Source organism: Styela clava, chromosome 2, assembly GCF_964204865.1.
Source record: "Styela clava chromosome 2, kaStyClav1.hap1.2, whole genome shotgun sequence".
NCBI classification, from domain to species: Eukaryota; Metazoa; Chordata; class Ascidiacea; order Stolidobranchia; family Styelidae; genus Styela; species Styela clava.
Genome location: NC_135251.1, coordinates 11,928,863 through 12,042,475, shown reverse-complemented (window position 1 = coordinate 12,042,475; position 113,613 = coordinate 11,928,863). Strand labels below are relative to the sequence as shown.

Below are 113,613 nucleotides of genomic sequence, written 5' to 3'. Positions count from 1 at the left end.
GAATTGAAAACCCGCCGTATGGTGTTGCAAAATTTCTGAGCAAATTGTAGGATAATTTTCCAGTAAACCATATTTCCATGATAAACGTATGTTTCCAACAGAAAACTAAGTAATATCACTCAGTTGTTTGATCACAGTGTAATCATAATATAGCACCATCCAAAGAATACGTGTCTACGACCTCACAATCACGCTAAAGAGCTTGCAGAAGTTTAGCTACGATTACTCGAAATGGCTTTTTCTCCAACGATAACGAACTCACTAACGCCGGTGATCTCTCTCATATCGGGATCGTTTTGACCAGAAAACGAGAGAAATAGCTTGCTCGATTTTGGGTGATCGTCCGCGCGTCTTGGGTGGCAGTTAGAATAGTTAGGGCCTCATTACGTTAATGTGACGTCTAGTGACGTAATTTTTGAATGATGTAGTCAGGTGGGGTTAGGAATAACATATGCAAAAATGGTTGTGCCACGCCAACTAGAGGTACTTACGTCGTGTTGTGAACATGGCCCAAATTTCCACTAGCGTTAATTGTGTCTGTGTATGGTTTGGCATGGATCTGTTTTTCTTTTTGTGAAATGTTTGCTGTGTGTCTTTTTACCCATAGACGCACAGTGAGTGCCGGGTATTGCATTTATTGCGCATATCATATATGTTATTTTATATGTTTAATTCACTAAATATTTTGCCGGTCCGCGAGTACATTTTTTTCAGTTACACCGGCCCGTCAGGGTGAAAAGGTTGGGAACCACTGTTCTAGAGACATCCGATTTAAAGACGCTTTTTTTAAATTACGGTATGTTTTCTGGAAATCAATTCGGTACATTAACCCTTTTACGGACCAAACTTAACCCATTGTTTGACAATATGTAGAAAACCGTGACACATTACAAGTTTTATTAGCATAGGTAGATATCAGTTGTATAACTTAGAAACATTCTGTGTATCAAATATTAACATGTCAGAAAATTCGTATGTCAAATGATTGCCACTATTGCTTTTTGTAGATTAAAAATTTCGTGACCCAAGTTATTTCCAATAAACATGAATAAAGTAAAAAATATTTTGGAATAATGATAAATTTAATTATTATGCAATAAAGTTTCAGATTAGCAGCTACCAAAACTCAATTTTTCATGGAAGATATAACTAATGAATCAAAGCGGAAATAATTATGAATTGCCAGTTTTATTCATACTGAGATACATCAGTGAATCCAATTGAAACCCCCAATATGTTGTTGCAACATTTCTGAGAAAATTGTTGGGAAAATTTTCCATAAACGGATTCTATAACAGACGTATGTTTTAACAGAAAACTAAGTAATATCTAGTAGTTGTTTTTTGCAGTAAAATCATAATTAAGTTGGTTTGAACTCAAGCATGTTTTACGGATGGACCAGGTGTTACCAGTATATTATTATCAGGAGTTTTCGTCGAAATATTTCAAATTATTCATTTAGATAACACGATAAATACATCTGCTGCATATTATTACATCAATAAAAGTTGCACAGAAATGTGAATTAGCTACTCATTAAATCTTTGTATTCATTGAAAATGTTTGTTAGTTTAATACAAATTCTTTCGCTTCTCCGGTTCCTATTCGTCGCGAAAGTGCTTCGTTAAATCTCTCAAGTGTCAGAAACCTAGAATCGACACCGGTATTTTTCTGTTCTTCGTACCTTTTATGTTCTGCGATTATTAATATTTCTCTGTTCATACCCGAGGCCGTAAGAAAACAGTCAAGAACAGGAACAAGAAACTTCTCTGATACCTCGTTTGCCTATTATATTGGAAACGAAAGAGAAGTCAAATTGTCACTAGCGTTAATTGTGTCTGTATATGATTTGGCATGAACCTGTTTTCTTTATGTAAAATGTTTTCTGTGTGTCTTTTTAACGTAGACGCACAGTGAGAGCCCGGCATTGCATTTATATATATATGATATTATTTTATGTTTAATTCATCAAATATTTTGCCTGTTGAAGACATGTAGCAAATCATGATACATTTGCCTTTCCTGTGTGTAAGCAGATGTTTCATTGATGATGATTACAGATGTTTTTATTATTCCATGAAATATTTTTCTAATGACATTCGCATAAATAAATACTTTGTACTTTTTACAAGTTACCATAAATTGGATCCAGCTGCAGCAATTTGTTTCATTGTATCGTATGGTATTATTATCTTATTTGAGACAGAAAAAACATCGCCTACCATTCAATTCATTTCAAAACTATAACATACACCAATGACTGTTATAAAGAAACAAAATCATTAGACAAGATAATTCGGTCTTTTCTCGAAATCTATAGACAACAGATAAATAAAATTCATTTCATAAAACAAACGTATACAAGTTTTTCAGTTTGACTTGACGCATTTAATGCAATCTAAAAACGTTATATGGAAACATTTTTCAGAATTTTCAGAAGGCTAACAAAAAATTTCAATGAATACAAAGATTTAATGAGTAACTTATTCATATTTCTGTGCACATTTTATTAATGTAATAATCTGCAGCAGATGTATTTATCGTGTTACTTATTGAATAACTTGAAATATTTCGACGAAAACTCATGCCATCAATATATTGGTAGCACCTGGTCCATCCAATAATTATTATGCAATAAAACAGATTAACTGATACCAGACTCAATTTTTTATGGAATATATAACTAATGAATAAAAGCGGAAATTATTATAAATTGCCAGTTTTATTTATACAAAAATATATCATTAACTCAAATTAAAAATCCCAATATGGTGTTGCAAAATTTCTGAGCAAATTGGGGGAAAATTGTTTAATAAACTTTATTTCTATAACAAACGTATGTTTCAAGCTAAGTAATATCATTTAGTTGTTTTATTACAGTAAAATCATAATTAAGATGTTTTAAACTCTAGCATGTTTTATGAATGGACCAGATATTACCGACATATTGTTAGCATGAGTTTTCGTCGAATTATTTCAAATTATATTCCTGCAATAGTTTTATCACGCCAACCAGAATAACTTATCTATGTTTGTTTCGTTAAATGATTTTTATTTATATTTTTTATCTACGTTTCGATGAAAGGGGCAAATTATTTTTTTATTCATTTTTATTTATTAGAATATTATAAATCGAATATCTAATCCTAGCTACAGCTGGATCCAATTCGTGGTAACTAGAGAAAATTATTTATTTATCCGGATGTCATCAGAAAAATATTTCATAAAATAATAAAAACATCTGTAATCATCATCAATGAAACATATGCTTACACACAGGAAAGGGAAATGTATAAAATGCGACGGGTGTGGACAGCCCATACAGTCGATTTCAGTCTACAAAACAAGACAACTTCCAACCGGAGAAAAATGTCGGCAAAGATTGCAGTATTTATCCTGGCCTTGATGGTCTGCAGTTTTGGATTGATCAGGTTGGTTGGCATTGATTGCTTCATTGCATCATCGAATGCCGGTATTGTATTTTCACGGCATTTTATAACTAATATAATTCTTTATTCTAATTTTCACAGCGCAAAGTCTCTTGAGCCACGTAAGTTGATGAATATTCCTATTTCCTTTAATTTTTGAAGAGTTAAACTCTGTCGAATAAGTTCTCAAACTCTGTTTACAAATAATGTGAAATGTTCAAAATATCTTTACTCTCATAAACTAATTAAATTGTTTAAATTTGATTGAACACGTGACTTACTTTTCCAGATACTTTCAATTTGAGCGATGTTTCAAGATTCCTAATTCTCGAATTTTATTAAAAACAATCGATAGAAATACTTATTACTTACTTAAAAGAAAGATTTATAGATATTTAAATTTATCTGATTTCAGTCGGGTATCTTATTTATAACTTTTTTCTAATTTATGGGTACGTGGTAAGAGTGGCAAATCATTAGCTTTCTTAAAATTGCTTTAACAAAACATTTTAGTTGTCATAAGCGATTGATTACTTGTGCTCACTTTTATAATGTTGGTATACCTTCCTTCCAGAGATATATTTCTTGATTTTGAGTGTGTTATGCCGACCTTGCTCTGTCTAATATTTTCCAATACAAAGGACATCACAGTCAAATTGTTGAAATTTCTTGTTCTTTGCGATATTTCTGTAATTTAAACAGGTGATCAGTCTGAGAAGGCATTGCGTTCGTCCGACAACGAAGATAATGAGAGAATCTGGCCTGTTGGCATCCTTTGGGTATTGGGAAACAAGGACACAGGTAATTATAAATAGTATCTTAATTTTATTGATTTAATAATCAGATTGCATTATTTATGTATTCAGCACATTATGTCGAATAAGTTCTAAACTTCAACTACAATTTCTCTATTTCCTGCCAAATGTTCAAAAATTCAGTTCAGTTTTATTTCCAAAACTCCCAAAATTGTTGAAATTTGATGGAACATGTGACTACTTTGCCTGATACTTTCAATTTTGTAAAAGGTTTTTGGACTCATATTTCTCATATTACCCTTGTTCGGTGTTCTCAGGCTCAAAAATAGTATGTAATTCAAGCGACACCGCAAGTCAAATGTTGAAATATCGTTTCTTGACGATATTTTTGTAATATTAACAGGTGATGAGTCTGAGAAGGTATGGCGTTCGTCCGACAACGAAGATAATGAGAGAACATGGTTCCTTTGGGTAATGGGAGACAAAGACACAGGTAATTATAAATAGTATCTTAATTTTATTGATTGAATAATCAGATTGCATTATTTATGTATTCAGCACATTATGTCGAATAAGTTCTAAACTTCAACTACAATTTCTCTATTTCCCGCCAAATGTTCAAAAATTCATTTCAGTTTTATTTCCAAAACTCCCAAAATTGTTGAAGTTTGATGGAACATGTGACTAATTTGCCTGATACTTTCAATTTTGTAAAAAGTTTTTGGACTCATATTTCTCATATTACCCTTGTTCGGTGTTCTCAGGCTCAAAAATAGTATGTAATTCAAGCGACACCGCAAGTCAAATGTTGAAATATCGTTTCTTGACGATATTTTTGTAATATTAACAGGTGATGAGTCTGAGAAGGTATGGCGTTCGTCCGACAACGAAGATAATGAGAGAACATGGTTCCTTTGGGTAATGGGAGACAAAGACACAGGTAATTATAAATAGTATCTTAATTTTATTGATTGAATAATCAGATTGCATTATTTATGTATTCAGCACATTATGTCGAATAAGTTCTAAACTTCAACTACAATTTCTCTATTTCCTGCCAAATGTTCAAAAATTCATTTCAGTTTTATTTCCAAAACTCCCAAAATTGTTGAAGTTTGATGGAACATGTGACTAATTTGCCTGATACTTTCAATTTTGTAAAAAGTTTTTGGACTCATATTTCTCATATTACCCTTGTTCGGTGTTCTCAGGCTCAAAAATAGTATGTAATTCAAGCGACACCGCAAGTCAAATGTTGAAATATCGTTTCTTGACGATATTTTTGTAATATTAACAGGTGATGAGTCTGAGAAGGTATGGCGTTCGTCCGACAACGAAGATAATGAGAGAACATGGTTCCTTTGGGTAATGGGAGACAAAGACACAGGTAATTATAAATAGTATCTTAATTTTATTGATTGAATAATCAGATTGCATTATTTATGTATTCAGCACATTATGTCGAATAAGTTCTAAACTTCAACTACAATTTCTCTATTTCCTGCCAAATGTTCAAAAATTCATTTCAGTTTTATTTCCAAAACTCCCAAAATTGTTGAAGTTTGATGGAACATGTGACTAATTTGCCTGATACTTTCAATTTTGTAAAAAGTTTTTGGACTCATATTTCTCATATTACCCTTGTTCGGTGTTCTCAGGCTCAAAAATAGTATGTAATTCAAGCGACACCGCAAGTCAAATGTTGAAATATCGTTTCTTGACGATATTTTTGTAATATTAACAGGTGATGAGTCTGAGAAGGTATGGCGTTCGTCCGACAACGAAGATAATAAGAGAACATGGTTCCTTTGGGTAATGGGAGACAAGGACACAGGTAATTATAAATAGTATCTTAATTTTATTGATTTAATAATCAGATTGCATTATTTATGTATTCAGCACATTATGTCGAATAAGTTCTAAACTTCAACTACAATTTCTCTATTCCCTGCCGCCAAATGTTCAAAAATTCATTTCAGTTTTATTTCCAAAACTCCCAAAATTGTTGAAGTTTGATGGAACATGTGACTAATTTGCCTGATACTTTCAATTTTGTAAAAAGTTTTTGGACTCATATTTCTCATATTACCCTTGTTCGGTGTTCTCAGGCTCAAAAATAGTATGTAATTCAAGCGACACCGCAAGTCAAATGTTGAAATATCGTTTCTTGACGATATTTTTGTAATATTAACAGGTGATCAGTCTAAGAAGGCATTGCGTTCGCCTGACAACAAAGATACTGAGAAATTTCTTAGGGCTGTGTAGGTTCTGTCGAAAGTGTTCAAGGGAATAAACAATTGTGAAATAATTAAATACATCATGACGAAACAAAAAATAAAATTTGGTTCAGCATGCAACAATATTATTGAAGTCTTCTAAAAATTATTCCAATTTCAAATGAGCAATTATTTTTGTAATTCTGACCAATCTGAAAAGCATCATATTCAGTTGATGACAGAAATCATGTTGAATTATGGGGGCGTGGTTTTTTCTGTGATGAAAGAAATTGTTGATCACATAGATAATTGCAATTATTGTTCAATTACATAAAAGCAGCCGTATTAACAACAGCATTAACAAAGTCTTGAATTATCAAAAATAATCGAAATTGTCCAATTCTCCAAATTTGATTAGTTGAATAATCAGACCTATAACTTATGTATTCTGCAAATTTTTATTTATTTTTTCGATATGCTTTGCAATTTCTGAATAAATTTGAAAAAAAAACAGATAAGAATTATTCTGGATTTCAACCTTTGTAACAATTATTGCGATTGTAACAGGTGACCAATCTGAAGAAGCATCTCATTCATTTGATGACAACGATCTCGAAAAGGGAACATTTTGAACCTGGTGGATGCGCTGAAATCGTTGATCCTATAGGTAATTGTAATTATGATTTGTATTATATTGTTTGTTTGCGACCTTCCGTTTGTCTTATTGTATTTGTTTTAATATTAAAACATGCATTAGCTTTCGTATCATTTCGACATTTGATATATATATATAACTTCATTTGTCATGCTTTGCTACCTTGATACTTCACAGTGTATAACAGTGTATTTATTAATTTTTTTTCCCATGTTAGCTCTTCTTCCTGACAATACAGATGACGACTCGATAATGACGGATTCAGACAACGAATTTTGATTTAAATATTTTTCTTGCCAAACCTTATTATTCAGAATAAAAGATTTTAATGCATTAAACTTTTGGTTCAATTGTTTCACGGATAAAGAGAAAAAAAGCGCAGAAATAGAATTAACAGTGTCTTAGTTAGTTTGCGCATAAAATTATATGTACGTTTTGTACTGATTAAAACACGCGAGTACGATCTGGGAATCTCAAATTTTGAACCAATACCTCGAGAGAGATTTTTTAAATATATAAATCAATGGAGTCTCACGTCTCAACAGAAATTTATATTTTTTCTTTGCGCTTACCAGCGTACCTCTGCTAACCCTGCGTGGGTTCGCAAGTTCGGATCCCATGCGGAGTTGATTACATGATATAGCATTGCTGGACTCCTCGCCGCCGTGGGGTGGTTCGCGTAACCGCTGGTCGGTTATGGCTTCCTCCACCATCAAGTCCATGCATCTGAAAACTGGCTTACTAATCCCTTGGTAACCGGACGACGTAATAAGTAAATTTATCGTAATTCAAAAATATTTTTTACTTTATTCATGTTTATTGGAAATTAATTGGGTCACGAAATTTTTAATTCACAAAAAGCAATGGTGGCAATCATTTGACGTACGAATTTTCTGACATGTTAATATTCGATACACAGATGATATCTACCTATGCTAATAAAACTTGTAATATGTCATGGTTTGCTATACATATTGTCAAACAATCGGTTAAGTTTGGTCCGTAAAAAAAGGTTAATGTACCGGATTGATTTCCAGAAAACATACCGTAATTTAAAAAAAAGCGCCTTCAAATCGGATGTCTCTGGAACAGTGGTTCCCAACCTTTTCACCCTGACGGGCCGGTGAAATTGAATAAAATGTACTCGCGGACCGGCAAAATATTTAGTGAATTAAACATAAAAAATAACATATATAATATGCGCAATAAATGCAATACCCGGCACTCACTGTGCGTCTATGGGTAAAAAGACACACAGCAAACATTTTACATAAAGAAAACAGGTCCATGCCAAACCATACACAGACACAATTAACGCTAGTGGGAATTTGGGCCATGTTTACAACACGACGAAGTACTTCTAGTTGGCGTGGCACATCCATTTTTGCATATGTTATTCCTAACCCCCACCTGACTACATCATTCAAAAATTACGTCACTACGACGTCACATTAACGTAATAAGGCCCTAACTATTCTAACTGCCACCCAAGACGCGCGGACGATCACCCAAAATCGAGCAAGCTATTTCTCTCGTTTTCTGGTCGTGAAGATCCCGATATGAGAGAGATCACTGGCGTTAGTGAGTTCGTTATCGTTGGAGAAAAAGCCATTTCGAGTAATCGTAGCTAAACTTCTGCAAGCTCTTTAGCGTGATTGTGAGGTCGTAGTCACGTATTTTTTAAATGGTGCTATATTATAATTAAACTGGGATCAAACAACTGAGTGATATTACTTAGTTTTCTGTTGAAACGTTTACGTAGAAATATGGTTTACTGGAAAATTATCCTACAATTTGCTCAGGAATTTTGCAACACCATATGGCGGGTTTTCAATTTGAGTCACTGATTTATCTCAGTATGAATGAAACTGGCAATTCATAATAATTCCGCTTTGTTTCATTAGTTATATCTTCCATGAAAAATTGAGTTTGGTAGCAGCTAATCTGAAATTTTATTGCGTAATAATAATGGATGGACCAGGAGTTACCAATATATAATTGACATGAGTTTATGCCGAATTATATTTTAAATTATTCAATTAGGTAACACGATAAATACATCTGCTTCATAATACTACATTAACAAAATTTGAACAGAAATATGAATAAGCTACTCATCAAATCTTGTATCCATTGAAAATGTTTGTCAGCTTCCTGAAAATCCTAAAAAATGTTTCCACATAAAGTTCTTAGATTGCAATAGTTTTATCATGCCAATCAGTATAACTTATGTACATTCGTTTCAAAAAATGATTTTTTTGTATATTTTTTATGTAACTTCGATCAAAGAGTCAAATTATTTTGTAGTATTCATGGACACGTTAGTGAACAAAACCATCGTTTTGCATTTTATGCTGGCACTATTCTTCTTATTCTTCTTGTTCTTTGTCACAGAAAAAATCGCCTTTCTCTTTGATTACTGGAACAATCGCTTCGAAATTTTCAGTGCTCAAAGATTAAATTTTTCTCTAGAAGGCTATTACTTTTATTTATTTCAAATATTCCGGTGAGCTTTATAGGATTCTTTTTTTTTTGTGTGCTATGACGTCATCGACATCTGCCACTAGGTGGTGTCCATATATTTGAGCACAGCCCTCTTGTTTATTAGATTATTATAAATCGAATATCTAATACTAGCTACAAACCGCGTCCAATTCATGGTAACTAGTAAAAAGTACTCAATATTTATTTATACGAATGTAATCAGAAAAAATATTTCATGGAATAATACAAACATATGTATGTAATCATTAACAAGAGAGCTATGCTCAAATATATGGACACGTAGCGCCCCCCAATGGCAATAACTTTGATGACGTCTTAGCGGAAAAAAAAGTAATAGCCTTCTGGAGAAATATTTTATCTTTAATCACTGAAAATTTCAAAGCAATTGGTCCAGTATTCGAAGAGAAAAGCGATTTTTTAAAAATGATGGAGACAAATAATAACAATAACAACATAATATTGAAACGATCGTTTTGTCCACTAAACGTGTCCAATAATGAAACATCTGTTTACACACAGGAAACGAGATTTATGAAAATGCGAATGTTGTGGACAGCCCACACAGTCGATTTCAGTCTACAAAACAAGACAACTTCAAATCGAAGAAAATGTCGGCAAAGATTGCAGTATTTATCCTGGCCATGATGGTCTGCAGTTTTGGATTGATCAGGTTAGTTGACATTGATTGCTTCATTGCGTCATCAAATGTCGTCACTTTTCAAACATTCTAATTTATTTTAATTTTGAATTGAAATGAACCATTAAATCCTACCAATGTATTTCAACCGGATTTTTATATTTAACAATGCTTTATCAAAACATTTCGGTTGTCATATGCGATTTATTACTTTGGCTCACTTGTATAATGTCGGTATACCTTCCCTCCAGAGATATATTTCTTGATTTTGAGTGAGTTAGGCCGACATTGCGCTGTCCAATATTTTTTAAAAGTTATTTCTAATTTCAAGTTTGCAATAATTGAGTAATTGTCCAACAGGTGACCAATCTGAAGGAGCATCATGTTCATCTGATAACAAAGATCATGGAAAATATATTTCCTGGCTAAAGAAATCGCTGAGCGCATAAGTAATTGCAATTATTGTTCAATTATATGGAAGCAGACGTATTCCTTTGGTTGAATAATCAGATTGCAATATTTATGCATTAGGCAAATTTTATCTGTTATTTCGATACGCTTTGCAAATTTTTAATTAACCTAGAACAGTGTTTCCCAACCCGAGTCCGCGGTCTCAAATGAGTCCGCGGAGCGTTTGAATGAGTCCGCAACGAGACAGAAATTCACTGCGGGTCGCAAAGGTTTTTGCGAAACTTAACTATCAGCCGAGTTACGATTTACGTTAGAATTTATATAAAAGATAAAAAGTAAGTTTATTCACATAACATTAATCGAGTCAATAATTACTGGTTACTGAGTAGGGCTGGGCATATATTTGAATATTCAACTATTAGTATATCAATTTACTATTCGAAAATTTGATAACAGATTGGATCAAACGATTGGATTTCACAACTTGCGGATTTCCGGCAAAATCACGAGTCTGTACATCTCCGATAGATACCTAAGTGGTGTTTCTCGTGAGTTCGAACAACGAGGAATAATTTTATTTTCTGGTAGGTATCAATGATGGCCACCCAAATTTTCCAAATTTGAAAGCGGCAATACAAAATACTAAAAATAAAACGGAGAACACCATAAGTTTTGTTTTATGATAGTCCGCGACCGAATAAAAACGCTTTTTTGGACATTGCATATCGCAAAATTTCGGGTGCTACCGTAGTATACGTACCGGGGCATTTCTCCTCAGAATTCGTTGTTTTCCTGCCTACACATTGGTTTGTAAAGTACTGCCATATGTGTTGCACGAACAGATCAGATTTGTTGAATTCACAGAAATACGAATCAAAACAAAATATAATCGGGCACTTCACCACGCATTTTTGTGTCCACGGATTGTCATGGGATTTTCTGAGTAGTGTTTCTTTTATTTCGTCAACACAACCGCAGATTAAAACGATTACAAATAAATTAATGATAAAGCAACCCATCTAAAAAATACCTGTATCGGTGATGGATTGAATACTTTATGTAATCGAAAAAATCATTGAAAAGTCGGCTCTTTTAACGAGTTACGTATAAGCGGCGATTACTTTTGAAAAAGTATTCTTGTCATAAGTCGAAGCAACCGCCTATCCCTAGCCTGGTATACGATTCGTGTGTTTGGTTTCATGGCTCTTCACACAGAGTACGGTTGCAATAAACGCACCTTGAGTCCGCAAAGGTTTTCGCCGATGAGAAAATAGACAGCGACCAAAAAAGGTTGGGAAACGCTGACCTAGAACAACAGATAAAATTATTCTAGATTTCAATCTGTGTAATATTTGTTGCGATAGGAAATGGTGACCAATCTGAAGAAGCATCTCGTTCATTTGATAGCAAAGATCATGGAAAATTTTTGCCTCTAGAATTGTATAGGCGTCTGGCTGAAGAAATCGCTAGAGGTTTAGGCTTAGGTAATTGCATTTATTGTTTATTTATGTCTACGAAAGCAGGCGTATTCTATTGATTGAATAATCAGATTGGATTATTTATGCATAGGTCAATTTTTATCTGGTATTTCGATATGCTTTGCAATTTTTAATTAACCTAGAACAACAGAGAAAATTTATTCTGGATTTCAATCTTTGTGATATTTGTTGCGATTTCAACAGGTGATCAATCTGAATAATAATCACATTAATTCGACAACGAATATCAAGAAAAATTTTATTTTTGGTTGTGAAATTGTTGAGCGGATAGGTAATTGTAAAATTGTTCAATTGTTTGAAAGTGGATGAAGGTATAAATTATTTCAATATTCATTGTCAACTTGCCACGTCATAATGTACAAAAACGCATTTAAAGCAAACAAAAAGTTTCTGGAATATAAAAGCTTATGGTATTATTTTCAACAATAAATCCAGACCAAATCTAACTACGTTCATGGTCCCGCGGAAATCAATTAAAACAGTTCAATATTTACTCAATTTCCGTACGAGAGAGATAGCGTTTATTAGTTTGCAAATTTTTCTTATTGAATCCGTTTTAATATTAAAACATGCATTAGCTTCCGTATCAGGTCGACATTTTATATGTATTCATAAATTAATTCATCGTGATTTGCTACTTTACAATGTATAGCAGTGCATTTATTAATTTTTTTTTTCAGTTTAGCTCTTTTTCCCGACAGTACAGATGACGATTCGATAATGACGGATTCGGACAACGAATTTTGATTTGAATATTTTTTCTTGTCAAAACTTATTATTCAGAACAAGAGAATTTATTGCATGAATCTTTTAATCGAATTAACTCACAGATAAGCTTCGTTCAATCTATGATTTTTTGGAAAATGGGCTTAGGCAAATGAGTTTAGGTCTTCGTGTTTACATATTTGAGTAACGATCGCTTGTTTTTATTGTTATAAAATATTGGTATTGATAATACGTGGCAAGCTCGCTGTTTTGTCTAGGGCTCAGTTCTGTTGCAATGCCGAGGAAATATGAGCCTTCTAGTAAAAAATGGCACTTCAGAAGTGTGTGTACCAATATGGAGGCAACTAATTTTGTTCGCCTACTTTATATCAAGTTGTGTAAAGGGAAACCTAAGGGCATGGGGTATATACCCTTTAAAACACAGACAGTGCAGGAACTCGTAATAGAACTAAAATAAAAATAGAAATCGGAATAAAATTACGACCTAACCCCGACCCGGTACACACACTACGGAAGTACCAAGAAAATTCAAAGCTTGTGCGTATCGTTACTTGTTAGATATTCGTAAGGAAGATAACGTGTAGATATAAAACAAATACTCCACATGTCAGACAGGGTCAAAGCCACGAATATTTATTAAAAATGCAGCTACAAATGTCAGCATTTAAATTAGTATTTTGCTGAAGATACGTCATTACAAACTCATCAATGTAAGAGTTGTTCCTTTATCTTGCAATGGGAGGCAAATAAAATGGCCACACGATTGTTTAGTTGACTGGGCGGCCCGGATAAGTTAAATGTGCACTTCCGCAGTATGTGTACCAGGTTGGGATTAAACCATCATTTTATTCTGATTCTCCTTATTTTAGTTCTATTACGAGTTCGGGGCCTGTCTGTGTCAGCCAGGTGAATATCCCCTCTTCCCATAGACTTGATTCCTCCCACAAAACTACAAAAATTAGCGAACAAAAATATTTACCTTCATATTGGTACACATATTTTCGGAGCGCTGTTAAATGTACTCATTTCCAGGCAAGGGACACTTTTCAATAAGACGCTCACTCGCCCCTTCCGTTCAGAACAAGACCAGGTACAAGCAGCCACCGATGTTTTAAAGAAGCGCCCTTATCTACGCTGTCGAAGATATTCAAGCAAGCAATTTCATCTATCTCGGTTAGTTCGTTTGGAGACAGACTTTATTAACATACTTTAATAGCTGTTATAAACAAACAAAATTAATAGTGCAATGAGACTGAATATTTGAACTATCATATTCTAACAGAAAAAATAACAAGATAATTGGCCCTTTCATTGAAATATAGAGACAACAGATTAATAAAAATTATGTTATTAAACAAAATTAAACAAGTTATCCAGTTTGACATGGGGTATTTACCTGAATCTGAAAACGTTATGTGGAAACATTTTTCAGGATTTTCAGGAAGCTAACAAGAACTTTCAATGGATACAAAGATTTAAGTAACTTTTTCATATTTTGTGCAAATTTTGTTAATGTAATATGATGCAGCAGATGTATTTATCGTGTCAGGTAATATTACAATTCGAAATATTTCGACGGAAACTCATGTCAATAATATATTGGTAACACCTGGTTCTTTCATAAAACATGATAGAGTTTGAAACAACTTAATTATGATTTTACTGTAATAAAACAACTGAATGATATTACTTAGTTTTCTGTTAATACATACGTTTATTATAGAATAGAGTTTACTGGAAAATTTCCCCCCAATTTGCTCAGAAATTTTGCAACACCATATTGGGGTTATCATTTGGATTCACTGATATATCTCAGTATGAATATAACTGGCAATTCATAACAATTTCCGATTTGATTCATTAGTTATTTCTTTCATGAAATATTGGGTTTTGTAGCAGTTAATCTGAAATTTTATTGCATAATAAAGATTTATCGTTGATCAAAAATAGTTTTTACTTTATTTATTTTCAATGGAAATTACTTGGGTCAAAAATATTTATTTCACGAAAAGAAATGGTGGCAATTATTTGACGTACCAATTCTCTGACATAATATTATTTGATACACAGAATGCTTCTATTTCATACAACTGATTCTACTTATGCTAATAAAACTTATAATTTATCTTGATTTGCTACATATTGTCAAACAACGGGTTAAGTTCGGCATGTAGAAGGCTTAAAGTACAGGATTGCCATCCGGAAAACATAAAATAATTTCAAAAAGGCGCCCCCAAATTGGTTGTCTCTAGAACAGTGGTTCCCAACCATTTCACCCTGACGAGCCGATGAAATTGAATAAAATGTACTCGCGAACCGGCAAAATATTTAATGAATTAAACATAAAATAACGACATATATATGCGCAATAAATGCAATTCCGGGCACTCATTGGGATAACAGTTACAAATCTGACGATGGCGCTCGTGAAAGCAGAAGATCTAGGCACGATATGCATGCTAACTAGCATTAGAAACGCTCGATATGCTAAGGGTTGCGTAACCGAGAAATATAAATTCAAAGTACATAAGCGTTTTGGTGTTTTGACTGGTTTCGACTCAATGTCCGTAAACTAAAGTTGAAAGCCACAATTGAAAGGTTTCTTGGTGTTTACCAGTGATCATTCCCCAACTGCTGACTTTAAGATAGAATTCTGCCAGTTTCTTGCGGGTTTAAAGAACAGTCGGCGAAATTGCAGCAGAGAAATATTGACCGGTAGTGCGAAGAGTTTGGAAGAATGATGATTTGAATTCAGAATTTCACAGTAATTTAAAATTTGATTCAAACTCAAAGTGATTGAAGTCACATAAACAAAATAACGGAGCTATATCGGAGCTAAGGTCGTTTCTGAGGCAGGATAGGAAAGGATTTAGATATTTATCTCGGGAGAAAGGGAAGCCGACAAGACGGCTTAATCAGATGGCGGACCACGGCAAGCGCAAAGAAAAAATATAATATCTGTTGGAACGTGAGACTCCATTGATTTATATATTTAAAAAAACTCTCGTGAGGTATTGGTTCAAAATTTTGATTTCCCAGGTCATACTCGCGTGTTTTAATCAGTACAAAACGTACATATAATTTTATGCGCAAACTAACTTAGACACTGTTAATTCTATTTCTACGCTTTTCTTCTCATTATCCGTGATACAATTTAACTAAACGTTTTATGCATTAGAATCTTTTATTCTGAATAATAAGGTTTGGCAAGAAAAAATATTCAAATCAAAATTCGTTGTCTGAATCCGTCACTATCGAGTCGTCATCTGTATTGTCAGGAAGAAGATCCAAACATGGAAAAAAAATTAATAAATACACTGTTATACATTGTGAAGTATCAAGGTAGCAAAGCATAATCAATTAAGGTATATATATATATCAAATGTCGAAATGATACGAAAGCTAATGCATGTTTAAATATTAAAGACAAACGGAAAATCGCAAACAAACAATATCATACAAATCATAATTACAATTACCTGTCCTATAGGATCAACGTTTTCAGCGCATCCACCAGGTCCAATATGTACCCTTTTCGTGATCGTTGTCATCAAATGAACGCGATGCTTCTTCGGATTGGTCACCTGTTACAATCACAACAATTGTTACAAAGCTTAAAATTCAGAATAATTCATATCTGTTATTTAAAATTTATTCAGAAATTGCAAAGCATTTCGGAAAAATAAATAAATTTTCCGCATACATAAGTAATGCAATCTGATTATTCAACCAAGAAAATTAAGATACTATTTATAATTACCTGTGTCCTTGTTTCCCAGTACTCCCCAACTAAACATGCCAGCAGGCCACATTCTCTCATTATCTTCATTGTCGGGCGAACGCAATGTCTTCTTAGACTGATCACCTGTTATTATTATAATAATATCGTAAAGAACTGAAATTTCAACATTTTGATTGAAATGTCACTTGTATTAGATACTATTCAGTATTCAGAATTACCTATTTCCTCGATAGCTTTTTTCACCAAAGGAACGAACAAACCCCACAATCTCTCATTATCTTCGTTATCAGGCGAACGCAATGTCTTCTTAGACTGATCACCTGTTAATGTTACAAAAATATCGTAAAGAACTGAAATTTCAATATTTTGATTGAAATGTCACTTGTATTAGATACTATTTAGAATTACCTATTTCCTCGATGGCTTTTTTCACCAAAGGAACGAACAAACCCCAAAATCTCTCATTATCTTCGTTATCGGGCGAACGCAATGTCTTCTTAGACTGATCACCTGTTAATGTTACAAAAATATCGTAAAGAACTGAAATTTCAATATTTTGATTGAAATGTCACTTGTATTAGATACTATTTAGAATTACCTATTTCCTCGATGGCTTTTTTCACCAAAGGAACGAACAAACCCCAAAATCTCTCATTATCTTCGTTATCGGGCGAACGCAATGTCTTCTTAGACTGATCACCTGTTAATGTTACAAAAATATCGTAAAGAACTGAAATTTCAATATTTTGATTGAAATGTCACTTGTATTAGATACTATTCAGAATTACCTATTTCCTCGATAGCTTTTTTTACCAATGGAACGAACAAACCCCAAAATCTCTCATTAACTTTATTTCCGGGCGAACGCAATATCTTCTTAGACTGATCACCTGTTATTATTATAATAATATCGTAAAGAACTGAAATTGCAACATTTTGATTGAAATGTCACTTGTATTAGATACTATTTAGAATTACCTATTTCCTCGATAGCTTTTTTCACCAAAGGAACGAACAAACCCCAAAATCTCTCATTATCTTCGTTATCGGGCGAACGCAATGTCTTCTTAGACTGATCACCTGTTGATGTTACAAAAATATCGTAACGAACTGAAATTTCAACATTTTGATTGAAATGTCACTTGTATTAGATACTATTTAGAATTACCTATTTCCTCGATGGCTTTTTTCCCCAAAGGAACGAACAAACCCCAAAATCTCTCACGATCATTGTTGTCCCACGACATATGAGGTTAAATAATTGGTGGATCTGGCATCCACAAAATGCCGGACTTCTCATCCCCTGGGAGAAAAAATCGGCGTTTTGTTATTTGGTAATTCAAGGGTGTAGAACACGAGTCCAGACCTGTTTTCGTGATCACAACCAACATACCGGTATAAGAGAAAATGAAGGATTTATTTTTGTCAACACACACACGTATTGCGATAGAGACAAATTAAAATGTAGAAAAATCATACCGCGTATTCATTGCATAGAAAAAAGTTTTAAATAACATGCCGACCAAAATCAGACAAACTATCAAATATCAAAATATTGAGTTACGCTAGTTTTGGTGTTTCATATTTTAAAAAGTTTGAGAAAAAAACTGTATTTTGATCGATGCTTTTTCGGAAAAATTTGGGAAACATGAATCCAAAAACTTTCTACAAAATTGAAAGTATCAGGCAAAGTGAGTCACATGTTCAATCAAACTCCAACAATTTAAAGAGTTTCTAAAAGAAAACTAAACTCAATTTTGAAACATTTCGCACGAAATAAAGAAATTGTAGTTGAAGTTTAGAACTTATTCGACACAATTATTTACAGTTAGACAATGAAAAGTCATCAACTTACGATTCCCGAGAGTCTTTGCGCTGTGGAAAATGAATGAATATTGATTAGTTAGTAATTATAAAAAATCCGGTTGAAAGACATTGGTAGGATTTAATGGTTCATTTCAATTCAAAATTAAAATAAATTAGAATGTTTGAAAAGTGACAACATTCGATGGCGCAATGAAGCAATCAATGTCAACTAACCTGATCAATCCAAAACTGCAGACCATCATGGCCATGATAAATACTGCAATCTTTGCCGACATTTTTCTTCGATTTGAAGTTGTCTTGTTTGGTAGACTGAAATCGACTGTGTGGGCTGTCCACAACATTCGCATTTTTATACTTTTCTCTTTCCTGTGTGTTAGCAGATGTTTCATTAATAATGATTACAGATGTTTGTATTATTCCATGAAATATTTTTTCTGATTACATTCGTATAAATAAATATTGAGTACTTTTTACTAGTTACCATGAATTGGACGCGGTTTGTAGCTAGTATTAGATATTCGATTTATAATAATCTAATAAACAAGAGGGCTGTGCTCAAATATATGGACACCACCTAGTGGCAGATGTCGATGACGTCATGGCACACAAAAAAAAATCCCATATAGCTCACCGGAATATTTGAAATAAATAAAAGTAATAGCCTTCTAGAGAAAAATTTAATCTTTGAGCACTGAAAATTTCAAAGCGATGGTTCCAGTAATCAAAGAGAAAGGCGATTTTTTCTGTGACAAAGAACAACTAGAAGAAGAATAGTGCCAGCATAAAATGCAAAACGATGGTTTCGTTCACTAACGTGTACATGAATACAACAACAAGATTTGACTCTTTGATCGAACTTACATACAAAATATACATAAAAATCATTTGATGAAACGATCGTACATAAGTTATACTGATTGGCATGATAAAACTATTGCAATCTAAGAACTTTATGGGGAAACAAAGAAGCTGACAAACATTTTCAATGGATAAAAAGATTTAATGAGTAACTTCATATTTATGTGCACATTTTATTAATGTAATAATCTGCAGCAGATGTATTTATCGTGTTACATAATTGAATAACTTGAAATATTTCGACGAAAACTCATGTCATCAATATATTGGCAGCTCCTGGTCTATCCAATAATTATTATGCAATAAAACAGATTAACTGATACCAGACTCAATTTTTCATGGAATATATAACTAATGAATCAAAGCGGAAATTATTATAAATTGCCCGTTTTATTTATACAAAGATATATCAGTAACTCAATTTAAAAAACGCAATATGGTGTTGCAAAATTTCTGAGCAAATTGGGGGAAATTTTTTAATAAACTGTATTTCTATAACAGACGTATGTTTCAAGCTAAGTAATATCATTTAGTTGTTTTATTACAGTAAAATCATAATTAAGTTGTTTTAAACTTTATCATGTTTTATGAATGGACCAGATGGTACCAACATATTGTTGTAATAAATCTTCTAAAAAACAAAAGAAATTAAATTAAAATTCTAATCTGTGAAAATTTCCTTTTCACGATCTTCTCAAAGTAACAAAATATTGCTAGACAAAGAATGACCATGTGGCTTTTTCAAGCATAGCAGTTTTGTACGCTATACAGCACTTCTTATCGTGTTTCCCCGAAATTTAGACAGGATTTAGATTTATTTTTTTTTGAAGAATAACACTATTTTTTTTGGAAGAGCTCTTTTGTGTTCATTTATCAAAAATAAAATTTGAATTGTAGAAAATCACAAGATTTTCACTAAACATCATATAAAAACCGACATCTATTGTTTTTATTTGTATTTCCTATACAAAAATCAAGTGAAAAATATCATAATTGTGATATCACACAATCTTGAACAGTGGTGTGATCTTTATCTTACCTCGGGCCAATGAACCTTTCCTCTTCCACACATTTTAAATTTATTTTAAGGGTAGGGTTTAATTAAAATCATTTTGAAAATTCAAATTATTATCTTATTTTCAGACTAGGTCTTCATTTCGAGGAAACACGTTAGTTTTGCGATGATTAGCCATTGCTGTGTTATGTCATAAAAAAAATCAAATTAAAGTTAAGTGGGTCGCCATAAGCTGTGGTAATAAATAGTCTGTCCCAACTTCATCTAGAGCAGGTTCCCAATCTTTTCACCCTGACGGGCCGGTGAAATTGATTAAAATGTACTCGAGGATTGGCAAAATATTTCATGAATTAAACATAAAATAATAACATATATATGCACAATAAATACAACGTCGGGCACTCACTGTTCGTCTATGGGTAAAAAAGCACACAGAAAACATTTTATATAAAGAAAGCAGGTCCATGCCAAATCATACTCAGACACAATTAACACGAGTGAGAATTTTGCTTCTGTTTCGTTTCCAATATAAAAGGCAAACGAGGCATCAGGAAGTTTCTGCAGTACGTATGTCCGCAGTGAGTATTGAAAAGAACTTGGGAACAAACTAAACACATCTTTGATTTGGAATCAGGCACGAAATCCCGCTGGGTATACTGTAATCGAGAAAAGATCTCTGCGGCCCGTGCTTTTGTTGCGGGTATCGTGACCTCCTGTAGGCTCACATCAGGTTCATATCTTACTGGATGCCAAGGAAAGCCGTGGAATATTATACTGTTCTTGACTGTTTTCTTACGGCCTCGGGTATAAACAGAGAAATATTAATAACCACTGTACATAAAAAGTACGAAGAACAAAAAAATACCGGTGTCGATTTTAGGCTTCTGACACGTGGGAGATTTAACGGAGCGCTTTCATGACGAACCGGAAAGGCGAATTTTAAATGAAGCTAACAAACATAATCAATGGATACAAGATTTAACGAGTAACTTATTCATATTTCTGTGCAAATTTTATTAATGTAATAATCTGTAGCAGATGTATTTATCGTGTTACATAATTGAATAACTTCAACGTTTTGTCGCATGAACTTTCGATGACAATATAGTCAATGAAGACAGCCGTGGGGGGGGGGGGGGGGGGATGTAAATGTAGGCCCCTAATGTAAAATTTAAAGCTAAAAAAATAGAAGGTATTGTACGTACAAATCTCAGGTTTAAGTAGAATATTATATGGTATATATGGGTTGAAAGGGCAATTGACGTCATCGTTAATTGTGACGTAATGCTCCACTTTGGAGATGTCAATTTTTTATATTTAGTAAATTAGGCTTTTAGCATTTTGACCCACCAAAATTTAGGTTCCCCCTCGAGGGTCACCACGAATTCGATTTTTAAGCGCTTTACAGATTTCGGCCCATGGCCATCATGATTGATGTCTATGGACCTTTCCCCGACCTTTGACCCTCGGAAAATTCTCCCTATACTTTACCATTGCAAAATTGTCAAGGCTATTTCAAGAGTGCTTTTGCGAGTTGGCGTCTGTAAAATGGGGTATGTGTTTCAAACCATCATTATGATTCATCGCATACAACAATCTGTTTTTTAAAAGTACCGGTAAAGAATTTCAGGCTAGTCTATCACAGCCTAATTTTTATTACTGCAATTAAATTAAAACTCCTAGAAAGACAGAGTGATAATAATAATAATAATAATAATAATCTTTATTTTGATTTCCCCAAAAAAACATACACATAACAAATAATGAACACATAAAACAAACACACAGAATAATGGGAAATCGGGAAAACAGGCAAAACCTCGAGTAGGGTTTAAAACACGTATAAATACATGTGCCTGTTCACCCATGATATTACACTCACAAACATATTACAAAAAAAAGATAAAAACACGAACGTGTTATCGTTCCAACGTCCGGGCGTCTAACTTGTGTTACAAACAAAATGCAGGTGCGTAGGTTCTAATTTAAAACTGTTTACGTCGAAATGGACATGATTCGGGCTGTGTTTATTAAATTGGCGTAAACAAGTGCGAACTAGTGAGTTAGATAAAAGCAGTGTCAGAATGAGTAATAAATAAATCGAAATGTCTTTTGGTTGATTTCCTCTTTGTAAATAAAATCCGACGTTGTGATGTGCTGTAGTGTGCTAGGTGCAATGTTTCATAGAAAATGCCTGTCCATCTCTTTTTCCTTAGTTCTTTGCAAAGCAAATATGTAAAATTGGAATCTTGGGTAGCCTGTACAGCAATGCCAAAGTAGTCTATTATTTCGTTGTCCATCAATTAGGATGTTGATTGTTTCTAATTTTTGTATTCCATTTGTTTCCACTAACATTGAATTGAATTGAATTATCTGATTTTTATTTAAGTTCCCAAAACACAACTGAAAACTAACGAATAGAGTTCAAAAACGCGAAAACGAGGTAATGTTTACAATCACGCTTGAAAATCTGTCTGAGTGAGAAAAGTGTCTGAGCGAATGCGAAAAGGGGGCATTGTTACGTCACTTTTTGCATCTTGCTGATTGGCCAATGTCACGAAGTAAACAAGGAAGTCCATGCTCGGGGAAAGGTCCATTGCTTTGATGTCACGAAAATATGGCAACCCTAACTTAATCCAATATCCGACAGGTCACAAACATCCAGCCAGGCTCAACCAAAGTACAGGGAGAATATTTCAGGGGTCAAGGAAGGACCGGGGAAAAGTCTATCTTATCTAGATTTCGTGTCCAATAATGACCAAAAAACTCAGTGATGACTGTCTTTCATGTGATTCTACTTGTCGAGCAGACCGTGATCAATTTTTGTGAATTTATGACGTGTTGTTGATCACATGCCTGCGACTGCTCGCTTTCATCCTGTTCATATCTAAGAATCTGTAAGATTGTTAACTGTGATTGAAGGTTCAGATTGTGTGTCGATGATTCGTATAATATTTCAGTTGGATATTTGGCAAATCCCAAGCGTGGTTTTGGTCAGGATAGGATAGGATTTACATATTTATCCAGGGGGAGAGGAAAGCCGATAAGACGGCTTATGCATATGGCGAACCACGGCCTCTCGTCCGGTTAGCATTCCAAGTCGGGTATGGGATTAGTTTTACTGTATTGTTTGTTTTTCGGAAGCATGGACTTGGTGGTGGAGGAAGCCGTCAGCATTTACAGATTTATGGTACCGGTAACGACAATCCTTACCGGTACAAGATTAGGTATTACGGTAATACCGGTACTGTACCGGTACCGGCACCGTACTGTATTACGGTACCGGTACCTGAATACTGGCATCCTGCCGAATACTGGAATATGGTGTGACCCAATTTGTATTTTCTTTCTTTGTTTTGTTTCGTTTGTCTATTTCTCTTTTTCCAAGTACCGGTACTAAAGTGCAGAAGTAATACAGTAATAGTAGGTCTATACCGGTACCGGTACCGGTATCTTAATATACGGTGCGGTACAATTTTACTTCGACGTTGTGGCACATCGTGCTAAGTGTTAGGAATACACTCGCCACCACATCTCTGATTTACGGTACCGCACCCTGCGTGGGTTCGCAGGTTTGAATCCCATGCGGATGCGGGGATGATCATGTGCGAGAGGATTGCTGGACTCCTCACCGCCATAGGGTGGTTCACGTAACCGCTGGTCGTTTACTGCTTCCTGGCTTCCTTCATCATCAAATCCATGCTTCGAAAACAAAATAACTGGCTAACTAATCCCATACCCGACCTGGACTGGTAACCGGACGAGAGGCCGTGCTGCCGTGGTTCGCCATATGATTAGCCGTCTTGTTTCCTTTCCTCTCTCCCGAGATAAATATGTGAATCCTATCCTTATTTCGATCTTTCGTCTACAACACAAATTAAAATAACAAAACACAGACAAGGGCAACTGGAAGGTCGGGAAAATGGGCAAAACAGGAAAATGATTACACATCATGACAATCATACTAGAATAAATTAATGAACGAAGTACATGATCACCAGAAAATGAATTTCACGGGCGAAGCTTACTAATTTTGATGAGTGAAAGCTGTGTAGAATATAAAAACAAATAGTTATGTGACGGTGCCTGTGCCGAAATGTGAATACCAATAATAACAAATAATTGATTAGCTGCTGTTTTTTGTAAACAAATAAAGCTAAACAACAAACATGAAAACTAGTTTTGGGCGTTGCTTCGTATGTCTGTATGTTACAAAATTGGTTCGAATACGTAGAAATTGGAGTAAATGTTTTAGTCTTAGCAAAGTCCAACATTCCGGAGCTTGCTGTCAACAAATGATCAACGCAAATCTTTTTAAAGCAGCTCCAATGTATAAATGATATACAAGCTAGTCTGTATTCAATCCTGTTTGTCCGGTTTTCCAAGTTTTAGTCTTGAAATTTCTTACTCCGGTACTCCACTGTTTAATACCACATTCGCACCCGATGGCGGTCTAATGTTTTTCTTTTTTTTTCCCTTCTGATTTTATTTTGTCTGCGTGATTGTATGTCTGTATGTATAGATGTATGTATGTGCGCGCATGTTTCAATTAATTTATTACCTTTGAGTGAGCAAACATGACCACTTCCATTAACAACACCATTTTAATCTAAAATGTGTACGTTTCAAATCAGGCAAGAGAAGAGAATGCGGCTATGCGCATTAAAATGAGCGAAATGGCCAAAGATTAAACACAGCGACAAGAGCAAAAAACTTTATGTATTTTCATCTATATGAGTGTCGTTTTTCTTGACTTTACTTAGGAGTAAATTTTTGCAAATGATTAGGTTTACTTTTTTTTTACTGTGAACAAATATTATTAAAAACGAATGCTTAGGTTACGACATTTCATAATCATCTTAATATTTTCGACAGAATCAAACTAATTACTTAGAACTTTCTGAACATTACATATCAATGGCCGAGTCTACACCAAAATCCGAAGAAGTAAATGGAGAAAATTCATCGAGTGAACCATCTAATGCTTCTGCGAATAAAAACAGCCAATTTGAATGCAATATATGTTTAGATGAAGCTAATGATGCTGTCATTAGTTTATGTGGACACTTATTCTGTTGGCCATGTCTTCTTCAATGGTTGGAAACAAGACCACATCGACAGGAATGCCCAGTATGCAAAGCTGGAATCGATAGAGACAAAGTTATTCCTCTTTACGGACGAGGTAGCACCAAGCAGGAAGATCCACGGAATAAGATTCCTAAAAGGCCACAAGCTCAGAGACCAGAGCCAGAAAATAGGAATGGATTTCACGGATTTAATTTTGGTGATGGCGGATTTCAGATGTCATTCGGTATTGGTGCTTTTCCCTTTGGACTTTTCGGAACGTTTTTTAACATAAATGACGGCCGACCTCCCCCTCCGAGGCCAGATAACCCTAATTATCAAGATGAACAAATGCTGTCGAGAATCTTCCTTGGAATTGCTTGTATATTAATGTTCTGGTTATTATATGCATGAGATTGTGATTGTCAGTTTAATCGTAATTAATTTATAACGGTAAGTCTGGGAAAAAACGACCGCACTTTTTTAAATATTTTGAAGAATTTTATGTTAAAATAGAATAATTGTAAAGGACATTCATTTATTAAAATCTGAGAACTTTATAATTATTTACGTAATAATAATAGCTATGCATTATGTGAAATAAAAAATGAAAATAGAAGTCGAGTAATTGAAAATATTGACATATTGATAAGAGTTGCTTCATACAATGATAACATACACTAGGGTTAACTAGCTCCAACTGAGAATCTGATATTAAAAGTAGGCAGTGTCTTGCATGGTGTATAGTGCTTCATAGTCGTCACTTGGCGTAAATTATTTTTTAACTACCGTAGTTACAGTGGGGTTCGATTTTTATTAATGTACATAGCTGATACGAAATATGTTGTTTATTACCTTGTGCTTTTTTGTTATTGATTGTTAATTAAGTCAAACACATTCTTCGATCAACTTTGCATTGAACAGCAAATCTTTATTTTTGGATTTGTGTTTGATAAAAAAAACCTACAAATCAAATTTTTCAATTAGCTAACGGTTTCATATTATTCATACTTCATAGTGCTTAAGAAAAACTACTACTACTATCGCAATTCGACACAAAGTGTACATGTACATCGATTTGCTGAACTTTTGTTTTCTCTGTTGAGTCTTTTGGAACCCTATTTTTATCGGAACCTTTTGAAACACTTTTATTTGGTACTTGACCCATGTAATCATATAAATAGGAATTATAGATTAACTCATGATATTGAAAAAAGTCATGAATTTGTAGAGTGATTGTCACATTATCAATTTCTCTGTTTCACTTTCTCTGTTTACGATTAATTTTTCGTTTTCACAAAAACCATATAAGATTCATGGGTATATTTCACTAGAATTCCAGATTGTGCGATTTTTATTCATTGTATGTCTCTGTCCTAATGAATAGGAAATGTTCGGTGTGTATTGATTATATACCGCTAGCTCATCATAATTGCTTTGTATTAGTTCAATTTTATTGTTCATCTGATTTGGCATAAAGGAGATTGAAAACGATTCGAATATTATCAGACCAATATCACTTTAATAAAAGAGAACATTAAAAAATAAAAGTTAAATCTCTATTTTTTTGTGAAAACACTTTTATTTGTCATTTGAACTTTTGTATCCATATAAATAGGAATGATAGAGATCAATAGGGAATATGTAAATTAAATTCATCCAGAACTTTGTGTAGGCAAATGGTAGGCTATTCGTTTTTGGCCAGCCCTGGTTGTAATGATTTTCAAATGTCAGTGTTAATCATAACAGAAAATCCTAATCCATTACCTGGTCAGATTTAATATAGCATCTAGCATGGATTAGCTATTTTGAAGTTAGGCCTTTTTATGGATTGCATCATGTCTTTTCTGAGTAGGAAGAAATATACAAACCGGGACTGATGAATTACTGAAACAGATGTATGGGTGGTAACTGGAATTTATCTAGCAGTTTAACGATTGTTGCTAACTGCTAAATTATTCAATGTGGTTCACACAGAACTGAGATAATTTTTCACGTCAGGGCTGGGCTCCAGCTTCCTACCCACTGGTGTTTTTTGTTTTGATCACTACCATAAAATATCAACGCAAATCAATCTCAAGTTCAACTCGGAACTTTGAATTAATATTAGAAATTGAATTTTAAAAATATTGTTATTTGTAAGAGTAAGAAGTATAAATGTGATAAATAATTAGGAGCTGAAGCCACTAAAATTTTGGGTAGCCAATTATGGTAAGCTTAGCTTTACCTCTAACATAATGTTACGGCTCCTCTGCCTTGGTTCACACAAAGTATCTTCAAGTGTTATAGTAAACGGAAGGGTGTTCAAGTATATTTTGATGTTTCTATTATTTCGCATAAGGACTATTTCATGCTTGCTGTGCTGTTATTATCTGTGACTGAATAACATAATAATACTGTTCATGTTTTTTATTATTTTTTTTTTGATAAATGTTGTTATGAAAGTACAGAATTATATGTTCATAAGGTAATACTGGGTTTGCTACCATGCAATTCATTTTCATATTACATTAAGAGTAGATTTGTTGTGCAATGTTTTATTTAACTAATGCTCATTGAATTTGTGCGAACTTGCTTATTACAGATTGTAGTGTATGTCAGGGAGAAGCTAGTGGGAGGTGGTTACGTGGGTCATAACCCCCAACCTCCCCGTTTGAAGATTTTTTTGATGCAATGTAATTTTTAATTTCTGCGAGGCGAGTTACAAGCAATACTGGAATATATTCAATGGCGTTCCGCCGGTAACGACACACAATTCTCAGTTTGAGCCGTGCATTGTACCTTTGTTGCATTTTTAATGCCAATGTGACCCCCCCCCCCCGGTAAAAAATCCTGGCTGCACCCCCTGGTGTATGTATAGAAATTAGAATTGTTGCATTCAAATAATGAAGTGTCGATTTTATAATAAATGTCTATCATTGCAGGATTGATACTCTTTCAGTCCATAAAATTTCGTTTTTGCTTTCTCCCAGATTGTCCAATTGTCACTCTTTTGTTTTGTGTATAGGTTCATAATTATTACTTTTAAAATTGATCGATAAAATACAAAAATGCAAGAGCCTGTCGACCATACCACACATAATCCAGACTTGGTGACTGTTATGCCGAATGGAGAAACCGTACCAGGAGGAGGAATTGTTACACACCATGTTGCAGACAAATTTTTTGCGACAAGGGTAGGTTGTTACCTCCCGGTATATTGGCTTCAGCATACTTTTTCATTATTATAGTTATTAACATTTTTTAAATTCAGATATGAAAATTACTGTTTCAAATGTAAAATTTACCAATTTTATGCTAAAATTTTGCTTTTCTCTTCATGCACCATGATTTTTATTTACCGTAACATATCTTATTTAGGATCAAAATTATTTGCGAGTTGAAATTTCGAAATATTAAACTCTGTGATAGCAAGTTAGCAACATCCTTAATCATGACCATGTCTCAATTTTGCGTGAGAGACTTTCTTTGATTTAATCATAAGACTTGTTAACAAATCAAAAGCAATGTAGGCCTGATTCATAAATGTTCTATTATTAGTGAATTTTCATTTCTTGTTACTTGAGTAATTAGAAAAAATCCAAAAAAAATGACCAAATTGTATAAGTTTTTGAATATACTATGCATAAAAGAACCATCATTATTCTAAGCCCACATTTACTATTTTAATAATTAACTAAAACATTTATCTTGTCCATAGGGCAATAATCTGGACATGGCAGTGGAAGATGTGAAAAACCAACAGTTGAATCAAGAAATTGATGGATTGGTCCTTGGAAGATGGCTTCTAACAGAGTAAATATGTTAAATAATTAACTGTATATTACCAAATTGCTTATCAATACTTACATTGTATGATTGTTATTATCAATAGTGCATGGGTATTATACTTAGTTTTGTTAGTTTATTTCAAGTTCAATGATGGGTACTCCCGTCGTGAGTGTACCACGTTAGGGTTAGGGGCAGGGCATAATTTTATTCTGATTTTCCCTACTTTTGTTCTATTACGAGTTCGAGAACTGTCTGTGTTAGCCAAGTAAATATACCCCCTACCCATAGGCTACCGTCCCGTTATGCAATTTGATGTAAAGTAGGCGAACAAAATTAGTTACCTCCATATTGGTATGCACACTTCTGGAGCGCCAAATGATGTAACACATGACAATAATTTGTGTAGCCTATTATACAGTTGAGTTTGGTGAAGGGTTTTCACTCTAATTGATTAGAAAATCAATTCATTATTTGCATGGTAATACTTTATAGATATGCCATTAGTATTCCAGTTTGCTTCTGGCAGTACTTTCAAGATCATTTTTGTGTTTACAATTTCACAAATAGTCACATTGCAAATACATATATACTAATGATGAAACCCACCCTTATTCCAAGTGGTATTTTCTTGTGATTCTTTGGTTTTGATTGCCATAATTTCTATTATTCGGCACATAGTGCCGACAGAAATTTTCCACATTTTAAAAGAATGGAGCTGGCTATCTGTTCACATATTCGACTAGGTCTGGTAACCAACCAAACCGAAATTTATGCATGATTCAACTGTATGCTTCTATACTATAGAACAGTGGCTTTCAGCCGGGGTTACGAAGAACGCCAGGGTTTCGCCAGCACAGTCCGCAGTTCCACAAGTTTCCATTCATTATTAAATATTGCCTATGTATATCGTTTAAATATAATAAAATACCTTTGCCACTATAATTAAACTTGTTTTGTTTTGCCAGTATTAGGTTTGCTTTCATATATATTTACAGTTTATTTTATTATTCAAATGATGTTTTTCGCATACGGCAATTAAACTAGTGGACAGTAGTTCCCCGAGCCTCTGGACCCTTTCATGAGATCCCTCTCCACCAAAAATGTTGGAAACCACTGGTCTAAAGCAACCAATTACTTTTCACTCCTCACATGTCCAAACGAAACAAAATTGAAACAGCATAAGCTAATAATGCTTTACCTTTTCCATTGTGAAAGTATATCTTATGTCAGGGGTGGGCACACCGCGGCTCACCAGACTTTTTGTGCGGCTCTTCTAGCTAACATAAATTTTTATCCAAATTTTAACTAAGAGAAAAACTTTAATGTAAACTCTTTTAATTTATCAAAAGTCGTTATTAAGAAGTTATGTTTTAGTATGAAAATCGCTGTAGCGTTGAATTTAAGTCAGTCGAGTCAGCAAATCTTTCGTCACAATGGTCAATGTTTATTGATGCGTCGGCGGTATTGCAGCTTGATTGCCGCTAAGTTACTGTGCGATGTGTCCAAAATTAAAAAAACGAAAATACGAAGATGAAAACAGAGTTGCCTTGTTTATCTATTTATTGTTATTAGACTCTTGTGTGAATTTCTTTTCTGTTCATAGTATTTCGATAATATTAATAAATTCACAAATTCTGCGGCTCTTTAAAAGTTCTGACTTGCAGCATGCGGCTCTTATACTAAAAAATTGTGCCCACCCCTGTCTTATGTTATTAAAAAGCTGTTTAGTATCATTTTAATATTAAAAGTTTGTAGTCGTAATATGATTCATATGAATGCCTTATTTCATACGGCTTATAGTCAATTGTAATCAATAATCGCATACTGCGTCACCGTTTGGATGTCAGCACCTCATGTCCCTGATTAACTTTTATTCATTATTCAGCAAATATCCATGCACCATGATTAATGTCACGCGTGTTTAAGAACTATACAATTATACAACGCCTGTTTTTGCATGATCATGGACTTTCATGGTTATATTATATATCTCATTTGAAGCTACCAATCTAACTATTGTTTTATATTTTTACCTTCTCATTAATCTTTACGGTAGTATGGTGAGTGATTGCTCCTAAATGAATGAAAATATAAGTACCGTAGTTCATCATGTATGGTAGCCGGCCCGCTATGGGTTTTCTAATGGAATACCACAATTCTTGGCACCTATGCACAACGAAATGTCTGCTTCAATTTGCTGAGATGCAATTCTGCACACAGACAAAGTTAAAATGCATTTTACGAAGCAAATTGAGTAGCTTATTTTATTAAACTATTAGTAGTGCATCTAGCAAAACATCATTTATGCATTTGAATCACAAATTCTGATTTGAAGTTGGACGATCTCTTTTTCTGGAATATCTGTTCCTCTAGTCCAGGGGTTCCCAAACCAGGGGTCGCGACCCCAAATTGGCTCGAAGTGATAAGTAGGTCGAGTCGCAAACAGGTCATGGGGTCGCTGAGATATGGTAGAGGATGGACGTACAAAACAAATATGATTTGACAAACCATGTTAAATTTAGCAGTTTTTACCATGGCTCCTTGTAAAACAGACCCATAGGCATCGCTCTATGCTTATGCTATAGATAGAAAATGTAGATGCTTATTGTGACATCACTGTTTGGTTTTAGCTTATTTTACTTAACACCAGCACATGACCAAACTCAAAAGTCCAGTGAAAGAAGCTTCAGAAGTTTATTGAAAAATATATAGTTTGGGGTCGTCCTGAAAAAAGCTTGGGAACCCCTGCTCTAGTCCAAACAATATTCACTGTGAATACTGAATACATACTGCTCGAAAACAAATATTTTCTCCTGTCTGTCCCGTACATTCATGAACGATGTTAATTACATATTATTGGGATATTACCATATCGGAACATTAATAATAACAATTTTAAAAATTGGCGCCTTTTTGTTGGTATCAGATCGCTATCAGAAAGAAAATTGATTACAGTACTACAGTACATCTCTATTACTTTTACTCTTGACTCTCAATGTATATTCGGAAAGCATCTTTTTTATTTTTCAGAATATCGTCTTGGAATCGGGACAAAGAACGACTGGTTATACTTTGCGAGAACAACATAATAATTTGCAAATATGATTATGTGGCGATGAAGCTCGCCTCTATCCAGAGAATTGCGCTGAAACAGCTGAAAGAAGTTCATAACGGCAATTTCGATTATCCACCCAATTCTGTTTCTGTGTAAGTAATAATTAAGAGTGGTTTTTTAAGATTTATTCAGCTTTTGAATTTTTAGTTACAGGGTGACACAGAAAACAGAAGTCGTGATTTTTTAAATCTACAAAAATGGAGAAAATTCATTTAATAATAAAATAACACTTCAACTTCTGATTGTGTATGATGGTACCCTGTTTCAGTTTGGTTATCCTCCAATTTTGGGGCTCTAGTATTTACAACTTTGACATGTGTTTGAAGCGACAGTTGTCTTTTGATGGTAATGATCTGCGCATTTATATGTCATGTATTTGCAGAACCATTTCTACATTGTCAATATTGACTGTGTTTGCCTTCGAAATTTTTGCTATGCATTCAAAGCTCAGCAAATATAATTCTGAATGGATACAATAAAATGTTGAATGCAAATTACTTTATATATAAATTTGGGTACTTTCAAAGTGTGTGTCCCAGGTTAGGGTTAGACCATAATTTTATTTGGATTTTTCTTATTATAGTACTATTACGAGTTCGGGGACTGTCTGTGTTAGCCAAGTAAATATACCCCTGCCCATAGGTTTCAGTCTCTTTACACAACTTGATGTAAAGTAGGCGAACAAAATTAGTTACCTCCATATTGGTACACACACTTCTGGAGCACCAAAATTTGGTTGTAAATGCTAAAACTTTTTGTTATTCAGTCCTCGCCTGTATAAAGGGGTTCGAATAACATGGGGAACGATGGATAACCAACCGTGGTATCAGAAATGGAACCCACTCAACACAGACATACCATTTTCAACTTTTACATCTCATCCTGTGTTGGCCTTACCAGATCTCGAGACAAAAGAAGCGTATGACGTAAGTTTTAGCAAAAAGATTAATTTTGGTCAACTTTGCTATCCCTTGGGGCTGAGTAAAGTTATTCAACAAGGGTCGCATTCTAAAAAAATTTTTTGTATAGATAGCATTCAGAAATTGACTGTGTCTGCGAGGTTACTAATCCTATTTAATGATGGCTGACATTGTTAAGCTGGAGATGAAAAAACATTACTGTTATTTTAACAATTCATAGTTTAGATATTTTAAATAATATTTTTAATAATCTGTTGGGAAGTCTGATGAGCAGGTTCTGTACATATCACCAACTTGGATTGTTTTTGTATAAATCTAATGTTCTCAAATGAAGCATAACACATTCAACCTAATTTATTTGATGACTCGTATGTATTTGCTGCTTTGTATTTAAAAAATATTCTGTGTTTTAATAAGTAAAGAAATAGCTTGCGGAGCTGCTAGGCCTGTTCTCAACTTTTGTTTTCTTCGTGGCTCATTTTTGTTGCCCAAAAATTCTTGTGGCCCATTAAACTTTTTATTGCAAGGGGAAAACTTCAAGAAAATCAAGATGTTTCTGCAGATAACGTTTAGAACTACAATGGAAATTACCACTCAGTAGCAGAAAACAGCATCGTCATTGATTGCTGCTACAATTGTTAACTATTGTTATATAAATAAATTAATTATATATAATATATATAATTATATATATATATAATATATATAATATATAAATAAATTAAATAAATTAATAATAAATAAATAAATTGCTAACTATTGTTATATAAATAAATTAATAGTCCTGTGGCCTACCTCAAAATCCTTCTGTGGCCCAGCAGTGGGCCATGGACAACTGGTTGAGAACCAGTGCGCTAGGGACTAGATTACTCCCACGGAGCATCTAGGGCTCAGTATGGAACACTTTGGGAACCCATGGCATAATGGATAGCGTGTTATGCTTCTATATGATGGCATGGCAGGTTAAAATCTCAGGTCCTGAGTGTAATTAACTAGGTTGGCAATTTCAAACCCAAAAGATTCTGATCCTTGCAAACCATAGTAGTTCCTTATCTAACATTGGATGCAACATAAGGTGTATAAATAAATTGTGTAGAAAAACAAATACCTACTGCTTTTCTCTTTGCATTTGTGTTAGTGCAGTAAATCCCATTTTTTTGTTATATTCCTCCCATCGTCTACTTGGGAAATCCTTATTCCTTCCCCACTATGCTTGAAAAGTATTAAAAAGTAAATTATTTAATCTTCAAATAGAGCCTTAGGTAGTGTTATCGCACTCCCTCTTTTGTACAGTTTAATATTTTATGTGTTCATGAATTAAAGTCATATAGTGATGATATAAAACTAAATAATATCGGTAGTACTACAGCAAATACAAAGCAAGTTTTTCCCTTGGGCGGAACTCCTCACTGGCGGAGAAATGTGTGTACTCCTGTAGTATGTATACTAGGTTAGGCTTAGGCCATAATTTTATTCCGATTTTCCTTATTTTAGTTCTATCACGAGTTCGGGGACTGTCTGTGTTAGCCAAGTGAATATACCCGCTGACCATGTAGGCTTCAGTCCCTTTACACAACTTGGTGTAAAGTAGGCAAACAAAATTTGTTACCTCCATACTGTTGCACACAACACACTTTTGGAGTGCTGAAATGTGTGTTAGTGGATTCATTTGCCTTGGCCCTTGACGAACAAGAATTAGAACGCTTCACTGAGAGATTTTTTTTTAATATTTCCAGGTGCAATCATTCCTCTCTGGCTTGAAACAAGCATTGGAGAAAGTCCCGAATATCAAATACATTGACAACCAACCCATCATTATTGAATCTTACGCTGGATTCGCATCTTACGTTCACAACCAAAGCAGGCTTGGGTTCTCCAGAGAGCGTGGTGGTGTTAGCTTTTAAAACAAGAACATAATCTTCAGTCATTTCTTGATTTTGATCATTGTCATGCGTAATTGAATCTTGGTTGGGAAATATAGCCGACTAATATATTCTAGGTTATGATTCGACATAATGTATATATACCTGTGTAATATGGTTATTATTATTAATTATTATTGTTCATGACTTTGCACTTTTCTTTTCTCTTTTCACTATATTTGTATAGTTTAAATTGCTATGAGCATCGAAAGAAAGCGAAAACCATCAATACTCTCCTCATCTTATTATTTTGTCGCGATTTATGCGACTCCTCCACGTACTAATCAATGCCAAGTCCATGTGCTGGTATGTTCTACGTCTACCGTAAGGAAAAACATAGTTAGCTTATCAATTTTCAGACTCATTGATCCTTATAAAAAAAATTTTGTGAAGTTTGAAATTGATTGCAGGTTTGCAAGTCATTTTAAATAGCTCCCCTTTTTCTATAGTACCTGTAGTTGAAAAAATAATGTCTCTCCCAAATGAGTACCTACTGGTAAAATAGTAATTATCTAATAGTGATTGATAACTTAACAACTGTTACTGGCTTCTGTCATTTTGATGCTCGTTTCTGATGAATTTGTGGTACTTTATTCCCTTAAACAAATGTTAACTTCAAATTTGAATTTTGAGGAAATCTTATACCTTATTATAAGCATGCTATTCTGTACACAGATTTCATTTTTCTTATAATATTATATTTTCTAAGTAAAAGATTACTAGCGCTCTAAGCAGTAAAGATTTATTTAAAAACAAAACTTCAAATGGCTACTGGGCTACTTTGGGCCTACATGAAACGCCAACTCGATATGATTTCCAATAGAAGTCAAGCCATGCATCTGAAAACAAATACCTGGCTAACTAATCCCATACATGGACTAATAACCGGACGAGAGGCCGTGGTTCGTCACATGATTAAGCAGTCTTATCTACTTTCCTCTCCCCGGGATAAATATGTAAATCCTATCAGAAGAATGTTTTTTATGACATTCACCCATCTTTTATGTACATTTGGATACCAAGTTTTAACCAATACAGACTCGATTGAATACTTTTTGTTTTTGCTGAATGTTCCATATTCCTGACATTGATTTTTTGTTGAATTTTCGATCGATCTATCATATTTTGATTATGCCCTTTTCAAACTCGCAAAATTTAAAACAATTCTTTACACTCCAAAGCTGATTAAAATCTTATGGGATAGATGTTTTTGAATTTTTCATCAGGTCGGGCAAGCAGTTTTTGGTTTCTTTTTCAATATATTGGCGGTACATCTCTGTATATTACCACTTACAATTTATGATTGTAATGTTAAGCAGAAATTTGGACAACTGTGTGACGACAATTAGATCCTGGCTCCCACACAAAGTACATTCTCTTGACAGACATTGGATATATATGTTTACTGTTCTTAGCTTATTGGAAAGAAATTGTACTTCTGCATGCCATAGCAATAGCAGAATGAAAATCAAACAAACTGTACTTAATTTATTGCTAGCTTGTTATGTGCTGTTCCAAGTTTACTTATATATATATTCCAGATCATACTTCAATGTTATATATACATGCAGTATCTTGTACTTTTCTGGAGCAATATTTTCATTCAAGTTTCATTAATAGTTATCTGGATTTTGTTTGGCACAAAAAGTTTCAAAGCTGATAGTATTATCGCATGTATTTGGTGTTTGGTTTGAATTTAAATATATTTGAAGTTCCGTAAAATCGATTTGTTATTTGAAAATTGTAACTTTGATAGTGAGGGTTCGAAATCAACGCAGTGAATAAGCAGGCTTAACTCTGTTAACTGAATTGATGTCGTTTCCGGCAATGCGTCATGAGAATTGAATAGTCGGTCCTGAATCGTTTCGTTTCTGTGCCAGCCGGTTTACCGATTTCCCGTCAATTGCTTATGCTGTGATTTATAAATTTTTGTAAGACACAAATTAATTACTATATATATAAGGTTGATAGGAATCCTTGTGTATATTTGAGTCGTAGTTTCTGCAGCTTGCGCCCATGAACCCTTGAAGGAATAAAATCTGTTGAACTCTTTTCCTATCTGGCACTAGTAATCAGACAGCATGTGATAAACTCCCTCTTCGGATTTCCTCAGAGGCTTAATATGAAATCCCTATCGGATAGCGAGGTCTTAGATTATTGTTCGTTGGCAGGCAGATTTGATATAACCGAAGTTTTTGTAGAAGCGCGGTGTTCATAAGGCTTCGTGATTCATGCAACCGATGAATTGGATGATTTGGATTGCTTCGTCCTTGGCTGTCTGTGTGTGCGTGACATTTTCAAAGTCTGTCTGTACGGCTCTCATACTTCGGTACTTATCATATATATATATATACGTACGTCAAGTTTAATATTCGAGATCTAAATAATTAACGAAGTCTGTGGGAGTGGCGAAGCGGGCCTATTCAAGTATAATAGTGCTCCCAAATACCGATGGGAAATTGATATGTTGATGGGCGAAAGTTCATCGTTAATCGTGAAGGTCATCGCAAATTCACGATTCAGATATTAGTATTGTGTCATTGAACTCGCTTTGTGACTTGTATGTATGTATGTTTATTCGTCTCGTAAAAGCAATATAAAAGAGTAAGTACTTATAAATACTGAAGACGGGATGTATGCACAAGACCATATTGGCCTAAAACACAGATGTGCGGCATACACCCCTTTGATTTATATAAATTATAATAGGGTAAATCAAATATGTACAATATGGTCCTTTATACAGGCAGTTGTGCGAGGAGGGTGGGTGGATGCGATAACAGGGATATGGGTGGAGTGTACAAAACTGTTTGTACAAAGGAGTTTGTTAGACAAAACAACATCTATAAATAGAGACACAACACAACATGAAACACAATGCATATGAATATAGTAATAAAAAAAATTTTTAAAAAAAAAAATTAAGAATTTAGATGAATGTACAATACCATTGAGTGATGATACCACATACTATAAAACGCGGGAATGGTCAAGTTTAAAGGGTGTGTACATATATGGTATGCACCACTCAAGGGCGACAGTGTTATAAGTGGTCTATGGCTGTTCTGGCCAAAATGTGACCCTACAGGTTTTGGCGAAATATGATAAAAAAGGTATGTATCAAATGACTCACTATTATAAGGTTTTTTTTGAAATTCTGGATTCAGCCAAAAACAATGAAGTTTCAAAAAAAAAGAAATAAAAAAAATTAATAAAAAGCATTTCCACAAAACCTATTATGGTTGCATTTCAGCCAGAAGATTAGAAAGGTATAAAGGTACAGTGGGATAGGGAATGATAAGTTATAAAGAGAAGCCATTTTACCATGTCATGGATTTTCCAATGTAAATTAAAATAATAAAATTATATGGTATCCTGGGATGAGCAGAAGAAAAAGTGTGATTCGGTGATAGGTAGCAACAATGGAAATAAATTGAACAGCATGCTACTCAAACAAAAACCATTGTCCCTACTCCCTACTATTTGAGCATTCTATCTATAACCTAAATTGCTGTGCTTTTGTTGTTGTCTAATTACGCATGATAATGAAATTAGAATGGTGTGCTAGTTATTAATTCAGTCCATTGTTCTATATTGAATCCGGGTGAAGTATCCTGTGGAGTTATTGAAATTGTCAGCTGGTCTATGGTGACTGAAGAGGAGGACAGTTTCCTGATAGTTCATTCAATCCAAATAATCAACAGCTCTCCCTTTCAGTGTTGAACTGACCTTAAAAAAATAATCTCCAAACAGTAACATGTTCAAAGCAGAGAAAATTGCTAATATGATGATAATATATATTGTTTAAGTTTGGAACGAAATTCTGAGTTCGATTTTGAATTTTTGATGTCATCGGGTAGGGAATTCCAAGCTTTTGGTCCACATACTGCGATTGATTCTTGTGAAATACTTTACTGACAAATGGAATAAAAAAATTATCTTTATTTCTGCTGTTTGAATTTGGGTTTGCTTGGAACAGGCTGTTCAGGCTGGACGGAAGATCTCCAATGTGACAAGAGAACATCATAGTACATAGTTCGAATTTAGCTAAATCCACAACTCGTAGTAGCCTATGCTCTTTAAATAAGTCATCAATTTTTTCGCGATTACCTCTATGAAAAACTCTTCTAATAAAGCGATTGCAATCTATTTTTGGTTGATGCGAAAGTCGCTATCCGTAACATTCGTGATTGTTGGGTTACGTGAATGAATCCCGGGATAAGCAAATTTCGTCACGAAGAACTAGTGGGCATAGTATATTATTATTATCACAAGTACTTCTTGCAGACGTCGAGACGCGGCTCAACAATTTTGGAATTTTTCTGTCCCAACCCCCATTTGCTACGTCATCCAAAAACTATGTCACAGTGACGTGCATTATTACCATTGAAAACACAAATGTCCTTTACGTATAATTGATTTTAACTCACTTCAAAATTGGTTCTCGATTCGGTGCTCCCAAAGTATTCGTACCAAGATGGCACACAACCTGAACATAGTATTGTACCAGGTTAGGGTTGTTCAGGTTGTGCGTCATCTTCGTACGAATACTTCCGAAGCGCCCTCGATTCGATGTCTTCGTATAATGATTCAAATACGGTATATGATCTCAAAGTAATAAATAGTATAAATCGTGCTGTTGATCAATTCTGCTAGTGCGGAAGCGTGACACAGGCGACAAATTTCTTGTGAAAGAAATTTTATAAAATGTCGCGCATTTTGTGTTCTGCGGTACGACGTTGCCGGAAAGATAAACGTGGCACGTCTGGTTGATTCCCAAAGCGGTAATTCTAGTCTGGTCGGGCTGGCAGTGTAACAATTGCGTGTCGCTGATATAAAGGGTAATGGTTTGATAGCTGATATTGGTTAATAATTACAAATATCGCGACTAAAGAAAGTTCGCTACCGGCATGTGAAGCATTGTGCAACGCCATTTCGCCATGGCTACACAAATATCGACTTCACATTTTGGTATAACACTGGATGGATCTAAGAAAGCTACGAAGTATATATTGAAGTCTTCTACAGTAGAATTGAGCTTGACGGATTATGGAGCAACAATAACCTCTATTAAATTTGCCGATAAAAATGGAGTCGTAGATGATGTTGTGACTGGGTACGACGATGTGCAAGGTGAGTGTCTGGTAGAAATATTATATACTAGGTATTAGGCAGACGCTTATATTGTAATTTGCCACAAATCAGTAATAAACTCGAAATAATTGCCCAATTTGTGTAAAGTGCTAAAAAATTAATAGCAATGATATTGAAATAGGCGCGAAACTTCATTGTATCCTGAATTTTTCAATGGATACACACACCCACGCAAATAGCAAATGAGAGAGAGGGTCGAATGACATTTATCTAAACCACGAAAAAGCTTAGCTTTTGACTTAGCAAATCACATGAAAAATTATTTTGCAGGGTACGAAATACAGCAGATAATGGTATTCCATAAAAATATTATAAACCAGGGCTTATATTACAACAAATAAGTACTGTACCTTTCGTGGCAAACGAAATGTTGTCCTAATTCGCTAAAATGTTACAGTAAAAATCTAGAGTTTATTACATTCTGACATTGAAATGGGCGCGAGAGTTTAAAATGTTTTTCTGGTTCTTTGAATATTCACAATGACAAAAATAAATAAATAAAGAAGAGTATAATAACATTTAGGCACATACAAGAACCACAGCACAAAATTCATGAAAAATTGTTTTACAGGGTACGAAAAATATAGCAGATACTTTGGCTGCTCGGTTGGTCGCGTCTGCAATCGAATTGCGAACGGAAAGTTTACCCTGAATGGAACGGACTACAGTTTACCAATCAACAATCCACCAAACAGCTTACATGGCGGAATAGTTGGATTTGATAAGGTTTGTTGAACCACTGTTAACAAAATTATTTTCAGATTAACAATCCATATATATATATATTAGAAATTGTTCCCAGTTTGATGTCTTAATCGGGCATTCAGTCCTTATATTACGCAGAATGATCTGATACGTTTGATCCTTTTAGCTACATGTTTTTTGTGTGTCTCAAAAAATGACAAAGTGGGACAAGCGGAACACGACATTTTCGGGACACCATGTTTTTTTTCCTGCTAGGCAGTATGGAATAATATCTTTTTAAATGTCGTCCGGCTGCCAGGCGTCAAATAGTTACCAATGTTGCCTTTCATATAGTATATGCATTGATTCGCTGGTCGTGCGAACATCAGGTGATTAAAGATAGTAAATCGATCTTTCGCACAAGCTAATTTCGGCTACTCCCGTAGTATACGTACCAGGTTAGGGTCAGGCCATAATTCTATTCCTATTTTCTTTATTTTAGTTCTATTACGAGTTCGGGGACTGTCTGTGTTAGCCAAGTGAATATATGTTTCAGTCTCTTTACACAACTTGATGTGAATTAGGGAAACAAAATTAGTTACCTCCATTTTGGTACACACACTTCTGGAGCGCCGTTATTTTTATTCATAATTTCATTCAAGACTGATTATGCTAAGGTATTTTGTTCATCGCAGAAAATCTGGGAAGCAGAAATACAGAAGTCTGCCGTAGTGTTCAAGTGAGAAATTAAAAATTATTTTGGTGCAAATGACTTTAACGAACCGATGTAAATTTGTGAAACTGTCACTTTTTTACAGTGTAGTCTGCATGTTTGTTCAAGTATAAATATAAAGCTTTTTCCGAGATAAGGAGTAAAATAACTGTTGAATAAGGTATAATCTTGCTGTGTGACCTTCAAATCTATTTTTTCAATGATACAATGTTGACTATTTTTTTTTTCTCCTTATTACTGTTAAACTTTAATCACGGGAGTCGCTGCTTGATAATCAGTGAAATGCCACTTTTACGTTTTTTTTTTATATTGTTTGTACAAAATGTATTTACATGATGGTGAAAAAATAAAACACTGATTTTACTGAGTTACGAGGTCATCATTTGTCAGTTATTTCCACATTTTCTTACCTATTTAGATTGGTGAGCAGAGATGGAGAGGAAGGTTTTCCTGGCACAGTACATGCAACTGCAAGATATGAATTGAACGAATCAGAGTTACTGCTTCAATATACTGCAACGACAGATAAATTTACGATTGTTAATATGACAAATCATAGTTACTTCAATCTTGCTGGCCATGTGAGTGAAATTATGGAGTGAATCCGTTTTCTTTGGCAACCTAAGTCTTAGGACAGATCTTAAACAGATTAAAAACGGTATCGGATATTACCGATTTCCAGGCTGCTAACTTTGTATATAGTTATATAATACTATCCTAAAAAGTTCTTTCACACATTGCACATGTTTCCGAAGATTCTAAAATTCCGGCATACCCCACGTGCCTTAATACACCTCTGGTTGCCAATGCTTTTACAAAATAGCGAAATTTCATTTTGGTATTGTATGTGACCAATTTCGACGAATCGTGGCAAACATCCCTGGAATCTATTGTTAATTGTCACGTTTCAATTATTATCCTTTTTATTTTTTTAATGGTGCTTATAGCTGACTTAGTTTTGTCCAACAGGACTATGATATTACGCGTTGGGTTGGTGTTCAAATGCTTCGGTTTGTTATGAGGACGTGTTCTATAACAAAATATATGTGGAATTTGTTAGTAAATTGATAATATTTATATTCAGTTCTTTGTAATGCTTAATTAAAAATGATATTGGGACTTCATAGCGTGGACAATGTAATATTAAATGTTCGACGATTTCGTTTTCCAAACAAGTGTCGCAAAGTCCATTGTCGTGGAGTCACGTTTCAATTAATGGCCAACTATTGTCACAAATGATCGGACAACTGACCTCGGTTATCCACTCGACGTAATATTTAACCGCCTTGTTTGATTTCCCTTTTAGCCGCGGAATAACCATGAAAATTCTGTCTTGGCTTTTATGCCAATCTATGGTGCATTTGTCGTGCATAATCATCATGTCGGGCGAGTGGTCCGGACGCAATTTACTACATCCCTACACATCTCTCTATTGTCCATGCTATAGCATTAGGGAGATCTGCAAGATAAAGATAAACCAGTGTTTTCTTTGTGGATGTCTTGACAGGTCTTCCAGCTTTTGTCGTTCCGCGCTTAGGGTTCCAAAGTAATACGTCGCTGTCCATATTCTGATACTCATGAAGTATGTGAACCAAGATGGCGGACACCCGGTTGTCACTTGGCTAGTCCCCGAACTCGTAATTGAACTAAAATAAAGAAAATTGGGAAAAAATTATGTCCTATCCTAACCTGGTACACATACTACGTACCGGTGTCCGCCATCTTGGTACGCATACTTCAGGCGCATCATTATTCTTATGTAAATTTATGTTCGATTTGAACAATACCTTTGTGAAAGATTATTTTCTATTTTCGCAGGAGAAGTGGAACAAAATTTACGATCACAAAGTAATGATCAACGCAGATCAGATGACTCCATTTACGGAAAGTTCGATTCCAACAGGTAGAATATTGTCATATTTACACTATTGATGTTTCCCCGAGCATCTATTCCTTGTTTACTTCCGTAAAATTAAATAATCAGCGAGATGCAAAATGTGACGTAACAATAGACGTGATAGCAGCCGCTCTGACACTTTTGTAACTCAGACGGATTTTTGAGCTGCATGGTTGTGAACATTGGCTCGTTTTGGAATTTTTAATAAAAATCATGAATTGAAACATATAAACCAGTTTATAAATAAGCATCAACATTTTACAATGGTAAAGTATAGGAAGAATTTTTCGGAGGTCCAATTCGTGGCAACATCAATAGTATTATTTGCGGTAATGTATTTTGTTGTGCCATTCACTAAAAGTCAAACACTATCAATACTGATTTTCATACAGCGGGTGAAACCACCGAATGAGAGTAAAAATCCATGAATTTGAACCAGCGATCTAAACTTTTTTTGGGAGAATCAGCACGTAGAACGCGCAATTCATATCAAATACTAAGTACCTCATCTCCTTCTGTTAATCAAAATTTACGTTCGCTTTTTAACGTTGCTCCGGCAAATGCGAGATGAATTTAATTTTGATTAGAATTCAACCAAGAATGTGTTTTCATATATGGAAAATTTTTACGGGTAGTATACCTATTGAAGCCGACGGTGTTTTTGTGTCACAATTCAAACACGCACGGCACGTCATTTTTACTTTTTAATCCAACTTTGCTTATGACACTTGATAAAGTTTGTTACATTGAGCGAATTGTCAAATTTAACATAACTCTCCACCAAAATGGCATATTTGACGGACGGACTCAAACGGTGGGGTGCGCTCCACAAGGTTGGCGTAGACAATTTTTTGAGCGCGTGTGAAGCTAATTAAAAACATTTGATCTTGTCCGACTAATTTTGGATATTTACATTTCTTCATTGGACACGTATAGTGGACATAACGATCGTTTCAATATTATGTTGTTGTTATTGTTATTTGTCTCCGTCATTTTTAAAAAATCGCTTTTCTCTTCGAATACTGGACCAATTGCTTTGAAATTTTCAGTGGTTAAAGAAAAAAAATTTCTCCAGAAGGCTATTACTTTTTTTTTTCGCTATGACGTCATCAAAATTATTGCCATTGGATGGCGCTACGTGTCCATATATTTGAGCATAGCTCACTTGTTTCAGATATATACGTACCATCTACTTTCGCTTTATTATTTGTTATTTCTAGATTATTGTTAGCTAGGTATTTTAGAGGTTGGGCACGAGACTTGACGAATTCTAAAAAGTGGGTGCGGTTTTAAAAGTTTGAGAACCACTGCACTATATATAGTATACCTTTATTCAAGGTGAGATTAAAGATGTAGAAGGAACTATATTTGATCTTCGAAAACCTGAACTCATGACGCAAGAAAGACTGGATAAAGTTCCAAATGGATATGACAATAACTTCTGTTTATCACGGAATGGAGAACGAAGACTTGCAGCTAGGTAATTTGGCTCAATTAACCAAATTTATTTCATCGTTCAGATATTAAATATTTTGTTTTAAAATTAATATATTATATTTGTGGTCAATGCACCGTATTACTAATACTATTACACTATGCTTGACTGTTATTCCGTATTTCTTGAAGTCGCAATTAAATATCTCAAGATTGTGATTCGTGTTTGTAATTTTTAACTGAAATTGAAAAATGCTTGCCTATGCAGAGACTTTTGCAGTTAAAATTATCTTCTTGGCGCCGGCTTGTTTTTTAGGCCAGAGCGGAGGGTTTATTGAATAGTTTACAGTTGAGTGTCACTTTTTAGACTTTATATCCGATGGGATAGAATGCTGTACCTTTTTAATTGTTTTCTGGTACTATTAACTCTAGCCAACTGGATTCCGTCGTCGTCCTGGTTTTTAATTTGGCATCTCAATAACAAACAACAACTTTGCTTTCAGCCATTAAAACTTGTAAGCAATTGGTGTGTACCTCCTATCGATACCTCACAACATGCATGTGATATATTTGCCATTCTGTGTAAACTTCATAACACAATTATTTTTTATCTATTGCACACAATTTTCAATTGCTGCCTTATTGTCAATTTTCGTAATTTCTGCAGAGTGGAGCAGGGACCGAGTGGTCGCGTGATGGAGGTAGAGACCACCCAACCAGGGATACAATTTTACACGGCAAACTTTCTCAGCAATGAACCTAAAAGAAACGGCCAAGGAACTTATGGAAAACAAAGCTGTTTGTGTTTGGAAACGCAAAATTATCCGGATGCTATAAATCACGTGAGTAATATAGGTAGGAAGCAAACGAGAAGGCTTGTAATGGTCGTTAATAAATATATATACAGTTTTTCAACCTTGCAAGCTATGTGTGTGCTTGAAACTTTAACAAGTTGTATTTAATGCGCGTAGTTGTCAGTATATAAAGATAACATGGCCAAAGTGTATGCTAGGTTACTTTTTAAACTCAGAATAGATTTTGCTGATACAAAATACAGATATTATCAAAATACAGAAATTACAATGAAAAAATGTTGAAATTGATCTTATATCATTACATTGAATAAGTAAGTTTTCAATTTTTTATCAACTCTAGCAGAACACTGTTCGTGACAGAATTTTTCGTGCTCGTGCTTTTTTGACTTACATTCAACGGTAACTTCCGTATTCTTTATTATTATAAGCTCTGTCGGAAATAGCCTTGGGGTATAACCTGTAATTATCCAACATTAGGATTTAAAACAAGTCATGGTATTTTTGTTTACTGTTAGTAAACTTGTGTAAGCAAACTTTATTGTTATTATAGTACGAATCACGTTGCGGTGTAAGCAGGACTTCTCATTAAAGAATATTTGTTTACTTCACAGATCGGTAAATTTCCAAACGCAATTTTGAAACCAGGAGAAGTATATGATCAGAAGACCTGGTACACCTTCACTACCGTACAGTGATGACATGACTACTTCGTCTGTGGAGAAGTGTAACAAGCCTTTATTAATGGTCCTGAAGCATAACTACAATTTTGTTTAAAATTTGCAGTTTATCTTGTGCAGTATTTTTTGCTGATTCAATTATATAAAACGATGATTACGTGCACACAAAGTGTTGTAGATATCAGAGGTGGCAAAACATCACCACGTCTCGATTAGTCAATCGTGTCTGATGTTGAGTGAATTTATTATTTTAATTCAAAAAATTAACTTGAACCAGTTTCATGCACAGTCTGTTATGAGTTTTAAAGCAGGACGAATACATTACTGTAGCCTACATGCGCAAAATACTATATACGCAGACATATAAGATTAGTCGGTCTCGTGGTATTGTATACGAAGTAGGGTACTGGGTTGTTTCGTTATCATGTTATTATTACTTATCGATTTTAATCGGTAAGTATGTTGATAGGTATTTGTCTGTTTTTTTGTCTGTCTGTTGGATGCACGCGATATCTCACGAAAGCGAGGTTGAATCTGCTCCAAATTTTGCATGTGTATTCACCATAGCTCGGATCGGAATCCTATGGATTTTCGATGATTTATGTCGTATAATGTCGCTTTGGCTTTTGTGTCCATATATTTGGGCAGAGATCTCTTTTTATTTTCAAGGATATTTACAGGTTCAAAGGATATTTAATTAAAAAATGTCATGTTTACCATATATAACAAATCATGTAAAGATTAATCGAAATAAATTTTGGGGACTGCCGATCATATATATATTTACTGGTAAAACACCTGCCTTTGGGCGTCTTTTCCCCTTATTAAATCGAGATTAAGAAATTCTATGAACGGGCTTGTTCGACTTGTTCCAATAGCTTCACAACTATCGATGTTACGTAGACGTTTTTGTTTTCTTTTTTCCTGGTACATACCCTGCCTCTGGCATTATTTTTTCTAATTCGCCCAGTCCGAGGTTATTAACAGAGAATCGTTTATTGATAATTCGAGTCGACCGTATTGTACTTATAAGAGGGTTCCAATCCACTTGCAACGATCAGCGTATGATTGTCACCAGGTATATTCAACCGAAGATAAATAAAGCACAACCAGTGTTAGCAAAACGATGCAATTTGCCGACGTTTTGAATTTCTATTCAGAAAAACTACATCAGGGCATGATATAGTAGGTCGGGGTAGTTCGGACACCCGGGGTATGATGGTCAGTCAAAATAAAATCCTCCTACTAGCGACACCTCGCGCTTTTTCGTCGCTCAAAACGCATCGCGTGAAAGAGCGACATCATGCGAACAACGACAGAACCAAGATTTTACATTTCAGGCTCGATAACTTACAAGGCGGTGCTTTTTCGGGAAGGGGTGTTTCTGTTGGGACAGAAAAACGTCAAATTATAGAGTCCCATGGTGGCGAAGAATAATTTTAGCCGGAAAAGTCTGCGAACTCGGTTCTATTTTGTTTATTTGTTGAAAGTAGTTGCATTAGATCGAATAAATTCTTTAGCAGACTGCCAGTACTCATTTTTGGGTTGGCAGGGTCACTTAAGAGGTAGGGTGGATTTTGAGTGGGGGAGGGGGGAGGATTTTTTTCAATATAGTCTGTTGGGAATGTCAATGGGCCGTCGTCATCGAAACTTATAAATAATTATTTTTTGGTACTAAGTACCCTTTTACAACAAAGATCAAAAGCACACTCATCGCCATATTTATATTGGATCTCTTAGAAGTTAAGCCCGGCGTAAAATTTCATCTTACCCCGTCAAATTATTTTTTCCATATGCGTATAAAATACGCCCAAGTTTATGCCAAGAAATTACAAAATAAATACTTCTAGAGGTAGTCCGTGTAAAGAAGATATAAAAATTGCAGTTGAAAAAGCGCAAACTAAATTTTAAATTTCTAGTTTTCCTAAAACTGTTCAAACTCTTTTGAAAATTGCCCTGTTATGTTCTTTATGGGGTAAGACGGACATACTTTTTGATATGCAAGAAAAGTGATCTGTTTAAAAAAAATTTAAGAGACATAATCCTGGGCCATCTAGGCGTTGATCGAAATCTTATGACCGAAATCCTAGACACCATCAAGTTAATTTTGGTGTGTGTCCGTCTTTCCCACAAAGTGTCTAACTTACCCCGATATTTTTTTAGCTGAAAATCGGGCGTAAATTCCGATTCGTTGCTATGGCAACAATGTGCAAATGTGGCAAGATAGCTGGAGGGTGGGTGCATGAATCAATAGTAGAACGAATGCAGCTGCGACATTATTTGAAGAGTTATTCAAAATAACTTATTAGTGGGTCCGACTTCCCCCGACCTACTATATGGAAAGCAAAAAAGGAAAAATATCACGGCGTCAAATCTAAAAAAAGTGATATGATAATAGATTTCAGTGAATTGGGGGATAGAAGTTCGCGTTTTGCGATCGCCGAACGTGCTTCATTTATCTTCGCCACTTGCAACGACTGTTGAACAGAATGAACTTCATCTAGTAGCAGGATATATTTAGGAAAGTAATGCAAATGCTGTTCGTCGTGGGACATGACAAATAGACGAGAAAAGGAACTGAGAGGCGTTGTAAATAAATGCTGAACGATATTTTGCAAAAACAAACCGTATTTAGGGGCATCACTCGATGTAAATCTAGAATATTTGAAAATCGCGAATGTAGTATAAAAAGAAACAGCAATTTCAAGTAAAGACAGAAAAGAGAAATGGAAATTTATTTGAGAAACGATATTTCGTAAAGTATACCGTCAGTTCAGAGCATTACGAGCATACGCTGTCGATTTAGATTATTTGACAATCGCGATGCAGCAAAAGTCGTAAGAACAATTTCAAGTAAATACTGCAAAAAGGGACGTCACGAAGAACATTACTCAATTACATTCATTACCCAAAGCCCGTACTTATTATTGATATATACATCATTGTTAATTGATGAATAAGTTAATATCAATTTAAGTTCAGACATTTCCTTGTAAAACCCCTGTCTTCGGCGTCCTTTTCCCTTATTAAATCGATGTCATGAAATTCTATGAACTGGCTCGTTCGACTTGTTTCAATATCTCCACAATTATCGATGTGACGTGGAAATTTTTGTTTTCCATTTGCCTGGTACATGCCCTGCCTTTGGCATTATTTTTCTAATTTGCCCAGTCCGAGGTTATTAACAGAGAATCGTTTATTTATATTTCGAGTCGACCGTATTGTATTTATAGGAGGGTTCCCAACCATTTGCAACGACTCTTACAGATCTAGTGGCAAAATATTTTAGGAAACTAATGCAAATGCAAAATTTAGATTATTCTACATTCTCGAATGCAGTATAAAAAGTAGGAGCAATTTCAAGTAAATACTGCAAAAGTGAGAAATGGAAATGCAATTGAGAGTCGGTGTAAATGCTGAACTATATTTCGTAAAAGAGAACCGTTAGTTCATAGCATCACCCTCTGTCGATTTAGAATTTAGAATGTTTGGCAATCGCGAATGCAGCATAAATCGTGAGAGCAATTTCAAGTTAAAACTGCAAAAGAGGAACGTCACGAGGTATTTAATCACCAATAACAGGTACTGATTTCGTGATACATCATTAGTTAGTCTATGAAGATTAACTTGACGCCATTGATTTTAGCTCGTATTTGTTACGCATCAATATGCTTTTATCACAAGCATAAATCACTGTCACCCTGCAATCGTTTATTTGTTTACTACGCCCCGAGGTCAAAACAATATATTTCGTGCATTTAATGGAGAGAAAAGGGGTTTATTATTGTCTTGCAGGCGACTGTATTAACTAGAGCTGTATTACAATCATCTCGCTAAAGCAAGAGTAATTACGGCGTATAGTGTTGATTTAGTAGGCTATTAGGACACTATAGTGAGCTGTTTGTAGAAATTGATCGCATCGAATCTTGATATAACGAGCTTAAAGTTTTCTTCATGTTTTTCAAACTGTTTTGATTCTGTCGGTATACTTACGAGGCACTAGTCAGCCTTTCTGCATGCTACAGTAATGGGATGCATCGCATCATCTTTTTCAAGTACACAAGTTGACCCTTCGCCCCTTTACCATTCTCATATAGACGTCGGAGCAGTCATGATTCACTTGTGAAGAGAACGAGTGTCAAAATTTAAAAACAGTTTAGAAATTCTTTACGACGAGTTGGGCTGACGTAGGCCTCAGAAGTTTGTTGTTTTATAAATTGAAGATGGGTATTGTCATACAAAGAATATTCAAATAGAAATAGTATTAATTCGGTTTCATCATTCACAGATAGGTGTTGCATCGTGTTGGAGGATGGGCGACAATAACATTGAAATACTTTTGCTGTCCCAATTACACGCCCAATTATTAAATATGAAAATCCACCAAAAGTAGTAGTCTGCTGACAACTGTGTTATGTGTAGAAAAGTGTGTAGTTATACAGCAATCGGATTCAGAAATATCTAATATTCAAATTCGAATTTACATCATATGAAATAAAAATTCCGCCGTTGGTTGAGCGCTTTGTACAATAGCTTTAATGGAACCTTTCTCCATTTTGTGAAACAATTCGGAATATGTCTATTGGCTGGTACTCGTTACACTCGGCACAACCTATTTGCACAAGGCTGGGCAGTAAATATTATCGCATGAGTTCAAACATCGTTCCATAATAAGCTCTACAAAACCTTTGACCAAAACATTTGAGAATTTCAGGCGGAGAAAAGGTATCGGTAACAAGGGAGAAATATATCTTGCAGAGCCAGAAACATATCTTTCGAATGAAATTTTGATAGGATTTTAGACCATTTCAAGAACCCATTTAAAATTAATTAACATGAAAATGCCAAGTTAATAAGCTCACTTCATCTGGGATGTAGAAAAGTAGGCAGGCTATGTTGAAGCGAAACGCTCTGAAACTAAAATACCGGCACCAACTCTTCTATGTCGTGCTTATTTCAAACCGCCAATATTTCTGAACGAAGACTTTCAAGATGCAATTTTGTTGCTATACTCATAATTAACACATAATTATTTACATTAGTAAGTACAAATATAAAAATATGCCCATTATGCTTGACAATTTGCCCTTTGGCTTCACAAATGACGGAGAACGAGCTACGTTACATGTTTTAAAGTCGCCTACCGTAGAAGTCGACGTTTCTGATTACGGAGCCACAGTAGTTGGAATAAGATGTTTAGACAAATTTAGTCGAATGGATGACGTCATAAGCGGTTTTTCTGGAGTGCATGGTGAGTAAAAAAAATAGAAAATCAATCGGGAGATATTTTGGCTTGTTACGTTTAAAATAAACCCGACCCAATTTGGGCTAGCAAATATTATTCCGGCTTTTGTTTGTTATTTCCGGCCTTTTTAGTATTTTATGTTCGACTTTTTTTTCACAGTATAATTTAATGTTGGACTTCCTCATAGGTGACGCTGCCCGATAACCATTACTTGTTTATTGCGTCTCCCTTCACACTGAAATGTATTTTTTTTCCATCTTTCCTTATCTTGTATATACAATGTATTTTCGGCATGTGTAAATATAAACTACTGACAATCTATTAGAGATAAGCTATCGAGAATATCGCGACATCAAGAAATAGATTGTTTAGGCCTAGTAGTCACTTACTAAGCTAATGGTTTCGTAGCTATGATATTTCAATTAGTATTTCCTTCCGCACTGGCCAACCTGCATGTTAAAAAAGACCGGCGAATATAATCGATGGGGCTTTTTCTGAATGACAATCGTTCGTTGTTTGTTATTTTTATTCTACATATCGCAACATAAAGATATAGTTTGTATAGTTACGTACCAAAGTGATTGTATTGTGGCTAGTCTCTTTCATTCATGCTATGTCTACCTACAACGGTCAGCCTGGAGGTTTAATATGACCGCCCTGTGAGATTCGTCGATTGCGACTTTTCTTTGCTTTTTTATATTAAATATTGTCGTTGTTATTTTATTTTTATATGTTAACATCTAGAATACTGTCCGAGCGCTAATCAGCCTAATGAAATGTCGAATTAATGCATTTTGCTTGTTCCAGGTTATGAAAGGCATTCAAAACAGATAGGAAGCGTCGTAGAACATGGATGTTCAGAACAAAACGGACGATCCTCGGATAACAGCATTGGCAAGGTAAGGTTCGTTCAACTGTTAAAAGTTAGGAGGAGTGGGCATGGTCGCATACTACCGTGTTTCCCCCAAAATAAGATTAAAATTGATTATAATATCAGTCTAAAATAAGACCTAGTCGATAGCGCGAATTTATTTTTTTTGAACTAGTCGTTAGCAAGAAATCTCTCCTAAATGATTAATCTAATCGTGAATCTATATATCTAGTATCTAATCGTGAATAATCTATGTTTAGCAGTTTTTTTTACTTAAAAATGTGTTATTTATAAGTAAATTGATATCGGTCCTCATTTTTTGTATATTTGAAAATCTCCAAAATTCTCTTCTCTGTAACTTTATTTTTGATGAATGTAAATAAAAGACATCCCCCCAAAATAAGCCCTAGTGTTATTTTTCGAAAAATAAATTAAAAGAATTCCCTGTCTTATTTTCGGGAAAGCACGGTAGATCCGCCCTGTTTCAGGTTTTCGTTTTGATTTTATAAATGTTGTGCATTTTTTTTTGTTTGGGTGTCAATTTCCTTTTATAGCTGTTCACCATTTAGAACGTCGCTTCTGGAAATATTGTGACACCCATTTTGTGATTTGGCTGTCGATTTCCTTTATTTTTAAAATCTGATGTTGCACCCATATCACGTTATAATAAATTTCGTTTAACACAGAAAATATGGAAATCGGAAACAAATGGGACACGGAGTGTGACATTCAAGTAAGTTTTTAAATGTTTCCTCATTTGCTAGAAACTAACATCCTAATGTTGCCCATGGCTACACCGCAACAAAGCGCTTCAATCTTTAAAGCGCACTTTGTAATTTAACGATCAAATAAACGTTTATTGAATACATACATGGTGTTAATAACAAATACCTGAGTTTTATTTTATTTGAGACGATGTGAGAGCATTTGAATGATTCCTAATCAAACTGGTAGCTATATTTTTATTTTCTTCTCCGGGTTGATAATTTGCTTCTCCATTTTGAAAATGATATCATTGACAATATTTTGAAACAAGGGTACGCGACCTGCGGCCCGCGGGCCAAATACGAATGGTGCGCGGCCCGCGAAACGAGTATTCAATTTAGTTTAATCTAGTACGTGCGAATAATTTCAATTACTTTGCGTTAGAAATCCTACACAATACCTGAGTTTGTGCGAAGCGAGCAACGCATGGGATACGATCGATAACCAAAGTTTGTACCTGCAACTACTAGAAAGCCTATTTTAAATAACGGTGCGCCCCGCGGTTTCATTCAGGTATTTGTACCTGACCCTCTTGTGATGAATGTTGCGCACCTCTGGTCTGAAACATAACAAGCGTGTTTACTTTCTTATTTATGAAGATATGTTCGACGCGACGATGAAGATGGTCAAAAAGGAAATGTGAACTTGTTCGTAAAATATAAACTTCAGGGTTCTCAACTGCAAGTTCAACACATGGCAACAACAGATAGAGACACAACGATCAACATGACGAACAAACTATATTTTAATCTTTCGGGACATGTAAGTAGTCTTCGCGTCAGAATATCTGTAAATGTAGGCAACCTAGCCAAATGCAACTAAGAAGAGCAGAATTATCGTTTGAATCGTTTTTTAATTTCAATAATTCGAACATTTCGCGGACATGGTTTATTTTCGAATTCTTGTAATCGCGCTTCATATCAAGTTATCAGAATTGATCAAGAGCACACTTTAAACAAATGTAAATGAGCCTATGATGAGATTTGCACTGTTATTATTTGCGCAAAATTACTCGATTTATTGGAGCCGCAAAGTTAATCATCGATACATATCCAAAAATTCCATTTCTGAGTCGGAAGTAAACAGTGTCTTGCTTGTATCATCTGACATTCGCCCTTACTCCATGTTCTCTCAGTTGTTCAACAATTATCTAAACTTTTTTATTTACAAACAATGACTTTTTCAGACGCTGTGGAGCGATTTGAAACATCATTTGGTGACATTATATTCGAACTCCTATATCGACTCATACGGTAAGATAAGTAAGATAAGTTTTGGTACTCAGTTATTGTATCTGTTGATAAGATAAGCTAGGATATGGTTTCTAGGTGTAACGACAGAGAAAAAATCAGATAGCTTAAAACATGTGCCGTTTACGCCATTCGTTGATTCCTAATCCATGTCGGATATAGAGATTATTAATTTTTTTTTTCTTTGAGAATCGGTTTAAAGTTCATCAACATCATTATTTCGCACATAATAAATTTAAACAGTCGACAAGCGCAGAATCGTTAGTGCTGCGAAACCAACTACCAGATTGGGATCGGCGTTAAACAAATGAGGCTTTGTTTTAATAGTTTCGGTTTTTCAGATCTCATTAATAAAATAGGCCAGATATCTTGTCGTTTATGAATCAAACAAGTTCATTCCATATCATAGACTTCATTTTCGAAACTTCAGTCTCGAGTGTATAAGTCTCAAGTTTCATGCAGTTAATTATTAATATTTATTTATTTATCAAAGGCGAGACAAGATCCGTCGAAAACACTGTATTTGATTTACGTAAACCAACATTTCTCAGTAATGACCGAATCGTAGGAATTCAACCCACACAAGAGAAACCAAATGGGAGAAGCTTCTGTTTGTCACCAAGCGAACATAAAAAGCTTGTAGCAAGGTAGGTGTAGTGGAAATTTGAGCCATACAATGTCAAAGGATAGATCTCTCATAAATGCTTGGAATAAAACAGGCTCTAAATGTCCATCTACATATCCGTGTTTTCCCGAAAATAAGGCAATTTTTTTTCGAAAAGTACCAATGGGGCTTATTTTGGGGTGATTTCGTTTATTTTCATTTATCAAAAACAAAATTACAAAATCGAAAAAATAAACGTTCCTATTTTCGGAGCAAATATGTCTTTGGCGCGTTAAAATCTTTTTTTTTCATCCAGAATCAAGCACGTATCAAATGGAAGAATTGTTACCATTGAAACGTCACAACCTTTTGTTTCGCTTGATTGCGCCAGTGACTTTGATCTTGTGGAAGGGAAAAATGGAGTCAAATATAATAGGCATTCATGTGTTGCCGTTACTCCTCAGAATCATCCTCCATGCTCAGAGAAGGTAGTTTAAAGATTGCAACTTTATGTATTAAAGTATCTCTGTTTGTATGAGCTTTAAGTCCACTTCGGATCAAAATCACTAAAGCTTCATTTATATTTTCGAGGGAGTATCGGTGTGCATGAAATGAATTGTAACCAACTATACATGAATCGTTTGTATATCTATACGATCTACTGTCTGAATATCCCCGTTTTATGACGCGAAATTCTTTACACTTTTAAAGTCCAGACAATACGGGCTCAAACTGATACAAAAACATTGGCTATGTGGTGCAATAATACAAAAATTTCCCTTTTATCCTCAAATGAAATGATCTATTCTATCGTAACAGCTAAAACAGGATTACCAATTTTGTTATATTTTAGATTGATGCGCCACAACGAGTAAATCTAAAAGCGGGAGATTCTTTCGGTCATTCGACCTGGTATAGTTTTTCTCATACTTTGTGACTTGTCTGAAAAAATACATCTACATTCATTGTCAAGTTGAAAAAAGGTCGAACATGGGACCATGATTAAATGGAAAAGAATCTGATTTTGGCACTAGGTTACTAAGAGACGAATTTGCAGCTACCGCTTTCCATGTGATGGTCGAATATGTAGTTCGGGGTTTTACTCATTCGTATAGTAATAACATTTGCTATGATTAACGAGAATCGAACACTCGACTGAATGTACAGTTTTTCTTTCTGCCACTCTTTGCTTCACCCTATATTTCTATATCGCACTGGTATTATGTTTTTGTATTTCCATTTATTCTGTATATGCAAATAAATATATGATTTATACTCGTACATAAGGCCTGTTTACATGTCCACTGAAACCGATCTAGCAGACTACAAAAGGACACTTTTTCAAACTTCAAATTGTTTCTTTAGGTCAGGGATTCCCACCTGGGGTTCGCGGAGCACTTTTCATGGGGTCACAGAACAAAACAATTTTACGTTTAACTTTTTTCCATAACAGCTATCGTAATCAGTGAAGAAGAAAAAATTCATACGCGAAAAAATTAAATCATGCAAACTAATTTTAAGGCTTTGGCCAATTCCTGAATCAAACTACGGTTTCCCACTTTAGAACCCTCTTACCGCTATGGTATCTTATGTGACAACACGCATTTTCAACTATAAGTCTGTGATTCCCAACTTTTCTAAACTTTCCTCTCTTTACCTATATTGTGGTGTTAGTGTTTCTTTACAGTGTAATTATTAGATAAACAATGTACTCTTGATTACCCTAGCTCTGTCGTACTGCATACTTTACTGTTTGTGTGTTATTTTATTGTTTACAGTGTTAATTTGTGGTAGTGGTGTTCTTATGTTAAATGAAGCCTAGAATCGGTTATCTTTCTTAACAATTTATTAAACATAACTTAACAAACCAACCACAATGGATATAAAGTTTTAGAACCTGAGAAACTAGATACAGCTCCCGATACCTGTGAGGCGGAAGGCGAATGGCTTCATTGGCAAAAGACATTTGAAAATTCCTTGGAAGTTTTACCCACTGAAGGACTGGATAAATTGGGAGTATTAATAAACTATGTGTCTCCGAGAATAGACATGTTAGAAATATCACAACTTATGATGAAGCCATAGATACGTTGAAAGGGATCTTTTTACAGCCAAAAAATGAAATATATGCACGTCATGTGTTGGCCAGGCGAACCCAACAAATTGTTGAGTCAGTTGCTGAATATTTGAGAGCATTGACAGAATTGAGCAAAGATTGATTTAGAACGTATCTGCTAAAGACTACCAGAATGAATATATTCGGGACTCTTTTGTACGTGGCTTGAATTTCAGTTGGATACGCCAGCGACTGCTGGAGAATAAGAAATTGACACTGGACGAAATAATTGATCAAGCCAAATCATTAGAAACTGCCGTTTGAAATTCCCAATCTTATGCTATAACCGAAAACACTTCCATCGGAGCAGAACCTTCAACAATACAATCTAACAATTTCGATGTCGGATCATTGTCAGATAATGCAGTATGAATAGTAGAAGTAAATGCTTTTTCTCCGGTTATAGTAGACATCCACGATCAAAATGCCCAGCTCGATAATTGAACTATTCGGTTACTCTTTCGATATCGCATATAAATTATTAACCAGGCAAAGACAATGTTGCACCAGACACTATATCGAAGATTTAATGTGCTCTTCTTACTACTAATATCCTCACTAAATAACATGATGCATTATGCCATCCAGATATATCTAGATTCGCTCATTTTGTTAAAGTCCGTAATTCACCTTACTCGATGGAAGACGTTAAGAGAACTGTCTTGAATTATCGTGCATGCAGAGAGCTAAAACCTAAAAATTTTCTCTGCGTAATTGACGAGTTTTCACGATTTCCCTTCACTATTCCAACACCTGATGTTTCATGACACCAGTGTCATAAAAAGTCTTAACTCCAATTTTTGCTTCATATGGAATGCCTGCTTACATACATACTGACCGCGGTTCGGCTTTCATGAGTTGTGAGTTCAAAAGATTTTTGCAAGAAAAGGGTGTTTCTCACAGTGGAACAACTCCTTACAATCCGTCGGCGAATGGTCAAGTAGAAAAGTGCAATGGTACAATTCGGAAAGGAATAAAACTTGCTTTAATGTCAAAAAGTTTGCCAATTGAATGTTGGCAGGATGTTTTGCATTCTATCAGATCGCTATTGTGCATCGCAACAAATGCAACACCACATGAGCGGTTGTTTAATTTTGCAAGAAGATCTGCCACAGGATATGCCGTTCCAAACGTGGCTGACAACTTTCAAAATTGTTCTTCTTAAGAGGCAGAATACAAGAAACAAATCTGATCCACACCTCGATGAAGTAGAACTTCTGAATGCTAACAGACATTACGCTCGTATTGGCATGGTACGTAGGTTATTATTTAAACGTGTTTCACTGGAGTATCTATCTTGAACGTTATCAGAGTAAAATTTTTTATTAACCCATGGTTGGAGGCGTACGGTGGTCTAGTAGTCGATTGTAATCTTTTGAAATGTTCCATCAGGGTTCCACTCCACCGAAAAGTTTGAAAACCGCTGACATTTTCATTACCAAATTTTTTATTAATAACATTCATTTTTACGATTTTTCAGACGTGGCCCCCGTCGCAAGCCTATGTAGCAGGATATGCTGAAGGATATATAACATCCGAGAGAATTGAGCAAACATGGAGCAACATTTTGAGAGGGTTTCTGCGACTCGACTCTTTTTTGGTTACCCTGGGTCTGTATTTTCCGGAGATGATTTCTACGTACTTGCAACATGATTGGTAACCATGGATACTACAAATGGCAACTCTAAATCTGATTTGTGGAAATTCACCATGCCAGAACTGTCCCCGATTGGCTTAGAACCATCGCAGCGAACCGTCTCGATAAAAATGGAAAACAATGGTACGAAATATTTTCAAAATACAACAGTGAAACGTACAATCGCCAATGGATGATTGTGGATTGTAATGAGTTCGAGTAACAGTCAAAAACCGCTGTTTTAGACGTCCTAGAACGACTCCCTGGTTAATGGTATACAATGACGTCTCAAATGTTCTTTTTATTCATTTCATATTTACGGAAAATATTCGCTGATTCTTGTCAAACAGCAATGGTAGTTTAAATATGGAAACTGGTTCACACACGACAAAAATCCTTGTGCAAAAATATTCGCTCGCGACCACAAAAAAGTTGTTGACATGGATAGCTTGATTAAATTGATGAGACACAATGATTATAAAAACAATCCGATATCGAGATGTAATTGTACTCCGCCCTACATCGCGGAAATTCAATCGCAGGTCGTTGTGATTCAAATCCAGCAGATGGCGTGTTTCCGTTTGTAGCATTGAAGCAACAAGACCATGCTGCGACGGACAACTTCGTATTCGTTACAAAAGGTTCTTGGCGTAATGGCGGAATCCACGACCAACAACCAGTTTTTAAGTTTTCAAAAGTCGTCGTATGCAAATGTGTCTCATCTTGGATTGCCTGATAGGTTGATTTCAGTCCTGCACTTTTTGTATGAGATAAATAATGAGTTTAAATATAGCCCTGTCTCAGTTTCAGCTATATATATTCATCAACTACATTTGGCTTATGAAACTTGCTGTTTTCATTGCGTTTTCAACAACTAGGAAATATTTTAAATAACTATAGGTTTTTTTTTTGCTCCGAAATAAATAAAATTGGATTTCTGATCAGAGAATTACTTAAAATACGTAAACCTTTTTGAAATATGTATCTACCTTTGTCATTCCTTCTTTTCAATTCAAATAGGCCCTATTTTAAAGATTATATTGTGTAAGCTAACTTCTTGAGTAATTCCCCTTTTTATATTACGGTATCTTTGGAACTGTTATGTGTAACATATCAAACAATTGTTGTAATTAATTGGGGTAAAATCTATACGCAGCCCTTTTTTTCTGAATTTGACTCCTGAATATTTTTTTTTCGGTCGACATAGTTGTAGTCTTTCCCGCCCCATCCCGATTATATTTCATGATAGTTTTTTCCATTTATTGTAATCTATACATTTTTGATATATTCGGAAAATAAATTGTTATCTCTCTTTTCCGGTGTTGGTATTAAGGTATAAAAAGGCGACTCCATACTGAAATATTAAACTTTTATTCCATTTTATCATTTTTATATCTCACCTGGGAATACCTGATAAGTTTGATTTTAGTCCTATACTGTTTGTATGGAATAAACAATAACTTTATTTAGTCCTTCGTTATTTTTATGTGATACATAAAGTCAAGTCTATGATGAAACTTAAGTTTTTAAACTATTTTAACCATTTTGTTATTTTTAATCATAATTATTAAATTGTTACTCGTCTAATCTGTATTCATTACTGGTATTTTAATGCTGAATTATCGTTTAAATATTGAACTGTGTTATTGCTGTAATTGAGTTTCTGATATGTAGCGAAGCCACATTAAATCTATTTTATTGATTATTTGTTGCCATGTGCCATGAGTCCTTTTACAATACCAATATGGTTATGAAGTCCGTTCTCAACATATCTTAACCAGGTTTGTTGTTTTCTTATTAATCAGTAATTGTTCAAGTATTTTCACTTCATTTAATACATCTGTGAGGGCCAACCCAATATTTGGTATCTTTTGAGCAAATTTAAGACTTTATGGACACCCTATCTATCTTGTTTTTATTGGTGGCTCCCATATCACCTAATTTTTGCATCATGATCTGTTTTGTGTCTTTCACTAAGCGAGTCTATGTTATTCAACCACTGATAAGCACTGATGTTTTTTGGAAAGACTCGAATCTTTCCGTTTCAGCCTGGCCAAACCCAAGTGTTTCAACTTGGGGTAGATTTGACCTGCATTGGTGGTAAATTTCCAAATTTGGGGCGGAAAATTTTCAAATTTGCTACAAGAAAAAAACCTGAACCAATTTTCTATTTTATCAAGCTAATTCGACTAACACTAATACTATAGTTTTAATTACCAACCAGTTCTAGATCATTATTTCGATAATTTTGTTTGAATTCAATAATCGCATTTCCTAGGTTCTTTTTCGAAAGCTAATAATTTGTGCAATTGAAGCTTTTTGCCTTTGAACGGCTCTTATGTTATTTCGTTCAAACCTGGTAAGATGGATTTGAGCTGTCAATAGCAAATTAGACTTCCTCGATTATATAGATAAGTGATTCTCAAACTTTTAGGCCGCTTCCTTTATAGCATTTTCCAGTCTCGCACTCTACCTTAAAAATACCTAGCTAACAGATGGTAAGGCAAAAGTATGTTTTATTCAAAAAACACACCGTAAATATCCAAAAAAGTAAGGCAAAAGTACGTTTTATTTCAAAAACACCCCGTAAATATCCAAAAAATGCGGGCAAAATCAAATCTAACAATTTTATTTTAAATTAGCTTCTATCCTGGTCATCCTATCTTTTTTATCCTGGTGCTACGCCGTTTGAGAACCACTGATATAAAGGTCTTTTCCTTTGTTGAGACTTGATGAATCCCCTGATTATACTGTTAGAGAAGAACGTGAAAGAATTGATTCAAAATTTTGTTTTTGTCAAAATCCAAGTCAACATTTTTTACAGTCTAGTGTTGGAAGTTTTTCCTAACCCGTAGTCACGATTGTAAATTGGCCCCCATTTACAGTCCCACTTGTAACCCCACTCTGTATCTGTTATTATAGAATTACTTTCATATAACGTCCATTTTTCCATTTTTAAAATAAAATTTTGTAACATTTTTTTATTATGATTCATCTTTAATGGGAAGATTTATTGCAATAAATTCATCATATGCAAAATATTAGTGCTCTGTCTGCTTTATTCCATTGGTTTCTCAAACTTTCAGTGTTACAGAGCATGTGTAAAAGTTGACCATTATTTACGGAGCTCCAAAATAAATTAATAAAATAAAAACACATTATTCACCGATTAATGTCCCTGTGAAAAAACTAAATTTCTTTATTTAATGTCTCTGATGTATTTGCTGCTTTGTATTTAAAAAATATTCCATATTTTAATAAGTAAATGAAAAGTTTGCAAAGCCTTTAGGTTTCTCACAAATCCCTGGGGTTCCTTATGAAACATTTTGAGAGCATTTATGGCACTGTCTTCCAAATCCCCGCAATTAAGATAATTTTCACTCTGATATATAAAAATGGTCTTGAGTCTTTAAGTTCCAGGAGAAGTTTTTTAACATGATTTCACTCTAAGAAAAGCTTGTTACAAGAAGAGGTCGATTCATAGATAAAAAGCTTAAATTTTTAGATGCACCAGAATCTTTATTTTATTGATTATTTGTTTCCATGTGACATGAGTCCTTTTACAATCCTAATTTGGTTATAAAGTCCGTTCTCAACATATCTTAAACCAGGTTTGTTCTTTTCTTAATAATCAGTAATTGTTCAAATATTTTCACTTCATTTAATACATCTGTGAGGGCCAACCCAATGTTCGGTATCTTTTGAGAAAATTGAGACTTCATGGACACCCTATCTATCTTGTTTTTATTGGTGGCTCTCATATCACTTAATTTTTGCATCATGATCTGTTTTGTGTCTTTCACTAAGCGAGTCTATGTTATTCAACCACTGATAAGCACTGATGTTTTTTGGAAAGACTCGAATCTTTCCGTTTCTGCCTGGCCAAACCCAAGTGTTTCAACTTGGGGTAGATTTGACCTGCATTGGTGGTAAATTTCCAAATTTGGGGCGGAAAATTTTCAAATTTGCTACAAGAAAAAAACCTAAACCAATTTTCTATTTTATCAAGCTAATTAGACTAACACCAATATTATAGTTTTAATAACCAACCAGTTCTAGAAGATCATTACCTCAATAATTTTGTTTTAATCCAATAATCGCATTTCCTAGTTTTTTTTTCGAAAGCTAATAATTTGTGCAATTGAAACTTTTTGCCGATGAACGGCTCTTTTATATGTTATTTCGTTCAAAGCTGGTAGGATAGATTTGAGCTGTCAATAGCAAACTAGACTTCCTCGATTATATAGATAAGGGATTCTCAAACTTTTAGGCCGCTTCCTTTATGGCATTTTCCAGTCTCGCACTCTACCTCAAAAATACCTAGCTAACATACAACAACTAACAGATGGTAAAGCAAAAGTAGGCCGGCAAAATCAAATCCAACACTTTTATTTTTATTTTAAATTAGCTTCTATCCTGGTCATCTTATCTATTTTATTCTGGTGCTACGCCGTTTGAGAATCACTGATATAGAGGTCTTTTCTTTCTTCGAGACTTAGGAACCCCAGGATTATACTGTTAGGGAAGAACGTAGAAGAATTGATTCAAAATTTTGTTTTTGTCAAAATCCAAGTCAACATTTTTTACAGTCTAGAGTTGGAAGTCTGTATTTTTCCTAACCCGTAGTCAATAGTAGATTGTAAATTGGCCTCCATTTACAGTCCCACTTTCAACCCCACTCTGTATCTGTTATTATAGATTTACTTTCATATAACATCCATTTTTAGACATTGTGCTATTTTCCATTTTTAAAATAAATTTTGTAACAGTATTTTATTATGATTCCTTTTTAGTGTGAAGATTTATTGCAATAAATTCATCCTATGCAAAATATCAGTGTCTTGTCTGCTTTATTCCATTGGTTTCTCAAACTTCCGACGCTACAGAGCTTGTGAGAAGGTCGACTATTATTCCCGGAGCCCCAAAATAAATTTATAAAATAAAAACACATTATTCACCGATTAATGTCCCTGTGAATAAACTGAATTACTATATTTAATGTCTCTGATGTATTTGCTGCTCTGTATTTAAAAAATATTCCATATTTTAATAAGTAAATGAAAAGTTTGCATAGCCTCTAGGTTTCTCTCACAAAGCCCTGGGGCGCCTTATGGAACATTTCGAGAACGTATATGGCATTGCCTTATAAATCTCCGCAAATAAGACGGTATTCACTCTGATATATAAAAGAGCAGAAATGGACTCAAGTCTATAAGATTCAGGAAAAGTTTTTCTAAGTGATTTCATTCTGAGAAAAGCTTGTTACAAGAAGAAGTTGATTCATAGATAAAAAGCTTCTATTTTTAGATGCACTAAGGCCTAATCTTTAGGGCCTACCCTGTTCACCCTGGGTGAAGTGATTTAATGGAAATCAAAGCTATCTTCAGCCCTGAGGCATGTGTAAACAGATTAAGTACCATAGCAGGTTACAACTCGGTGGTGAAAACTCAATTAAAATTGTGTGCATAACTGTCTTGCAAAGCGCCCAGCGGTTTTAGTTAGCGTTTAGCGCCTAGTTCTTCAGCAGCCAAAGTTCACCAAAAGTAATTTAGATGGCCTACTAAGTATACAGTAATTGCAATGTTTCAATCTCGGGAAAGAGTATAGCTCATGTCACCAAGCTGAGGATTCATCCAAGTCCAATCGCTAGCAGTTCTCTCAGTATCTGCATAGTAACAAGGGCGGGGTCCTTAAATTCTAATACAATAAAGGAATATTTCAATTGGACGAAAATCAACCAATCAGAAAATTTTGAAGTCACGTGACCTGCGCAGTACCAAAACGGACATGCACTTGCCATGCGCGGAAATTCACCGTTTTTGACAGTTGCCAGATTTCAGAATTTCGTTTTTGAACGGCCCGATTCTAAATCAGACCGTTCAAAAAATATCTGGCAACTGTCATTTTTTCAAAAACCTCGCGCATGGCAAGTACATGACTGGTAATCTACTGCGCAGGTTGAGAAATGTTGAATCAGCCAATGGGAGTTGAGTATTTTCGTGCGCATGGCAATTAGGAACTTCCGGCAGGGAAGTTGAACTTCCTGTTAAGATGTCTTTCTGCGCATGGCTGTAACATGGCAAATGGGGTTCTGCGCCGATCACGTGACTTGAAATAAGCGTTATGATTGGCTGTTAGTTGGATATTGATAAATATATAGGAAATTCTAACTTGGCCACATGTTTCTAAGTTACTCCCGTTCTGATCTAATAATGGCGGACGGACTTGGGAGTAAAAAGCCTAAACTTACTAATTGTAAAACGAGAATATCGGTCAGAGACCGAAGACTTATCGATCGAAAGTTAGGGGATCCCAAAACAGCGATATTACTCCATAGTGACACCTTGTGTCCTATCACTAATTAATTAATAACTCGCTAATTATACGACATAATTCATCCAATAGGCTTCTAATCTGAAATATGATGAATGCATATGCAAAATCTGGAGCAGATTCAATCTCGCTTTCGTGAGATATCGCGTGTATCTAACAGACAGACAGACAAACACACATACAGACAAATACCTATCATACCTATATTTACTGATTAAAATCGATAAGTAATAATTCCTGGGTTGGAAATCTTTTAATTATATTTCAACATGATAGATCATCTAACCACTTTCCTCTCACACAGAATAATCTTTTATCGCTTCCGGGCCCTACATTGGGGTATATAGAGGCTTGAAACATGATAACATCAGTGTAAAACATCGAGAGTGGCATTCCTGCGGAACTAGCGTTGATGTGACGACGTCATAATGGAGCAAAAACACTTAAAATTTGCCTATTTTCAATTTATTCACAAATTCCTTTACAAACAAGCATCTCGAAAGCACATTTTTCAAATGTAATAAAATACAAGGCACACAAAATAGCAAAAATTCAAATATTTTATCAAATTTTCTCTGTAAATAAATAATATACTTTTGCATTTTTTAGGGAACTCCGTTCCGTGTAAAGTTGAGGTATTGTGTATTTTTGAGTATTAACGTTGAAAACTGAGTAACATTGCTTCAAATTAAAATGGCTTCACTTGCTGTGTGCACCGCTCTCTAAACACGAATTTGGACAAGCAGAGACTGGGCATATAGAACCAAGGGCTAGAATTTTTCCAAGCGAGGGTCATGTAATTTCTTTTTGCAAAGCTAGACCGAAACGGGGAGCAGGCAGGTTTCGACCGAAGGCCGGAAAACATGGGTCTTCAGGAGTTCTATGGGTTTAAAAAACGTTCCAAGCTACGAAAAATTATGCATGATACAGAAAGATACAAATATTTGTTCACATTTCAAAAGTTGGGGACGAAAAGCATATAGCATAGCACCAAATAACACATGTTTGGCACGGGTCTCTTGCTAGGCTTAAACCAAGACTGTAAACAAGTCAATATCAAAAAATAAAAAATCAGAATTTGGACGTAATAAAGGTTTTGGTTGAGCTAAGCTTTTGCCCCAAAAAAGGCCAATAACCTGAACAGATTTTTTGAGCAATGCTTTAGACTAGTAGATACATAGGCAAAATAAAACCCGAATTTGGACATGGATTCTTCAGCTTCGTTTCAACTATGCCCAAAGAAGTCTCTGAACGAGCAGATCTGAAAGGGCTTCGATTTTTTGGCAACTCTATTGACCTATGCTCTTACTGAGGCACTGGGCAAGTCGGTACTCCAGTATAGGGCTTTTCAAAATTACCACATAGGAAATTGCACTACCTACTAGAGTGAGGTGACGGTCCGTATCTGGAGATATGCAATCATTTGGTATAATTATGACACAAAAAGGTAAATTCAGTATATAAGCATGTATATAATATGATTATAAATAAAATTGTGTATATGGGTGATTCATTTGAGCGAAACGTATCATTAGAAGCAATAAAATGCAGCATAGCTTCTTATAGGGTTAAACAAGACGTCAAGACAGTCACAGGTCACAGATTTTTTAACAACTACAAGTATTTACTCAAAAATAAAGATATTCAAAGGAGCGATAGTTTTAATTCTAATTGAAGTGCAAGGTTAAGTGTATAGGACGCTAATTGGTTTGATTATATGCTTTGCCAATTGCAATTTAGATCAGTGGTTCGCAAACGACGGCGCGTGCCCCCACAAGGAGGGCGGAGACAATTTATTGAGGGGACTTGAAGCTAATTAAAATTATATGTTGCCTATCTGTATTTATTTGTTATTTGTAGCAGATTATTAGCTAGTTATTTTTTAGATTGGGCAAGATACAAATTCTTGACAAATTTTAAAAATGGGAGTGGCTTAAAAAATATGAGAACCAGTCCTTCAAATTAAGGTTTAGGGGTTGTGACAAAACTGATTCAAACGACAAATATTTAAAAATGAAACAGACACTACATTTCAATGCAAAACAGAAAAGAGCTTCAATAGAAAGTAACAATAAAATAAATAATTCTGGTTGGAAGGAGAAATTGTCTATATTGGAGGAAGCTCTTCATAAGTTTTACCAAAAAAATTGTGTGTATTGATACTTGTGTGGGTGAGCGTTTTCAGTGCTCCCGAAGTATTCGTATCAAGATGGCGCACAACCTGAACATAGTATATGTACCAGGTTGGGGTTGTTCAGGTGGTGCGTCATCTTGGTACGAATACTTCCAAAACGACGAATTTTTATTGAAAGAATGAATTTAAAACTTGATAATAAAAAGCTTATTAAATCTTGACTGAAATAAATTTAAGAATTTTGACTGAATTAATAGTTTTTCTGAATGATTCTGGATTGTTTTAATGAATTCTAATGAGTATATTTTGAATTATAAACTTGAATTTGTAATTATTTTTATAATTGAAAGTTTTTTATTTCGGAGTCATAGTAATAGTACCTGATAATTATAGATGAACCCTGGATAATTTCGCAATATGATATTCCTTAAAAAAACGAAATCCTTCAGTCGAATTCGTGCTTGAAAAATACCTAAAAAAAATTTGTGCCCTGGAGTAAAATTTTGCGTAATCAAGCTGAATTTAGCATTTGTAATCAAACCCAAAGAATTAAATAGAGGCCAAGGTACAATTTTTTGATTGCAAAGAATTCTAGATTATCAAGTTTTGAAAGATTTGGAACAGATTCGAACGACTTTTGGATCAGTAAAATCTAGCATGAACATCTTGTGCCAATCACAGAAAAAAAATCATTTAAAACAATCAAAACAAGACAAAAACAATACATTTCAATGTGAACTGGGAAAGAAAAAGCTTCAACAGAAAGCAGACACAGAAGAATAAACAACAAATTCAAACAAGGCAAAACATTGTGTATACGAAACAAATGAACAAGAAGATGGAAAAAAAAATTTCAAGGCACAGAAGCACAGTATATAAATCAGAGGTGGTGAATCTGTGGGAAGCGGTGTAATTTTGACAGAATTTTGTCATAGGTTGTAAACTCAGAAACTGCTGCTCAAATAAAAATCAATTTTGTGAAAAACTTTGATTTTTAAAGATTCATATCAGATTTGCTTATCATACTAGAGCACCGGTTCTCAACGAGAGGGCCATGGCCCACTGCTGGGCCATAGAGACATTTTCAAGTGGGTCACAAGTCTATTAAAATTACTATGATTATTGAAAAGTTTAGTTTCATTTGTGTCATTAAATTCAAATTTTTATTGTAGTAGCAATTGCTGCTGCTTTTCATTCTTATTATTAAAGTGAAATTATTTATTTTTGCAAAAAGAGTCTTGTTTTTTCGCTTGCATAAGGAAGTTAGTGGGCTACGGAATTGTTATGCAACAAATGTGGGCCGCGAAAGAAAAAGGTTGAAAACAACTGTACTAAAGCTTTCATAAAAAAAATAGTAATATTTTCTCGCTGCATATACATATCGTTATGTTTTTTCAATATTCCACGATATATCCAACCCAACATGTTTTAGTGCTTTTGGTAGGAGGCCCGGGGTATGGGGTGGCAGTTCACAAAAAATATGTCACCTAGTGGATAATAAATATAGAAAATCAAAGTTTGTTCGTATAGTTTAAAATCAACGAAGTCGCAGATTCCATAACTAAGATTATCGTTCTGCTCGGCTCTTTTATTTCTCCTGTTAGAATTTGCACAGATCCATTTTGAGTCGAAAATTCCGAAACGTAAAAGATCCGCAAATAACGGAATGCCATCAAGCTTAGTATCAATAATACGATAATAAACACGGCTCATGGCGGATAAGTTAATTCGTCTTTCGAGTCGATGTCTTTCTTCCGAGGGTAGTAACTAGTAACTAGAGGGTTGAGGAACATGTCCACGAAGCTTGCAATCAGGATAACGACCATAATAACTGGACAGGTATATTTCCATGATATTATCCAATTTCATTCAAGGTTTTGGTTGAATCATTCTCTCTATGTCCTTTTCGAAGCTGAAAAATAAACAAAATAAGTGGACAGGTTATCTGCCAAAACAATATTTTTTACATAACATGTTTATACTCGTTTTGAGTGTTACTCCGAACAAGGCTCGCACAAGCTGCCACTGCTTCATAAAGATGTGCTCTAGTTTGAAAGTCTATTTCAGGGCAAGTGGGCATGGTTTTCAAACAGAGGGCCAAAAATTTCGCCCACCTAGTCATGCGGGCCATGTAAGTGTGACGTAAAAAGTTACATTTTATGAACAATATAGCAAAGGTGAAAACTATAACCCTCGTGCCAAAACTAAACGCAATCTCAACATATTCCTTGACCTATTTCTAGCTTGAACATCAACATTTGGTTTCAGTTTAGTTGCGGCAGCATCAGGCGGGCCGGATTGATTTACCCAATGGGCCGGATTTGGCGTGCGGGCCGTATTTTGTCCATGTCTGGTCTAGATTGTTCATGGTTCGGCATTGCCTACACAATTCATTACACTTAAGTGATGTGGTTGATATGAGATTTTAACCTGTGATGGCAATTTAGTTAAGTCCTACGCAATTAGGCATCCTTGAATCATGAAAAACATAATTGAATATCAGAAATATTCTGTAGAAAGTTTGTGTTAAATAAAGGTGTGACCTGCGGTTCCACCCAGGTATTTGTATCTGCCCTTTCTGTATTAATACCGGTTGCGCAGCGTCTTGCTCTAAACAAAGTTCAATACAATAATGAAAACAAAGTATAAGCACTCACTTATTTAGTTTGAAGACCCAAGCTACTGCAATTGTTGCGACAGAAACAAATCCAAATGTAGCTGATTATCCGTTGAATATGTCGAGTAAGTAATTATAATTAGTCTTTTTAATTTGTGAGTTGTTTTCAAAACTTCCCTTAAACCAGGGGTGTGCAACCTTCATTACAGAAGGGTTATTTTCAAGTAATTGGATGAAGCCGCGGGCCGCACCTTTATTCAACATAGGCTTTCTAGTAGTTGCAAGCACACAATAGTTTCTTTTTGTTATTGATCTGTTAAATATTTTCTGTTAATGATATTCTAACATTGATAATTTCAAAAATTATGCGGCTCTCACATATATGACTTGCTGCATATTTATCAGTGTAGATGAGGGATCAGTGTAGACGATTTAAAATGGCCCGCCGAACTTGAGTGAAATAGTTGAACCGTAAATATAGGTTTAACCGTAAATATATACTACTGGTTTAACACTTCATGTGGTACCTCTTGAGTTTTAGATACCGTCTATTCTTACATCATTATCACAGTTTAAGCACGTTTATTTCGTAACAATTGAATTATACCGGTATATCTTATGTATACGTATGGGTATTAGGATTACACACCGCAGTATTTTAGATATCAGCCGTATATTAAGAAAACTTAAAGATGTCACAAAACGAAAAATAGTCACTGGAAACAGACATTTTCAGATGAATGGCAGCGTTTTTATTTCTTTATTGAAAAGAACCAAACTTCAGCGATTTGTCTTTCTGGCCAACAAAATATTTCAGTTCTGAAGGAATACAACATTATGCGCCATTATGATCAGTTGACGTATAAGCACTCACTTATTTAGTTTGAAGACCCAAGCTACTGCAATTGTTGCGACAGAAACAAATCCAAATGTAGCTGATTATCCGTTGAATATGTCGAGTAAGTAATTATAATTAGTCTTTTTAATTTGTGAGTTGTTTTCAAAACTTCCCTTAAACCAGGGGTGTGCAACCTTCATTACAGAAGGGTTATTTTCAAGTAATTGGATGAAGCCGCGGGCCGCACCTTTATTCAACATAGGCTTTCTAGTAGTTGCAAGCACACAATAGTTTCTTTTTGTTATTGATCTGTTAAATATTTTCTGTTAATGATATTCTAACATTGATAATTTCAAAAATTATGCGGCTCTCACATATATGACTTGCTGCATGTGGCTCTTAAACTAAAAAAATATGACCACCCCTGTCATACACGTTTATTGTAAAACGGTTGACCGTAAGTAAAACGAAATAATCAATAAACAATCACAAGATAAGGACGGGAAGAAAATGCATAATCAGAAAGTCAATAATAAAAAATAAACTTACATATGGTAACGCTCCGAGGCCTAAATCGACAAGAAACTGTCAGGAAACGTCTACGATGACGTTGTTAGAATAAAAATAGTAACTGAATTAAGAAAGCAGTTAATAATACTGAAATGTAAAAACTTATGAACAATTAAGCAATAAATACGATAATGGCCCTATGGACCCACGATACCCTAACAACCGTTCTACCTGAAAATACCAAACGCCACCCATACGCTACATCAGTAAAGCATATTAAGCGAAAAATACACCACACCACCAACCCCTTACCATAATTTAAACAAGAACAAAGTCGAGATACAAAAGCCATGCTCAACATGTCAACACGACAGGTGCAATAAACTCCGCGAAATTCGCGTCAAAACAAAAAGCAATTATCGATAAAAATTAGGAATCATTATAGCTCAGCCCTGTCGGAACACAACGAAGAACAACGTTCAAAATATAATCAACTGAAAAAATTGCCGACAGACGACACACTATTTGGTATAATTTTGAAAGTTTCTCTTCATAAAAATTTCTTTGCTTTTGCTTATATTTAAAAACAGTTTGCTCATAATGCGTCATTTTAGGTTGTTTAAGATGGTTAAAGATTACTGATAAAAGCTCATCATCATGTGCAGCCGCGTGAAAAAATTAAATGCTAAATTATTTTAGGTCGCTTATTTAAGTGAGCCGTGGTTAAAACAAAGCTCTACGTCAATAAATAGTCGCGTGAAAAAATATCTGATGTGTTTAAGAACCGACTGCTTGTTGATAGGTCTCATAGATGAAAAGATCGCAATTCTGAACCAACAATTATTTCCCCCAAAAGTATTACATTTAATATAGAAAAACTTTGACATCAACTCCGGAGATTCCAATATATAACACGACTCCAATATCAGCAAAAAATCCCAAACGTATTTATTAATGTATCCAATTTTAAGGTTACTGGAATTAGAATTTGGGTGTCGCTGCTCGAAAACCGGCTTCCCTTCCTCACTAAAAATGTGTGTTAAATTTCATTTATTTTTCAATTTCGTATGTAATTTTTTTACTGGATGGAAAAAATAAAATTGACTATGAATAGAAGTATGTCTGGTCCACTATAAGTTAATCATGTATGGTTATACTATCTATAAACAGTATCTACGTCTGTCGCCGGTGCGCATTAATATGCCGCCAAGCACGACAACGTAATTTGTATTTCAGCTATATGATTTTCTCAATATTTACAAACAGGCATTCTGGCCCTTGTCTATAATTTTGGTGGGAGGTTTCAGAACTCCGTATTTTACTCATTTGAGACTGATCAAAAGTGTTGTTTTGTATCACGCATATTACATATACAGAACTTAAGGACGTAAGCAAAATGATTTTCTTTCGAAACAATTGTCTCTTGTATCATAGTTTGGTACAATGGGATCATTGGGATGTAAATGTAATACCTAACATATAAAGGCTACAAGAATGGGCGCTCCAGGAGTGTGAGCACTAAAATGGAGATAACTAATTTTGTTCGCCTCAAGTTCTGTAGAGGGACTGAACCCTATGGGCAGTTGTATATTGACTTGGCTAACACAGGCAATTCCTGAACTCGTAATAGAACCAAAATCGGAATAAAATTATGGCCTAACCCTAACACACTCCTGGAGTACCCGAGAAAGGACGCACTGGAAGTACCGACTTACACGCCGTTTACAGAAAAAAAAACAGAACAATTTTATAATAAGGAACGGGAATCGACAGAATATGATGTTTCATACACATCCGCCATACTAGTTCCCAGTTGAGGTCGGGCACAGAACTAGTTAACCGGTTAGTTATTTCAGATGAGCAAATTGGATGTTAGACAAAGCCGACTCCCAACTCTGCAACGGCAAGAAGTCCACTATTTCTGTAGGATATGTTCACAATCTCGTACCATTCTATGATCTCTTCACAAATGTCCACCCACTAACCTCTGCCAATGTTAGAAACTGTACTTAAATTTCATCAATCTTGACATAGAGCAGTGATTTTTGGATACTCCTGAAGTATGCGCACCAAGATGTCGCACAACCTGAACCCTGACCTTGTACACAACCTGACTTCAGGATGTGCACCATCTTGGTGCGCATATTTCAGGAGGTCCGATTTTTGTTCCACAAAACACTTATTGTGGTTACTTCCGTGAGTTCGGTGAGAGTTTTCTTCGAATTATATTTCAATTTCCCAATACCTTTTGTTCAAAACAGTATTTTTTGCTTTCGCAACTATTGAAGGATAAAAAGAAGTCGCTTGAGTAGTGTGAGTATGTGCATATGTCATAGGGCAACAAGTTTGTGTGGGAAATGCGGATTCTAATTGAACTAAAAATTCTTCTACATTTAGGATTGCGGCTTCAAAAATTCCTTCATAACACTTGGCAACTTGAATATCTCCCTAATACCCCTTTTGAATACATCGCAAATGATTCCTTTACACAATTTTATCTCTGAAATTCCGGATTATGCTTTGGTTTGCGTTCAATTTTGCCACACTGTTGGGCGGTTTATTGGCTGCGTGGTCAAATGAAAAAGATCAATTTTTGGCGGTGGCCTTGGAGTAACATATTGGATTATCACGGATACCCGTGAATGTCCGAGTGAAAATGACAGATGGTTGGGATTGGTTGGAATTTGCAATCGGATTTGACTTTAAGAGGGGTTTACCTTCCGCTTTGTTAATCATAACATGTTTCAAACGAAATAGGAGCAAATTGAATTCTCAGTTGTTAGAAACGGTCAAATCGTTTTCCAGTGAGTTTATTCGAAGCAAGCTTTTAAGACTCGCACTCCATTTACATGAATGAATTGCATTATAGAAAAGGTCGAATTTTGCCTTGGACAACGACTACCCCTTCCACCCTGCGACATCGAAGATTCGAGCAATCCCGTCGTACATATACATCTGCCACAGAACCAGTGCACTGGAAAGCAAGTTCCTAACACTTGGCAGCATGCGCAAACCAAACTGTTGATCTTAACAACTTGAGAACTTTGAATGTGGCCAAACCGACGCACGCTGCAGTTGAAAGGAAGGTGTTGCACTCGCCTTGGGACAACGGCCAACCGTGAAAACGTGCGACGTATATCGAACATAATGATCTATCACGCATTTCAAAACCCGAGCAGAGTAATGAGCCCAAAAAGACCATGCACAAGCGCCCGCTAACATCTAAATATGTGAGGAGATGCTACTTTTGGGAAGACCAGCATTCCGGGTTGGCACTGACTACCCTATTTATTACACCTTGGGTAAGGTGGTGGGTGTGCATGCGATTCGATGTCAAGCTATGTAATCCAACGCTTCAACTTCTACGCCAATGCGACTTGGATACTCCTGAAGTACGTGCACCAAGATGTCGCATGACCTGAACCCTAACCTGGTACACAACCTGAGTTCAGGTTGTGCGCCATCTTGGTGCGCATACTTCAGGAAGTCCGCGACTTGTACATTGCTGCAACTAAAACACAATTCTCTGGCAAAAGTATATATGACATTTTATTTTAAAATCATGCTCATTGTAGATAGAAATGAAGCTTCAACACACAAGGAAAATGAACATTTACGTCATTCGACATAGAAAGTATTGTTTCTAAAGAGCGTAAGAACCATCAAACAAAATCTTAATTGAAAAATCAGCCATCTATCTAGCTTAACTAAAATACAGTTTAATTTTGAACGAGGTCACGGCCTCTCATGTATTCAATGGATCAGTGGCGCAATTAAGCCCAAAATGAGCGATCGAGAGCTACTTGACAAGGTATGACATAAAGGGGTCTGGGGGAGAGTCAAGGACCATTAAAGTCAAAAATTGAAGCTATAAGCCTGAACAGGATGTGTTTGTGTGGCTTTAAACTTTGAAACAGATAGTAATATTAACAAGAGGAAAATAACAAGTTGATGGTTGTTCAGAAAACAACAAACTCGGGTGACTTTTATTTAATTGCTTTGGGAAAACTGAGGAAGTCAAAAATAAAAACCAACTTTTGTTATATTGTGTTTATCAGGGAACCCAAAGTTATATTGTGGTCCTGCAACAGTTAAATAACTTTTTACATTTCTGGTGATTCTGGTCAGATAATTGATGATATCTTTATTGTTCCCAATAGTATTTCGTTATATTAGTTTGTGCGAAAGAAATGTGATCGCTAATAGCGGGATAAAAAAAGTTTTGACAAAATTGACACAAAAAATAACAAAATCGATGACGACTCATAACTGATAAAACACTGTAGAAAATTCTCCAGATTCACATGTGCTTCAAAATAATTCTCGAAGTCGGGTTGATAAAGTTAGCAATATCAATGAATGTAGGTCCCAGGCGGCATTTTAATAGCCTGCACCATAAAGACTTTTTAGTCTGCTATTTCAGAATATCAATGATACATCCAGAATTTAGGATAAATTGAATACACACTGTGGTGTGTAGGTGTCAATTTCCATCAGAATAGAGTGGAGGTAGAACAGATATTTCCAAAAAACTACATTTTAACAAAATTTCAAATTTGCTTTTGAAAATTAAAAAAAACGAAATTAATAAAAATGCCTGAATTTTATGAATTAGAAATCGGCAGATGTTTTGATTCTGCTGCAGATTGGAAGCATTAAAATAATCCAAATTAAAAGTCATACGAAGTTGGAATTCAAGAGGTATCTTCCATACCTAGTATAGAAACATCTATTACTTAAAGATGAATGTGAATATACATAAATGCAATAAAAACATGTGATTTGAAGACAGAAAAACAAATGTGTATAAAACTCTTGAGATATCAAAACGGAATGGTTTGAAAATTAAAGAAAAATAAACATGGAACATTCTCACAATTATCCAAAGAAAAATATCGTACAAGTTCGCTAATACTTCACATTCGGTACTCCCGTAGTATGTGTACCAAGTTAGGCCCTTATTTTATTTCGATTTCCACTGCCCATAGGTTTCAGTCCCTTTACACATCTTGATGAAAAGTAGGCGAACAAAATTAGTCACCTCCATATTGGTACACACACTACTGGAGCGCCTCATATTCAACCAAAAACTTAGCACAATGTGGCTAAGACTTCTGTGACAGGATAGGAAATAATGTAAGTGCTCCTAAATATATAAGAAAAGCAAAACAAAACTTCCAAATATGATCAAAACTGCCAATGTATGTGATGCTAGCTTTGTCATGTTAAAGACCCAGCTAATGCAGCTTTTCGCCTTGTCCAAGATTTTATAGATTTGGGTGATTATTAATAAAATGATCAGACCTCCTGAAGTATGCGCACCAAGATAGTGCACAACCTGAACCCAGGTTGTGTACAAGGTTAGGGTTCAGGTTGTGCGACATCTTGGTGTGCATACTTCAGTAGCACCAAATGATCTTCATTCCCAACCCAGAAGATAAGCACATTTATGTAGCTGCAAATCTTGTATATACATTGCTGCTATATCTTACGTAATAAGTATAGATCCCAAACAATAATCACCCAAGTGACCAATTAATATTGGAAAATAGAAAGAAGACCTTCTAAGAAAGAGAAATTATTTTTGTCTTCCTGGCAAAAAAAACGTTTCACAGTTGTTTGACAAACTTTCAAAACATAAACTCTAAATCTGAAGAAGTTTTGACAATAACAAATCTTTATTGATTGGATGTGAGGTTCTAATAAAAACCTAGAAAACAAATTTAACAGGTAGTATATAAAGGATGAACAACATTTCAGAGCCTCCCCTTTGAAAATTTCTGGCAATGCCCCTGGATCCAGCTCTGAATTTTATTAGTGGTTTCTGTATAAAATAATTTCTTATCCTATAGCAGGGCTACCCAACTGGCAGACGTTTGGGGTATTCGATTCGGACCGCGCATAACTCTTCATTTTGAATCATTAGCCCCACTTTTAAAATTTTCTTTATAAAATCACTTCTATAGATTTAAAAATATATATGAAAAGAACTATAACGCCATAACAAACAATCTTGATTAGCTAATAATCATTAGTCGGCCGAGGAATTGCGTGTTTCAAGATGCTGAAATATGATTTCTGGAAAGTCTGGACCCAAATATTTTTGAAGTTTTGTACGCGGACCTTCGGTAAAAATAGTTGAGTAGCTCGGTAGGTGTGCATTGGAAGCAATTTTCCAATTAGGTCAGTAAATAGAATTCCTATCTGAAAGGCTTTTAAAGAAATGTGTGTCTTGACAGGATAACATTTTCACATTTCTCCTGAGGGAAGGAAAGTCGATTACACAGCTTGATCATATGGCGAACAACAGTCTTTTGTCCGGTTACCAGCCCATGTCAGGTTTGGGATTAGTTAGTGAGATATTTGTCTCATATATTAAGACTTGAAACAGCAAGAAAAATATCATCTTCAATAACATCTTTTCTGAGTCACCAAGATTCATGAAGCTGGCGTCCATTTTTAGACGACTTCCAGGATAGTATTGTCTACCCAATCACCATTTCTCCAACTACAAGTTACTGACACTCGCTGTCCTGTGCTGTAACCCTCGACTCTGAGGTGGTGGTTTTCCTCCATTGTTGCCTCTGTTGTCTCCTAGTTTTCTCCACACCACCTTAAAGGGAAAGAAAAGATGATATAGTTTTATTTTATATATAGTGGCAAATTTAACGATTAAACATCATGAATTTAATTTATAATATGATTAAAATGTTCAGCAAATTCAGCATAACAGTATTGAAAATTTATATATTGGTATATTGAATATTGTTTCAAAATTTTTGTATATATAAAAATGATTGTATCACAAATTTAAAAATTTTATTTTTCATCGATCTCAAAATAAATCCCTGACAAGACTTGGTAGTTGGTAATAATATTAAGCAAAAACAAAATACTGATCTTTTTGTTAGATGAATAATGGTAAAAAAATAATGAACATAAACACATGCTTTTTTCTGAACCCTGTATCAATCAGTGATAGAATATAACAAAAATTAGTGTTTCACAGGAATAATTGTAATAATTTCATGAATTTATTTTCAAAATAACTCCCTGGTTCATATAATACATGGTAAAAACTAAATTTGGTGCTCCTGAAATATGTGCACTAAGATGGCACACAACCTGAACATAGTATGTTTACCAGGTTAGGGTTATCAGGAGACAGGAGCACCCCAAATTTTGATTCATATTCCTACAACAAGCTGGAAAAAGGCCAAGATAGTAATGAAAATAAAACACATTATTCTGAACTTGATATTATTGATAGTTATATCACAAAATTATTGTTTCCATAGATCAAATTATTATCCAAATATCAAAGTATACTTGATTCCATACATATGATATTAAAATATACCCCCCCCCCCCCCCAAATAAAATATTATCCATGAGTGACAAATACTTGGCTGATATCGACCACAATCTATGCATCAGGGTGTCCACAAGCCCCTTTAAAATTTCAATTTTGTTATGAGGTCAGTTCTCAAAAATATAATGGACCAGGTTTGTTGTTTTTTAATCAGCAACTGTTTAAGTATTTTTACTTTATCCAATACATTTGTGAGGACCAAAATAATATATGTTATCATCATATTCCCTTTGCAAGACTTTACAGACACCTTATACATTTACATATTTTGAATATCCCCTTAACTTCAATAATCCATGTGCTAAATCAGTCAACAACGCAAAAAAAAACATTTTCCAAATATAACTAGAAACAAAGTATTGGGCTAAGATTACATTGCGTTCATCCAAGCAAATAATTATAATCACCGAGGGACACAATTACATGTAGAATGCATTACCATGCAAATAACATAGCAAATGAAAAGCAGTCCAGACAAGGCGCTGTGATGAGATTTGACAACACAGACATACATTGCTCAATATTCAATAGTTATTAGTTTTCATGCTCCGATGATAAGATGCGCATTCGCTCAATACTCTTTACAACGATAACTATAGGATTTGACAGTTTTGCTACATTCTCTATAAATAGATTACAGTTATTGACGAAAAATATACAATATCTGTATGCAAATTTATCCGTTAGATAATGCAATCTTACATTGCTTCATAAAATAAATTTGATGTAAAATCTTTATTTAACAGATTTCTGAAACATTTGGGTGCAATGATACAAAACGGTATCTATAAGATCTTTTTTAAATCACCCTGTAATAGTGTTTCATTCTTTTGGACACTCTTCTTCATGAAACATGTTTAGGGTGTCGAAATGAAACAACTTTAATCACGAATGATCAATCAATATTAAATTACTAATTATTGACATAGATGAAATATCAAATTGTCAGATAAATTAGGAAAGGAACCCTGGTTTCTGTCAGATTAATAAGATAATTAATAATATAGGTATTCCTTATAATGCCAACAAATGCTTTTGAAATTTCTTGAATTCTAATTTTCAGGTTGAGTTAACCTGATCTAATACAAAATCATGTAATAGTAGGATTTTGGCGACATTATCTCATGAGAGAGGAAAGGTGAGAAAAAACGACTATGAAGAACCAGTTACCATGTCGCATATGGTTACTGGTAACCAGTTATTTGTTTCAGAAGCATGTCCTTGATAAAAAAAATTCTTCTTCTATAGAACATATACAGCTAAAAAGTAGATGAAATTCAAAAATATAAAATAAAATCGCTTAGGCTATACAATTGTGGTTGTCTCTGATTATTTGATTTTCAATATCATTTCATTATATGGGAGATGAATCGACCCAAATTTGACAAATTTTGACAAATGATTAAATATTCACAAATAAAAACAAGAAATTTGAAATACGATATAACAGTATGTTATGGCCTATCCATTAATTAATTTGATTGCTCAATAGTGTGAATAGGATTCAAAGATCATCATGGATCTGACTGAAAAAATTAAGCAGAATCAATTTTGAACAAAGTTTTGCATTTTAATAACCTCAAAATTAGGTAAACTCCATCTATTGCAAAACTAAAATAATGGAAAAAAACTAATGGTTTTTGCAAATGAATTTCCCCACATTCATTGCAATCACAAACATAGATAGAAGCAGTTCGCACAGCGACCTCATGCATTTTGCACATACAGGACATGACTAAAAACAAGATGACATGCTTCTCAAAAAGTACTTACATCAACATCATACAAATGAATCTCCTTTCTGTGGTGACATAGACATGGGCAAACAAAAAGATAAAATTTTAATCATGGATAAAATAATTAAACAATTTGTACGCTTCAATTGAACATAAGGTGTCATCCGATCATGGCTACCATTCTTTGTGAAATTCATTTTAATTTTATTCATAAGTGTATTTATTTATTCATGATATTTCAATTTAAAAGAATTCAAGATACAAGAAAAATGTAATTGGGGAAATTCCTAATGAAGTAGGTACACAATTTGCTGAGAAAAATCGAGAAAAGTTAGAATTTGTGTATACCGTATAAAGAATTTCTGTTTATTTATCACAAAAAAACTATATTGGAGACGAGTACCATAAAAGTAATGAGAGGTGGCATTAAGAAAACTAACAAAGATCTGAAAATAGCTGCTTCTGGCTATATTGCAATAAGAGTTAAAATATTCCAAAAACAAAAATTTAATTTCAGACACATATAAAATTTTGACATGATGAATACAGATAAGTGTCATGATTTGAACTTTGATTCCTGTAATGTTGTAGTAGAAAGGTCATAAAAGTATTTTAAATAATTAATACCCTGCTTTTATTTATAAATTTGGGCATCAAGACAAACATAAAATGATGAGAAACAACATCAAAATATGCCATGAAATCAGTTTGACAAGACTGAAACAGTGACACAAGGGACAACGAATTTTTTAATTAAGCTCATTGGGATGACGTACAAAATACAACGAAAAACATCTTAAATGGTTTACTATTGATGGGCATTAAAACAAGTATGGTAGTTTAATATTGGCAAGTGGTGAATTTGGCTGAAAAATCAAAAGATTTTTTTTGGTATTTTCCTTTGATTGTTTGATTTCATGGTCGTAATCAAGATAGCACATTTGAATGTTAAATACTAGGCTATCGTTTCACTTAATACATGTACGTAAAAACTTTGTTAGCTATATTTCAATCTTTCAAATAGGCAAAAAGAATCAGAAAATCATCCAAACAGATTAACAAATTCATAGACTACAAAAATTTGTTTCATAAAATAATGGTATGAAAAAGGATTGTTGACATAAGGTGCTTTTGTATAAAAAATTTACATTTACAGAAAATCCAATCGAAGCAGAACTGTAATTGCAACAAAATACAGAAACGAGTCTCTGAATTTTGTTTATTGAATAACAACAGTACATACATCATATGCTAATAAAATGTAACTTGGATATAAAAAAAAATAAAACTGATATTCAAATTAAAAATATTTTGCATACAAAACTCTATAATACCAAACCACTACCAATATGATTAATAACTTTAAATAACCAAAACCAAATATGGAGCTTCAAGAGGCACTATTAGTATAGGAGGATGGTACTTGATGTCAAAAACAGACAATATAATGTCACATAATATTGATCAGTCACGTTAATAGAAGCAAATATTGAACACGGATAATATACTCACATTACACATCTCTCTGACAATTTCTTTATGTTGTTCATCGAGATGATTTCCTTCTCCGGGTTTGCTTGGATACATGGAATTGGGTATATTGTTGTCCAGTTGATCGTGAAGTTCTAACACCTAAATCAAAGATTGAAATATTTTTAAAGTACTTTTAAAAGTGACACGAATAAAGACTGCGATGTGGTTAAAGCGTTGGACAACTATGTTAGCATTGATCGAAGGTTAAAATCTCAAGTTTAAATCCCATGCCCACCACCTTACCAGACTCGGCGTTTGGTACCGGTACATTGTGCTAGGCGTTAGAAATACATTTGCCACCGCACCTCTGATTACCCTGAGTAGGTTTGCAGGTTCGAATTCCATGCAAGGTTAATTATGTGCGAGAGGATTGCTGGACTCCTCGCCGCCGTAGGGTGGTTCACGTAGCCGCTGGTTGGTCTAGGGGGGCAAAATTGTTGACCCCTGGTCCAATAACTCGCCCACCCCTGATAAAAGTATCAATGAATGTTCAATGTACAGAAATCAGTAGACAATTACCAGACCTAATTCATCATACTCAATCTTAGATAAAAAGCAGACAACACAACTAGTATTCATATTACCTTCATAGCATAGACAAGAGGATCTGATTTTTGTGAAGATGACTGAGCACCATTCAACGTTGTTTCACTCCCAGATAGCCGACCAGCAGTAGCACTCTGAAAACAAAGTTGATTCGTTAGCCACCGTCTACCTTATATTTAAATTTTGTTTGTGATCATTTTTTTTTATTCTACTCATTCGCTCCAAACACGGCTCTACGAAGGCAGTTATTTGCACTGAAGCTACAGTGTGGGTCAGAGTCTTTCATAAAGATGTTCAAAATGCAAATTGTAATTATTGCAAAAAACTGCTTTGACATTAGCTTCGCTCTGCCTGATGAAATATGACATGAAGTATGGTCTCGTTGTAAGTATTACACAGTTTACAGAATAAAAAGTTTTTTTTCTCTAAATATGTTTTTCTAGTGTCATTAATTTGGAACTTAGGGCAAAATAAATTATTTAGAAATCCCTTATGTCAAATGAATATAATCTAGTGTTATAAGAATTATCTCTCGAATTATTGTTTAATTCGTTATCAGATATTCGATGAAAGATTTCAGAATTGGTAATCATTAGGTCATCAAATATCAAAGACCTATTTTGAATGCAGCAGTAGTTCACGTCATAATGGCTAGAAACCTAACATTGAATATAGTCAGCTACAGATTAATGTAATCGATCCGGGACGCAGACAGGATTTTAAAAAGGAAGAAGGGTTCAGAATCGTAATTTCCCATTGCCACCATTACGACACTTGACCCCAAAACCCCACCCACCCCTGGCTACGACACTAGATATAAACCCCACTTGAGAATACAGATTATAAAAACACTACTGGATTTCTACAGTGCATATGAATATTAATCCATCTCACAGTAACAGTTAAATAAACAAATAATTATAAAACAATCAATTCCCATATCACAGAGGTTAATTGTGGTGTCACTACTGTGATGTAATAATAAAAAAGAACATAGTAATGTGATATCTCACAATATGTCACCAAATGAAACATTATCCTTGTTCAAGCCTATAAACCTAATACTATTACGGTTATATAAACAAAAATCAACCATATAAAGTAACAACAAAAATAATAGGAATAATAATTATCCAACGATAGATAGAAGACGATTAATGGTCATTCCCAAAGGTGGAATTCCATACCGAATCAATGAAAGTCGCTCTGATTGCTTTGGACGTGTCGTCAATGCAGTCCGCATCATGCTTGATACAGCACAGACGACCGAAAACGCTTCATGACAAATGGCGTTTTAGTAACGGTGATTTAATATTGGGAATTCCGATAGTAAGGAAGGATAACAGTCTGGCATCGATCCAAAGTTGTCGTAAGTCTGGCGTAATTTCCTAGGCTGTCGATATTTTGTAAGCATTTTCGGTTTAATGTTATCCCAATTTCACGATACAGTTTCGGTCGACTTTACATAGAAAAAAATGCTATTAACCAGTGTTCCCCTACGCTTTATGCACCTCACCTCATAAAACATGTGTAAAGTGTTGAAATGATTTTGTTAAATAAGTATATCAAGTCCATAACTGGCGAACTAATACCACATCCGACATTGACTGGTAACCGTGGTTCGCGATATGATTAAATCGTCATATAGGCTTTCCTCTCCCCCCGGGATAAATAGGTAAATCCTCACCTAAACCGTTATCGCAACTTCAAAGCCTTATAACAAACAACAATGCTGACTCGACGCAAAAACATCGTACACTTAGTTCTAAGTGGATATGGCTTCCAAAATATAGGTGTGTCGCCACGTCAGGGCACGTGGTATTTCAGGAATATAACCCATTCCTATTAATTGTATTTTCTCAGGTTCGTTATCAGAAAATGCGTCACCAAGGTTGTGAAGCAAAGAAAAGACAATAATTTGCTTCCAAAACACAAAATCAAGTCTATTTCGTCACGGTTTCTACTTGAAACGCAAAAAATCGACAATATAAATTTGAAAAGGTCGAGCCCACTGGGATCTCGCTTGTGTTTTGTGGAAAACATGTCTGTTATAACGTCAGCTTTCCATTATTAGTATAACATACAAACAAAAAAATTTTGTGTTAAGTTCAGTCTGCCGGTTCCATTATTAGGAATGAAAATGGAATGCAACATGTTAGGCATGTCGTCATGTAGCTATAAAATATTCGAAACTAATAATTTCGAATGTATTCCAAATAATGAATTATTCGGTAATGGCCATCCCTGTCTGCCGGTTCCATTATTAGCAATGAAAATGGAATACAGCATATTAACCATGTCGTCATATAGCTAGTACATAAAAAATATGGATATTCGGAAGCTGTGATGGGAGCGTAATGGTATTTCCATCATTTCAATTTTCAATATTAAAACCATACATAACCAAACGTTATACACCGTAATAAAAGTAGGGAGAATTTGAAATTTAATCTGAGACAAGAAATAGAGAATTAATAACATTAACTTTGTTAAAATCGGAACATTTTGCCGCACAGGACGTTTTACAATTTGCAGTGATATTTCAGGCTTTTTGGGCAGTTTTTCCGATCCGCGTATGATCGGGCACAGACATCGATTATGCAGATTTAGATTAAAACGGTTTTTCAGTCCGGTTGTTAATTTTACTTATCAAGCATGGCTCAAAGACTACTCATAGATCACTAGTGAGCATTTTTCACTGGCCATCGATGAGTGCCCAAAAACGGACAGAAATTTCTCTTTAAAACTGGAATTGCAGTAATAACACGAAGCAATCAATTTATCGACTTCGCGCAGGTAACGCAAACGGGTTCATGGTAATTGAAGCGTAAGGTACTCTCTGTTAGCGTTTGAAAATTCAGCTCTAATATGAATTGATTGTTTCGCTATGATCCCCGTAAGTCCAGTATTCATAGAACTACCGTACTTCTAATTAATAGCGCTTCGAAGAGTAATGAGGACGATGAATATTATCATTTTGCGCAAAATCCCTCATTCGTATTGACCGTGATACACTTTGAAATGTCCCTGATTTTTGCCGATGGTGATATATCCGATTATTCGCCACAGTTAAACCCAAGCGGATCACCGGTTTATCACATTTTTAGAAATGGATATTGATCTTCTGTTATTATGGACCTGATTTTTTAAGGTGGTACCTTGTCATGTAATTGATGTACTATTGTGAGTTGTGACGTTATCAGATCATTTCGAGCACACAGTCTTGGAGGTGCCAAACTTATATTATGTGGTGTTAGGAATGTTTTTATCCCTACCCAATCCTATAAGGGTTTACAGAACTCATTAATTACAGATGTCAAAAATACAAAAACGCGATTTTCCTAAAACCTTAAAATGAGACATAACTAATTTGGTTATAAAACGGCGAAATACAATATCGCTATGGCATATAAGATTATATCCACCTATACTAGCATCCAAATCTTCTAGAGCAGAAATGTAACATGATCACTGTTTACCAGAAATGGAGTACATATAATAATACGAATCACACCAAATAAAAATTCTTGAATCACGAAATGAGCGTTGTTTAGAAGTTATACCAATGGTTCTCAAACTACAAACGAAATGGATACAAGCATTACAGTCAAAAAATAAAAAATAATTTACTATTTAACGTAGCCAAGGTGAATATTGCATAATGTTACGAATGTGATAGCGTGAATGCCATCGTATGAAGTACTTTGCTCGTGGACTCCAGGGGGCAGGACCCAATCTGGGAAACTCTGAATTTAGACAATCATGATTGATTTTTGTGTCATTCATTTGTGCAAATTTAAAACGCAATTTACTGTAAATACGTTGATTGGAATTAATATATTTTGTCCGTAATATAGATTTCTTTCATTTAACGATTCACAGAATGCAATTTAAAATGCAGAAAAAAAGGTTTTGAGACTACAAAGTCCAGATTATTATAAATGAAATATATTCCGTCGGACATATTGTTTTGATATTCAATATTACCTTCAATTGGCAGGATACATGGCCGGGAATTGTCAAAATGGGACCGAAAAGCACCTGGTATGTTGTTCCTGGTCCGGATAAACAGACACTTGCCGTCCGCCGATTAATTAATTTCGCTGTTGCTCATAATATGTCAGTATATGCCGAAGGCTTACAACATTATGTACAGAAAATTGAATTAAAAATCTGACGAGATTGTAGACGCTGACTTGTTTACAAAATACAAAATTACAAAATAAGCCGTCCATGTGAACCACTTCAGAAAATAGGCTAGTTTCAAAAACTCGTTATAAAATAATATAGAAGAAACTTTGATCATGCTGAACAAGGCGAAATAAACATTTAATTGTTTTGTTACGTAATTCGTATTTAAAAATTATTGAACATTAGCAACAAGTAATCCTATTGGTTGATTTTGCGGAACACGTAACACTTCAAAGGAAGTCTCTCGCGTTACCACAAGTGTATTCGCGAACGCTAAGTGAAACAAGCCCCTTTGCTTTCAAGAAACCTTTTCTGGTCGAGTGCGCGTGAAAACACACTTATAGTCTTACCATCCCACGCATGGGAGACGAGATTGTTTCAATGGGCGCTAAAATCACTGCAACTCGCGAAGCGTTTTGATCTTTAGCCAATAAAAGCATTTGAGTGAAGACGGAGTGGATGCTTTTATCGGAAATTTGTGGCGTGACGATTTTTATTTGAAATTGTTGAAACGAGACACCTTGTTTCCGTTGTAGTTTATTTGACTTTGGAAAATTTGGGCGAATTTTAACTGGTTCATGCTTTTGGCAAATTACTCGACTGCTTTTAGAGGAACATAATTTCCTAGCGCAGTGTTCTCAAACTTTTAAAGCCGCGTCGCGTACTTTTTTAGAATTTGTCAAGTCTCGCGCCCACATCAAATATAACTAGCTAACAATAAGCTACCAACAATATATATTAAGGCGAAAGTAGGCTTTATTCGAAAAACACGTTTAAAATACGTGGATGGAATGTAAATAAGGCGGGCAATATCAAATCTGACAAATATTTTCATTCTAATTAGCTTCACGCCCGTTCAAAATTGCCTACTCCTCCCTTGTGAGGCGCGCTCTGTCGTTTAAAGCCTACTAGCCTACATGAATATTCAAAAATGTGTTTCAAAATTTCCAAATTTTTACAATGGAATATTACGTTTATTTCAGAAGCACTAACGAAAACCATGGCTATAGCCTATAATTAAAAAAAACTAATGTAGGTTCAACCGAGCAGTTTGACTTTATGTTTATATTAGATAATCGGAAAACTTTTAAACACAATTGACGATGGATAACTTCCGTTAAGGAAATTGTTAGGATCGGGTAACTATTTTTTTAACAATCGGCTGTGAGAAATATGCTAGACAGGAAGACCACCCGCCCCAAGCGGCAAGGATACGCAAAATTGGGTGAAGAATAATATTATTAGCAGAATTATGCCCCAAGTGACACTCAATTATATTGTATTCGCTTCAAGAGTCTTGCTGCACAGTAACACAAATGTATTTCTGTAACGTTTCGTCCAAATAGTTTAGTCATTTTTATTCTTACCACATTACCTTGCGTTACACACATAGGGATCCACTTCCACAAAGGCATACAGCAAGGAAAGGTAGTTAGCCTTACGTAACCTCAACTGATAGTTAAATTACAATATTGAAATTACATCAAAAATTCGGGGTTGCAATATTCAGCTCCCAAGTGTGCGAATATAGGATCAGGTACTGTCAAATATGTAAGCGAGTCGCTCTCCCACTGTTTTACTGTTTAAACGGTTCATAATGTGTGTGTGTGTGTGCATGAATAAATATCATTATAATAACAAAAAAACTAAAGAAAATTACTAATACAAAATTCTTGACAAGGAAGGACAACATTTCCCCGTTGGAAAACGTGGTGTTCAATCATAACATAAAAGGCATTGGAAAATACAAGACAACGCAATACAAGGCCATATTTCTGAAACTATGGAAAGAATGCAATATAACGTTTGAAACGGCAAATAACCCACAATGTTATAGGAACTCCTATTTCATAGAAGGGAGTTGACATTGACAAACCGTCTGCAAAATTCCAAACTTTAATTTAAGTTCATTATCAGTGCTGACGTAAACAGTATTTCAGTGAACATTTGTCTAGGTAGGAATATACACATGAATACCAATAACGATATATCTTGCATGATCCTACGAAATAGATAGGTTGATAGTACGAGCCATGCTTGTTTACAGGATACTTTTACATGGTCTCGCAAATGGTTGTGTGAGACGAAATAAACTAAAGCAAAATAAAAGCGAGGAGCGTGTCGAACTCTGGTCAAATTTCAATCTTTACAAATTGGTCGCAAATGAGGTTTAATCCCGACCATTGAGTCAAATTACCCTACACAACTAACAAAAGGCTCGGCGAATAGAATTACATGACACAGAACGTAGTGTCATTTGGTTCTACTTAGAACCTTTGTGATGAAAAACACCAACATGCACAGTTTTATCAGCACTCAACCTGAATTGAGCAAATCTCTATTTGTTTCAAACTAGCAAAAAAATAAATACCAATTTTCAACATTGCACTGACATATCTTATAATAATTCTTATGCATAAGTACCTTAATTCAATATAATGTCCTCCTACAACAAATCAAAAATATATTTAAAATGTTATAATTATTCATTAAAAGTTAATCGCCAATATTTAGGACTTAACTTAAATATCTAGTTGCAACTATCATACAGTTGACACCAATTTCTTCTTACCGATTATTCCTAAATTTAGAAAAGCCTGATAGCTTCAAAACCTATATTTTCTAAAAATAACTACATAACCACACTGATGATGACATCAATTTTCAATTTACCATCAAAGTTTAATAATTCCATAATGGCCATTACAATAACATAGAAGGGGATTACCACATTGAGGCCAGCACAATTCAATGTCAATACGCAGTATGCAAAATACTTGAGAGAAAAGAAAATACCAGTATTTATTAAAGAGAAATATAAAAACCACAAGTATTTAAGACAGATAAATAAAGGAGATGTATTAAAATGGAGACTTCGCTTGAAGCTGCTGGAAAGATAAAAACGTTTTTGGTCATTATCAAACAAAATTCCATACCAATATATTCCAAATGGTATAAGATATAAATAAAAAACAATTAAATATTTTTAAACTGTGAAGTGGGCATTAGACAACAGAGTAAACATTAGAAATGCCTGCTCTTATTTTCTGGAATGTCAATATATGAATAACAACCAAGTAAATATTGACTGAAAATCTCTAAACTTATTAGATGAAAGATTGTCAAGCAATAAGGCTTTATTTGAAAGGCTTAGCAAGATATGAGTGAATTCATGAATACTTTATGAAATACCGTAAATCATAATGTTGAGACAAAATACAAAATACAAAAATATTGTTATACCTTTGGAAAACTAAAAGAAAAACTTAGTTTTAGAATTAATGACTATAACACAAGGGTTTCATCAAGACAAAAAAGCAAGTGTTGAATTTTGAAAAAGTTAAATTGAAATATATAAAAAAATAGATGCTTTATAAGCTGGTTTACTTATATCAAAGTTGGAGGCGATATTCACCAAAGTATTTTGATAAAAAGTCGGGATTTGAAAATTAAAAATACCGGTATTGGTTTTTCTCATTTCCTCAAAACAGCTTAGTTCAAGTTTGGTCCTTTTGAGGTAAAGCAGCAATAACTCTTAATGAGTCTCAATAAATCTGGTGCATGATGTGTGGTCAATGATATTTAAAGATTTATTTGTGTATTGCAAATCATCAAAGTCTTATTTTCTTGATCATGATTGCTTACGTGTAAGAAAAATAAGTAAAGCCATTGTATAGCGAAGGCTGCTGTATAGAATAAGATTTGGATATATACGGTACTATAGTTACCATACAATGCGATTTAAGTCTTTCTCAAGTGGAGCAGAACAGGATAAAAAACTCAATATCCGGTCTTATCAGTACAAAATGGATATCTTGTAAAAACATGAGAAAATCTAGGAAATTGAGTTCCCTTCAGGCTCAATAGAAATTTACCTGCAATCTAACACTCAAGTGCTAAAAATATATAACTACAAGTTACACATAGATTTAGCTTAGCTATTGTTATTGAACAAACATTTAGTCAAGTCTCAAATAGCAAAACCAACATTTGATATCGCAATAAAACAAGTGAAATAACAAACCACAGAAGCCGTCAATGTAATATTCTCAGAATATGTCAAACATACACTGATAACAGATACAGGGAACATTATACAAGGCCTGTGTCAGAATTGTACGCAATTTAATAGGAACTGTGGCGAGTAATTCATAAACTATTCCAAATCAGATACTGTCATTTGATAACGCCAAAACCTAACAAAAACCATGCAACTGAACTCGCTAAGTATGCAACTAAATAGACACTAAATTTCCTACGAATCTTGGAATTTAGGACAAAATTCTGGCCCATGTCATGAGTGAGAAGCCAAATTACCACCTCTAACTATACTCCAAATGTGAGAAAAATAGTTATTATAATAAATCAAGAGGGAATTGTCTAAATATGGTAAAAATTATTTAAAAATTTAGTTTTACAAAAGCACAAATCAGAGTGGAAAGTTAATAACTCTAAATGAGCACAAGAAAAACGGTAAAAGGATAGGGTTTACAGATTTATCTTGGGGGGGGGAGAAGCATATAGAAAAAAAAATAATTTTGGACACAGAAGATATACCAAACTACTTCCGAGAACTAGAATTCGCCTTTCTCATACTAAATAGAGTCTGACAGGTAGTATGAAAAAATCAATATGAATATAAGTAATTTACACTGATACAACAATTACCTACATTATTTTTCAAAGTTTTCAATTCATAATTACAAGCAAGATATCAGTTATGAAAAATTTAGAACAGCGAGAGTATTAATTAAAAAATGCAAGTTAATTTACCATTAATGTACTCCCGCCTCCGCTGAGAGATGATGAAGAATTTGATAAATGAGATAATGCAGAATGAGCAGGTGATATGTTTGAAGATGAATGCGAATGTATTATAGGTGAGGCAGATTGAGGATTCATTCTTCTTTCTAACGGTACTTTACCAGGAGACATATTGTTGAAGATTCCGTGAGGATGGTTAGATACAGTGGGTGGTGCCTGATAGTATTAATTCAAATATTACCAGAATATTTCATGCACTCTATGTCATGACTTAACTGTTTCACTGGCCTAATTAATGTTTGAATTATTGGTTATTTACTTTCATATTCAAGTAGCATTGAAATCAAAATTTCTTATTTTAGAACATTCAAATCTTGGTGTTATCCACATAAAATGCATCTAAATATCTCGCACATAAGGTTTATATGAATAATGCTCTACAATGCTTGTGACAGCAATATACAGTATTTGTCTCTATATATGCCATACAATAAATTCTACTTGAACTCTACATATGACAAAGTATCTTTAGAATGAGTTAAACAATCCATACTAATATTATAGTTAATACCTAAAATGTTACTGCAATGAAATCTCAATGAAATTTAAAGTACACAGATGATGGCAATGTGACAAAATAGAAAATAAAATTAAAAAATTGTGAATAAAACAGTATGTTGTCCACTCACCTTTTTTAATCTTCCTTTAACTTCATCTTCTAAATGTCGTACCTTGTTTTCCAAATAACGAACATAACTTTCTTTGCCCTCTGTAGTGAGATAATATAGAACAAATGAGTAACATAAAAGTAAGTACCAACCAGAATTGTGCATATCAATAAGAACATACTGCTAAGATATTTACTATTCATTATTCTATTTGACAAAATTTCCCAAAAATTAAAGAATCAAAAAACGTAACAAGTTTCAACTCATACATGAGGTTGTCTCATATAGACTGTTACTGTTTTTTACTTTAAATTTCACTTCAAAATAGGTGATTAACAAGTTGACTCAAGGTTGCTGGACTAAAATAAAAGAATGATTCGAAACAGATGAATGCCAAAACCAATCTATTCTGAATAATGAATATTCTGATTTGGGTCAGGATCACCAAATAACACATGGAAGGTTGATGTATATTTATTGAGTTTGTTTTGGTAATGCAGGAAAGTTGCAGACAAAGTGACAATGGCTTTTTCAGGTTTCAAAAATTAACTAAAGGCGATGCTGTGAAACTATTGACAATTATTCCTAAAATTGAGAATTTGATATAAATTTTTTTCGAATTGATTCAAAAATGTGTTTAAATTTGGACATCCTTAATTGAAACAATATCTTTGCAGACCTTGGCTTCAGAATATTTTGTAAATTCCATTTAAGACAAGTTAGTTTTGATTTTGACGTGAAACAAGTATGATAAATTCGTTTTGATATCACTATACTCGTAAAATTTAAATGTTTTTGAATATGATAATTAATCACTTATATCATAAATAGTTTACCTAAATTAGTCTCTCTCTGAAGAATATTTGTCGGTAACCTGTGATCGGGACTTGAATTACTTGCAGTTGAACCATTACTACTTCCATCGCCAGAATCCCTTGTGCCAGCGACACCAAGTAATCCAGGCACAGGTCCGTGAAAACTACTCTGACTATCAATAGAAGTCCTGCTTCCCGCTTGTTCTTGATCGAGAAGCAAACATAATTCTTTGAGATTTCGATTCTCAGATAATAATGTTTGTTGTTTTTGTTCTAAATCCCTGATTTTACCGTGACATTGAGAAAGTTCTTTTTGTAAAACTCCAGTGGCGTAACGTCCGAAAACTTGCCATTCTCTGGCCATTTTCTTTGCTTTGTCTCGATCATCATCAAGGAAGCAACACATTCCACCTAGTTCATCTTTTTCTGTAGTTAATCTTTCTTTTTCTTGCTGAAGTTTTTGATTAATGTCTCTTAAACTACGAACTTCTAAAAGATGAACCTGTAATCGCCGATTTACATCTTTCATAACCCGACCACGATCTGATAGAAGTTTTTTATGTTCAGATTCACAGGCTCGTAACCTTTGTATTAGGATTTCTACACCCTCAAATCTCAATTCGTCATCGGTAGGTAATCGCGCAGAAGCGCTCATAGCGTTAGATCCATATGGTGGTAATCCATCTCCTCGTATCATAACAGGAGAAGAAGACGCAGTTGATGATGACGAAGAAGAACAAGATGACGGTGAAATGACATTTCCATCCATACCGAAATTCATATTTGGATTATTACCTAATGTTTATTATTAATGTAGCTTATGGCAGAACATTTTATACCTTAAAACATTAGGAATACTGAAATATGATCTAGGAAAGATATGCGTTGAAAATTTAGTATTTTTAGCATTTATTTGCAATTCTCAGAATCTGTTGAAGACTGGTATCAAGTAGTACAGTTGACAGTAGTAGACTAACGTTACTTACATTTTGGCATCTTGCACTTTTGATATTGCCTGTGAGGTCACATAACAGTATAACAGTATAATGCTAGCTCACACTACTTAGCTACTGAAGCATGTCAGTGGCCACAACTCTATCAATACCTGTATACCTACCGGTACCGGTACGGTACCTTTCCGCCTTCGGACAAGCACGAGAACCAATGGAATGGATACGGTACCGGTACGGTACTTTCATGCTAATGGTTTTGTTTGCTCCCCTTATTTCACAATTAGTTTTCGTTTATTTGTTTTTATCAATCATTTTATGACCAGTTATGCTGATTATGGAGTCGAAATAAACTTGACCTTATTCTGTTATCATACTATGCTGGAATGAATTCTAAACCGTCGCAACCTAATACACTAATAATTCCTACAGAAATAGCCGACCGACAGACAGCCTTGAGTAAAATTGGGAACCGTTTGCTTTCAGCAATACAACAAAAACTTAGACTTGACTTCTCAGCAGCTCTCTATCGCCAAACTAGAGGGTGGTTCCTAGAGTAGCAGAAAATTTGAAAGTCAGATGAGATCACGAATAAAATGCGTATAGATATAGGTTGAATTGAAACGATACCCACAAGTTAACCTTCAAAACGCTACACAAGCTTGGACTTCTAGGTTATAACTTATAACACTGCTCTGATGTGCACGGACGGACATTTCGAGCATCTATGAGTGCAATATAACATATGTCTTTGAAAAAAACTTTGTAAACGTTATTATTTGTAAAAAAGTATTACGGTAGCTGATTTCTGTGTTTCTAGCGACCACCTTTGTATAATCTCAAGAGGGCGAGAGGAACAGCTGATACTGAATTCCATTCATATATATATTTCCACAAAAATAGCAATTAAAATGAACTTTTTAAAGCTCTTAATTTTCCTTGAAACTCTTTCATGTTATTGTAGTACCTTAAACATTAGCAAAACACATTTTATGCTAAAATTTTTCAATACTTCAGTTATGCGAAATTATTACCCTGTAGCTATTTTTCTTATCATACTGAACGCGACTGCTTCAAATCGCGTGTCCATCGATATTTACTATCGCGAAATTCATCACTATAATTCTTGGTAGTACATTATCAGTATAGTTCTTGGTCGTCGTGACTTTTCTGATAAATCCCCCCAAATGGTTTGACAAATTTTCTTGTAAAATACCCAGAAGTGAAAAATGTGTTCAAAGAGTGCAAATGTTTATTTTGTGAATTGTTTTGTGTTTTCTGAAATTGAGATGCAATAATTTTTGACACAAGAATTTAATTTAACCGTTCCATGTGCAAAGATTTGAATGACGAAAGAAGTCATAACCAACCAGAGTTTACGTTCACAATGTGCCGTTCAATAAATGGAATAAATCCCCGTTGGTCAACGAGGGTAATTATCGCCGACTAATTGATAGAGGATTAGCGATTTATGACCAGTTTTCCTTAATTGTGAACGCTCAAGAAGTTTGATTGTGTTGCCAGAATTAGCTCAACTCATATTGAGTTGCCTAACAGACAATTCTGGCAGATTGAAACTGGCGATGCTGACATTGTCTGCCATGTAAAAATTAGAGACTGTGTAGCAATATCTGAAATAGTATTTTTTGTAAAAATTACATTTGTTTGTAGGAAACTGAGACATTAACGGTAGATATTGCAAATACCGGAATATAGACTGGGTTATCATTTGTCAATTTTATTGACACAATCACAACCGAGATTCTATGAAAATAAGTAGCGGCTTTCCGTAACCTAATGGAACGGTCACTAATAGGGAATATCACACCCAAGTAAAGTACCCAATGTGGTCGTTGCCATAATAAAATATGAATTAATTAGGATTCGACCACATAGACTTGTAATGGCAATCAGGACACCAATGTGTTGTTATTGTTGTGTCGTATGATTTCGTTCTTTGTGCTTCAATTATGTGTGTGCTATGTGAATGAGAACTGTTGGACTTTACTATTGTAACAAAACCCAGTAACTTTTTAATTTGGTCGACAAAATCTTGAAGTCTTCTTAACCGTTAAAATTATTCTTGAAGGATTTTGTCGATTCGCTTTAAATCTGTAATCTGCAAATAACGTTCACGAGATTTTCCATCTCAAATAATACTATCTTCGTTTTTATCCGCAATTAAAAGTGATCTAATAAGATGTCAATTTGTTTTCTCATATTTCTTTGTATATTTCTAACACCGCCACAATATAACTCCAAAGATTGCATCTTGCCATGGATATAATTACAAGAAATATTCGACTTGAAAATATACGTGTATGTTGTTTATTCGTCTTGTGAAGGAATACAGAAAACAAATGATATATTGATTCGGAGACATCAAATAAATATATTCAACGTGCATCCCTGAGGCTTAATAGGTGTGAAATCAATTAATAAAACACGACGTTGGCGCGGTGGCCTAGTGGTGCAAGCGGTAGATGCCATCGTAGGTTCACATATCATTACCGGTTCTAAGAAAATTCGTCGTATAAAATGTCGCCGCAGGATATTTCGTCGCGTAGGAAAAATCGCCGCAAGAACGTTTTGCTGAAAACAAGTATTTGTGATAAATACAGTTTTCTATTTAAAAAAGCGTCGTTATTTAAGAGCACACCCTAACCTTATCACAAATACTTGTTTTACAGCAAAATGCTCTTGCGGCGATTTTTCATGCTATCACAAATATATACTTATTTTACAGCAAAATTCTCTTGCGGCGATTTTTCATGCCGCGAATTTTCCTATGCGACTAAAATTCATGCGGCGAATTTACCGGACACGCTCATCACCACCACCTCACCAAGGGTGTAATATAATATATTGGGTAGACAATGCAGAAACGGAAAGGTTCCGGTGTTTCCAAACTCACAGTAAGCTCATCACCCACTAGGCTTGCACGTAATTTACGGATTTACGGAATTACGTAATTATTTGGAGTTACGGAAGGGAAGTTACGAATTACGTAAAGTCGTAATTATTGCATTGAAACGAGCTTTCTTCAAAGCAGTCAATTTCGTCTATTGCGAAAAATGAAAGCTCAACAAGTAGAAAAAGTTAGAGTTCCGGTATTCGCAGCCGTTTTTCTCTCTCTTGTTACGTAGGTGAAGGAAGGCATGACGCGTTGCCATTTAGTAACCTATTATCAACTTCTCTGGCATGGCCAATGTAAATTATTAACGTAGTTAAGGGGGAAGAACTGAGTAGGGCCGTTTGACGCCAACACACCTGGTTTTAACTTCTCCCGCAACTTAACCGTAGATAAGGGATAGAATTGCGTTGAGACCGGTTGACGCCAACACACCTGCTTTCAACTTCTCTCGCATCTTATCTAGCATGGCCATGGCCAATGTACATAATAACCGTAGATAGGGGGAAGAATTGTGTTAAGACCGATGGACGCTAACACGCCCGGTTTCAACTTCTTCGGGTGAAATGACTAATGAACGCAGGAGATCAATCTATCAAACACGAACTATCAAACATTTGTATCCATTTTACTTCTATTTATTATTTACTTGTTCCAGTTTTCCGTTACTTATGGTATATATGTTCCGTTTCTATTTTATTCTATTTTATAGTCACGCGTTTAAATAGTGGGAATCCCCCACCAAGTGTGGATTAGCAATGCTTAACCATTCTTTATTGTTAATATCAACACTTGATATATGAACATAGAATATCATACTGTTTTTGGCTGTTTTATTTCAGACTTGGGGTATAAACAGGAAAATATCCATAACCTTTCTACACGACGATCTTGTGAAATTTAACGAAGAGCTTTCGCGACGAATTGGAACCAAATAAGCGAAAAGAGCGATTGATCACTCGCGCCAATACCTCGCCGTGATAATTAATGTCGCGCTTATCAAATAGCAATATGGCGAAAAAAGAGAGATTGCGTAATGAACCAAAGCAACTTCGTCTTCTCGGCATCGGTAAAGCGATTGAGACGGCAGAGAAACAGCAAAACGACGGATTCCTCGCGGACCGCTGAAAATTTAACTGCTATCATATATAATCAAATATGAGCCAGTGTGTTTATTCTGTGCGAGATCCATTTTCTATTACAAAATCTTGATGTTCTGTTTACGGTTTTATCGTTATATATCAGTCCGGACTTGGCCTTGCTCATAATGTTTTTCACAATTCCTCTCAATATTTCGGCCATATATGATTAAGTGTCTTACCAAATGCAGTAACTTATTTTGATTTATCGTCGACTTGAATACCACCGGCACCCGACCAAACTTGTGTCAATCTTGGCCGATAGGATCGCCGACTTGAGTTAGCAAATAAATGTCGTGAGTGTAAAATAAATTTCACAAAATGCATTGTTTTGCGATATAACTTTGTATTTTCGGAGAAGGCATATCATATAAGTTCGATATTTAAATTATACGCAAATGAATAATATTTGATCTAAATTTATCGCAAATAATGTTATAAGCATTCAGTCCGCGAAATGATTAAATGTAAAATGAAGCATGGTAATCGGAATATCGTCAATAAGTCGACATCAATAATTATTACTAGAGCTGCGTGCAGCTTTAACAGGCTTCCCGCGTAAAAAAAAACTGAAGACGCGTTTTGCTCACTGGAGCGTGAAAGCGTGGTCGGTCATGCATAAAATTTGCAATTTATGATGGGGGACTTATTATCTGCATGTGATATAAATTTCAAGTCTCTAAGTAGTGTCGTTCTCGAGAAGAAGATGAAAATGTGAAATCCTATATTGCTCACTGGAGCGTATCGCCGAGGTCACTCATGCGGATCCTTGACATATCGCATCCGGAACATGTCCATTAATCATTGGTATGAATTTCAACCCAATAGCATGTATCAATTTTGAGAAATCGCAAAAAAACTGAAAACGCGTTTTGTTCACTGGAGCGTGAAAACTTGGTCACTCATGCATAAAATTTGCAATTTGTGATGGGGGACTTATTATCTGCATGTGATGTAAATTTCAAGTCTCTAAGTAGTGTCGTTCTCAAGAAGAAGATGAAAATGTAAAATCCTATATTGATCACTGGAGCGTATCGCCGAGGTCACTCATGCGTATCCTTGACATATCGTATCCGGAACATGTCCATTAATCATTGTTATGAATTTCAACCCAATAGCATGTATCAATTTTGAGAAATCGCAAAAAAACTGAAAACGCGTTTTGCTCACTGGAGCGTGAAAGCATGGTCAGTCATGCATAAAATTTGCATTTTATTGCTAGCTGAGAACTTCTGCACATTTGAGGTGAATTTCAAGTTTGTAGGAACAATTTGAAAAAAAAAAAATAATAATAATAATAATAATAATAATAAATAATAATAATAAAACACAGGAATACAATAGGTTCCCTGCTGACAAGCAGCGGGAAGCCTAATTATAAAATGCTAACAAGGCAGTAATGTCGGAGACGATGCATAAACAAGTCTTCGTCGCGAGGAAATCGCAAGTATAATCAAACGAGAGAATACGCTCGTCGTTGGTTAATAAATTAGATGCCCGTAATTTTTATTCAGTACTAAGGTGGTTTTAAAAAACTATCGTTTCCATAAATATCCGTATACCAGTGTCGGTAATGATAAAATAAAATTGATCGCATAAAAATGGGACGGTTAATTTGCGAAGGTGATAAAGGAAAACCAAAGCTAACACAAAAGATAAAAATCAGAATAAAATGAATTTGAATTCACTCCTTGATATTTGTCTTTAACATCTGCCGACGGCGTGTAGTACTGCCAAGAATATGAAAACCCAACTTCAATGTCCCATTCGGAGAAGAATTGGATTCAATTGGTTGTTATGGTAGGTTTAAATGCGTGGGAAAATATCGCAATTACGGGGTCATTACGTAATTGATATTGCCGTAATTACGGAATTGATTTTTGTCAATTACGTGCAAGCCTACGCCCAACAGTGACTGCTTATGTGGAGCTGTTTTCGGAGAGAATGCGTATAAATAGGTCATATAAATTATCCAGGGTGATTCACGTGACCACGGTTCTCCACCATCAAGGCCATGTATATAAAAACAACTAACTGGCTGAACTCTTCTCATACCCGACACGGACTGGTATCCGTGATTAGTAATATGATTAAGCCGTACTAATGGCTTTTTACTCCCCGGGATAATATGTAAATCCTATCCTATGCACAGAAATTAAAAGTATATATAAGAAATACAATATAAATAAACAATGAAGCACCACCGAATTCTACATGGAATCACAGAATTCATACAGCGAGATTACTTTGAAGATGAATAGTTGTTTTAACCAATCGGATAAGAAAAATTAGCTCTTATTTTTAGCGTTAAATAATCGTCCATGTAAATCATTCGATTTACTCAGCCCTTGTGCTGATACAAAGAGTTGGGCAATACGTAATAATGATAAGCCCAAATTTGACGAAAATTCATCCAAATTTTTTGCCTGAAATTAGTTCGTCTTTCAAAAAGTTGGCACTCGTAATTTTCAGTCAATCTCTTTCCTTGGTGATTGTTGATACTTGTTTCCAGGGCGCGGAGCCTTTCCAATACGCTTTCATTGATAGATAACGACCACTATAAGATTCCTTTGTCAATATATCCCGGATTTTTTGCATATAATTCTTCCTTTTTATTCTCAAATACCACATTTGCTGGCGCTCCGGTAGTATGTGCACCAAGATGGCGGACACCGGGACGTAATATGTGTATTAGGTTAGGGTCAGGACATGATTTTATTCTCATTTTCCCTATTTTTGTTCTATTACGAGTCCAGGGACTAGCCAAGTGACTCCCGTAGTATTTGCACCTGAAATTATGGCCTAACCTTAACACAACCGCCATCTTGGTTCACATACTACATGAGTAGCCATTTGCTTTTACATGAATGACACAAACGTCATCGCCCTGGTTAATGGTGTAATCATCTTTTACGTTTGTCTTTTAATAACTTTTCGTAAACCTCGAGATAACGAATTAAAACTTCCCTCGAATTTGGTCTATCGTTCGGATTGCGCTTTTTACATTTATCGTGTATTTCCTGCAGATCTGGACTCAGATGGTATTCCATCAATTTGTAAATTTCAAAGGATCTGTGACCCTTCACGGAAAACAAGATATTGGCCGTAAGATCCGGAATCTTCCAAACGTCCGCAGCTTCCGTTACAGGCTTGCGAGATACTCCGTCATTAAATTCTAGTTGAGTGTATCTTATTTCTGGAGCCAAAAATTCCGGTTGGCTCATGATGCCCATTGGCTCACATCTGAATGAAATTTCAATTAATGAAATACAAATGGTTAATAATGGACGTGACATTTGGTACTATTTGTAGCAGGGTTTCCCAAACTGGGTCCCGCTGACCCCTGGAGGTCCGCGGCAAGTGCACAGAGTGTACGCACCGATATGAAAAGAATCTGAAACCTATAGAAATATATCATAATATTCTTATTGAATTGCCGTTAGCCTTTCAGTATTAATCGTTAGTATTTATTGATTCAGACTTTCAGGAGTTTTATTTCGTAAAAGGAAACACTATTTTTTCTCGTTGGTTAGTCACAGAAATTGATACGACATAGGATGAGAGACAGTCAAAAATAAGATACACAAACATAAGTCCGCGGCCGAAAAAGTTTGGGAAACCCTGATTTATAGTACAATGCCAACATTATACTGTAAATTGACAGTTACACTCGGTGGTGGGATTCAGAAGATTTTTCCGGGAAACCCGTTTTAGGAATACTGTGATATCGATGAAATGATTAGCGTTACATTTTGCGTTTTGAAAGTTATGTATTAGATTCACGTGAAGTGTGTCATGGTAATGTAGCTTACGTTATAGTGACATACATATATTTTCTGAAATGCGAAAAAAAATGATGTTTAGTGAATTCGAATCTGCAGGAGAAAATTTGTTTATAAAATTTTGAATGCTAGCACTGAATACACTAGAAATATTTTGATTCTTTCGGAATATTAGGAGCCACAAGGCCACTTTGAAGTTGAGTTTAAAGTAAAACTTTCTTAAAATAATGGGCCAGAATTTGGGATTCAATTAACCATACATCGGTATTTGACATATGAGTTTATCATTCTAAGTTTGAAGGTGAATTGCAGCAAATTCGCTGAATTGAATAATATACAAATTATGCCAAAAAGTAAAGGTTTCGTTTTAACTCATGGCGAATGGCTAATGGAAACAAGAAATATTGAAAAAGCCACAGAAATATTAAACTTTTATTTAGCTCGGGGCGTAATCGCAGAAACACGTAATTATCATCGGACATTTCGTTGACCTTAGATTGAATAAGACAATGTCAGAGTGGAAGCGAAAATCAAAAAATATTTATCGCTTCAAATATTTTAACGAGTACGCCCTAACTGAAGTGCAATGCTATTCGTGAGCGCTTTACTGGACCAACAGGTATCAATTATTGCATCAAAATTATAGCGTTTCGAAGAGCTATGCTGCCTATATTAATAAGCAAACTTACTCGCAAGTTGGAAATGAGTTGTTTTCTCGATTGATTTGTGGAATTTCATCAAGATCGCTCAAAAACAATCGTCCATCGTTACTTACAACATATTGTCCGAATGCCTAGAAAAAATAACAAAGTAACTTTTATCATTCACTTATTTATTGGATACGTAGTGTACACAACAGCCTAGCCAGTCCGAAAATTTGCAGAGTGCAATTTTTTTTAATACAACGCTTACTCGTGCCTTTTCTCCGAACAAGGCTAAATAAAAGCAGAAACTGATCTAATCTAACAATATCATGAAGAATCTCATCAATCTCAAGCCAGGAAAAGTCAGTTTTCAGTATATCGTTCAAGAATAGAGTAAAATGGCTAATATTTTATTTTTTAGAATTTCTGTACGACCCGAATATTTCACCAAAAGCTTGCTTTTCATTTCAACATGACTAGGGGAGATCTAAGTCTTGTAACATATCTCCGAGTACATCGAGTTTTTCAGACTTCATCTTTGTATCGGGGAGCTGATCGGATCTTTTGTACAAAGACAAACATATTTTGTAGTTCTGGGTTAGCGTTCATGGAGAATGTGGGCATTTTTATTATTGGGAAATTTTTTGGTACTTTCCAATATTTTTACATAATAAACCCGGTCAACAATATACCAACTTACCTGCATCACGGTATGTAGATCGCAGTGAACTCTGGGCAATCCCAGTCCTCTGTGCAAATAATCAAACTGTGCGACCATTTGTATTGCAAACTGGAATTTCTGTATCACAGGCAGTTGACGAAACTTTCCCCCACAGTAGAAAGAACGGAAATTGCCTTGTTTGCAGGCTTCCATGACCATTACTGTCGTGTTGCCTTTCTCGCAATATCCAACAACCTGGTATAGATAAAAAGTTAGGTTATAAAAATGGTTTGGCCAGACGATAGTGTAACTGGAAACACTGATTTAGAGTGTAAGTTAAAATTGTTCTGCGTGCCGCACGGAATGTGTCGGCGCAGTTTGGACCACCCTGACCTAAATCATAACAACAAGACTAAAAATACTAATTCAGCAAAATGATCCAAACGTACACTATGTGTACAAAACAGACAATGAGTCAAAGAAATCCAAAGTCAATGTATATGATCAATAATGAACAGGGACATAATCACTTTTTTTCTGAATACAAGTCAAGTCAAGTTTATTTTTTCCAGCCAGTAAAACGACAGAAATCATGCAAAAAATTACGAAAAAATTATATTTACATTACCGGGGAAGGGAAGCCGCGGGGAACCAAAACTGGTTATCGAACAGCCCAGCCCCACTGATGGTTCTAACATCTAATTCAACAGATTGGGAAGGAGAGTTCAAAATTACTGATATTAATGGGAAATAGTATGAATACCATATGAATTTTGCAAATCGATTATCAGATATTATTACTAGAAATTACCGTGTATTAAATGAGCCATAAGACAAGCGAATAAACGGGGATACCCACAGGTTTCCCAGTGCAAACGGGGATACCTGTAGCGAATGTGATGTTCTACAGCTGTGGTTCCCAACTGTTTGCTACATTTCTGCTTTTTTTATTTTTAAACTCATTATACCCCCCCTCAATATGCATAAAAACTCCGTTTTCGTTTCTATTTCAATATCTTCAATGAGGGTGCGTGCAGCTAATTAAAAATAAAAATATTTGCTAGATTTGATCTTGCCCGCCTTTTATTTTAGATATTTACTTTTTTTCATTTACGATATTTACCTTCCATCCACGTATTTTCAATTTTTTTTTTTTTTTTTGAATAAAACATAATTTCGCCTTACCATCTGTTATTTGTAGGGTATTGTTAGCTATTTATTTTTGAGGTAGGTCGCGAGACTTGACTAATTCTAAAAAGGGGGCGTTGACTATAAGTTCGAGAACTACTGGTTTAAATATGCGTGCAAATAATTTAGTAATTTTTGGCCTTGTATATTTTTATTACAAATTTCCGGTTGGGAATCATATGAAAACAGCTTACCTGTGTTGCATACGGACTAGGTTGAACCATCAGCATGTTGTTTACACCAGATTGTACTCGTCGAACAAACCATTTGTACTTTATTCGATCTTTACGTAAACTGACCACCGCAACATCGTACATGTTCCGCCATTTAGCAGCTTGAATCTAAAAAAATGTAATCAGTCGAATTGCAGTGAAAATATATATATACATAAATAACCTGAAAAAATCGAACTCATAAATTTCTTTATCACTTCTACGATAAAGTCGATAAGGAAGAAAATTTATTTAACTCTTGAACTTCTGTTGGTGTATGATGGTTACCAAATGTTTCAGGACGCTTCCCTTCACGCCCCCTCAAAAAATGTCTTTGACCCCAGCGGGCCGCGCTCCACCGTTTAAGAACTACCGAGCTAGAACATGTCCCAAATGACAAGCTTTCTGGGTGCATCCTGTACTAGAGGCCAAAAATTTTAGCCCGGTTTGACCCAGGCCCTTGGGTATTAAACCCGACCCGAGCCCGAAAAATTAACTGGATTTGCTGGCCCGAGCCCGAAGCAAACCCGAAATTTCATATTTTTTTTTCAAGAGTTCTTTGACTTGTCATTGCAAGAGTTTAGTACGTGTTGATGAGGCAACTTCTGTCTTTCTGCAAACCACGGTCTCTCGTGGCCAAAACGCCTCATTTGAAAAAAAAAGTCAGCGACATGGAAGCCCGACCCGACCCGAACGTAATGATTGACATTTCAGTTCTTACCCGACCTGAATTTCGGGTCGGGTCGGGCTCGGGCTTCAGATCTTAGCTCCACGCTGTACCACTCATAACGCTTTTTTAGGGTCGGGTATTTGGGATATTACAAGCTTAAATACATATCGTCACAGAGCGCAAACACGCTTGGAAAATACGAAATGGAAATTTGTTATTCATTCTCTTTTGTAGGTGTAAAATATATATATATATATTTTACGTTTCAAGCGAATAGTGGAATGAACATAAATCTCCAATAATATTATGAACGCGCATTCTCAACTTTGCCACAGGCGCCATTTTGTACAAGCACGTCATAGCTTTAATAGGTATCGCCAGTGTGTGGCAGTACGCACGTCACTAAAATCGGAAATCCCAATATGATATAAGTTTTAAAGGTGTTGGCATACGGGTAAACATTTCTGAATATACTTACAATTTTTCCAACCCCGCTGCCGTACAATTCATCTCCTACGATTTTTGATGTTTCCTCGCATTGAAGCCATTTGTGACAAGATCGCATTCCGTTTAATCTGAAGTATCCCCGCTTACACGGAGGAACTCTATTTGTCCGATCGTCAGTTGATACCGAAAAATTATCTCCGACTGCAAAATCCCTCAGAAGTAAAGTCTCGAGTAAATAGTGAAGATTTTCAGGCAAACCTGTCGTGTAAGCCGTTAACCAGTTTTTGTGATATTTTTTATCGTTGACTTCATATTTAGATGAAACTTTTGTCTCCGTATTTGATTTTATTTCTGTTGAGCTGAGTGATGTATATTCAACATTGCTTCTTTTTGTTGTGGATTCAATTGTCGCACTACGTAATACAGGCGCTGAAGATACCGCACTTAGAGTAATTTCATCGCTGTTTCCTCTTTGCGGTGAATGTTTGAATTTTTGAGAAAGGGTATTTCGAGGTTTCGTTGATGTAATAAAAACTGACTTCGTAGAAAAACTATCATTTCTTGTAGCAGACATAATATGCTCTCTAGTCAATATGGCGCGGCCAAACGTTCGCTTCTTCAAATTATTCACCGATACTTTAGTAGGTGCATATTTCTGGGTCCATTTGTTTTCAATGTTGCAGTGAATGAGAATGAAAAATAGACTAATTAATATAATAAGAAGCGCGTTGCGGAATCGACGACAGAGGAATCCCGAAAGATAACGAATACCTTCAAAAACGTTCAGTTTTTTTGTTGGTGATGTATTCAACTCTCTCTCATATGGAGATGACATTGCTATCATTGTGTTTTTAACCTGTAAAACGTATTTTGTTCAACTATTACTTGTAAATGTTTACATAAATTGTAAATCTTATTCATCCAAACTGTAGAAAAAGTATTACTCGCTTAATAATAATCTAACAGACTTGTTGTCTCGACTAAATTCCCTTTTTTCTATATGCAAACAGCTGACACTCACCTAAATCAACCATAGTTTTTGTGCGAGGTTAAATCGAATACGGTGTCCATAAATATAACCGTAGTCTTCGTCTGAGAACTACGCTCCAAAACTGTTAAACTAGATATTTAGCCCTGGGCGACCTCCGTATTGCGGTCTGCTATTAGTATCGGTGTTATCAGATCCAAAAAAAACCGCATAATTTCGAAATGTGGCCAACCGACGGAAATATGAGTTGAAAAATATGATCTCGCCTAAAAAGCCGAATCACAAGCTATGTGCAAGAAAATGCAAGTTGTGTGGCCTAGTTTTCAATCTCCCTTGCCAAGTTTTTGCATCATCAATATGAGATCTTATTCAGAAATATAAAATTTCCCCGTCTAATAGTCCATTTTGCCTGTTGAACTGTGCTTTTCAATTATCATATTTATTCTCTACTCATCTCCGTTCTGAACAAAAGCCTGAGTTTGATACAGATTCGCCGAAACCGACATCGAAAAATCACCTACATGTAGAAAACTGCTTTGTTTAGTATTTACTCCAGTGTTCGACAAGCAGCTAAATACAACTAGGTAGGGTGGAATACCAGAAAGTCAGCATAGTCAAGCACATCGCGCGTGAAATGTTAAATAAGTTAAAATTCAACTGTTCCCTACTTTTAAACTTGGAAGCAGAAGTAAAAATAATAGCATGTAACTGAGCGATCGAAGTAAATGCTGAAATTTCAAGAGAAAACAGACAAACAACAAAACTATGTTCTTAGGTTTATGCGTCAAGTTAACGTCATAAATGAGAAGAATTATCACAGACCACAAGTATTGTGAAATATGATTACAGATCCATTCGTTCTGAATATAAATCCATTCACAGCCAAATGTCAAACTACAAGATTTACATTTCAAAAAGTTCCAAAACAGTTATGAATCGTGGTTGATTTTGTTTAAGTAAAAAGCCTGAGGACACAAAATACTACCATACAAACAAAATCGGAACATGTTATCTTTTCTGCTAAAAACAGTCATATACTTGTAACACATGTCTTGTTTTATAAGTATAAGTTTATTTCGACTCCATATTAAGCATAACAATAAAATGATTGGTAAAAACAAATAAATAAAAACTGATTATCAAATCAGGAGAGTAAACAAAACCTTAGACAAGGTTTAAAACGTACAGAATGTATATAAAATTGAAGGTTTTGCCAAAAACAAGTGGTACGTGTTCACTCACCTAAAATATTTGAATTATTTCACACACATTAGTAGGAACGTTAATCCAACTGCAGATACAGATTCACACAATATTAGTTGATTCGTTATTCTGAATTACATAAAGATCTTACATTTAGATCTTAAAAAAGCTTTCGATACAGTGAATCACAGTATCCTTACTCATAAGTTAGCACATTACGGTTTCAGAGGTACCGCGGGCAAATTACTATGTGATTACCTGGCCAATAGATTCCAATATGTTGAATTGGGTTCCTATAGATCTCCAATGATGCCCATTCATTGTGGAATTGTGCAAGGATCTGTACTTGGACCTCTTGCGTTTCTGAATTTCATAAACGACTTATCTAACAGCTCAAATCTTTTGAGCAAATTATTTGCTAATGACGCTTGTCTGCTTGCCAGTGCGACAGATTTGACCACATTACAAAATAAGGTGAACACTGAAATAAATAAAATACATGACTGGATGACATGCAATAAACTTACAGTAAATATAGATAAATCTAAAGTCATGTTATTCAGTCCAAACTCTCGCATTAGACATATGAATTTTTCAATAAAAATTAAAGGCTCCGAATTGGAAATAGTCTCGTCTTATAAATATCTTGGGCTCCACATTGATAGTCAGTTAAAATGGAATACACACACCACTGAAATCCATAGAAAACTGTCAAGATCCGTAGGGATTTTAGGAAAGCTAAAAAATTATTTACAAAATTCCACCTTGAGAACCGTTTACTTTGCACTTTTTCAATCTCATATACAATATGCCATAGCTGCCTGGGGCTCTACAACTCAGTCCAACATGCATAGATTAGAGGTTTTACAGAATAGAGCCGTTAGAATCCTCGCTAGAGCACCATATCGTTCGAATTTAAATTATTCATACCATAAAACTAGAGTGCTTAAATTGACTGACATCCATAAACTAGAAATCTCAAAAATTATGCATCAATTTCAAAACAATCAATTACCAGCAGCTTTTGACAACTATTTTGTCTCGCTAAGTTCAGTGCATGAACATAACACTCGTTCTTCAACAAGGCGTAACTACTTTGTTCCTCGCTTGTCACTTGCCAAATCCCAAAAGTCCCTCAAATTCATAGGTGTGCGAATTTGGAATAACCTACCCCAAACCCTACGTGATTCTTCTTATGCCACTTTCAAAATAGAGTATAAAAAACTCATGATTTCCACCTACCGGTCCAGTTGAATTTGCAAAGTGAATTCTCCAGGATTACTTGATCATACAATGAGTTTACTCGACTTGATCCACAGTCCTCGAGTCCAAGTAACCTGTAGTAAACATTTTACTATTCTTAATAAATGGAATTATCAATGTTTATTTGGCAAATTTTTCGGATATCTACTTAAAATACTTTTATTGATATATATTGTTAATATACTGACTCACTTATGCCCTCACAGATATATGTGGAGGTACATTTACGCTTTTTCAAAAACAAAATGTCTCAAAAATAAGAGCCAGCATATGCCAGGATTCTGGTTCCAGTAGATTTGACAGCACAGTCTAGGCCAAAATGGGATTATGTTGATCAGCTGTCCGACTGACCCATATTATTAGTATATTTATTTTATATGTTTGTAATTCTGTGAATTTTCCATTTTTATAATTGAGTGACTTATATATTCTGCATGAATTGCCTTATCATAGTAGGCTATTGTACTGCTGTGACTTTAAATTTATGTAATTTATTGACATAAATTCTGCATGAACTGTCCTATTGAACTGTTGAACAGTTGTGTATATACATTTTTTTATTCAATGATTTCTATATTCTACATGACCTATTCGATCGCACTTCAGAACCGTTGTGATTTAAAATTCTGAAATTAGTTATATTTATGCCACACAAAATGACTATTTGTAAGTAATGTAACTCAATGCAATTACCTGGTTTAGTGATCTCTTAATCCGTTGCCCAAACCTGTAGATACATTTTATTCTTTTTTCTCTCTTCATATTATCCTCGTGTACAAATTCGTCCCCAGTCTTTATGAACCATGCATCAGCACAGGGCCGGTACCGTCCAACTCAGCTTGCAATATGGTGCTCCAGTCACTTAGACGTTACCGTATTTGTGCCGTAGTTGTCATGGTTATCTGCCAGTCGGCGTTCGGAGTCTTTGCTTAGTGAGTCCGGAAATATTCGGTCTTTTTAAACATATTTCTGCCAATGTTAGTATTTTGGCGTCCGACTCCTCACTTTAGTATTGTATTTAGTTCGATTTTTGTTCTTGTATAACCCAATGTTAGACTATTCATAGGTGTCGTTGCTCGATAACCAATGCTGGTTTATCGCGTCCCCTTTCACCCTGAAATGCATTATTTTCCTCTCTTTTCTTATCTCGTTCTGTATGTACAGTGTGTATTTCTTGGTGATAAAATAAATTACTGATTACTGATTACATAAAATACCTCGTTTTGTCTGGCAAAAGTTTTGTCCCAAATTGATTTCGAATCGTAGTATCACCAACAACTTTTGATTGATGTTTATTATGGTTGGCTGGATTAATTTATTGCGAACTTCAACAGCGCTTTAAAATCTCAAATTTTCTACTCTTTGGTCAGGAATAGGCCTGGCGCTTTAACGCAGACAACCCAGGTCTTTTCATTATGACAATGAACGTCTTATCAAGTAAAAATCAAATTGATGCAGGTACGGGTACACAGTCACTTCATGTTGGAAACGAGATAGTTATTATTTTCCTATGCATACACTTTCCTAATATATATTGATATTAAATATGTTTGTAAAATGTATTAAAATAAAAATGTCTCATACTTCTCACCCTGTTTTTTGGCGCTCCAGAAGTATGTGTACCAATATGGGGGGTAACTAATTTCGTTCGCCTATTTTACATCAAGTTGTGTGAAAGGATTGAAACCTATGGGCAGGAGGTATATTCACTCGGCTAACACAGACAGTCCCCGACCTCGTAATAGAACTAAAATAAGGAAAATCGAAATAAAATTATGACCCAACCCTAACCTGGTACACACACTACGGGAGTCCCTTTTTTATGAAAACCGGTAGAATTCACATCCTCGTCATATTAGTATTGCTACAGCAAAGACTTCTGGCACTCAGACAAATTGTCGTTTTTCTGCATAACCTTTAAAATGTTCATGCTGAATATATATATCAAATGTTAACAGTTACTTTTAAACGTATTTATAAGATGGCCGACATCAAATAAATAGTATATATAATAAAAAAAATAATTCTTCCGAATAATAAAAGGCACACGTTTTGATCAACGCTAATCCTTGCATTTATATCCTTAATTATAACGCGCGTATGAAACGTTGTCTTACGTGTACTTTTGTTGCACAACGTGTCAGACACACAATGTCAGGATTAATCAAATATGACAGTTTACAACATAATTAGGCGGAGAGATGATGGATTTTAACGTGGCCGACTTTTTGCAGGTAGATATTACTTTCCAGAGAAACTGAATATATATATATATATTTGGCGTTTATAAGGCTGTTGCGATGATCTTAAACTTGACTTGGAAAATACACAAAGCTTATTTAATAAGTTTATTTTAATATCACCACAATTTACACCACGCACACACCACAGTTACTGTCTCGAAAAGCCCGTCATTTATGAAAATCCAAACGTCCTTACTCGGCAAATCGATATTCCATGAAAACTATTTAATATTTTGAGTAGTTTATTCAACTAGTTAACTTTACCAACCACGGCGGATTTTTATAGTTGTAAAAATAAACAATTTCGATATCAACGGTAATTACCGTATTTACGGACCTCAAAAATTGGCTTATTATTAATACATGAGGTACAGTGGCGTAGCAAGACTCTCGTGCCCGAGATACATGACGGAACGATTTGAAGACAATACGCACGATTGGCTTATGAGGAAAAAATATTTGAATTGCGCTTTATGGTATTCATCAGCAGATGCAGTCGAACAAACGCCAGAAAATATGAAATTATCACGTCCCGGTAATTAATCAACTGTCCCTTTCCAATACTTGACATGGGTCGGTAACTATAGAGAGCCGTGGTTCCCCATAAATATGAATCAATCGTTTTATCTTATAGAAAGATAAGTCTGGAAATCGTATCGTTCATGATATGGGACCACTGATCGGTTACGTCTTTCTCCACCACATAAATCTATGCAATTTCGGCGGCCATACTTAGGCTATAAGGAATGGAACTTGTCAAACTAGAAAGGAGGCGGGGTTGGCCTCATAAGTAACCGTTTCATCGTTTTTTTTCTACCAAGGACAAAATGAAAATCCGAAGAAATTGGTCTTACCGTCAGCATATTTGGCAAGGTTCACGTGTCGTTTGGATTTGAAGCTAATACCGTTTCTAAAAACATAGCGCACAGTAATGTTGAATAGGATCTAGTTAGGGTTAGTTCGGATACTTATAATTTTTACTATCCGGATAACGGATAAATCCGGGCATTCCGTATTTTAATTATCTGGTTAAAACCGGATAGTTACTGGTAATTTTAAAGAACCCATTTCACTAGATTTTTGCGGTGAATTGACCGAAAACCATCACACAGTTTCATAGTGTAGTATTTGTGTTCCGAATTGTTTTGTGATTTCTTGCACGACAAAATAAACTTTGTACGTATATACTGTAATAGCAATAGGATACATATAAATGAAATCATGAACACACAAAATCATGCATTCTGAACATTTTATTTCGGTGAGAAGTACCCAGAAAAAAAATATAATACAGGAGGGACAAAGTCCGTGAATTTTTGATGTCAGAGAAAAATGATGATTTTGAAAAAAAAACGAACTAATTACTAGTCAGAAATTTCTTCAAATTTGAAAAATTCACTCATTTAACATGTCACTGTAAATATTCTCACGTTTGTACTAAGATCACAACTTCCAATTCCATTCGAAAACAATGCTGCACCAGTTTTTGAACGACTTTTCTTATCACCCTAGGTGAGTAAATGAAAAACATGACACGATACAAAGTCTGTCAAATTGAACTTTGCTAAAATATAATAGGCCATCCTGCAAACAAATTATTTTTGGCAAGTTCTATGAAAACCACAAATGTAATTAGCCCTTCTTTTTAAAATTTTCGAAAAAGTCAGTAATAAAGGCGGCCGAATTTATTAGCATAGCCGATTGTTTTCTTCCTCGTTGCGTGAATATTTGGGTATTTAACATCGGCATTATGCCCGTTTTAATTTGATAAGAAGTTACATCCCGTGAAGAGTTACCCTAGTTGCAAATTTAGTAAATACGATTATTACGAAATTTTGGCGATTCAACAATGCCTAGAATAGTCGTGGTATTTTCGTTCGCATTTACTGCACTTATATTCGGTCAAAAATGTGTGTTTCAGATCTACTCTTTTAAAGATAGATAGATACGACGAAAGATAATATAGTACGGCGATTTCAAAATAAAACGATTATCGGCATTATATACCGACGAGGCTGCACCCAACTTTACTCCCGAATATGTTGATATATGAGCTAATTAATATCTGCATTTACTGTACTGAATAAATTATATATAGCCTACTCATTAGAATTGCAATAATATCTCAAATTTAATAAATAAGACTGGATTTATTCGTGCAGCTCACCACGTATTTTCATATCTAGAGCAGTGGTTCTCAACCTTTTTCAGTTTGAGGACCGGTAAAATTAAAAAATAATTTTTGCGGACCGGCGGACCTTCAAAATTCACTAAAAAATGTCATGAACACAAAACAATAAAACATAAT

General features: G+C 34.9%; 9 protein-coding genes across 15 annotated transcripts; 6 read left to right on the top strand and 3 right to left on the bottom strand.

Moving 5' to 3' along the window:
• Positions 1-444: 444 nt before the first annotated feature.
• Positions 445-7,392, top strand: LOC120336745 (uncharacterized). 5 transcript variants are annotated; one of them, XM_078110088.1, is made up of 10 exons: positions 445-483; positions 3,280-3,431; positions 3,531-3,550; positions 4,131-4,229; positions 4,587-4,676; positions 5,034-5,123; positions 5,481-5,570; positions 5,928-6,017; positions 6,967-7,066; positions 7,293-7,392. In XM_078110088.1, exons 1-9 carry the CDS (start codon positions 460-462, stop codon positions 7,029-7,031), a joined length of 720 nt encoding a protein of 239 aa, XP_077966214.1. In that variant the 5' UTR covers positions 445-459; the 3' UTR covers positions 7,032-7,066; positions 7,293-7,392. The 5 variants fall into 5 exon arrangements, with proteins under 5 accessions (XP_077966214.1, XP_077966213.1, XP_077966217.1 ...); XM_078110087.1 differs by having other exon boundaries at positions 7,272-7,392; XM_078110091.1 differs by lacking the exon at positions 4,131-4,229 and having other exon boundaries at positions 7,272-7,392.
• Positions 7,393-15,970: 8,578 nt separating this feature from the next.
• Positions 15,971-18,740, bottom strand: LOC120336714 (uncharacterized). Of its 2 annotated transcripts, XM_078110232.1 has the most exons (11): positions 18,615-18,740; positions 18,430-18,449; positions 17,743-17,877; positions 17,553-17,654; positions 17,363-17,464; positions 17,173-17,274; positions 16,983-17,084; positions 16,793-16,894; positions 16,593-16,697; positions 16,312-16,416; positions 15,971-16,098 (listed from the first exon to the last, which is right to left on the bottom strand). In XM_078110232.1, exons 3-10 carry the CDS (start codon positions 17,819-17,821, stop codon positions 16,334-16,336), a joined length of 777 nt encoding a protein of 258 aa, XP_077966358.1. In that variant the 5' UTR covers positions 17,822-17,877; positions 18,430-18,449; positions 18,615-18,740; the 3' UTR covers positions 15,971-16,098; positions 16,312-16,333. The 2 variants fall into 2 exon arrangements, with proteins under 2 accessions (XP_077966358.1, XP_077966359.1); XM_078110233.1 differs by lacking the exon at positions 17,363-17,464.
• Positions 18,741-25,136: 6,396 nt separating this feature from the next.
• On the top strand, positions 25,137-28,345 carry LOC120336740 (E3 ubiquitin-protein ligase RNF185-like). The gene has a single exon (XM_039404497.2). The coding sequence runs from the start codon at positions 25,192-25,194 to the stop codon at positions 25,750-25,752; it is 561 nt and encodes a 186-aa protein (XP_039260431.2). The 5' UTR covers positions 25,137-25,191; the 3' UTR covers positions 25,753-28,345.
• A 30-nt stretch (positions 28,346-28,375) lies between these two features.
• Positions 28,376-36,788, top strand: LOC120336739 (tumor protein p63-regulated gene 1-like protein). The gene is made up of 5 exons (XM_039404496.2): positions 28,376-28,514; positions 29,039-29,133; positions 32,140-32,316; positions 32,991-33,150; positions 34,881-36,788. The coding sequence occupies exons 1-5, from the start codon at positions 28,389-28,391 to the stop codon at positions 35,046-35,048; spliced, it is 726 nt and encodes a 241-aa protein (XP_039260430.2). The 5' UTR covers positions 28,376-28,388; the 3' UTR covers positions 35,049-36,788.
• A 3,050-nt stretch (positions 36,789-39,838) lies between these two features.
• On the top strand, positions 39,839-47,645 carry LOC120336726 (galactose mutarotase-like). The gene is made up of 8 exons (XM_039404482.2): positions 39,839-40,199; positions 40,792-40,946; positions 41,600-41,643; positions 42,056-42,218; positions 43,456-43,540; positions 44,873-45,014; positions 45,636-45,810; positions 46,395-47,645. The coding sequence occupies exons 1-8, from the start codon at positions 40,007-40,009 to the stop codon at positions 46,476-46,478; spliced, it is 1,041 nt and encodes a 346-aa protein (XP_039260416.2). The 5' UTR covers positions 39,839-40,006; the 3' UTR covers positions 46,479-47,645.
• Positions 47,646-50,774: 3,129 nt separating this feature from the next.
• Positions 50,775-56,973, top strand: LOC120336730 (galactose mutarotase-like). Its single transcript, XM_039404486.2, has 8 exons — positions 50,775-51,711; positions 52,513-52,604; positions 53,263-53,309; positions 53,941-54,103; positions 54,528-54,594; positions 55,085-55,238; positions 55,512-55,683; positions 56,049-56,973. Exons 1-8 carry the CDS (start codon positions 51,522-51,524, stop codon positions 56,130-56,132), a joined length of 969 nt encoding a protein of 322 aa, XP_039260420.2. The 5' UTR covers positions 50,775-51,521; the 3' UTR covers positions 56,133-56,973.
• A 135-nt stretch (positions 56,974-57,108) lies between these two features.
• On the top strand, positions 57,109-60,339 carry LOC144411880 (uncharacterized). Its single transcript, XM_078109539.1, has 2 exons — positions 57,109-58,564; positions 58,792-60,339. The coding sequence occupies exons 1-2, from the start codon at positions 58,334-58,336 to the stop codon at positions 58,969-58,971; spliced, it is 411 nt and encodes a 136-aa protein (XP_077965665.1). The 5' UTR covers positions 57,109-58,333; the 3' UTR covers positions 58,972-60,339.
• A 14,567-nt stretch (positions 60,340-74,906) lies between these two features.
• LOC120336722 (coiled-coil domain-containing protein 85C-like) lies at positions 74,907-93,869 on the bottom strand. 2 transcript variants are annotated; one of them, XM_078119079.1, is made up of 7 exons: positions 93,026-93,869; positions 92,211-92,290; positions 91,531-91,737; positions 82,605-82,700; positions 82,000-82,119; positions 80,525-80,552; positions 74,907-77,992 (listed from the first exon to the last, which is right to left on the bottom strand). In XM_078119079.1, the coding sequence occupies exons 1-6, from the start codon at positions 93,783-93,785 to the stop codon at positions 80,532-80,534; spliced, it is 1,284 nt and encodes a 427-aa protein (XP_077975205.1). In that variant the 5' UTR covers positions 93,786-93,869; the 3' UTR covers positions 74,907-77,992; positions 80,525-80,531. The 2 variants fall into 2 exon arrangements, with proteins under 2 accessions (XP_077975205.1, XP_039260413.2); XM_039404479.2 differs by lacking the exon at positions 80,525-80,552.
• A 6,280-nt stretch (positions 93,870-100,149) lies between these two features.
• LOC120336720 (protein O-mannose kinase-like) lies at positions 100,150-110,933 on the bottom strand. Its single transcript, XM_078109942.1, has 8 exons — positions 109,756-110,933; positions 109,042-109,136; positions 108,058-108,280; positions 105,640-106,464; positions 104,474-104,620; positions 103,131-103,346; positions 102,476-102,579; positions 100,150-101,247 (listed from the first exon to the last, which is right to left on the bottom strand). Exons 3-8 carry the CDS (start codon positions 108,118-108,120, stop codon positions 100,908-100,910), a joined length of 1,695 nt encoding a protein of 564 aa, XP_077966068.1. The 5' UTR covers positions 108,121-108,280; positions 109,042-109,136; positions 109,756-110,933; the 3' UTR covers positions 100,150-100,907.
• Positions 110,934-113,613: the final 2,680 nt, after the last annotated feature.

Bases quoted from the DNA above. Each gene is read 5' to 3' on its own strand.
- LOC120336745 (XM_078110088.1), top strand. From the start codon at position 460: ATGGTTGTGCCACGCCAACTAGAG. The intron at 4,677-5,033 runs GTAATTATAAAT...TAATATTAACAG, and splicing joins AATGGGAGACAAAGACACAG to GTGATGAGTCTGAGAAGGTA. The intron at 6,018-6,966 runs GTAATTATAAAT...CGATTGTAACAG, and splicing joins AATGGGAGACAAGGACACAG to GTGACCAATCTGAAGAAGCA.
- LOC120336714 (XM_078110232.1), bottom strand. From the start codon at position 17,821: ATGTCGTGGGACAACAATGATCGTGAGAGATTTTGGGGTTTGTTCGTT. The intron at 17,465-17,552 runs GTAATTCTAAAT...TAATAATAACAG, and splicing joins AAAAGCTATCGAGGAAATAG to GTGATCAGTCTAAGAAGATA. The intron at 17,275-17,362 runs GTAATTCTGAAT...TAACATTAACAG, and splicing joins AAAAGCTATCGAGGAAATAG to GTGATCAGTCTAAGAAGACA.
- LOC120336740 (XM_039404497.2), top strand. From the start codon at position 25,192: ATGGCCGAGTCTACACCAAAATCCGAAGAAGTAAATGGAGAAAATTCA.
- LOC120336739 (XM_039404496.2), top strand. From the start codon at position 28,389: ATGCAAGAGCCTGTCGACCATACCACACATAATCCAGACTTGGTGACT. The intron at 32,317-32,990 runs GTAAGTAATAAT...TTTGTTATTCAG, and splicing joins CCACCCAATTCTGTTTCTGT to TCCTCGCCTGTATAAAGGGG. The intron at 33,151-34,880 runs GTAAGTTTTAGC...TAATATTTCCAG, and splicing joins AGACAAAAGAAGCGTATGAC to GTGCAATCATTCCTCTCTGG.
- LOC120336726 (XM_039404482.2), top strand. From the start codon at position 40,007: ATGGCTACACAAATATCGACTTCACATTTTGGTATAACACTGGATGGA. The intron at 43,541-44,872 runs GTAGAATATTGT...CCTTTATTCAAG, and splicing joins GGAAAGTTCGATTCCAACAG to GTGAGATTAAAGATGTAGAA. The intron at 45,811-46,394 runs GTGAGTAATATA...TTTACTTCACAG, and splicing joins ATCCGGATGCTATAAATCAC to ATCGGTAAATTTCCAAACGC.
- LOC120336730 (XM_039404486.2), top strand. From the start codon at position 51,522: ATGCCCATTATGCTTGACAATTTGCCCTTTGGCTTCACAAATGACGGA. The intron at 52,605-53,262 runs GTAAGGTTCGTT...CGTTTAACACAG, and splicing joins CGGATAACAGCATTGGCAAG to AAAATATGGAAATCGGAAAC. The intron at 55,684-56,048 runs GTAGTTTAAAGA...GTTATATTTTAG, and splicing joins ATCCTCCATGCTCAGAGAAG to ATTGATGCGCCACAACGAGT.
- LOC144411880 (XM_078109539.1), top strand. From the start codon at position 58,334: ATGTTTTGCATTCTATCAGATCGCTATTGTGCATCGCAACAAATGCAA. The intron at 58,565-58,791 runs GTACGTAGGTTA...ACGATTTTTCAG, and splicing joins ATTACGCTCGTATTGGCATG to ACGTGGCCCCCGTCGCAAGC.
- LOC120336722 (XM_039404479.2), bottom strand. From the start codon at position 93,785: ATGAATTTCGGTATGGATGGAAATGTCATTTCACCGTCATCTTGTTCT. The intron at 82,701-91,530 runs GTAAATTAACTT...CTTTGTTTTCAG, and splicing joins GAGGCGGGAGTACATTAATG to AGTGCTACTGCTGGTCGGCT. The intron at 77,993-81,999 runs GTGAGTATATTA...TTTCCCTTTAAG, and splicing joins TTGTCAGAGAGATGTGTAAT to GTGGTGTGGAGAAAACTAGG.
- LOC120336720 (XM_078109942.1), bottom strand. From the start codon at position 108,120: ATGAATGGGCATCATTGGAGATCTATAGGAACCCAATTCAACATATTG. The intron at 106,465-108,057 runs GTAATCACATAG...TACGTTTTACAG, and splicing joins TATTGGAATCTATTGGCCAG to GTTAAAAACACAATGATAGC. The intron at 102,580-103,130 runs GTAAGTTGGTAT...TATTTTTTCTAG, and splicing joins ATCTACATACCGTGATGCAG to GCATTCGGACAATATGTTGT.